Consider the following 144179-nt stretch of genomic DNA (forward strand, 5'->3'; position numbering starts at 1 on the left):
AACGTTGAACATGCACACATACAAACACACCCATCAAAGACTGCAGCCTAAAATACCATATGTTATTTATTTGTATATTTATTAAGTATCAAACAGATATTTTTAGTAACTATTTATATTTAAACATTGTAGCTTTTCTTTGTTGCTATACAATGAAATACAAGTCCCCTGATAATAAATGTGTGTCACTCTTGATTATAATAATGCATGTTTTCTGCCATCTTTGATGAGAGATAAAATAATGTTTTGCTGTAAGTTCTTAATATAATTGGTACTGTTGGATTCAGTACTACTTGGACTACTACCACAAGTACAATCAAATACTTTTACTGTGTCCATTTTTGAGTAATCATTTGTCAAACTCCACCCCTGAGTACAATAATGCATGTTTTCTGCCATCTTTGATGAGAGATAAAATGAGTTTTTGCAATAAGTTCTTAGTGAAATTGATAACTGCCCTCCAGAGTACAATAATGTATTCTTTTTCTTTACCACGACACCACACAACCCTGTGTCCTAAAAATTACGTTCCCACTTCCCACAGAACTAAACTGCATTCTCAATTACGTTTAGCTAGAAACGTATTTTCTCCCACGTTACGTTTATTATGAACGTATGTAATGTAATGTAATGTATTTTCTACATATATTTGCCATTTATTGCCTTGCTTATAATAATGATAATAATCATTTATAAATATCATTTTAGAGCACACATTTGAAATCGAGAATCGGGCTCGATATATGGTTAAAATTAGTAGGCGAGGCTGTAATTTCGCCAGCTGTTACTCTCATGAAAATAATAGCTTTAACATGCCACAAAGTATGGAATTAGTTTTGTATAATAAAGAAAAAAAAACTGAGTCTAGCAAAATAAAATACATTTCAAAAATAAAACTGTAAGTTGCAAACAAATCATTTGTTTTAACATAGGTTTTTGTTTGCTGTTCTTGTTTCTTCTTTCTCAATGATCAGACTTTTGCTCTCGCTGCAGCTTTCTCTTTTGCGCTCCCTCATTTTTTGTTTGAGATTCTGACACAAACCTCCCAGGTGGGCGGGACTTTCAGGGGTGCGTCCCCATTGGCTACTCAGTTTTTGAGTGACAGCCCAGTCCTCCAGCGATTGTATAGTGCAGGCAGCTGCGGTGCGGTAGCTGAGCGTGGACAGAAGACCCCCAGAAGAACCAGCATTTCAGTTATTATAATACTACAAGTGAAAATATATGTAAGTATTGATCATTTGTGTTGTTTGTGCTGTACTATACGGTCTGTTTCTTTATTGTGTTAAGCGAGAAGTAAACCTGTGCTATGAAAATTAGCTTTTGCTACCTTTAGATCCATAACAATGCAAGCTAAGTTTGACAGAGTATTACTCAAATAGTAGCCTACACAGTACTTCATCAGAGCTCTCAAGTCTCACGCATTTGGCGTGAGACACACGCATTTCACTCCACTCACACGCTCACACGCCACACCTTGTATTTCACTCGCAGAGATTTCTTTCCAGGGTACCGCCCACCAAGTTGCGCCGCAATGTTGTACTAGGCTTGTTTGAGACGCGTGCACTCCACCTAGCACCCCCCCGTTGACATTCGCGATACAGAGGGCTTCATACTCCACTAGCACCCCCCGCCCTTAGCTCCTTATCCCTCATCAAATATCATTGATTGATTGATCAAATATAGCATAAGCTCCATGATAAGCTCTTGTACTACCGTCAGCGCCGCTTCTCGGCGGTTACCGTAAAGACGCTATTAATCGCGCACTCAAAAATGAAATGCTGCTCATTTGACCAAGCAAATGCGAGAGACGGCTGAGTTGATCGCAGTTCGTCATTCTAGTTTCATTTGCAGTGATGGTTTGATAGAGCATAGAAAGATTGTTATTCACAAGTTCATCAATGCAAGATTAATATCCAGAAACAGTCATGGCTAAATTGGATGAAATATTGTATTAAGCCCAAATTGACCACCACTCACATAGCTGATGCACAGAAATGATTGAAGATGACAGCATACACTTTCCGCAGAGACCAAGGGCATTGAGCTGTTTGTCAAGCCACTTTTAAACGTCAACTGACTAAAAGACTAAACTGGAAGTATTTCTTCTTAAATGTATTTTATTTTATTTTTTAAAGCACTTTGAATTGCCGTGTGCTGAAAGGTGCTATATAAATAAACTTGCCTTACCTTGCTTTGCCTATTTTTAGAATGTGTTCTCACTTTATAGACAGGACAAAAAAGCTGATATAAAAATCATTTTAATAGGAATGATTTTTGAATGTGCATTGGACCTGCTGGTGCTAAAGACAATAGGAATGATCAGTCAGCTTTTCATCAGAGTGTCCTGCAGGAGGCGCTCCGGTGCTTCTCACTGAACAGCAGCCTCTCCAACCCCTCTCTTTCAACATGGAATGCTTACGTGACATCTCTTCAAGTGCGAATGGGGGACACATTCAAAACACCTTTTTCATTTTTATTCACATGCTCTGATTTAACTTTTCATTTTAATAATTTACAGATAATTATAAATACGTATGTACAGAGGTGAAAGAAGTAGTCAGATTTTTCATTCAAGTAAAATGCAATACTAGATTGTAAAAATACAATGTAGTAAAAACTCCTGTGGTCACAATATGAGCATTGAACTATACTTTAAGTACCAAAAGGAAAGTACTCATTATGCAGTGTTGCCCACTTCAGAATCATATTAAAAATAATTGGATAATAATTTTGCAAAAGTGTATTATTTTCTTGATCAATTCAATTATGCAGCTGGTACAAGTTGGGTTTGTTTGATTTATTTTATATACTGATAGGTAGCTTAACCTATCATAGCATATCCTACATTTAATAGTTCATAAATTCTTTTTTAATTAATCTTCTGAATACGAAAAGTAACTAGTAACTTAAGCTATAAAATAAATGTAACGGTGTAAGAAGTACAACAGTTCCCTTCCAAAATGTAGTAGAATACAAGTGAAAATACTCAAGTGATGTACATGTACCTATGAGAAAGAACATATCACTGCACAGTAGCATGCATCTACTCATGCACAAAGACAGAAAAGACCTCTTACATGAAACAGCTCAAGGACAACACCGAGTAGAGTCTGTCTCCTTATATTGGAGGAAAAGGCAGTTTTTTCTTACTGAGACGGAATGAGAAAAAATCCGTATTTCGGGTGAGCTATCCCTTTTTAGTAAATCCTAACATTGAGTAACATTGCACTAGCAGAGCATTAACACTGATACTATCATAATGTTCTAGAAGCAGAGCAGCCAACACCCTCCTACTTCTGCCAAATGTATTTAAAACTCATTGTAACTCAATACATGATATTTATTTATATCATAGTATATCTAATTTTACAAAAAGGATGTGAGTACTTGGTAGTTTAGAGAAGGAGTGCAGAGGTGTAGTTCCTGCACTGTTTTTATAGTTGTAATGACATTTGTAAGGGAAACTTCTGCAGCAATGGAGAGTTAGGACTCAGAGAGACACAAGGAGAGTTGGGGCTTTGATGTCAAACACGGATCTTTAATACAAGCATCGGCCGGAGAAATTCACATCACAAGTCACACAGCCAGAGATTCTGACTGGACTGGTGGGTTGCCATGTCAAATATGATAAGCCTTGCATCTTGGTAGACCCTCTAACTAGTTTACAGAGAGTCAAATCCACATATTGGGGATGAGCGTAAACACCTGGAGACACAGGAGATGTCTCTCACATCTGTGGAGCTTAGAAAGCCAGCGTTCTCACAGTCGTAAAACCCTCTGTGACCGATAATAAAACTGAGAATAACATCCCATGATTCCATTATCACATTCCTTACGGGAGATAACAGACTTAGGGTTCGTCGTAAATGTCAACAGGCAATAAGGTTAAATATTTAGAAGTAAAGACATAATTAATCCCTAACAACTGTATATACATGTATGTTAATCTATTATAGTTTTCATTTTAGTTCTGAATAATGCCTATCTGCCTTGCGTAGAATGGTCTAAAACTGGTAGAATTTGACCAGTGTACCAGCTGCTAGCTGAATGGCTCCACCCCACGCACGCACGCACGCAGGCACGCACGCACGCACGCACGCACGCACACACACACACACACACACACAGACACACAGACACACACACACACACACACACACACACACACACACACACACACACACACACACACACACACACACACACACACACACAATGTTGATACTTTTGGATGCACAACACCAATAGAATACAAACTCTGCATGCTGTGTTTGAACTTTTTATGTTTTATGGAGACACATGATACCATACCGATCGCAGAATCACGATCCATTCTGCAATCTACTCATAAATGCAAACAAGCAAAAATAACTTTGAAAAGGTTTCTTGCTTTGAAAGTACATTTTAGCCAGTTGTGTGTTGTATCACAGTGAGCAGATGTGTGAGGAGGCATGCAGTCTTACATGCCTCACATCCCCCCCCCCCACAGCAGCTCCATGCTGCAGTGTTGGTGTTAATAGTGTGTGTGTGTGTGTGCGCGTGTGAGCGTGTGTGTGTGTGTGTGTGTGTGTGTGTGTGTGTGTGTGTGTGTGTGTGTGTGTGTGTGTGTGTGTGTGTGTGTGTGTGTGTGTGTGTGTGTGTGGGGTGGGGGTTACAATCCTCTTATGTCATGGATCATTCGGGTTCTCGGATATTAACATGTCAGGAATATTAGGAATTAAAGTGAGGCGCCGAGAAACAAATAACAAAAATTCACAGTAGATGTAGGATCAAATCGCTGCTGCCTGCACCTCCCTCCTATCCTTGAGAGCCCATAACACAGAGATGACTCACTTCCTCTGTTTGTGTAAACGCCTGAGAGAGAGAGAGTCACATCCTCTGGATGTCATATGATGATCATACAGAGATAACACAGACATGCTTCCTAGATTGGATTATGACTTGAAAAAAAAACCTCAACTTAAATATGTTCTCTTAATGCTACTCTTTCATTAAGCACATTTATTTTCTTTACTAATTAAAATGTAGGCTTACTGTAGTCTAAATATTCACTATGCAGATGTAAACATAAAATCAAAACAAATTTGTAGTTCAATTGAAATAAAACATTCTTTTATTATTCTGTTTATTTATTATTTGAACCATATTTTCATAAGCTTGTGAGTGGTTTGTCTGCACAAACCCGTTCAGAGAAGATTTATATTTAATGCATGGGTGAAAGGTATAAATGAGTCACAGTGAAATGCTCTGCTCATCATTATGTCAGCGAGTTATCACAAGAAATATTTGTGACGCACATGTTTTGAAATGGCCTTTTGTGCAAACCAACGACTTTTTATTGAACTGTCCCTTTAATGCATTGTTCTCAAAGTGGGGGGCGCAGAGGCATGACAGGAGGGGCGCGAGAGACCAGGAGGAAAAATGGTTATTTAAAAAAAAAAAAAAAAATCATAATTTGAAAAATTAATGATTCGAAAATAATATGATACAGTACTATTACGTCTGGGTCTCTGTGTTTCATTAAAGCTCGGCTCTGTGTGTGGAACGAGCCATTTTGTGTGTGTGCGAGAGAGAGAGAGAGAGAGAGAGAGAGAGAGAGAGAGAGAGAGAGAGAGAGAGAGAGAGAGAGAGCCAATAGGCCTACCGGAGATCATTGTTGTTAGCTTCTGGTGCTAGCGAGCTACGCTAACGGATATAAGGAGCTTTTTCAACAACAAAGTAGGTACTGCTGGTGAATGCGCCTTTTGAGGAGAGTCCTCTCCTGTCGGACTGAGAGGCTCAGTGAACTAAAGCAGTGGTTCCCAACCTTTTTTGTCTTGTGTACCCCCTGAGCCTTTTGTCATACCATGAGTACCCCCTCACTCATACGTGCTGATGATCCTTCACAAGTAGAACGTAACTGATTATTGAATGAAAATAACTTTATTTCATCTCCTTAATTTGAACATCTAATTCTCAGGCATTTTCTTAATTTTAACTTAAATCACTCAATAAAAATGAATATGTTGCCTTGAAAATAAATAATATAATCAAATAAATACATATGAAATCAAAATAATCAACTTATCTTTGCTATATATCTTGTAACATTTAGGCTTAAACCTGGAGCCCCTTTGAATAAGTCCCCTTTAAACAGGCATTTCAATTTTAATTCGGGAACAAAACACTTAGCAAAATAATATCCAGAATCAGTATAGGCCTCGCAGTTTCTTTTCACCAGTCATGTGAGCTTTAATGAGACACTTGAGCTTGCTTGTCTTTCATAAGCTTTGATAGTTCTGGGGGCAGTGTGGAAACTGCTGTGACCAGGTTGGTCTCCACATCCAGTCTGTTCCTCTGCTTGGTTTTGATGTGTGTTAAAGCTGAGAAGGTCACCTCACACAAATAAGTAGAACCAAACGGCAAACGTTCAATCAGTGCATGTTTTCCCAGTTCAGGATATTCCTTCTCCACATCACACCAAAACTCAGTCAATGACTTCTCAGCATGCCATCTTCAGGGTCAGATGATAATTCCATCAGAGGCTCCTGCAGCATTGCTGGAAGGCTGTTGCTGCTCTCACTCACAATGAATGGGTTCCTCACCCAATCCAGTCTTTCTGACTTATTTTCAATGTCCTGAAAATAATGGCTGAAATCAGTGCAGAGTTTGGACAGGTGTGCTTGCACCAGTTTGACCACTGGACCCCTGGCAACAGCAGTTGTGGCAAGATGGGCATTGAGTAGTGGGAAACAGCTCACGTCTCCCCATACTTGTCAACCCTCCCGATTTTCGCGGGAGACTCCCGATTTCATTGCCCTCTCCCGGTTTCCTCCCGGGGTCATATTTCTCCCGATTTCTGACAAAATCAGATTTACACACGACTGTTTCCACTCGGACTTTAATACAGCTACACCATTGTTTGGTTTCCATGGTAACACGTCTCTTTAGTAGCGCGCGCAACTCAAAGTCTGAGCGGGTGAGGCAGATATTCACAGAAAACAGAACAAGAATCGACAACTACTCTACTCTCTGCTCACTCCTTTCCTGTAAATAAAATACAGGTCCAGCCCACACATACAGGACTGTCTCAGAAAATTAGAATATTGTGATAAAGTTCTTTATTTTCTGTAATGCAATTAAAAAAACAAAAATGTCATACATTCTGGATTCATTACAAATCAACTGAAATATTGCAAGCCTTTTATTATTTTAATATTGCTGATTATGGCATACAGCTTAAGAAAACTCAAATATCCTATCTCTAAATATTAGAATATCATGAAAAAGTATACTAGTAGGGTGTTCAACGAATCACTTGAATCGTCTAATTAACTCAAAACACCTGCAAGGGTTTCCTGAGCCTTGAAAAACACTCAGCTTGGTTCAGTAAACTAAATCACAAGTATGGGGAAGACTGCTGATCTGACTGCTGTCCAGAGGACCGTCATTGACACCCTCCATCAGGAGGGTAAGACACAAAAAGAAATTTCTCAAAGAGCAAGCTGTTCACAGAGTGCAGTTTCAAAGCACATCCACAAAAAGTCTGTTGGAAGGGGGAAATGTGGCAGGAAACGCTGCACAACCAAGAGAGATGACCGCAGCCTTAACAGCATTGTGAAGAAGAGTCGCTTCCAGAATTTGGGGGAGCTTCAAAGACAGTGGACTGAAGCTGGAGTCCAGGTATCAAAAGTCACTGTTCACAGACGTGTCCGGGAAATGGGCTACAATAGCCGTATTCCCATGGTCAAGCCACTTCTGAACTCAAGACAACGGAAGAGGCGTCTGACTTGGGCTAAGGAAAAGAAGCACTGGACAGTTGCACAGTGGTCCAAAGTCCTCTTTTCAGACGAAAGCAAGTTTTGTATTTCATTTGGAAGTCAAGGCGCCAGAGTCTGGAGAAAGGCTGGAGAGGAGCAAAATCCAAGTTGCTTGAAATCCAGTGTGAAGTTCCCACAGTCAGCGATGGTTTGGGGAGCCATGTCAGCTGCTGGTGTTGGTCCACTGTGTTTCATCAAGCCCAGAGTAAATGCAGCTGTGTACCAAGAGATTTTAGAGCACTACATGCTTCCGTCTGCTGAAAAGCTCTATGGAGATGAGGAATTCATTTTCCAGCATGATCTGGCACCTGCCCACAGTGCCAAAACCACCAGTAACTGGTGTACTGACCATGGCATTACTGTCCTCGATTGGCCTGCAAATTCCCCTGACCTGAACCCCATAGAGAATATGTGGGGTATTGTGAAGAAGAAGCTGAAAGACACCAGACCCAACAATGCTAATGAGCTAAAGGCCGCTATTGAAGCATCCTGGGCATCCATAACACCTCAGCAATGCCACAGGCTGATTGCCTCCATGCCACGCCGCATTGATGCAGTAATCCGTGCAAAAGGATTCCCAACCAAGTACTGAGTGCATTAATGGACATTTTCAAATGTTTGATTGTGTTTTGCTGTTATAAATCTTTTTTTTTTACTTGGTCTGAGGAACTATTCTAATTTTTTGAGATAGGATTTTTGAGTTTTCTTAAGCTGTATGCCATAATCAGCAATATTAAAATAATAAAAGGCTCGCAATATTTCAGTTGATTTGTAATGAATCCAGAATGTATGACATTTTTGTTTTTTTAATTGCATTACAGAAAATAAAGAACTTTATCACAATATTCTAATGTTCTGAGACAGTCCTGTATGCTCCATCAAGGACGGTGCTACAGGCCGCAAGGCAGTGCACTTACAACTACAATAAGCATGTTATGTTAATCTAACAGCTCCGGCGATCCACTAGCACCCCCCCCCCCCCCCCAAATTTTGCATTTTGAAATGCTCCCGATTTCTGAGGTCTAAAGGTTGGCAAGTATGCCGTCTCCCTCATCACATTTCCTCTCCCATAGTTCGAGCTTTTTTGTGAATCCTTGAACTTTGTCATACAATTTCAGGATATGTGACTGCTTGCCCTGAAGTGATAGGTTGAGCTCGTTGAGTTTGGTAAACACATCAGCAAGATATGCCATGAGCGCCACCCACTTGTCATCCTCAAGCTGCACAGCAAGAGGATGCAGATGCTCCCTCAAGAACACAAAAACTTCATTGCGAAGTTCATAAAGTCTCAGTAGCGTTTTCCCACGAGACAGCCAGCGCACGTCTGTGTGAAGCAATAGCTGATCGTGCTCTGTGCCGTTCTCATGACAAAGAGTTTCAAACAGCCTGTGATTCAATGGCCGAGATTGGATGAAGTTTATCATCTTCACAGCATCATCCATAACAGCACTTAAATCAGGGCTCATCCTCTTGCTAGCTAGTGCTTCACGATGAATAATACAATGCATCCATTTAATGTCGGGATTTACCTTTCTTACGTGCCCAAAAAGTCCCTTTACACGCCCCGTCATCGCAGCTGCTCCATCAGTACAGATGTGGCTGCAGGTTTTCCACTGCAGATGATGTTCTCTGAAGAAGCTGTCGATAACCTGGAACAATTCTTCCCCAGTTGTCTTTCCTAGCAGCGTTTTGCAAAATAAAATATGCTCGTTTATGTCCGACGCATCTTTGTAACGCACGAAGGACAGGAGCTGCGCTTCTCCACTCACGTCTGTCATTTCATCCAGCTGCAAAGCGAACTGACCGGCTAGTTTTATTTTGTTCACCACTTGTCCAATTATATTAACAGACATATCATTGATCCGACGGGATACGGTGTTATTCGACAGGGGAACTTTCTTGAGCGCTTCGGCTGCTTTCTTGTCTATCATAATTTCGGCCAACGCAGTCGCTGCAGGGAGAATGAGCTCCTCAACAATAGAGTGAGGTTTTTATTTATTTAGCCACAAGCAGGGACACGGCGTAAGATGCCTCGAGTGCTTTCATTGACACATTCGTGGCTTTCATCATTAGTGTCTGGCTCGACTTAAAAATTCCGACAACTTTCGTCTGTAAAATTCTTCACTTTTATCGACACTTTCCGAGTGTTTGGTGCTCTGGTGTCTCTGTAAATGCGCTGGCTTCATCGCACTATTAGCCAGGACTTCACCGCAAAAGAAGCACTAAGGCTGCGGTGGGTCCGCAGAAGTAGAAATTAATCCAAATAATATATGTTTCACTGTACTGCCTTGGTTTCAGTTTGGCCTCTTTCTTACGTTTCTCTGCGGGCTCCTCCTGGCCTTAATCCAGAGCAAGCGGACGTTTCAGCCATTTATCCATAGCGCAGACCTACCAGTATTTTTCTGGCTGCAGGTAAGCAGCTGTTTTCATTGTGGGATTTTGGCGCGGTTGTGCAACAGACTATTGTCTCCCTAGGGAAACTAATCGCGCACTATCATTTTTGACGGGATTATTTTTTTTTTACTTGTCACCTTGGAATTCCACGTACCCCCTGCAGTTCCCTCGCGTACCACTAGGGGTACGCGTACCCCCGGTTGGGAAACACTGAACTAAAGGACTCTTGAGTGTTTAGATAGTTAACTTTAGTCTAAGTTATCTCAGTGGGTCTCAAACGTTTTGATGTAAACAATTATTTCCGAGGCACACGTTTATATGATCATTATAGTTATAAAAAAATAAGAGAATAAATGAAAAACAGGTATGAAATACTATGACAGTAAAAAAAGAATAAAGTTTAAAATGGTGATTTGTAAAATATTCATAAAGAAAAAGTAAATCTGTTTACAGTTCTTCTGTTTCATATAGGTGTTGAGATGTATCCATAGATCTCTTCATTTTGCTCTCAAAATGCACCAGATTGATGCTTTTAACTTCTTCCGGGGGAGCTTTCCCCCCGGACCCCCCTAAGTTAGGTCCACTTCCCACTTATAAAAATAGCACTTTACCCCTGCTTACACCTATATACCTTGAGCTGATTATCGAGCCTTCATTGTCGCAGGTACGTTGTGTATTTGCGTGGAGATTGTTGCAGTAGAAAATTCCACTGTAGCGACCGGGGTACATTAATGGGAAACCCTAAATGTTTGAGCACCCTCTATGAAACGTCAAGCTACCCCACAGGGTAGGGCCTGACAGAAAAAGTTTGAGAACCACTGCTTTAATGTCACTGAGCAGCAGCCGGGGCAATAATAAACCCGATCACAGCTCATGTGGACACAGAGCATAGCTGTGTGTGTGTGTGTATAGTCAGATGCTAGTAATTTTCCACTCCTTTGTTAGAAGGATGGTCCCATGCCTCACTAAGTAAGATCCATACACGCTTCACAGACAATTCTATTAATAAGTAAACCAAAACAGTTTAGAGCCGTCAGTGTTGTAATATTACAGGACAATGATTTCACATCTCTCTACTGTTTGTTTACATTTTGAGGACCACCCTCGAAGCATTGTTTTCTATCATAGTGAAACCATACATAGAGTATTCTGAAATGAGACAGGGGCAAGTATTTGTTCTATACATTTCAATTCAATGTGAAGTATTTAGTATGAAAAAAGGAATGGGAAAGCTTCCCGTTACTCTTGTTTACAGAGTGGTGCAGTAAACGCGTATTTTTGTAGGCCGACCACGAAGTTAGCATCGCGAGGGCTCCTTCGACAAAAAGTCAATTGGAATTTTCCATTGGATTTTGGGATATTTAAGATAAGATCTATGTTAAACACACATTTATAATACATACACGTTTTGTTGAGCAGGATAATCTCCACATATTAACACCACTTAAATTATTGTTGAAGTTATGCAATGGCAAGGTAAAAAGTTAACGTTATGCTATTAACAAACTACATCATGGTCGCATGACCTGACATCACCGCTAAACTAAGGTGGCTAATATTAGTCGTGATGACGTTAACTAGTCTTATTATATAACTTGGTAGCAACCTCCTATTTATAAAGACACCTAAAAGCAGCAGACGTTCACAAAAGCTAAACTAAATACAGACTCGTGTCTGGCGTGATGAGTTTAGTAATCTGCTCATCTTATGTAGACACTGTTGAGCCACTGCCATTTTTGGGACATGTGCATTTTCAAACATTCACCAATGGTGAATTTACAAACCGTTACTAACTAATTTTATATTGTAAAGGAAAAGGCAAAAATCTCATCTGTTTGTGTTTACCACAGACCGTATTACCAAAAACGAATTGAAAAACCCATTGACTTTCAGACCAGGGAACCCTGATGTGCTAAAATGCTAACTCATTTCGGGACTCATTCCTGGAATACAGTATTTACAGGAGCTACATGTTCTTATGTATGAGGATTGCAGGGAAAGGATCAAAGTAGAGGTCTTCAGGATACACATTATGTTATCAAAAAAGCTTTTATTGAAACAACAAACCCACAAAGAAAAATTACCTTTATACATTCATATATATTTGATTTATTTAACGATTCATACTGCAACTCACTGAGGCAGGACTGTGTTTTTCCAAACACCATGGTAACGTAATGCAACCCCCGGTAAGGATATACATAACGAAGCACTTCAGCCCCTTCATATTTCAGCAGGAAACTATAAAAACAAAGTGGAAATGAAAACTTTTGGCATTAGCACCGACTGTCGGAGAACGTATTGCCAAAAGGATTGACGGCTGATGTGCAGCCACTTCACTACAGAAACACAGGAAAAAACAAAAGGCTCACTTTCCCTTCTTCACATCTCACAATTTGAAAGTGACAATCAAGAAACAGAAGACTCTTAGAATACTGTATCTCCAAAAAGCGTCATTGTGGATTATCATGCGAATACATCTCTATCTAGAGTGAACATGAAGCTCTTACACCAGATAGCCGAGTTTAAATTAATTTCAGGGTCGCTAAAATGTCTTATTGTAACTTCAACATAAAGTGACACATCCACTGCAACTGTGTCCAATCTGTAAGGAAATGTAATAGCTCTCTGGGCTAGAACAGTAAGACGCGTAACCATTTGTTGACTTTCACATTTATAAGGTTGACAAAGGCCAAAAAAAAAAGATTACAAAAATGGATATAAATGGCAAAGTGGGGAAACAAACGCTTAAGACTTGTTTATAGACATTTTCATATACACACACAAAACTCTGAGAACAGGGAGGGGGGGGCACGAACAGTTAAATAAATTCAAGCATACTATTGCCATTTATCTCGCCAGACTGAGAAAGGTTTGGGGGCAGACTGCACCTACATCATGTGGTTGGACCAATTTTTTCTGTGCAATTTACGGAGGTTTTGTTGACAGCCAGTTAGTGTGGTTTGGTAGCTTGCAGGATTGTAAGATCCCGCGTGGAGATTTTTGTAAACAATGTTATGTTTACACTGAGGGTTTCTCACTTCAACACAATGCTTGTAGGCCTGGGGCCAGCGCATGTTGAATGCCTTCCTTCCTCGTTAATCTTTAGCAGAAGCCATTTGCTGCCTGAACCATCTTCACTGCTACATTTTTCTCTGTGCATTCCCACCACCAACAATCATAATGGAATGATAGTTGGTGAACTGTTCAGAAACAGTAGATTCCCTAAGGCTGTCACACAATGATCGAAAGGAACGAAGAAAATTCAACTTTCTATGGTGCTTCTCTGGTAAACCGACCAATGAAATGGTGCCTTTCCCCCGACCGATACAAGATTTGCGAAGCCAATACAGATATTTCAAAGACATATCTCCACTTCAGTTCCTTGTCATTCACTGGCTGAAATGTTTCGGGGAGGGAACAATAACTGCTTGGCTCTGTTCTTTTCTTATGCCATGGTGATAATGTAAAGATACTTTACAGTTCACACATGTAGTATTGGCCTTTTGAAATCTTGCATCTTTAAAAAAAAAAAATCCCACGTCTCATCCCTTTTGCTGACCCACCTGCAAACAGCACTTGCATGAAATGCAACGCCCCACTCAAGTTGAAGTTGGGTTACTGAACCTGGCTGAGGCAGCTGGAAGAGGGGCTGCACACAGGCATGTAACGGGGACAGGAGGCCCCGGAAAATGTTAACCTAACTGGTATGGATGGTGTGCTTGCTACTGAAGAACTTACGAAAATAAATATTTACAGAACACGATATCCTGCTGTGAGTGAGTGGGGGGGGGGGGGGTCTCAGCTCAGTATCTCTTTCTCTCTGTCCTGATTGCATTTGTTCAACAAAGTTGTATGAAAAAAGGTTTTCCAGGAAGTATTTTGTTGGTTTTCAAGCATGATGCTGCAGCGACAGGGGCAGTTGGGTCAGCTGGTGGTCCTGGGTAGGGGTGGGGGGTTAAATTATTTTGTAGGTCAGGTAGTCGCGGAGCGGTGTAGGAATGGCCAGCGTCTCCACTTGCTGGGTGGTAGTCAACCGGCGGATAGACATTCTACACATGTGCTGCAGACTGGCAACGCTACGAGGACACTCCCAGAAGAGCACACTACTGCCACGAGTCCTAAAAACAAACAAAAAAACAAGGAAAGCAGGTTGAGGGTCAGGGCACTGATGCATCATAACCGCACTGGGGCTCCATTCCAAAACTGGCCCCTACCCCCCTCCCCTAACATCTGTCCTGATTAACCACCTGCCCTACGCTGTTTTATGTCCTTCCTGAAACACGCAGTGTACAAATAGTTCAGTGCAAACATTTACTTGTCAACAGCGCAAAATAAGGTAGAATGGTAGGAGTTTGAGGTCTTTAAGATTACATTGTCATTTACGATTATATATACCCAAGTCTAGTCTAGAAAACAGTAGATGACGTGTTCATTTGATTGTAAGGTTTATTATATTTACAGTGATTCTTGCTATAACCAAGCAGCTCATAAATATCGGATCTAAAAAAAATTGCTGTTTTGTGTTAGAATTGGTTGGAGCAATGCTGATTTTAAAACATCTTTACGGAAAGTTGCGACAGTTCTTGTTTCTGACGAAGAGAGGGAATTTTGTTCTGAAGCTTGCTGCTGTATTTACACCCTCCACAAAGGAGCCTCATTCAGCTGGATGTATGACTACACACAGTTTAGTCATGGAGTGGGAGGTGGTAGGGGTCGGTTTGGAATAGAGCCAGTGATTTTAGCAAATCTAAAAACAGCAGAGAATGCATGGTGCCTGCCAATGATGCCAGCAAGCGGTGATAAAAGACTGGTTCCTCTGCAGAAGTCAATAAGGTGTGACTGACGTGTGTGTGTGTGTGTGTGTGTGTGTGTGTGTGTGTGTGTGTGTGTGTGTGTGTGTGTGTGTGTGTGTGTGTGTGTGTGTGTGTGTGTGTGTGTGTGTGTGTGTGTGTGTGTGTGTGTGTGCGCGTGTGTAGGGTGGAGTGACAGAGCCTTACCCAGTAGCAAGGACACTTCCTTCAGCGGAGAAGGCACAGCAGAGGCCGTTAGAGAGGGAGCCGATGGCCTGAGGGGCTTTCTCCTCGATGCTCCAGAAACGCACCATTCTGAGCAGAGACAGAAAACACACTGCTGTCACATTCCAGCACAAACACTGGAAACTTGATGTTAAAGCAATATTTTGACATTTAAAATTGAATTTAAACATAATTATAAACTTTGAATTATATATATTCCTTGTGTTTTAATGATTTGACCCGGCAATGAACTCTCATTGACGGGCTTGCAGTACATTCCATAAACAACTTTTGATTATTGCCAGTGACAGACTGTTTTCCCATCTGGGAGGTACTTTCACTTGACCTTCCTTTTAGATAAGAAATGCCAGTAGAAGAGTCAGTGTGCCTGGCAGCCCTGTTCCCACTCAGCTGCAATTATGACTAATCCTCAGAATAAAAAAGGAAAATAAATATCACCTTATTCATGTGGTCTTAGTTCCCTTCCGTAGATTCCGAATAATTAGTGCGAATGCTGTTTACAGCATTCCACTATAGTACTTCAAATCTTTATTCTTCCCCTTATTATTAGTGCGAATGCTGTTTACAGCATTCCACTATAGTTCTTCGAATCTTTATTCTTCTTATTTCAGCCAATACTTTGGCTCTCCATAACTTCAGCTTATTTTCAGCTACAGAAACCATTCAAATATTAAACTATTCAGCCTGTTCAGGAATCGATGGGAAACCTTCAACTTTTTCAAAATATTTCATACTTTTTGAAATATTCAGCTTTTTAAACTCTTTTTTTAACATTGAAGTCAATGGGAGATGCCTTCAAATCCTCTTTTCCTACACTTTGCACCAAATGCTACTCCTTCTACATAATTTCAGCCAGACACTTCATTCCAACTTTCAAATGATCACAATATCTTCCGCTATAAAACTTGTATAAAAGATTTGATATCTTTTAAACTTTTTGAGATATTGAACTTAGTTTGGAGCTTAGCAGAGAGTTCTTTTTCAGATTTTAACATTAGAGTGGATGGAGCAGCTCGTTAACTCTAGAGTGCTTTGATCTCAAAACAGAGTGCAGCAGTGCTTGAAATTCGCCCCCAAAAATGTTTTAAACTTACCGAAATTCCCAAACCCTACACTCCTCAGACATATTTTTTCATGAAAAACATAGGAAAACCTCTCGTAGGTTGGAAAATAAAAAAAGATTAAGAAGAAATATTAAACAATGCCTCTTGAGGGCATGAAGAGACAAAAGGTCCAGCTAGCTCCCAATTGATTCCCATGTTAATTTGTTCCGGATCTTTCTTCAGAGCAGAGAGAAGTGCACTTTAGAAAATCTGCTCCCATCTCCACATTTTAGGCACAAAACCCAAAAGAACAACATATATAAATTCATTTGGGTTCCCTGATGCTCACGGTCTGGTCATTTTTTTTTTATCTGAGCCAAAGTTTTTGAAAAGGTGGCAAAATTGTCAGATATAATCCTCAATGCATTCTTATGGCTGGCGCTATGTTATTTATCCAATGTGCATGTTGCAGTGTCCACTGCTTTGCGTATTCGTATTCACATTCTCCCTCCGCTCTGTTTGAAGGCTCCGCTCCCCCCCCCCCCACACACGAATGCACACACTCACAATCAGAGACAAGAGCGGAGGAAAGGAGAAGAACAACAAAGTGTAAAAAAGTCAAACAAATCTGCATTATTGCCCCGAGCTCTGCTGTCTGCCCGTTTGTGTCGTATATACCGTTTTTTAAACCTTTTCTTTTAACCCTCCGGTATCACTGTGGACGTTTTTGTCCATATGGGTCATTTTTCACTTTGCAATAACTTTGGTTGTGTTGGTGCAAATGGCCTGATTTTTTGTAACAAGGCTATTTTCTTGATCTATTTTGGAATTCCAATTTTTCAAATCGGTCTTTAATTCACTGTGTAACAAATCGACTACGCAAATTAGTCATTCGAGACAAAAATGTCCACTTTAAAATACTTTGATAAAAACATTATATTAAAAGGTTTTTTTCACAACTCTTTTGGGTTCAATCTTTAAAGCAACTTCCGCCCTAATAGAAAATACCAAAAATGTAATTTTCACGATTTTAACCCTTTAAATGCCATTTTGAATACATGAAACCGCTGTTTTTTTTAATGATGAAAACAGAGAAAATGAGTTATTTTCCAAAAAATACATATCTGGTGACTGGCTCTTTTTTTTTATAACAGTCTTGGATATGTCAAAGATTAGCAGCAAAATTGATTTTTTTGCATTATTAGTTTCTGCACAAAATCAGATTGCACAAAAAAGTTACATATTAGTCATTCGGGACAAAAATGTCCACTTCCAAAAACTGCTCTAAAATGACAACAGATTCATATTTTTAAAAACTTTTTGGGGTTAAATCTTTCAGTCAACTTCAGTCCTGATCAAAAATACCAAATGTTAAATTATGTTCAGGATTTTAACCCTTGAACTGCCAGTTTGAAAACATGAATTTGCGTTTTCTATGAAAAACATGCAAAAAAAAGCAGTTATTTTCCATATAATAAATGTGGGGGGGGGGGGGGGGGTCGGCTTTTTTTAATCACAGTCTTGGATATGTCAAAGATTAGCAACAACATTGATTTTGGTGGATTATTAGTTTTTGCACAGAATCAGATTAAACAAAAAAACTCACACATTAGCCACTCGTGTCCCATCCACTCGCATTATAACCACATCTTTTGATCTCTCCGCCATACCGGTATAAAATCATGCATTTTGTAATGTCAGGGTTTTATATTGGAGGAAAATAGTTCAATTTGTCCTTTTTATTCTATATCACCAGAGGGGACATTTTACTATTGAATTACATGCTTGTCATTTCTTGGTTTCTTTGCCTGTTGTATAATGGGGCCCTGACAGCCATTGGAATACATGTATGAAACTAATATGATAGGTGTGTTGTTATGGATGTGGAAGAGTGGTATCAGCTGAGAAGTGTGTGTGTGTGTGTGTGTGTGTACAGAGACAACAATATACAGTAGATTTGGTTACAGCAAGTCGCAGTTTTCGCCTCATATCTTTCTTTCTCTCTTTTTCTCTCACTCCCTCATTCCCAAACTCATACAGACTCGTGCATATTAAACCTCCTTATACCTTGTATGTGTGTGAGTGATTGTGTGTGAGAATGAGACGGGAGTAAGTGTGCTCTCATTGCGTTTTGTTTTTCATTTGTGCTGTTTCATGTGTCTTAGAGGTAAACAGATGTATGGTCTTGATCAGAGGTTGCGCTAGACTTTTTCGCTGCCCGTCATTTTGACGGACAGGATCGTAAAACTTCCGTCAAAATCCAGAATTACCCGTCGGCCTTTACACAACTCTGACGAGGGGGGGGAGGGGGGGGGGGAAGCATGCTTCAGCGACAGTTGACAGTTCGCTAGCACCGCAGCACCCCCCCCCCCCCCCCCCCATTTGGACTGGTAGATCTCGGCAGACTGGCAACTTTAAAAGTAGCGCTTGGTTCAAAAAAGGTTGGACATCACTGCTCTAAAGGAAAGTGAGAAAGCAATAAAACCCTAACCACACAAACAAACAAAACAAAGAGATAGAGGTAAAGAAATAAAGTAAAACAGGACAATAAAGGTGCAACAACTAATCGACTTAATCGATGACCAAATTAGTTGCCAACTAATTCAGTCGTCGATTCGTTGGTGACGTCATCACGTGTGTTTTACGCACAGTTAAGCTCCAACGTTATTGGTCTTTTTATTGGTACTGGAGACATTTAAAAAATATATGTCATGTATTATTGCTACAAAAACATTATATCGCAGTCTTAGTGTCGCCAACTCGTTTTCTAATATGCAAAAAGACAAACAAATGCGTCTATGATGTATTTTCGATTTTTGCAGTCCAGACGAGATCTCTCTCCCCCGTCTGTGTGCGAGGGGGCGGGGCAGTTAACACACACGCAGCTGCTACATGCAGCAACACACTGCGGAGATGGCAGAGAGAAAGCGCTCCGAGGTGTGGTTAAACTTTACCCGTCTTGAGGTGGACAATGCTCGTTGCTAAAAGTGCAATAAGAGTTTAGCATGTAAGGGCGGTAACACGAGCAATTTGTCTAAACATTTAGCAAAAGTGCACCACATTCAGACGGAGGAATGCACCGGGTTCGACTGTCTTTCTAGTAGCTCTGTAGCCCCATCCACGAGTAACGTTTCCACGTCAGGTGTTATGTATGCTAGCAGCAACACACAGAGTTAACTCAGTTATAAAAACATAGGTTAATGATTAGAGGTAACTGAGTTATTTATTTTGTTAAAGTTTCAGCTATTCTGTTTACAGTTCTGTTATCACATTATTTAATACAATTTGTTAAAACACTGTTGTTTCTTTTGATGTGAAATATTATTTATTTAATTTAAATAAAAAACAATGTTCATTTTGTTCAAAATGTGTTTAGTTAATGTAATAATATATGTATTTTTGAATCAAGTATTCATCTTTATCGTCTTCATTGTTAGTTTCCACATGCCTAAAACAACCTCAAGCTAAATCTAAAAGTTGATGGCTAAATAAGAGCGTTTGAGAAATTGTGCAAGGCATACAGTAATAGTCCGAATAGTTGATTAATCGTTTCATTAATCGATAGATTCATCGATTATCAAATTAGTAATTTGTTGCAGCCCTACAGGACAAAGAATGTTACTAACTCTCATTCTGTGTATTACCTGTCATCAGTGATGCTGGCGAGGTGGCGGCCGTCAGGGCAGAAGCTCACAGAGCGAACCCAGCGGTCATTGGCCCCCCCGGCAAAAATGGGTGATGGAGGAGGGAAAAGATGGCTGGAAAGAGAGGATAGCAGGTGTTTAGAAACAGCATTAGTGTCAAACAGTTGGTGCAGAACCTCCCTTTACAATTGATAAGCATATAACTTCTAAAGAAATAACACATCTGAACACTTCAGTAGAGTGGGGGTTTTGCAATGGAGTGGTGCGGGAATGAGTCCTACGATTTTACTACTCAGTTGCGCCACTTATGTGACAGACAAGAAGAGTCAATTCTAATGTCTAACACTTACAGATGTAGCGATTCATTTCAGACAGTTTCAAACGCGAGGGCCGTGATTGGTACGGGATCTGCCCTCGCTCAAGGGAAAACCTCCAGCTTGACTTGAGACCGCCCCCGTGATAGATAAATGTAATTATAATGAAGCCAGCTGCAATGGATCATTGATCCACCAGGGGGTGCAGTGGGGTTCCACACTGGAGCTCATGTGAAATAAAGTGAGATACAGTACGCTGGATGTACAGCGGAACTTTGTTAAGCTCCATATGTCACGGATATCATACTACTGTGCTAAATAAGAGACATGTAATCATTTACAAAACATCACCATGTTGTTATTTAACAAAATAATTTTGTTATTCGAAAAAAAGGAACGGGAGGAAATGCAGCCTGGCTCTCAATTTTTAATCCTAATTTAATCATCATCTTCACCACGATCATTTATATTTATGTTCGCCGAATTGACATGAAATCACTGACACATATGAATATACTGTATTCAACTTCATTAAAACGTTATTAACATGCCTAAACTCAGTAATTCACCAAAAATATGTATATTTTAAATGGAGCTTCGTCGGTCGATCAGGATCCCAAAGTGTAGCGGAGGGATCCTCATCTGGATGAAGGGTGTTATTTTCCCCATAAGGAACAAGTCGCTGCAAATTATCCCGCTTATTACATGGCCACATTCTCAACAAAGTAACGACATGACTCCCAATATTAATTGAAATGCTTTTATGGATTTAGAAAATGTTTTTATTGATTTAAAAAATAGTTGTATGTATTGATTTAAATTGACATGCATCCGCTAAGAAAAATAGTCCGTTGTTACCGTTTTTTTAAACAGTCTGAATGAAACGGCAGCTCTCAGCTGTGTATTTACACAACTAATGGCCCATCAACCAAAGCTCTCACCCCCCCTCCCCCCTTGATCTTTCTTCTCCAGCAGCTAAATTAACGGTAGGTTACTCTGAGTGACAAGCTTACAGTTAGACACAACACTGTAATTGCAAGTGACCCTCAGTTAGTTGACTTTTATGTTCAACTGCTAAATTCGTTACTGATAATAAAGGGCTTCTACTGTACCTAATTATCTTAACACTAGAACCGCCAGAGGTTTTTGTATAGGCCTACCTAAACCCGTCAAATCCCGCTATTAGAATGCAATTTTTAACAACATAGGGTGCTACATAACACACTTTCAGGAAAAGTCACGGACTGGGAGACTTTAATATTTTAAAAAAAGTTACATTGCACACACACAACTAGGGATGCACCGAATATTCGGCCACCAAAAATGATCGGCCGAAAATGGTTAAAAAGGCCATTTCGGCTTTTGGCCGAAAGGGTTTTAGCACCGAAAAAATATCACCGAATGTTAGAGAACAGGGTTACGTTGATCATACTCCGCATATTTGTCCGGGTGTTTTGATTTCAAGTGGTGGAGTAATCCGGAAGTGGTGAAAGTCTTTGCAGTTACACCCCCTCGAGAAATGTCAGCTGAACACGTTTTACAAATCGCAATCCGCACCTCTTTCTCTGATATTTTGAAATATCTCCAAGCGGCAGACATGTTGGCTGTGAGCCAGCCGCGAGCATGGTCGCGCGCCGTGCTTGTCGCCGCGTTTTGATTACGTCATCACAACAACACGTTAGGTTACCAAATTTATAGGTGCATTTGTTGTTGTTGAAGGCCTGGCTGTTAGTCTTTATTTACACTATTTTGGTGTAGGCCTACTGGCCTAGATGTTTATGCAGTTTTAAAGCACCTTGGCTTTGTTCTGAATGCACTTTGTTGTAGTTATCCTACAGAGAAAAGAAAATGCACTTGACTTGGAATTAATGTACTGTATGCATTCAAAAGTGCTGAATAAATGTTTTATGGACCCATAAAAGTTAAGTTAAGTTAAGTTAAGTTAAGTTAAGTTAAGTTAAGTTAAGTTAAGTTAAGTTAAGTTAAGTTAAGTTAAGTTAAGTTAAGTTAAGTTAAGTTAAGTTAAGTTAAGTTAAGTTAAGTTAAGTTAAGTTAAGTTAAGTTAAGTTAAGTTAAGTTAAGTTAAGTTAAGTTAAGTTAAGTTAAGTTAAGTTAAGTTAAGTTAAGTTAAGTTAAGTTAAGTTAAGTTAAGTTTTGCCATAATCATGTCTTTTTCCATAATCAGGTAGCTGAACAACATTGGTAAAAAATATATACAATATATATATATTAGAGATGTTAAGATTCACATCGGTGCACCGGCATAAACGTTCAAGATGCGAGTGCGCCGGTTGAAAGAGTGCACATCGGCTACAGTTTGGGTTGAACCGGGTTGAACTCGCGATGCATCGATTGCGTAGCGTCTTTGCATCGGTAAAAAAACGATTCATTTATATAAAATCCCCTTATCTTGTCAACGCTCAGCAGAGACGATCTTTGATATTTGCTTCGCCACTACGGAGAACGAGAGTCTCAGTTATCAACACACACGGAAGTTGAGGAGAAAGAGAAACACAGCGCACCGAAAAATACCTACAAATCAAACGTTTGGCAACACTTCGGATTGTTCAAGAAAGACGGTGTAATAGTCATTTATGCTATATAGTTGACCGCAGGTCATGGAGAGTAATAAGGTATCCGTAGACCTTTGTATGAGGTATCTTTATTACTTAACAGGTCTACAGCCATGATACATAGATCCGTCCTAGATGCGGACTTGCATACACACAGTATCACTCCGCAGCCGCACCCCATCAGTAACGTCCTGATGGTATATGTGCGCGGCACTATTACTACAGACGGTCAACTTGAAAAATCACTCGCAAATTGTTAACGATGCCGAGCCGCTTTAAAGTACACAAGTAGTACGAGGAACTTAGCGACGCACATAAAGAGGCGACGTGGGGTCCGCGGCTGAAAAGAGAAACCTGAAAGTGAGACATATGAGTTAAATCACTCAGTGAGGTGTTCTGTCAGAGAGAGGTGTTTAGCTTACAGCAGCCTGTGACGGCCAATAATAATTTAAATGTCTTCCTTACTGTAAGCAGTTATGAAATACCTGTTTGTGAAAGGTTATTTGTTTTCTTTATTGTTCAGATAGAAACCACTGCTTTCTGCTCACTGGTGAGTTAGCCTCTGAGTGTTAAGCACATCAGGCTGGCAGCTGTATGGGCATTGCTCTATGGTAGCTGTTATTTGCACATTGTTAATCATGAGCAATGCATCCTTACATTGTTTAACTGTGAGGTGTTATACAATTGTACTCTGGAGAGCTTTTAAAGGTAAAAAAATAAACGGCATGATGGGATGTGCAGTACCAAATATGTAAAGCACTTTTTTGTTAATGTATGATTTGCTGCATATAAGGAATAAAACAAAAATCCTCTGTCGTACCATATTGAAGTATCATTATTTTTGCATCGTATCGCCCCGATCCGCATAATGTTGAATCAAATCGTGTCGAACTGTATCGCAACAGGGGTGAATCGTATCGTATCGCATCGCCTGGTGTTTCAAAGGTATCGTTAATGTATCGTATCGTGGCAACGTATCGAGATGCGTATCGCATCGGCCTCAGTGATAGAGATGCACATCCCTAATATATATATATTTCTATTAATCATTTTCGGCCTTTCGGCATTCGGTTTTCGGTCAACTGTTTCCTATTTTCGGTATCGGCCAAGAATTTCCCATTCGGTGCACCCCTACACACAACACACATCACACAAATTGACCCGATTGGTGGTTCTAGTGTTAAATAAACTCACTAATTAATGAAACCAGTTCAATACGCATTATTCTTATTCTTATCATTCTTTATGAGCGCAGAAATAGTCTTAAAATCGGATCTGTTTTTTAAATGAAATCTGACGGCAGGCAGTTAGCTCTGATCATCTATGATAAATGCGCCGCACCTAATCGCTGGCCATTCAGCCACAGACACTGTTCGAAATGGAGGGGAGCTAGGGGGAGCTTGGCTCCCCCGAAGAGGGAGGGAGCTCCCCTGATGGCTGACTTTGAGATAAATAGGGGGAGCCCAAAACAATCGTGCATATTTGTGTCACACAGATTAGAAAGGTTGAGTTTCTGTAAATAACAGTTCTTGAAATAAATAATAGTTATTGTTCAATACAGTTTCTGAATATTTGTTTTATATTTGTGAATATGTCTGGGTGTTGCCATCTGTACGTGGCAGCGCTTCATTCTTACTTACGTTGCTATGGTTATGGCGGTGATGCCGGCGCGGTATTTGAAATGTTTATATTGATATTTTTTTTAACTCTGGCTTTGTAATAAAAAAATATGGCAAAACGAAAACAGCCAAGCGTCACAGCTTTTGGATTCACAAGCAAAGAAGCGAAGGAGTCTAAAAATGACAACGTGAACGGAAAACAACTTTTAGTTGGCCGGCTGTAAGCGGCGTTAGGGTCGAGCTTGACAGCTCCACACACCGAGGGAGAGGCCTGCCGATGCGGAGCCTGAAGAGGCTTCAACAACGGCCACATCCGCCGGCATAGTGACACCGTCTGTATTAGTAGAAGAGTGTTTTTATAGCAATTGATCGCATCCGCGCTGCTGCGCCAGTCAACAGAGTGTGCGTGTGACATATTTAGTAGCAAGATGTGCTCTGAAAAATAGGGCTCCCCGAAAGCAAATGGGTAATTCGAAAACTGACAGAGCTCCCTCAATACAAATCAAACTGTAGACGGTGTGAAAGCACCTATTGTTTTAAATAATGGTCGGAATGTGACCTGTGAGCCTTCTGAATTACCGTGGGACAGCACATTCTAAACTAAAATGTTCAATCAATAAAGTAACATCTTATCTTATCTTAATAATATCTTCATATTAATAATAATAATAAATCATACAGTATGTGTCCGAAAGGGAGCAGGAGGAAGCAAACACAAAAATATACTGCATATTAAAGCAAACGATTGTAAAGGTTAAAGTATGAGCATAACAAATAAAGAAGTGTAATGTAAACATTTACATTATAATTATGATTATTTAATATATAAAGACTATATATTATTGAATTACAAGATTAGATATACTTTAGTTGATCTAAAATATGGATGTGTTCAAATGCTCTTCAAAACACAACTGAAAGTCCATGAAACTTATCTTTCTGTATTTGTGAATGAAGCGCCATCTCCTGGTTAAAACCTGAAATTGAAAATCTGGCAACGCCCTCTTGGAAAATAGTGGGAGGGCTTAACATTCCTCTATACTGGTCTTTGGCAGGTCGTAGGAAGGAAGCTGTAAGCTGGAGTCCGAAATTCAGTGCTACATCTGTAATATGGAGAAAGAGATGTCCTGTATGGGTTGATTGTGCGTTGATCTGTTGGTAATGCCTCAGGGTTCCGGTGGGCATGTAAACAAATGCATAACGCTGCGCTATACTTTGCGGCCTCACCCGGTTGCATAACGACGCTTATTGTTTAGGTGTCTTTTAATAAGCAGGTAGTCATATCACTAGCTAGATCTGATCGATATGGACATAAACATGAGTGAAGTCTAATCTGAAGGGAGAGAGAGATCAGCTGCTGCTGACGAGTCGACACGCAGCTCTGCATGATCACATGCAGCGGTGAGCGGAACAAAACACACACTTCAGGTTAGGGCTGTGCAATTTAATCGATCCTGCGATATATATCGATATTTTGTTTCCCGAGAAAGTATCGATATTTCAGCCGCGGGTATCGATACATTAACTCCCATTCAAATCCCCCGTGTTCCGCCTGGCACTCTGCTCGCTGCCCATTCCCCCCCGTTCGCTTTGCATGAAGAGCGGTTACGTCAGCCAGCCGAGCCGCTAGTGTCACTGTAGAGCATTTCTAGATACACAGACGCCGGTGTCTTCTTCTCGCAGTGAGTGCGAAGCGGTTCAGGAGAATGGCGGCAAACATTAACCACACTGGAGAGGGTCTTCTCTACCGCCGGAGATATCGGCCCAATCCCATACCACTCCCTCGACGGAGTGAACTCCGTCTGTAGCCACACTCGCAGCTCAACGAGGCTCCCTCCTATCAGATGGAGGGAGTAAATACAGCAGCAAGCTTTGGGACGGCCTCCCCTCTCTCCGGCAGAAACAGGAAATGCCTTAACTGTATGTAACAACGGTTTCAAATCAGCATCTCTTAGACAAAAAGTTTAAATTAATAACTCAAATAAAACTCCTAACATCTTTCATTGTGTTTCAAAGCTCTTTTAGTTTTAAACCTGATGTTTATAAGCTTCTTAGTTTTTCCAACGGTCTGTAAATATACACAACTTTATAATAAAATGCACACATTTACCTTTTTCTAGACTAAACACAGGTATGATCCTAAGTTAAAACATGAGGTTATCATGAGGTTGTTAACATCGCAGTTTATCAGTGGATGTTTGCTGGAACTACTTGTTAACAGCTTGACAGCAACGGACACACACAGCACGACTCCGGTCAGGTAGAGACCGGCCTCAAGTCAGCACCGCTGCAGACTTGCTGTTTGAGGGCTTGATAGCTGAATATAATACAGGACTGTCTCAGAAAATTAGAATATTGTGATAAAGTTCTTTATTTTCTGTAATGCAATTAAAAAAACAAAAATGTCATACATTCTGGATTCATTACAAATCAACTGAAATATTGCAAGCCTTTTATTATTTTAATATTGCTGATTATGGCATACAGCTTAAGAAAACTCAAAAATCCTATCTCAAAAAATTAGAATAGTTCCTCAGACCAAGTAAAAAAAAAAGATTTATAACAGCAAAACACAATCAAACATTTGAAAATGTCCATTAATGCACTCAGTACTTGGTTGGGAATCCTTTTGCACGGATTACTGCATCAATGCGGCGTGGCATGGAGGCAATCAGCCTGTGGCATTGCTGAGGTGTTATGGATGCCCAGGATGCTTCAATAGCGGCCTTTAGCTCATTAGCATTGTTGGGTCTGGTGTCTTTCAGCTTCTTCTTCACAATACCCCACATATTCTCTATGGGGTTCAGGTCAGGGGAATTTGCAGGCCAATCGAGGACAGTAATGCCATGGTCAGTACACCAGTTACTGGTGGTTTTGGCACTGTGGGCAGGTGCCAGATCATGCTGGAAAATGAATTCCTCATCTCCATAGAGCTTTTCAGCAGACGGAAGCATGTAGTGCTCTAAAATCTCTTGGTACACAGCTGCATTTACTCTGGGCTTGATGAAACACAGTGGACCAACACCAGCAGCTGACATGGCTCCCCAAACCATCGCTGACTGTGGGAACTTCACACTGGATTTCAAGCAACTTGGATTTTGCTCCTCTCCAGCCTTTCTCCAGACTCTGGCGCCTTGACTTCCAAATGAAATACAAAACTTGCTTTCGTCTGAAAAGAGGACTTTGGACCACTGTGCAACTGTCCAGTGCTTCTTTTCCTTAGCCCAAGTCAGACGCCTCTTCCGTTGTCTTGAGTTCAGAAGTGGCTTGACCATGGGAATACGGCTATTGTAGCCCATTTCCCGGACACGTCTGTGAACAGTGACTTTTGATACCTGGACTCCAGCTTCAGTCCACTGTCTTTGAAGCTCCCCCAAATTCTGGAAGCGACTCTTCTTCACAATGCTGTTAAGGCTGCGGTCATCTCTCTTGGTTGTGCAGCGTTTCCTGCCACATTTCCCCCTTCCAACAGACTTTTTGTGGATGTGCTTTGAAACTGCACTCTGTGAACAGCTTGCTCTTTGAGACATTTCTTTTTGTGTCTTACCCTCCTGATGGAGGGTGTCAATGACGGTCCTCTGGACAGCAGTCAGATCAGCAGTCTTCCCCATACTTGTGATTTAGTTTACTGAACCAAGCTGAGTGTTTTTCAAGGCTCAGGAAACCCTTGCAGGTGTTTCGAGTTAATTAGACGATTCAAGTGATTCGTTGAACACCCTACTAGTATACTTTTTCATGATATTCTAATATTTAGAGATAGGATATTTGAGTTTTCTTAAGCTGTATGCCATAATCAGCAATATTAAAATAATAAAAGGCTTGCAATATTTCAGTTGATTTGTAATGAATCCAGAATGTATGACATTTTTGTTTTTTTTAAATTGCATTACAGAAAATAAAGAACTTTATCACAATATTCTAATTTTCTGAGACAGTCCTGTATAAGCCGCAGCAGCTAAATTGAATGATGTGTACATATATAAGCCGCACTGGACTATAAGCCGCAGGTGTTTTAATGTTTGATTACCATATGTAAGGCTTCGTGCACAGAGGGGATTGTCGGGAAAGAGATGGCTGTTTGAGGAAGCTCCCATTTATTAACATTGCAACAAACAAGTTGCATATTTGCATAACGTATTCAAGTGTTACCATTTAGTGCAATAGTAGCTACAGAACATGTACTGTGCTGTGTAAACTGTACTGTATCACATAGCGTTTCAGACACACAAACTTTTCAACTTTCAAACTTAAACGGTGCGCTCCCAGCGCACGTACCGGCAGTGATCTACAGCAGTGGTTTTCAACCAGTGGTACGGGGACAAACTGTCTCGCTCTCGTAATGTCTGTCTGTCTTGCTCTCGTTCTGTCTCTCGTACCACTCTCGGTTCCACTTTTACTTTTGCGCGCTACCTGTCTCACTCTTTTCCGGCCTCCAGCTTTTCCTGCTGGAGCCCGCCGCTTAAAGGTGGGGGTCGCGGACCGGCCATAGAGCCCATAGAGTTAAAGGTGGTGGACTGTAACCTGTAAAATCCATAGATTTAGGAGGTCCCTAACGGCCCGTCTACACTACGGGCATGAAAAAATCTTGAAGCTGGGCGTGTCTGAAGCTTGGCGATTTTTTGCGAGCAACCAATCACATGAATCTCCCGCCCCGGACATACAAAGCAATAGCAATGTTAAAACGAAGTAAACTGGATATAAACTCTCCAAACAGGCGAAAAAACTATCAGTTTCACCCACTGTCTCTGCCACCTCCCTCCATGCCTGGTTCCTCCGGTTTATATCCCGGTAAATAGTTCCGGTCGTAAAGAACCGGGTTATTTGCTACCGTAATATCTCGTTTGGAATATGAGGAAATGAACTGCGGTCTGGCTCTCCCAGCTTGCACGCGGTTTGATTGGCTGCGCTTGCACTGGCGGGATTTGCATAAACGGGATTTGATTGGCTGATGCCAAGCATCGAGCCTCAAAAGTTGAACATTGTTCAACTTTTGATCCCGATAGATGCTCGTGATGCTTGCAAAGCCATGCCATGCTCCCCACAATGCAGTTCGGCGAAGATTTAAAATCTTCTACGTCACCCCATTCAAGTGAATGGGCGAAGCGTTGAAAGCATTTTTTGATGCCTGTAGTGTAGACGTACCGTTAGTTGCCATTAGCTGTAAAAATCCATAGATTAGCCGCACCGTTATATAACCCGCAGGGTCGAAAAATGGGAAAAAAGGCGCGGCTTATAGTCCGAAAATTACGGTACCTCTCAAACTACCTAAACTAGTTATAGATATGTTTATTTTTTACTGACGGGTCACTCAGTACTGCAGTTAATTAGTGGACACCGTCCTGAAGTATCATAAAGAACACAGCTTTAAAGTGATTTCCCCCCCCGAACACACATTACTTTTAAATGAATGTTTCAGTTGCCAATTGGAATACTGGAATTAAACCACCCTGACCAGTGCAATGATGGGTAATAAAAGCGCTGCAGGGTAGCCTGTTATTTTCTTACCCGAGTTCCAGCAGGATGGTGGCCTTGTGGTGGTCCCATACGATGACACGGGTGTCATAAGAGGCGGTGGCCAACAACGCCCCATCTGGGGAGAACTCACAGGACACCACATCATTGTGGTGCCCCTCCAGCTTCCGGATCAGGGTTAACTTATCCATGTTCCATAGGAACACCTGCAACGGGAAGAGAGGATTTTTAGAGTCGATGCAAGGATTTGAGAGACATGACAGAACAGATGTGCTACTTTACACTTAATCATTACTATATACACATTTAGCATTTTACAATTTAAATCAAGCAGAAGGAATTAAAGCAATTAATCAGTCAAGTTATGCTCAGTGTCATTGTTATGCTTTGCAACCTTTAACCAGGCCCAAAAAACAAAAGAGCACATGCTACACAAGCAGCAAGGCTACATCCAAATACAACTACTACACCTACATTAACATAATAGCTTTAAAAGCACAATCATTTGAATTTTTACATATTTAATATATTATTAAAACAATTCAAGTAAAAAATAAAAAATAAAACAAGTAGTAACTTAAGGTAACATTAAGTTACTCCACTGGTTTCCCCTTTCAGAGTTTTAGTTCACTGTTTACAATAGGCTCGCAGCTCCGGCAGAAGCCTATGAAGAGACAGATACTGCAAGAGAAAAGAATATTTTATGGCCAAAGGGTTGATACCTCTGGCAAAAACACATATGCACACACCCACTAAATCATCTGTAGAACCAGTGATGGTCAGAATATGATATTTGTGCCCCAAAATCATGTCACTGTTAATTCGTCAAAAATCGAAAATGCTTTTAAGTGATGCTTGTTAACGAATCCAGTTAATAATCTACATAAAACTTATAACAGTCACATGCAGAGGAAGAGTTAAGTTTCTCGACTAGCTAGTGTTCCCATTTAATTTACAGTTAGCATTAGCAACATTAGCATTATTTTCTCTGTTACATTTCTAAGCTGCGTTTTCATCACAAGTGAGCTGATGGAGTACTGCAGTTAAATTAGTTCCACTGTTGCTGCCAAGAGCTGTCATACTTTTTATTGAAGCAGACAAAAGCCCCAGGAGAACCGCAGATGGAAACACTACTGGCCAATTTGGGGGGGGGGGGGGGGGGGGGGGCAGCTTGTTGGTTAAACTGTTTTCTATGAATTTTCCATTAGCGGCACAACAATGCTACACAGTATGCTACTAGGGAAACACTTATACTGACAGTTAAAGAAATCCTAGCAACAAAAGAGAAGTGTGTGCAGACAGTAGACGGATGGAGCTACTTAGGATGGGGGGGGGGGTGAAGGAAGATAGGTGGGGGTGAAGGGGGGATAGAGGGAGTATTTAATAACTGAAATTAAAAATCAATAGAGGGACTGCAACATCAGAGGTAGACAGACACGGAGCAGCACCTACGTACAGGGTGGTGCCAGGCTGCCCCTGGCCTTGGGACAATGCGCCCTGTGCGTCCCCGGTTTACACCGGCTGCTCAAAATGTCAGCGCGGCGCTCCCTTCAAAACCAATCACACACTGAGCTCTGCCACCACCTGTGACAGGGAGAGCAAGACACACACTGTAGGGACACACACAGCCTAACAGAGCTACTACCACCAATAACAACCATGAGCACATTGATCTAGAGCTGCAACAGTGCATAAAGTCAACTGATGGGCGGGGGGGAACCGGTCTACGGGATCAATATCCAGAAACATGTCTGAGGTAAGTGCTGATGAAATATGGAAAATCAATTCAAAATGTAATGAATTTTAAATCTGACCCTTGGATCGTATTCAGGGTTTAACATGAGGTCACAACTGTCTCAAAGCTGCCATTATATATATATTTGAAGATTCCCTTTACATAATGATTCAAAAATGTTGTTTGGTTCCCCCCACTTCAACAGAAATACTTTTCAGAGTAGGACTGCCACATAAATAATATCTTTGCTCAATTCTGATATATTACAGGCCCTGATCTTTTTTTATTACTTTTTTTTACATTAGCATTGAACAGAAATGTAAATGATCATGATTTAATTTGTATTCAAATGCCCTGTACCAAACAATAGATTTTTGATTATGCAATACTTAAAATTACATTTTTCTCAATATTACATTTTAACCAAATATTGCGCTGGATAATGCACTAATAGACATCATTATACCGATAATATTTCCATTCATTGTGCAGACCCACTTCAGTTGTAGCTGAATTATAAAATGTCAAGAGTTTACCATACATGTTCACACTTTAATTTAGATATATAACAATAGTGAAACAGTGGTCTGCTGGGCATGCACACTTCAGAACACCAAAAGCATGTTTTTTGCACTGCAAACAAAACCAAACAGAAGGCACAACTTATCATGACACTGAGCAGTTTGTTCTTAGGGGGGAATGAGAGGGCGGGGCATTTGTAAGTTGATTGGCTATCAATGACATCAAAATAAGTAAAGAGGAACTTGTGTACATACTGCTTTGCCTGCACCCACTGAGCACAGGATGGAGGAGTCAGGGGAGAAGGCGCTGCAGTACACCCAGTTCTGATGCCCCCGCAGAACCTTCACCATGTTACCTAGGAAACACAAACAACGTTACCTCAGGCAGGAGCAGGACACTGAGTCCTTGACTGTCACAAATAAAAATATTTTTTTTAGGGCTGTCAAGTTAACGCAAAAAAAAACGCCACTAATTATTTTAACGGATGTGTATGTTTTGTCCTCGGCCGCCACGTAGTTTCAGAGCGCATTGAGTTTAAAATACCATCTACAAGCTGATGCTGACAGCCCCGCTCCTGCCGCCCGCTTGTGGCAGACCACACTTCCACGCTCACCGGCATGCACCGAGAGGGTGTCTGTATGTGTGGCGCGAGAGAGAGACCTTACGTGTATTGTTGTTGTTAGCATCTGGTGCTAGCTAGCTGCGCTAACAGATATAAGGAGCTGTTTAAATGAAAACAGAGGAGCGACACTTCGCCACAACTGCGCCGAGCACTACACGCAGGTAGCCAGACATTGTGGGAAAAGTCAGCACACTCAGTGCGCGCAACATGATTGCAGCGTCCAGGCAGCTCCCGTTCGAGCATACAGGACTGTCTCAGAAAATTAGAATATTGTGATAAAGTTCTTTATTTTCTGTAATGCAATTAAAAAAACAAAAATGTCATACATTCTGGATTCATTACAAATCAACTGAAATATTGCAAGCCTTTTATTATTTTAATATTGCTGATTATGGCATACAGCTTAAGAAAACTCAAATATCCTATCTCTAAATATTAGAATATCATGAAAAAGTATACTAGTAGGGTGTTCAACGAATCACTTGAATCGTCTAATTAACTCGAAACACCTGCAAGGGTTTCCTGAGCCTTGAAAAACACTCAGCTTGGTTCAGTAAACTAAATCACAAGTATGGGGAAGACTGCTGATCTGACTGCTGTCCAGAGGACCGTCATTGACACCCTCCATCAGGAGGGTAAGACACAAAAAGAAATGTCTCAAAGAGCAAGCTGTTCACAGAGTGCAGTTTCAAAGCACATCCACAAAAAGTCTGTTGGAAGGGGGAAATGTGGCAGGAAACGCTGCACAACCAAGAGAGATGACCGCAGCCTTAACAGCATTGTGAAGAAGAGTCGCTTCCAGAATTTGGGGGAGCTTCAAAGACAGTGGACTGAAGCTGGAGTCCAGGTATCAAAAGTCACTGTTCACAGACGTGTCCGGGAAATGGGCTACAATAGCCGTATTCCCATGGTCAAGCCACTTCTGAACTCAAGACAACGGAAGAGGCGTCTGACTTGGGCTAAGGAAAAGAAGCACTGGACAGTTGCACAGTGGTCCAAAGTCCTCTTTTCAGACGAAAGCAAGTTTTGTATTTCATTTGGAAGTCAAGGCGCCAGAGTCTGGAGAAAGGCTGGAGAGGAGCAAAATCCAAGTTGCTTGAAATCCAGTGTGAAGTTCCCACAGTCAGCGATGGTTTGGGGAGCCATGTCAGCTGCTGGTGTTGGTCCACTGTGTTTCATCAAGCCCAGAGTAAATGCAGCTGTGTACCAAGAGATTTTAGAGCACTACATGCTTCCGTCTGCTGAAAAGCTCTATGGAGATGAGGAATTCATTTTCCAGCATGATCTGGCACCTGCCCACAGTGCCAAAACCACCAGTAACTGGTGTACTGACCATGGCATTACTGTCCTCGATTGGCCTGCAAATTCCCCTGACCTGAACCCCATAGAGAATATGTGGGGTATTGTGAAGAAGAAGCTGAAAGACACCAGACCCAACAATGCTAATGAGCTAAAGGCCACTATTGAAGCATCCTGGGCATCCATAACACCTCAGCAATGCCACAGGCTGATTGCCTCCATGCCACGCCGCATTGATGCAGTAATCCGTGCAAAAGGATTCCCAACCAAGTACTGAGTGCATTAATGGACATTTTCAAATGTTTGATTGTGTTTTGCTGTTATAAATCTTTTTTTTTGACTTGGTCTGAGGAACTATTCTAATTTTTTGAGATAGGATTTTTGAGTTTTCTTAAGCTGTATGCCATAATCAGCAATATTAAAATAATAAAAGGCTTGCAATATTTCAGTTGATTTGTAATGAATCCAGAATGTATGACATTTTTTTTTTTTTTTTTTTTTTTTTTTTTTTAAATTGCATTACAGAAAATAAAGAACTTTATCACAATATTCGAATTTTCTGAGACAGTCCTGTATGCCTTGAGTTGCACACAGCTCCAACACACACACACACACACACACACACACACACACACACACACACACACAAAAACTAAACATATCTATAACTAGTTTAGGTAGCTTGAGAGGTAATTAAAGTAGCTACGTGTGATATTCTAACCTGAAGTGTGCGTTTTGACTCGTCAGCAGCAGCTGATCTTTCTCTCCCCTCAGTTTAGACTTCACTCGCGTTTATGTCCATATCGATCAGATCCAGCTAGTTCTAGCTAATGATATGACTACCTGCTTATTAAAAGACACCTAAACAATAAGTGTCGCTATGCAACCGGGTGAGGCCACAAAGTATAGCGCAGCATTATGCATTTGTTTACATGCCCACCGGAACCCCGAGGCATTACCAACAGACCAACGCACAATCAACCCATACAGGACATCTCTTTCTCCACATTAAGTGTTACACATTAGAATTGACTACTCTTGTCTGTCACATACTCTTCTTGTCTGACACATAAGTGGCGCAACTGAAGCGGTATTGTGCTAAAGGGAAATCATTTTGACCGGAGAGATTTAGATTTGCCGGCTAACGGGAACTCTGACGTCGCCATTTTGTGTGCTTCGCGGATGAGCTCGGCTCCTCTCGACTGCTGCTCGGGTCTGCTCGGTCAGCTTCCGGATGAGGAGGCATTCGTTCGACCAACTTACAGTAGATAACATTACAAACATTTTTAACAGGGGCCATAATAGTGTAAATAATGTTTGTTTTGGCAGTTATAACTGAATGTTATGTTTTCTACTTTTTTACATCTGGGAAGGCATTTGCCTTCATCAGATGGAAAGTGTCTTCACCAACAACTTAAGTATTTCTTATAGCTATGCAGGGAATGCAAGCGAGCTAACACAAACAAGAACAAACAAATAAGTGAAATGAAGAATAAAATTTAAATTGTACAATATAATATTGTGGTGGTTCATCTCATAATTCAGTCTAGAGAATGCACCCGACAGCATAACACCAGCAAAAATCTAAATTTTCTAGGGGGGGGCCCCCCAAATCCTTCGTGCCATTTCGTCCGCGCGCATTTTTCAGGGCAATCTCTATTGGGCTCAGGGCCATCTGTAAATTAGCTTAGATGGCCCACAGGAACCTTAATGTCATGCCATACACACACACACACACACACACAAAAAATTGTATGAGAGGTTCCAGATTGAATTGAGGCGAGTATTTGTAATGTTCAGAGGTTGTTGTGTTTAATATTCATGAGAATATTTGTCATTGTTTAAATGATAATAAACATTAGCATAAAGCATATTTGTCCACTCATATGTTGATAAGAGTATTAAAAACGTGCGATTAACTATGGACAATCATGCGATTAATCGCGATTAAATATTTTAATCGACTGACAGCCCTAATTTTTTTTATAGCGATTGTAACTTTTTATCTAAGCCTGGGAGTTTAAGCCTGCTGAGACAAATATGTAATCTTTTTACATTTGACCATATCAATGAAATTTGATTTTGTTTCATTTAGCTAGCAGGATGGCCACATAATGGGTCAATTACTTTTGAAGTGCATTGCAAAGGGGTATGGGGCATCATTTGACATTTGAAGGGTACAGATCTAATTTAACTCTAAAAGAAACATACCATCATCTTTGAGGTCCCACACGCGGAGGGTCTTATCTCTGGAGGCAGACACCAACATGAGACTGCCATCGGGAGCAAAGGTCAAGTCTCGCACTAATTCAGTATGATCCATCAGATTCAGCAAGAGTTTTCCTGCAAAGAGACAAAGGGAACAGAGAAATCATGAAAAACTTGTCCATACTCAAGCCGAAAGATTGTACAACACAAAAAGGTAGAAAACAAATGTTTAAAAGAAGCAGCAAGAACTCTTATTCTGTTCTGGTAATGCACACACAGGCCTTAAAAAGGTGTAAGTAAAGAATTACCCTGATAATGCTATACACAAACTACATCACAGTCACATGACTTATTGTAAACACCACTAAGCTAAAGGTGATTCGATGTGATTACGTAGTGTCATTTAGCTGCTTACCAAGTGCTGTTTTAAAAGCCACATAAGACCTTCAGACAATTAACGAGTGGGGCGTTTACTGACGTATTTGATGTCATAAAACAAAGCGTGAAAATCTCTTAAGCTTGTCTTAACCAGAAACCTTATGACTGGAAGCTAACAAAACACGCAAAAAAAACATTGACTTCAAGACGAGGGAACCAGAAGTGCTAAAAAGTTAACTCACTCCAGGGTTTTGGAACTCATTCCTGCAGATCAATATTACCTCATCTGATAACAAACTCATGAAGCTATTTCCTCACCAGTGTATACATCCCAGATCTTGATGCGACCGTTGTTGAGGCCCGTTGCCAGTAGCAGCTGGTCCTGACCGAACTTGAAGCGGTGCCACTCGATGTTAACGCAGCGGCTCTGCTTCTCGGGGACGGACGAGCCGAAGGCCAAGCCCCAGACGATGTCACCGCAATCGATGGTGTGTTCGCGGGGCTCGTCGGCCGTCTGGATTTCCTGGCCCCCGTTGCTGTTCTGACGGGACAAGCGGCGAGGGCTCGACGCATTGGTGGCCTCTCCATTGTGGCCGATTGAACTGCAGTGACAGAGAATGGAAAAAAGACACAAGAGACATCCAAGATGAGCAGCTGGTCTTAAAACTGAATGACTAAATAGTCAAAAATATTTCCACATCTGTTGATGGGGGTTCTTTATTTAGTTATATCATTAATAATGAAGTGTAGCTAACTCTGCAATAATCACATTGCATTTCCTATAACTTCTCACCCATGACTGGATGCACACTTCCTTTTGCGCAAAGATATGGTAAAGGTTTCCATCATGAATGTGCTTATTGCTTAATAAGCTGTAGGGTATTTAGAGTAAAAAAAAGGAAAGTAATTTAATTTTGGAAAAAGACATGCTGCTGAATTTTTTTAAAAAGTATTTTTGGGATCTTTGAAGCGAAGTGAATATGTGAAATCACAACAGGAACACAGGAGTGAAACTAAACTCCAAAACACAGCTCCTACGGCACCAAAATCTAAAAACAGAAGCTGAGATGTTCCATTTAGACTCCAGCACAGACAGTGAGCTATTCACTGCTGCGAGGCTGTAGTGAAAACAAATGTCATCACAGTTTGGCTGGCGTTGATAAAGCAGACCGACCCAGGCTCATGGAAAATGTGTTCCGCACTTGTTTTACAGATAGTGTGAGAGTCACAAGGCCCTATTGAGTGGAGAGAAAAATGGCCCATTAAGCAGAAAGGGAGTCAATAATAAAAGGCACATGTCCTAGCAGAGGAGCAGTGGAAGAGCTTTGCTTCTCCGTATCTTTCTTAACCTTTCCTATCAGGACAAACACTAAAAGTTGCAAGCATGAAAGTATGCTGAGTCAAGCAAGTGCTAGAAATACATGTTTGAGAATAATTCTGCACACAGCCTGCAAAAGCAACAGGTCAGCAATTGGCATAATACTATCGGCATCAAAGTTCAGTCCCAGTGGAAATTGATGGTTTACTAAATTACAATGATTTACCTTACTGCAGATAAGGTAATTACATTTGAAAATAAAATCCACGTGCCAAATCTTGTGTCCTTTATGTTTTTTTTGGGCTTTCTTTTAACAGCCTGTGTTGTTAAAGCCCTGAGGTTGATTCCTACACACTGTTTAGTGGGAGTAACTGAGTGATTTGCAGTTTCTAAGGGTACTTACAAGTTCTTCAGGCATTTTGCCCAGGGAATGAGCCTCACAATGCGATGCCCCTGAGACCAGGCAAAGTAGGAACCATTAGGTGCAAAGGCTACTGTCCACGTCTCGCGTCCAGCCTTCTGGTCGAAGGGAGCAACAGGCACCAGGAGTTCACCGATGAACTTTGCCTTTCCTAGAAGAAGACTGTTGAGTCAGCTACACCCATCAAAAGATTTCCAAACATCCCAAAGTAACCTCTTCACTCAGAGGCATGAGAGGGCTTGTCACAGATGCAGGCATCTGATTGGCTAACTATGTCAAACATAATATTGGTACAAAAAACAGGTGGGGAAAATGTACAAGAATTGTCAGAGGTGGAAAAGTACTCCGATGTTGTACTTAAGTAAAAGTAGAACTACAACAAAATAGGAATACTCTTTAACAAGTAAAAGTCATGCATTCAAAATGTTTCTCAAATACAAAAGGTATTGGCATCAAAATATACTTAAAATACCTAAGTTAAAATAGTCATTATGCAGATTGGTCCACTCCAGAATAACATATCATTTGTTATGATTATAATTATTGATGCATTGATGGGTTTATCAAAGCTGCAGCTAACTTGAATCCCTTGGTATGCTGCAGGGTAGAGTGTGCATTTACAACAGGTGTGACTATAGAATTATTTTATTTTTGTTTATATTTCACATTATTAATCAAAATCCACAAAGTGACTATTTACATCTGAATTGTAGTGGAGTACAAGTACAAAGACACAGCAAATGTAAATGCTAAAAGTAAAGTACAAGTATCTCACAATTGTACTCAAGTACAGTACTTCAGAAATACTTATCTGATTTCACACTACTGTAGTCTAAATTTATGTATTTTTTAAATACTTTTACTGGTGCTTTTTATTGGCCACCTAGATGTGTATTTTTGTAATTTGTGTAATTTCCATTGATATCTTTGATATTTTATGCATGCCTCTTAATATGTTGCCATTATTCGCCCTTCACTTTTGCTGTAACGATGCAACTTTCCCCTCTGTGGGACAAATAAAAGGTATTTTAATACACCACTGGAAATTGTCAAAATGCTAGGTTACGTAATTAATGCAATTACTCAAATGCATATGTATTTTAAGTAGAAACTATCAATGGTTAGTTTCCCATTTTTTAACAAGAAGCTACGTGTCGGACCATGAATCCCTCACATTGATGTTAGGCTGTTGGGGGAGGGACGCTTTAACCAAGAACCCAGCATGACAAAAATCAAACATTGACGTACTTGAAAACAAACAAAGCGTGGACAGTGATAAAACAGTCACATTTAATAACGTTATATACATAGATTGATTAAACAAAACACTCGCTAACTGAGACGGTGCTAACGCTAAAAGGCATGAAGAAAGCTAAACTGAGAGCTAGCTGTGATGCTAAGCCCCGAGACTGCACACCACGCAAGACCATTGAACACAAGCTAAACGAGCTAACTACGTTACACACCCACATGCTAGTTAGTTGCATTTTTAAGGTTTTAAAGAACAACAATTAAACGGTAACGGGTTGGACTTACCTATATCATTTTCGTTTACAGAGTCTGGGAAGCTTGCCGCCATCTAAATAAGGGCACAGACCTAAGAGAAAAGCCAAGCACGGAATGTAAAGCGGAAAAAAAATAGAGGAAATTAGCAACGGGAGCGGACCGCAGTTCTTCCTCCTCTGATGTCGGTTGTATCCCTTCGCCGAGCGTTAACTTCCCTGGTGGAAAAATCAGTCGTAGTTCGCTTTTTGTGAACCTCTCGTTTTCTTTACTTTTGTCGATAATTTGCTTTATTTTACGGGTCAAATTCCAGTTCTATGTTTAAACAAAAACGGGTTAACATGAAACTGTAGAGTTTGCTTTTGTTGGATGCAGTACGGACCCTGGTGGTACAATGGCTTCTAACCACAGACTGATGTTCATCAAGCGGAGGAGTGACGTAGAACATCCTACGTCATCACAGTTTCCATGGTAAAACTTTTAACGCCTCCCTCTGGAATTCTTTCATTTACCATTACCGCCACCCTGTGGTATTTCCCATATTTTATTTGGAAGTCATTTATATTTATTTTTTATACAGTCGGTATTTGGTGGAAATAAATAATTCCATACTATGTGAAATGTTAATAAGCAAATAACATTTTTCCTACAGATCTCATACATTTGGTTTTGCCAAAGATATGCACTAAATTGAACATATTAAATATTTCGACACAGAACAGCAAATTAAACAGTCGGCCATACTTTAAACAATACACTTAAAACTCAATCACCATTAATAAAAACAAAAATATCTTCAAATACATCTATATAACTTATCTAATTATAACAGACTCTTTATTAATTAGGTTTCATGTTCAACTATGTGTTCTGGGTTTTACCTTTTTACTTTAAGACAGATTTTCCTTCCATTATCCATACATTTAAGGTTGAACATTAGTTGACCTCCTTCAATATTGCAGTGTTAATTTAAGATCGAGTTAAAATACTGATATTTGTGGGAATACATGTTGTATACAAAAACACATTTAGCCTACTTCACTGAAGTACCTTCTTTATTGTAATGTGAACAGTTATTTTAGAGATGCAGTTTTACAAAATAATTTAAATGTTTCATTTGTTTTTCAACCCGAGCTAGTTCAGTCCAATCATCTTATTGGATATACTGAACTGTATTTGTTTAGGTTTTTAATGGCTGGTCTCGATTACATTTCAAGGTCGAGCTCTACACATTCCATTCTTAAACCAACAGCAAGAAGACATTTTGGGTATGTAACCTCGGCCGACTACTCTGGGTTGATTCATGTTCATACTTAGCTTAATTAATAGTCAAATTAGGAATTTTATTACCTTATGTCCATTGTTTTTGTTGTGATTTTACTTAACATCTGCGCCATTTAACACATTTAAAAGATAAAACGTTTTACATTGTACTAAACTGTTCATTTTTATACATTCACCATCAAAGGGCAATGTATTGTTGGCAATACAGATTATAAAATGAAAACAATTATTACCTTATTTTAGAATAGACTAAAAACATCTAGACATTTGGTTATTTACACCTTAAACATATTTTGATATTTTAAAGACTAGAGCTGTGAAATGAATCATTAATTTATATTTGTACCAAAAGTGTGTATAATTGTGGGCAAACAAAATTACAGTGGACAACACATTTTACTTTATAGAAAAACCTTTAATGATCATGGTAATATATTTACAATATAACTCAAACAAATCCGACAGGGTACAACAAAAGGATATCCGGGCTCACATGTTTCCTTGCGTAAAAGAAAACCTGTGAAGAAATTAAATCAATAACAAGCTTTACAAACATTGGGGAAAAAAACATGTCAATCTTCAGCTTCTTCACAAATACAGTTGTAGAGTTCCTTTCGTGGTCTGTTTCTTCTGTTTGGCATTTTGATAACTAAAAGTAACAAAGATAGTCTTTAAAGGTAATACCCAAAAATACATTTAGCTCTGGCTTTTTAGATGTAATGCTGCGTTCACCGCGATGCGATGTTTGTAAAGTCAATGCAGAGACGCGGACAGACGCAAATTTTTTCAAATCAAGCGTCATATTCGCGTGACGCAATCTCGCGGTAGCCAATCAGCTGTGAGGATCTCAGCCTGCCGTCAGTGAAGTTCAACCTGAAAACATCAGCCGTTGGCACACAGAGCTCACAGCTCCTCATATCTGTTCAGAAACTGGACAAAAGTTAAACAAGTACAAGAGAGATTCATGTGATTTGTTGTTGGACGAGTTTCAGCCCCCCCCGCCGGCAAGCGACAACGCACGCCGCCGTGTGTAGGGGCCGTTAGAGGGATGCGATAAGAGCGATTATGCTACGTTCACACCGGACGCGATGCGAATATTCGCTTCGCTCTGAACGCTCCTATCGCATCACTCTAGTCTAATTGTCCGTTCACACCGGACGCGATGCGGATATTCGCTTTGCTCTAATCGCTCGAATTTCACCGCGCCTGCCAGCTGTGTTTACTCGCATCATTCAAACAAAACGCGCTGGCTCGGGAGCTAACTACAACAAAATGAGCATATTTTACCGTGATTAAATTGTAATACACGTTTCTAAATGATGCCGAAGTAACAACATACTGATACCGGTTATTAAAAACCATGAATTAATGCTTGACAAGTCTGCAGACAAGAAGGCAGGCAAAATACCTTTTGAAATGCTTGTTTTCTGAATGGAGATTGGGTCGACCAGGCTAAGCTAATGTTGTATATGCTCATTCCACACTCATAACAACAGCCTACAGACATAAACAAACCAGCAACTGTATTCGCCATGACACAGACAGTCTGTGGTTTGTACTTGTTTAACTTCTGTACAGTTTCTGAACAGATATGAGGAGCTGTGATCTCTGTGTGCTAACTGCTAACAGCTAATGGCTGATGTTTTCTGGTTGAACGTTAGTAACGGCAGACTGAGATCCTCACCGCTGATTGGCTTCCGCGAGAACGCGTCACGTGAATTTGACGCTCGAGTTGAAAAAATTGAACTCTCGCGTTTGACGCGGCACAGTTCAAATCGCGTGATTCGCGCCGCATCCTCCGCTTCATGCTCGCCGTCGGAGCGAATTTGCGTCTTTCCGCATCTCTGCATTGACTTTACATGTAATCGCGCCGCCCCCAAACATCACCGCGCGTCCGGTCTGAACGCAGCATTAGAGCAAAGCGAATATTCGCATCGCGTCCGGTGTGAACGCAGCATAGGCTTTCCGACACTTCCCGAAGCCTGTGCTCTTTACTGGAACTACACTCCCATCATTGTTTGGCATCATGTGACCTACGTTTGTTTCAACAACTCCGCAGAAAAAACGTCCGAGTAACTAAATAAACTGCGAGAGCTGCAAAATAGTGTCCTACATTTGTGACCTCCTATGCTGTGTTGAGGAAGACTCATGGAGGGGAAGTAATCAAAGCGAAATTGAGGAGAATAATCTGGGTGGGTTTCCCTGAGAGCAGAAGACATCAAGTTTTCCTTAAGAAAAATCGACCCACTAACACACCACGACACAAACCAGACGCACAAATGCTCCAGACAACTCAAACTGTTTGACATTTCAACACATCTACTCATATTTTTTCAGTGGACCCCGGTTCACAGCAGACATTTTGAAACGCTCAGCTGGATTAAACATTAGGGACGACAGCGGCATGTAGGTGAGCCTACTCACAGGACACCCCATGGAATGGAGACTAGTTAAAGTAGTTATTTACACTTAATAACTTCTTGAAACATTTTTACTTTAAAGAGGCCACACTGTGTGCTGTGAGAAGGCTCCTTTTTTGGGAGTTGTTCCGGTGGCTGGGTGAAAGGTCGGGACCTAAAATCAAGAGCCAGCCATCCGTAATGCTGCGTTTACCGGCTCTCTTTATCTTTGTTTAAAAGAATTACATTATATTTGTTGTGATTGAAATGAAACACTAGTACAGTCTCAACGTTTCAATGTGTTGGTTTTTAAAGTTCGTTAAGATGCCTTCACATGAAAAATGCTTTGCCCTTTGAGCAAGCTAGCAGGGAAGGTAATGATAGAAATAAAAAACGTAACTATCCGTTTTAACTGCGAGGCTATGCAGCGAAAAACCGGTGAATACAGCTAGCTACATTTTGTTTCTATCATTACCTCCCCTGCTAGCTTGCATCGCTACATACAGTGGTTATCTGAGTTTGTGCGTTGGAAAGTCATCAACAATTGAGGACGAAGTTGAAATATTTTGAACATTAAGAGCACCAGGGCCCAGTAGTTCAAAACTTTTAATCCCTATCTGATCGGATCAGATTTGCATTTTGAGTAGTTCAAAACCAAAAAACAGGATTAGGATCACTTTGATATCCGATCAGATCAGGGCCCAGGAGTTCAAAACTTTTAATCTCAACCAGATCCGATCAGATTTTCAAATCCCATTTTTTGTGATCCAGGATCAGACAAGTCGGCCAGATGTTGTCCCTGGAGTTCAAAGCAATTCAGGATAGGATCACCCTGATCCAGATTACGATTTTTCAAGATGACTAGATCCTGAATATCAGTGCTTTAATCCTACCGATCGCCATCTAGTGGATATGAAAAATAATACAAGGAAGACAAGAGACCACATTGCAGAGACATCTATAATGTCTAATTATATTTTTTTATTTGAAAGGTGATGACAGATGGACTTTTTTTTTGTTGAAGATATTTTTACTTTAATCTAAATTACATTTTTGATTGACAATCTTTGCTGTTACACTTTTATGAGCATCAACATTTATGTCAGCAACATTTGGTTGAAAAACAAATAGGCCACCACAAACGTGAGCAAAAATGGGAAAAATAAAATGTATTTCCCATGAAGGCTAAAAAGTGTGTATTATTTCAGTTAACAAACGTTGCCATTTTATTTAAATTGAAACATATTTTAAAATAAATTGTACAGTACATTTTGCTCTGGTAATCCACTGGAAATCCACCCCTCTGGTGGGATCAGGGTAATCCAGTTTTTTGGGATCAAACTGATCCCAATCCTGTGTTGTCAGTTTGAACTACCCGTTTTGAAGATCTGATCCAGATTAAAGCTTTGATTGGATTTCCTGATCTGATCGGATATCAAAGTCATCCTAATCCTTTTTTTGGTTTTGAACTCCCCAAAATCCAAATCTGATTTGATCAGATAGGGATTAAAAGTTTTGAACTCCTGGGCCCTGGACATCAAATCCAAGCTTTAATCTGGATCAAATCTTCAAAACAGATAGTTCAAACCGACAACACAGGATTGGGATCAGTTTGATCCCAAAAAACTGGATTATCTTGATCCCACCTGGTGCATTACCAGAGCAAAATGTACTGTACAATTTATTTAAAAATATGTTTCAATATAAATAAGATGGCAAAGTTTGTTAACTGAAATAATAAAAAACATTTAGCCTTCATGGCAAATCAATTTTATTTTTCCTTTTTTGATCACGTTTGTGGTGGCCTATTTTGTTTTCAACCAAATGTTGATGACATAAATGTGTATGCTCATAAAAGTATCAAAACAAAGATTATCAATCACAAATGTAATTTAGATTAAAGAAAACATATCTTCAACAAAAAAAAAGTCAATCATCTGTCATCACCTTTCAAAAATAATTGCGGACAATAGATGTCTCTGCAATGTGGTCTCTTAGCTTCGTTGTATTATTTTTCGTATCCACTAGATGGAGATCGGTAAGATTAAAGCACTGATATTCAGGATCTAGTAATCTTGAAAAGTCTGAATCTGGATCAGGGTGATCCTATCCTGAATTGCTTTGAAATATTGGGACAAAATCTGGCCGAGTTGTCTGATCCTGGATCACAAAAAAATGGGATTTCAAAATCTGATCAGATCTGATTGAGATGAAAAGTTTTGAACTACTGGGCCCTGGCCACCATTTCTTAAGCTGAATTTTCCCACCACGATGTTGGGCGCAGAGCCTCACAGTGAAAACAGCTAGCTAGTTTTGTTTCTCTGGTTTCCTCCGCTGCTAGCTTGCACGGCTCTGTTAAATGAAGATAAACTGTTCTGTTGCACGTTGAAAGGTCAGTGCTTGACATTGTTGCCAAACAACTTCTTGAAAATGTAGTTTTTAAAGTGAACTTTAGGAAATAGTGTGAATGAGAAATGAGACACAGTTTATTGTGATGAAGCACTGTTGCCCCCTACATACACAGTATATAATACATGACTACTCCTCGTGTTTCTGCATTTTTCAGCCTGGTGGCAGCAGTACTGTAAACACAACATTGACAACATATATTCTCACAATAGTGGTAAACACCTTCCAGGACACAGAGCTACATTAGCCTTCATTAAGAGTTCAACAGCAGGTTTCTCATCAGGGCGTTTCATTGAGTAAAATCTGCTCCAAAACAATGAGTTGAAAAATACTGAAATGCCCATTGAGAGATAGCGAGATCTTTCTGTGGGTTTCTCACAACTGTTGTCTCCCTCCAGTCACATGATATATTTTTTTTATAAAAATAGTGAGAAATTAGCTTTACAAGTAAAGTTGTGTGTACATGACTTATATTAAATGGTCTAAAACATGCATTAACACTGGAATGGTCCAATTACTTACTATAAATCACTTTCAGACATCAAACTTCGCTCATCCCTAAATAAGCAAATAACACATGTAAGTAGTTTAATCAAAAGGGGATAGATAACACACAAAACTGTGAAAACATTTCCAGAAAGGTTCATTTGTGTAGATTTTCTGAGGTGGAAACAAAACATTTTATGCACAAAGGGAGAACTTTACTCATTCTCCAACTCTGACTGTTCACACAGGCTACATCAAACCTCTTACCCATGCTAATTTCACATCTACCATTACATATCAAGTCATTTTGTGTTTTTCTTTTGTTCTGTCTTTACTCTTGTCCACACCATATCAGAATGACTGTTCACAGGGTGATCCTCCAATCACCTTTCAGATACTTTATCCTCCAAGAGACATTTCTATCACTCGTGTTCCTCTGAGCTCGCAAAGATGAGATCAACAAACACATGATTTGCCCAAAGACTCAGGGGACATTAAAGAATATGCCAAAAAAGTCTGGAAGATAATTCTTATCTTCATAACATCTTAGGAGTTCAGGAAACATGGCAGAATACAGCGGAGCAATGAATGGAGAGCAGAGCAGATGATATCCTGGAGGAGGGGGGTGCTGTTTCTTTAAACCTGCCACCTGCACTAGCGCAGCAACGAAGCTGAGAGCCCTCACTGGCTCTCCACCATGAGAACACATCCAAAGGCGGGACTATTTTACTGTATTTGTCCATCCCTCTCTAGGCCACCGCTGCTTTGCTCCAATTACAAATGGGGGCCACCGAAATGTTAAAATTGTACGCTGCTAACCGAACAAATTCCACATCATGCTCCTTTTCATCTTAATCAATCTAATGTGGCTGTGTGGGAAAGTAGCATGTGTTTTACCATGGTATATTCACCATATGCTTATATCATACCCCGAAGGCCTCATTGTACTTCACACAAATTGACCCTCCTCCAACCACACAGCACTGTTTCATCTTCTCTCTTCACATTGTGATGCCTTCAGGGCCCCTTCCTGAAAGTATGTTCATTCTGAGCTATTAATAAGTTTGCCTTTAGACTGTGACCTGAGTTATAACCTATTTGTATAAGGTAATACAGTGGTGAAGGGATTGAGTGCTTTTCTAAGCTAATCCTGAAGTGAGCATTGCAAGGGCTACCTAAAAGATAAGCAATGGGGTTTTTCCATTGGATTTTGGAATCTTAGATCTGTGGCAAACACACATTTATGAAGCCTACACATTTTGTTTAGAATGATAATCTCCACATATTGAAACTATTTTTTATAAAAGTTGAAGTATAATGCTAACGTCAAAAGTAGCTAACTTAATGCTATAATCGTACTACTTGACCGTAACATAACTTTTTGTCCACACCGCTTATCCTAAGGCGAACTCATCCTTGAAGTGTTGACGTTTAGTAGTCTTATTTAGTTTCTCCTTTTAAGACACATTAAAGCTTTAGACGTTTACCAGTTGGGTAATTACTGACGTATTATATGTCGTAGGACAAAGCAAGCTTGTATTTACCACTAGTCTGGTAAAGAGGGTTTAGAAGTCATCCCTGCTATACTCTATTCTATTGAAACATAGTAGAGAGGTTGTCATGTCTTTCTGCTCATTATCTGTCATCCTGGTGTTGTTGTAGTGTTCTATGCTACAGTATGAATGACATAGTTTTCACCTTGCAAACAGAGCAAACCAATAAGCTGCTCCGTCGCTGTCCGAAAAACGATCCTTTAAATGTGATCAGTTTGATACAAAGTGTTGACATCTGGGCAGCCACAACTTTAATGGCCGCAATATTCTGTCACTTACGTAACCCCGGGCATGGAAAAACAGCAGAATATTACAATGTGATTAAGAAAACATGGTAAAAAAGCTCTACATGGTTTAGTGTATAGAAAGCATCTGAAATGCCTGTGGTTCGCAGTCAGATACATAGTGTGTGAGTAAGAAAGGTTCATATGGTAGAAGTGTTCCGTCACTGGGTTAAAGGAAGCCGGTGAATACTGTCAGGACTAATGCTTTTACCTTTACGTTTAAAATGATATGTTAACAAAGTGTTATAATGTCGTCCCCCTTCTCCCTGGGCCTTACATTGTCTGGTATCGGATTAGGGTGGGGGAGCAGGGGGAGACAGGAAGAGCTGCAAGGCCGGCTCCCATGGGTCATGTTGCCGTCGCCATGGTAACCCTGATATGGTGCAGCACAGGAGGATCTGAAATGTAGACGAGAGTCTGTCTGATATGGGTTTCCATCATAAAATCAAACAATGAATGAGCATCTTCGGTAAACGTGGCCCCTGCAGTACATGTGGCCCATATAAGGACTCAGCTTTAGTACATGTGGCCCCTGCAGTAAGGACTCAGCTTTAGTGCACGTGGCCCCTGCAGTGCATGTGGCCCATGTAAGGACTTAGCTCAAGGATTTGTAACATTGTAATATGGAAATACGTAGTTTTTGAAGGAAAACTTAACAGTAAACCTTTCCATTTGAGATGATCTTATTAAATGGTATGACAAATGGGATGCATCATAATCCATGGCATATCTTTTATTTTGGTTATAAAGTGTCCAGCGTTCCATACTTCTTCACTGTTATATTTCACACAGGCTCCGCCCTCTACTGGACTCTATGGGTACTACTCTCTATCATGCTGTGCGTGCTTTCACCTACTGAGTTTACGTAAACGTAGCCGGCCAATCGGGGCGAGCCTACCTGAATGCGCGCGCAGGCCCACAGTATATAAGGCGGCTACACCCGCCGCCCACTATCTTTTTTCTCTTCAGACGAGCTGACACGAAGAGTTAATACGAAAACGAAGATTGAGAATAAAGAAATGGACTCACCATTGCTAGAAGCTCGGCCATGCCCCACCTGCCCGGGTTTGATCGCGGGCGCGGATCCACACCGGTTCTGCTTCGAGTGTCTGGGGGCCGACCACGCCATGGAAGGTGGTGGACATTCCCCGACCTGCAGTGCCTGTCGGGCGCTCCCGCGGCTCCGACGGCAGCATCACCTGGACCATTTCCGGCAGGCGGAATATGTCGTTCCTGAGGACGATCTGGACCGAGGCGATGTGGAGGTGGTGGAGATGGACGAGGAGGACGGAGAGGTGCCTTTCGTCTTCGCGCTTCCGGCCAGCCATGCTGCCCCGCTTGTCGAGGAGGAAGAAGATGAGGAGGACTTCTCGCTGTCAGGCGGTTCTGGCAGCGTGGGGCCACCACGCCGATCCGTTCGTCAGGATTTCCCGCTGGTGATGGCCATGGCAGCGGAGCGTGCAGGCTTGACGGTTCCTCCTCCGCTACAACCCAGACCGGTAAGCCGACTCCGTCAGGGGTTTTATGGCCCGGTCCAGCCGGCCCAGTCGGCTTTTGTCTCGCCCCTGCTGCCGGACGTATGGCAGTGTGTGGAGGCGACGTGGCGGCAACCTCTCAGGGCGAGAGCTTCGGTTGCCGGCATGACGGGGTTGCTAAGGCTAGAGGGCCAACCGGACTCAGTGTGTCCCGGTGTGCCCCCCTTAGATGAGAGCCTGGCGGCCCATCTACTTCCCCAGGCAGCTGGTTGGGCAGAGGGGAGAAGGCCCCTGCCCCCGCTGCCTCGTGACCGTGAGGCGTTGGAATATTTAGATAGGCTATTTCGCCTCGGGGCACAGATGGGCGCGGCGGCCAACAACCTGGGCGTGTTGGGGGTATCACTGATTACCCCTCAACCAGAAACCTCCGCCCCCTCGTCTCAGGGCGACTCGGTCGATTATGCGGACCGTTGCATTGGACAGATTAATAATCTGGTGAACGGTGTGGCGGCTTCAGCTGGCCGTGTGATGTCCCTAGCCACAGTGGGGTCACGTCATGTGTGGTTGGGACTCACGGCATTGTCTAGGTCGGACTGTGACGATCTCCTGGGAGCCCCCATATCCACGGCAGGGCTCTTTGGGTCCGTTACTGCGGTAACACAGCGCTTTCGCCGCTTGGAGGAGGAAAGAGAGCAGCTCAGCCGGATGCTGCCGCTGGCTCTCCCTCAGCGGGGCGACAGTGAGAAGGAGAGACAGGCGCAGGGCCTCGGCTCCCATAGCTTCCGTTTCCTCTCCTGCTCACCCGCCCAGCTCTGCACGGCGATTCCAGAGGTCTCCACGGAGCCAAGCTGGGCGATCCCGGAGAAATCCTGCCCCGGCCCCGCGTCAGCAGAGGGCCGCGGGTTGGGGTGCGCCGCCCGATCGGAGTTGATGGGCGGCGGGAGGTAGAGTCCCGGCGGAGAGGGCTCTCTCCACCCAGGACGCGAGGATGAATCCTGCCTCCGATATTCACCAGCCACCAGGGAGTATCACAACTTTATAGCTGTAGCTCCACAGCTGATGGCACATTCCCTAACACAATGTTATGGGGAATGGAAAGACAGTTGTGTGTTAACAGAGTGGATGGACAGGACACTGAGGCTGGGATATTCACTCCAGTTCCACAGCATCCCTCCTCCATTCAGAGGCATAAGAGAGCCAAATCTGTCATCCCAAGAGGAGATAGGTTTTCTCTCGGCAGAGGTTCAGGCCCTGTTGCAGAAACAGGCGGTGTCTGTTGTGCACCCTCAAGACAGAGAGAAGGGGCATTATTCCCTGTATTTTCTGGTTCCCAAGAAAACAGGGGAATTCAGGCCCATTCTGGATCTTCTAGGTCTGAACAGGCACATTGCATGCAGAAAATTCCACATGTTGACTGTAAAACAGGTGCTGGGGCTGGTGTGGCCGAGCGATTGGTTTACAACCATCGACCTGAAGGACGCTTACTTTCATGTCAAAATTGCCCCAAAACACAGGTACAACAGGCTGCCGTTCGGCTACTCCCTATCCCCACGCACGTTCAGCAAATGTGTGGCCACGGCACTGCAGCCGCTGCGCGACCATGGCATGAGGGTGTTCTTTTATCTGGACGACCTCATAGTCATGGCCAGGTCCAGGGAATGGGCAATGTTTCACACAGCCCAGTTGATCCTTCATCTAACCAAGTTAGGTTTTGCGATCAATTGGAAGAAGAGCTCCCCCATACCTCATGAGTAGGTAGAATAACTGGGGGTGGTGCTCGATGCAGGCAGGCTACGGGCCACCCTGACAGAAAACAGACAGGCGTCCCTGTTGCGGGCGGTCTGCAGGCTGCGTCAGGGGGTGACAGTGACAGCTTTGAACATCATGCAGACCTTGGGTTTCATGACGGCTGCTCATTCCGTAGTGCCACTCGGACTCCTGCATGCACGTCGCATGCAGAGGTGGTTTATCAGCCTTCGTTTAAATCTCAGAAGACACAAACGGCGTCTGGTGACCATCCCCCCCTCAGTAGAGAGCAACCTCCGATTCTGGGGAACCCCAGAGAATCTGCGGAGGGGAACTCCACTGGGGCAGGTGACCTCCTATATCAGTCTTTACAGACGCTTCAGTGACAGGATGGGGGGGGACGTGCCTAGAGAGAGCTGTGGGTGGTTGCTGGCCTCTGGCAGAGGCGTGGCACAGCAACCTCCTGGAGCTGCAAGCCGTGATGTTGGTCCTACAGCACTTCAAACCCTTAATACAGGTCAAACATGTGCTAGTAAGGAGCGACAACCGCACCACAGTGGCGTACATCAACAGGCAAGGCGGAGTCCGTTCAATAGCCTTGTTGACCGCAGCAGAGAACCTGTGGCTGTGGGTGTCACAGATTGTGTTGTCTCTAAGGGCCTTGCACATCCCGGGACGGGAGAACGGGGGGCGGGCGACCTCATGTCAAGAGGCGGACCCCTGCCAGACGAATGGAGGCTTCACCCGGAGGTGGTGAAGCAGGTCTGGACTCAGTTCGGGAGAGCAGAGGTGGACCTGTTCGCCAATCTGTGCAACAGCCACTGTGCCCTGTGGTTCTCCCTGGCTCGGTGGGACAACCCACCCTCGGGGGTAGACGAATTTGCACACGAGCCATGGCCAAGGAAGCTGCTTTATGCCTTTCAACCGCTGCACCTTATCCCCCCCCCCTCCTGGAGAGGGTGAGGCGGGAACAGCTGTCAATCATCCTGGTGGCCCCAAATCGCCGCCTGGCGCCGTGGTACGTGGGGTTAACTCAGATGATGGTGGGCCAGTCCTGGGCGATTCCTCAGGTCTGTTCAGGTGTACGCAGCAGCCATTTCGTCCTGCCATGAGGGATTTGGAGGCAGGTCAGCCTTCAGTCAGCCGCTTATGACGCGGTTTTTGCAGGGGGTCAGGAGGCAGCGCCCGGTAGTGCGCGCCTCCGCCCCACAGTGGGACCTGCCGTTGGTGCTCGAGGCTCTGGTCACAGAACCATTTGAGCCTCTGGAGCTTTCCTCCCTGAAAGCACTGTCATGGAAGACAGCATTGCTACTTGCCTTGACTTCGGTCAAAAGAGTGTCTGAGTTGACCGCTCTGTCAGTGCACCCAAGCTGTCTGTTGATCCGGGGTGACCGTAGCGGGGCGACACTCAGGCCGCACCCCTCCTTTACTCCTAAAAGTATAAGAAATTCATTCAGATCAAGGGCTATTCAGTTAGGTGACTTTAATCCTCCACCCCATGTTGGGGCCAGGGAGGCTAAGTTGCACCTCCTCTGCCCAGTGCGGGCGCTAGCATGCTATGTAGAGCGCACGGCTACCATTAGGCGCACTGAACAACTGTTTGTGTGCTTTGGGGATGGTGTGGCTGGAAAAGCTCTCTCCAAGAAGCGCCTAGCAGGATGGCTCTGCGAGTGCATTACACATGCCTATGGACGGGCGGGGAGAGCCCTCCCCACTAGGGTACGTGCACATTCTACACGGGCTGTGGCTGTGTCAACAGCCTTATTCAGCGGCGTGAGTGTAGAAGATATATGCACAGCAGCGTCTTGGTCTACGCCAGGCTCCTTCATAAAATATTATCTCCTGGACATGTCTGCCTCCTTCTCGTCGTCTGTGCTTGCCGAGGCAACACATGACTAGTGAGAAGGGGGGTGGCTGTGGGTCAGCAGGTTTCTGACCCCCCCCCCCCCCCTGGACTTAAAGCACTTGTGTTTTCCCATGCTCCTGAGGGACTCGGGAGACATGATGCGCAATCAGCCCCATACAGGGCTGGAGGCAGGCTGGGGAGCCTTCCTCATTATTGCCCATGCCCACTCTACACGGAGCGTGTGTGAGTGGGGGGGACATGGTGCACTTATGTTTTCCCATGCTCCTGAGGGACTCGGGAGACATGGTGCGCAATCAGCCCCGTACAGGTCTGGAGGCAGGCTGGGAGAGCCTTCCTCACTATTGTCCATGCCACTATACACGGAGCGTGTGTGAGTGTGGGGGACGTGGTGCACTTATGGTTTCCCATGCTCCTGAGGGACCTGGGGAACATGGTGCGCGGTAGGCTCCAGACGGAGTCTCCGCACAGGTCTTTTCCATGCACACTCTACAAGAAGTAAGCTGTGTGAGTGTGACTTATCGAAATTGCGGCCCCGACTTCGCTAAGTGGGGACGCAATGGTTTTTAGCCAAAGCCGGTCAGGGACGGTGTGGTGGATCGATGTTGTTGGATGACAGGGCGTGTATACATCGGGGCTCCGCCCACTGTACCCATAGAGTCCAGTAGAGGGCGGAGCCTGTGTGCAATATAACAGCTCGCTGAAGAGTGTATAGGTTAGTGGGCGGCGGGTGTAGCCGCCTTATATACTGTGGGCCTGCACGCGCATTCAGGTAGGCTCGCCCCGATTAGCCGGCTACGTTTACGTAAACTCAGAAGGTGAAGGCACGCACAGCTCGATAGAGAGTAGTACCCATAGAGTCCAGTAGAGGGCTCCGCCTGTGCTTATATACAATACGTAACCCGCTGTTATTGATAGTGCCATCAAGGTACTCACTGTGCATTTTGTCATACTTTGAATTGGGATGCACTTATGTGCCCAAAACGGCAAATATAAATACAGAAGTTCGTAAATTGAGAAGCAGCATTAGTCTATAGAAGCTGGGATTACTTACCATACTACTGGCTCATGGCGCTGCTCATTCTGTTCCTGAGTGTTAGTTCTTCTGGGCTGACCATCTTCCTCTGGAACAGAGACATCAGATTAAGAGGTAAAGCTCAATTTAAAGTTTGAGAACAAAAATCTTCCAGTTGGTTGTAATGGATAAAAAACATTGTAAAACAAACAGTTAAGGCAAGGGGGTAAAGCTCTCTTAAACAAGGTGAGAAAAATACACTATGGGGACACAAGACCTTGGTAGACACTGCTTTTTGACAAAAGCTCCATGTTACATTGTTTGGATGACATGCAGTCCTTACCACAGGGGTTTGCCTCCACATCGTCCAGGAGATTTGCCGTAGAGTTGGCTGTTCCCAATCTGGAAAGGAGCTTAGTTAAGAAAACAATCAGTCTCACAATTGATGGACTCACAGACAGATCAGTAATGGAAGATGATCCTTAACTTTTTAGATGGTTAACAACTGTGGTATATAAATGTGATTTGGCTACAACCTTAAAACAGGTGGGTTACGGTTAGTATATTCTCAAGGTAAAGCAAAGGATACGAGTGGTGCTTCAGGAGCATCTTCCTTTTGGACTTTCTCCGCTTTGTCTTTTCTGAGAACGTTCTGGCAATTTCAAACAGCTTCTTTCTTGTTGCTAGAGGAGAAAAATATCCTAGGTCAGCCACTACAATAGGAAATGCTAATTTTAGTGAAATATCAGTAGTGTTGTGACGTAATTGACTTACATTTGCCCATGTGATTGAGTTTGTCTCTGAACATGGCGTCATCTGAGACGGCGTCCATTGAAGCTGCGGAGTACTGTTCTCCTGAACACAGACACACACACAAACACACACACACACACACACACTGATGTACTGACACACACGCTTCAACTGTAGTAGCAGGTATTTATAGTAGTGCAAAACCTTCACACAACAAACAACTCTCACAGTGAATGAAGAGACAAAACCCAAACTAGTATAGGGAATGGGAAGGTGACGGCATCAATGGCAAGTCGGACATCTTTGAAGGATACCAGTTGACTAACCATTACAGTGAGCAAAGTAGCCTTAACCCTATCAAATAAACGTTTAAAACATGGTCGACAGGCACTGTTGTATGGTTGGCTATAACAGACAATCCCAAGATAACAATTCAAATGAAATTCCCATATGAATACATTCAATACTTTTCCAAGATGGAAACCTGGGGCCGTATTCACAAAGCATTTTATCTTACCGCTAGGAGTGCTCCTAACTCGCGCTAAAACATTTTACGTAGGAGTTTTTTCTTAAAAGTTATTCACAAAGCCGCTGAGACCTACTCATACTAAGGATAAATCACTCAGAGTGAACTAAGAGTGAACTAAGAGTGACGCGCCGTTGCTATGGATTACGTCGATTCTCGTGCATGAGTTTAGAAGCGGTCAGTACGGTGATTGGTTGTTCAGAGCAGGCGGTCTCGGTGAAACTCATCCGCAACATCCCACAAACGAGCCCACTAAATCACCGAAAAACAAGGAAATAGCCTAGGCTAGAAATGTATTCCTATCAAATAGTTATGGACAGTGCAGTTAGCAGAATACACGCATGATGACAAGTTTGTGCAGACCACGATAATGACGTTGTATATGCACGTTAAAGAGAGAGAGCAAACAATACAAATACGTAAATTGCATTAAATCGAGGAGGCAATTAAAAGCACCCCGCAAACTATTATCCAATGAGCATATTTCCAGCACTTAAACACTTTCAATAACAGCCCATACCACCGTTAAAGCCCCCCTATCATGATGAATGAAAATAATCTGCGTGTTGATGGAATGTACTTTCTTTCTATTGATGAACACGTCCTCATCTTTTGATGGCGCAATTATTTTTATGTGCGTCCCGTCAATAGCACCGACCACACCGGGCATACCTGCAATTGCCATGAAGTTGGCTTTGATCCTGTGTAGTTGTTGATTGTCCAAAGGAAACCGGATAAACTGTTGGATGATATGTGGTCTAGAGAGCGCGCTGATGGTTTGGTTTATGGCACAGCTGACTGATGGTTGCGATATTCCTAAATCGTCGGCATTGCAAAGTTGCATTTTCCCTGTTGCTAAATATCGTAGTGTTGCCAAACATTTTATTTCCGGACTAATCGGGTTATTCCTGTTAGTCGGGGATGTTATTGCATCCCGCACTAATTCCACAACAAGTTTGATACCCTCACGATTTAGCCTATATCTCTTGATCAATTCACAGTCTTCCATTGTCTCCAAAACATTTCGTCTCTCAGCCATTTTCAGATTCTTTGTGAATAGGTCTTACTGAGTTAGGAGTCCTCTCGAGGACTTTTAAGCTCTCCCAGACTTAGGTGCTACTTTTAGGCCTAAAATACTTTGTGAATTGCTCTTAGCGAATAAAATTAGGAGTCCTAAATTTAAGACTGACACACCCATTATGTTTAGGAGTTTCACCTAAATTCGCCAGTTAGGAGCTACTTTGAGCCCTAAAATCCTTTGTGAATACGGCCCCTGATCAGTAAGACATAGCTAACATGGGAAGCTAACAGGGAAGCAGATGATACATTTTTTGGGTGGCAGCTGTCTGCTAACGGTTTAGTTTTCAAAAATTAGCTAACTAAAGTAACACGAACCACTACACAGGGAATACGATATAAAACATGAAATGTCGCAATATAATTAAATATATCATTAGATTAATGATAAACAGATTTTTTTGGTTAGCATTCAGTTAGCAATAACTATCTCACTTGTGTCCGAATTATTGTATCATTGTGTGATTGTACTGTCCTTGGGTCCATAGGTACTGTACCCATCTGTTTGTAAATTAGACAGGAGATTTAACATTTTTTAAATTACCGGAAGATGTAGGCGCTAACTCCAAAGACCAGAGAGGTGCTGACACCTGTATCAGTGATTGGTGGCAAGTCGTCAAGATTCTTAAACCAAGAACTTCTCTCGCTTAAGATTTCATATTCTGCACATACATTTTTCATTTTGGATACAAAAAAACCTTAAAAATGACTGGTGAAAAGCTGATAGACATTGATGGCTGCCGACGTTGCTATAGTTGCTATCCTCCAAAGATGGCAGTGACGCCCTAGAATGCACCAATTCCCATTCCATGTTCAGTAGAGTTCAGTGTGCAAAGAGCTTGGCAGAGGAAGCTTGATATCTACCTGTGCAACTCTCCATACTAGATGAATGATGAGACTTTGATTTCTTTGATTCATACTTCAAGCGATCTAAAAACAGAGAGCAGATGTTATGACCACTGATGTGAAGGATCAATATGGCAGAACCACCTCAGTCCTGAACCTCCATTTCAGTATGTCTAAACAGTGTCTGATGAGGGCACCAAAACAGCCAAGGCAAGCATTTAGCTAAAACGTTAGCATTTCCATCGCTGACAAAAACATTTCACTGTATTAAACAATCTCTAAAGTGGGAAGTAGTATTATTTACTGTCCAAAAATGTTGTTGGTGATCATGTTTATGCTGTTTAACTTTTTAAAGACTGATTGTGTGAACTTTTAAGTTCTGATCTGAACATTAGACATTTGCTTTCTCCATTTAGTTTTAAAACCCTATTAAATAGACCCTCCAGAAAAACGCGATCCTGCGATCGCAGAATTTACCGCTTAATCAGCAAAATGGCGCAGATTTTTAAAAGGCCGCATATTTGTGAAAAGGCCGCATAATCCCCGCATTTTTCCACACAAAGTTGAGAAGAAAAGAAAGTTAACTCGTCTTGACATGAAGTAGTGATGATGATGACGCGACGTCATCAGCTCGCGCATCACAGAAGGTAAACAACACCGTAGAGTGAACGTGTGGAACTCACACGAAAGACAAAACACCAAGATGAAAAAATCTGATCCATCTCTTTAACCGACGAACATTTCTGCTAAAGACCGGGCAAAGCATAGTACCCCGATGTCTTTCGCGAAAGCGGGGGAAACTATTCTGCACCCCGTGCAACTGTGTGTTGGAGCATAAGGCTTAGAGAACATCGACGGTGACGACCCACTTTGATTCATTCAAACATTCGAAAATGCTTTCTGCTGCTGCGGACAAGAAAGCCAAACAACTCACGTTCACCGAGGCATCAACCTCCAAAACCCTTTCGAGGGCTACAAGAAACGAAGTGAGTAGCCTACAAGATTGAAGCTGTTCAGACAACGAACGAGTAAATGAAAACAGAATGAGGCGGAGAAGTTTGTGTGTGTGTGTGTGTGTGTGTGTGTGTGTGTGTGTGTGTGTGTGTGTGTGTGTGTGTGTGTGTGTGTGTGTGTGTGTGTGTGTGTGTGTGTGTGTGTGTGTGTGTGTGTGTGTGTGTGTGTGTGTGTGTGTGTGTGTGTGTGAGAGAGAGAGAGTGTGTGTGATTAAAAGGAACCCAATTGCTTTTACAATAAATAAATATTGAATGTGTTTAATTGAATAGGACAGGGGTTTAACGTTCGATGCAGGTTGTGTGTGAGAGAGAGTAAATGAGACAGCCCAATATTTTAAAAAAAATCTATTCTTTTTCGCAATTTCACCGCATAAAATCAAATAAAAACCCTGCATGTTTAATCGCATAATCAAGGATTTGAGCCCGCATAATCAAGGATTTGAGCCCGCATAATCAAGGATTTTTGCCCGCGTTTTTCTGGAGGGTCTAATTAAAGAACATTTGCATTCATTTTCAAATTTATTTTAAGAAATGAAATAAGAGAAGTTCATCCTTTCAAAATAGTGTGGGCCTCTAAATATAACTACTACAACAATGGAAGCACCTTGATCATAAGCTGAGTAATGTAAGAACGTGACGAATGGAGACATAAGGGATTCATTTTGTCAAAGTAAAGAAAATCTAAGAAATGCACAATAATTAAATAAACACCAGCAATTAAAAGGTAATTCCACTGCTAGATATGGCTGAGCTTAAATGGAATAGCAAGAATATTGTATTTGTGCCCTGTGGAGTTTTCTTGTGTACCATCCCAATGTTTATAAACTGGTGTAACAGTGTAACTCGCCAAAACCCATCGTCTGTCCTTCCTGTCAAATCGTTTCCAAGCAGCTTTTTATATTTTAAATCCGGTATTGGTCCATTCATGTTTAGTAGCTTTCAGTCTTCTTATTCATTCCTCATCTGGTACATAGCAGCATTATTAGGTGCGTTACCACCACCCATAGATCAGTGGAAAAGTGTGCAACCCTCACAGTGTGTAGTGTTTATGTGAGCCGCCATTTACCACACTTGACGGGGAAACTCTGATAAAATCTGACAAATTAAATCTCTCCGGTCATAGAGTCGGAATAATAATTCCCCCTAAGCCTTTTGAAAAAAAATATAAATCTGCATGCCATGATGATAACATTATTTGTAAAGCATGTTATTAAACTCAATATTAAAGACAGATAATATTTATCTGGAATTCTTCACCGTTTGTCCAGTACATTGAAATGTCCCCGGACAAGTTGACTTGAACCAAAACATAAAATGACTGTGTTCTGTGTCAGCCAAGTGTCCTTTGAACATGGATTATCTGATAGAATAACAGGTCCATAGCAATACTAGAGGAGAAAACTACACAGGGAACATTTTAGGATAACAACCTCAAGAACTTGTCAGTATCTCAATCATTTATGTTAAATGTCTTACTCAACCCTAAATGTCTTTACATTTGCAGCTGTTGCCACTGACCTCATGAGCATAGTTGTGTTGCATGGAGTGACCTGTGTACTGAGTCATACCTCTCTCTAAGGCCACGAGGAACTCGCGGTTGCGCTGCAGCTCTTTCATAAACTCCTCGTTCTGCAGGAACAAGGCGATGCGCTCGTCCTCCAGATACTGCTTGAGTTTCTTGTCTTGCTCCGAGGCTCCTGTCGTCAAACCTGAACCTCCAGGGGTCCCTGCACCTCCGGGCCGAGAAGCAGACTGGGCTGTCCATTGGCTTAGGGAAGAAGCTGAGGATGATGAAGGCTGGCATAGACTGCTCTGAGAGCTCTGTTGAGGTAAAGCAGGACCGGATATTAGTTAGTATTGCGGATCTGCTGCTATATGTACTTTACAGGGATCGTCTTGGACATGATTTGAATACTTCTAGACTCATGTAACTGAGATTTGCATTTCTGTTAACAAAGCACCTGGTTTCGAAAAGAACATTGGCTTTTATACTGCATTTTATAAGGAAAATGTGTATTTTCTGAATTATTACAAATTAAAATGTAACTACATTAAGACATGTAAATAAACCAAATGCATCGATTGAACATCGAGCCGACATTTTTTACCTTGATACTGTCCAACTGTTGCGGTAGGATCCGTAGAAAGTCATCGGGGAGATTTCCGAGCAAAGGAGGGTTCCAGTTCCGGTAGCTTCTGACCTGCTGGTGACCCGGAGGTGGCTCTGCTTCAAATCTGTAAGAGCCCATGGAGTAACAGGATAGATGAATATCTCAGCCAATTAACTACATGCAGCTATCTCAGACCATTACATATTTACATGAGAGGTGAGAGGCTAAAAAAGGAAACATTTTCATCTTGGTGTTTTCACATTTTAATTGAAATATCTGAACAACTATTGGATTCATTTCATCACATTTGAAAAAGATGTATAAGATCCCCAGATGATGAATCCTAATTGCAATATTTACTTCAAGGATTCGCAGAAAATGTTATAAAGGCATGGTTCCCATTTGGTGCAATGAAAAAATGCACACGTTGTCCTAAAGAGCAGAAGTCCAAAACCAGTCAATTCAAGAGCATAGAACTGCTGTGCTACATTGTGTTATTTTTGCTAAGTCATGGTGAAAAAGGTTGTTTGCCTATTGCAGTTTGCTAGAGGAGACAACCAGAGGCTAAAGGCTAAGCTAAATGACGTGGAGGGAAGCAGTAGTAATATCTGGCAGGTTGGTCTCCTGGAGGGGATAAAACAAAAAGCGCTGGCGCACCAAGATCTTCTACAAACAAAGAGTCTAGCAGGATTAACACCTAGCCGTTTAATCCAAACGGTGATGGAGAACTGTACTGAACTGCCTTGATTAAGAGCAGACACAATCCAATCAATTAATAACAATAGTAAAGTATCTGGCTAAGTTATCAACATCTATCAAATTGAGGATTCAAATACGGATAAGTTCTATAAAGTGAAGCAATATTGTCTAGAATTTTGGTAATGGCTTTAAAACAGAAGCAAATAGTTTTTCCATCTAGAAACCGCCTATCTCTTCAATACAATCAGAGGTCCACTTCATTTGTTGAAAAAAGCTTTGAAAGTGGATCTTAAAGGCTTCAGCTTCTTTTATATATCAGTTCAGTTGCACTTCCTTACCTCGGCGGGGGTGTTGGTGGAGCTTCGGGGTATTTCCTGTCATAAATGTGCATATCATATGTTGGTGGAGAGTAGACTGGAGGAGGTTCCTCATCTGAACTGTCAGGCTCCAGGGTTCGCTCAAGAATCTATAAACAGACAGACAGTGCAACACAGCCTTTCTTTATTAAATGTTTTAAACCTGCCTTGCCCATACTGTATGCACTTGCAATTTTAAAATGCTCCCCTTTGATCCTAATTAGGGTTTGTTGTATAATGTTTAGATCATGTGAAATATAACATGCAAAATGTAGACCTCCCTCTAATCTTTTATTTATTTTAGTACAAAGCTTGGAAGTTATAGTGGTGCTGCACATCAAAGTAAGTGGATTTCCACTGTTGCACATTTGACTGTTGTTTAAATTCAGAAACATTAAAAGGTCCCATGGCCATTTCTACTGATCATAATTCCATTGTTGAGGTATACTAAAATAGACTTATATTGTGCAATTTTCCAAAATCACATTGGTTTCTCATACAGCATCTCTGTATAGCATGTGTATTCACTCTGTCCTAAACGGCTTGTTGGAGCTCCTGCCCGCCCCCTCCCTGTGAGCCCAGTGGTTCAGTGCTGCTAAAAGCTAACAACTAACTGCTAACGTAAGTAGCTGTTCTCCCGACCTTTCAACGCTGATTTGTAGTTCACAATGTAGCATTATCAGAGAAAAAATAGGGTGCGTTGGAAGTGAATTTATCGTGACCCAGACCCATTTTTCTATTGTCAACTGGATGCCATTAGTCTCAAGCCCTGACAGTATCTGTGGTATCTTCCATACTATAGTAAAGCAAGCACTATCACATTTTCAGAATTAAGGAACAAAGTATTGTTTCTCGACATCCCTATAAATAAAAGTGGAGGGTTTGGTTTATAATGTCAATATTAACAGGCTAGGCTTGTCGGTACCCTTTGACCTTTTCAACTGACCTCTGGGGGGATGCTGTCATCAGAGTCTGAGCTGTCGTCTGAGCCCTGTCCGTCAATGCTCATCTGGAGCAGCTGGTCGATGGTGGCGTCCACTGCTCCGTTGTTGGAGCGCAGCACGCACTCGATCACCTCATAGTCCATAGAAGGGAACATGATCTTGAAGTCCTCCATGGCCTGGTTGAACTCCAGGCGACGGACCTGCCGGTTGGACCGGCTGTTGTTGAGCTGCCCCTGGCCGCTGCCGCTCCCACCTCCGCCACTCCCGCTGCCCCCGGAGCCTCCATTGCTGCTGCTGCGCTTGAACAGGCTAGTCATCCTCAGGGCCTTGCTGCTTTAATTGATGCCAACCTACTGCTAGGATGGCTCTTCTTTTCCGTCACCAACACAAGCACTTTGGCCCCTTCAGTCTCACTTGCTTTTCACTTTTTCCTCACTCAGTTTCTCATTCTAACAGAAACATGGCAGTCTTTTGTTGGGAAGGTATAATCACTCAAGTTCGCCCCAAACCCCCAATGCTACTTGTTATTCAGATAAATCTGGCATGGCTAACCGTATTAAAGGGTGTGCAGGTGGTGGCAGAAATGAACAATCACGGTCCTGTCACCAGGTAGAGATTAGAGTCAAAATCCGCCAGGAAACACACATAGCTACATCACAGTCATCAGCACCTACAGAGAGAGAAGACAGGCAGTGTGTTAGAAGGGGCTAGCAACCCAAAGTCTATATTGTTCTTTTATTCAATTATACATTGAAATACATAATTGTTTCTCGACTGGGACCAAGCACTCTGATGATTTTCATTTAGCAGTAGCTCAATCAAGGGACTTTAATTGTAGGACCAGCAAAAACTACACAATGCTGCTTCCAAACAAAAATGATATGTATTGTATGTCAAAACTTGATGAAAACGAACAATAGAGACCGTCATTAGATTTGGAAAGAGAAGGTTCAAAAAACGACTTTAGTCCTTTTTAGTTTGCCCAACTGAGAGCAACATCATGATAGTCTTTGAAATAAGAAGTTTACCACCCAGTTTACTCATTGGCCCACCCTGAGAAAGCTTCGGTGTAATATTTTATTTTTTAATTATTATTATAAAAAAATCTATTCACCCATTGAGAATATCCAAGCATTCAAAGTGAAATTCAAGTGAACAAATATCGAGTTCAATTAATGTTGTATGTGTTTTATCCTCTGAACCAAACTCATTTACCATAAAAACTGGTTGTTGGTTCCGTCGCGCGCCGTAGTAACGTGAGAGAGGCAGAGAGCTGCCTGCAGGGACGCGCTTTTCTGTAAAATGTGCAGACATTTTCCCAGCCCAGGAGCTGAAGGTGCATTTACGAGGGATGAATATATGTAGACTGGAAGCACAGCATAACTCGTTGGAGAGACATAAAAAAAGCGAGGACCACTGCAAGTCCATGAGCAGGTTTGAATGCTAAAACCTATTGTTGCTGTGCTATAAAATAGTTACCTAACGATTGTAAATAACTCAATTTGTGTTCTGTGAAACTGAAAAAGGATATTACATTGTTTTTGTTACTTTCGTTGCAGTTGTAAATATTTCTTAAATGTAATTTAGGTTAACTTCCTGTGTTATTTAGATGCTTTTATTTTGAAGGCGAGTTTACACTGTTGACAGGAAGTCGTTGTTGCTATAGAAACAACGTGACGGAGAAAAGGAGCGGAGATTAATCTACATATAAACACGGAGAAAGTAAAGGATAAAGTTTATGTTTAAGTTTAGCACCCCCCGAAGAGGCACAAAGTTGGTATTAACTATAATATAAACATGTAGGTTGTGTCCTAATTCGTTTGTATGCTGTTTTGTAGCTTTGCTGTCTGTTTAGTGTTTACAGTTCACTTTTGGTAGTATGCTAAAGTGATGCTAATACGGATGGAGCCTAAATGTATTTGTTATCTTTGTGTCTTTCTAGCTCTTACGTTGATATTGGAGATTTCAATGAATTCATATCATCAGTCAGGTCTTCGACCATTATTCGGGAGGAAAATGCTACAACGATGCTTGGCAATGGGCATTATTATATATTATTATTATTATAGGCCAGGCCTACCTTAAAGTTATTTTTCCCCCTGGAAAAAGCCGGCCCACCCTATTTTATACAGGCCCGCCCTAAAGTACATTTCTGCCTAAGCTACTGGGTCGATCAAGAAGTTAGCATTGCAAGGGCTCCCCCAACAAAAAGGCAATGGGAATTTTCGACTGGATTTTGCAATACTGCAGAAAATAAGATCTGTAACAGAAACAGGTTTATATTGCCTGCATGTTTATTTAGCAGGATATTAACACATATTTGTAATAGTTACAGCGTGTAAAAGCAAATAGCTAATGTTAAGTTATAAACAAATAAAATCCCAGTTGCATGACTTCACTACAACATTTCCAAGCTAAAGGTGGCTAATGTTTGGCGTGATGATGTTAATTATACTAATTATATCGCTTGTTAGCAATTGTCAATTTCTAAAGACACAGAAAAGCATTAGACTTTAACAAAAAGGGTGTTTACTGATGTACTTAATGTCGTGGAACAAAACGTGAAATCTTTTAACTGTATTAACCAAGACCTGGTTTTGGGATCTTACGTGTGCCAACTAACCCTGGTCTCCCCTATTCAAGAACTATATCAGTGTGTAGGGAGAAGTTCGATGTAGCTCTGCCTTTATCTAATTGCAATTCCAGCCTCTCCCTTCCTTCCTGCTACACTAGGGGTCATTGTAGCTGGCAGTTGCCCAGTGCCTCATGGCAGTGCCAGGCCCCATCAACAGCCCATAGACAGAGCCCTCTCATAGCCTCATTTACCCAGAGTCTGGCTTTCATGAAAACAAGATGCTGGAAAATAGCCTCGCCTTCTTGCCAGGCTGAAACTGTGTGTTTGTGTGTGTGTGTGTGTGTGTGTGTGTGTGTGTGTGTGTGTGTGTGTGTGTGTGTGTGTGTGTGTGTGTGTGTGTGTGTGTGTGTACACAAAGAACAAATGCGACTTAGTGAGTGTGATACAGAAATTCAAAATAGTCACATGACTCATGCAAGACTGCACTACTTTGGCTCCAGTGCATCTCCTTTGTCTCAGTCTGTAGTCAACACTTTTTAGTAGGGTTGTTTTGATATTCATTATAAATTGACAATGATTAAGAGTAAGCTTTCAAATTATTATACTTTTTTCACTGCCATTGCCTACTTGCATGAATCAGAAAAAGATTTGATCAGAAAAAAATGGAATCACAGTGTAGTTAACTGCCTGGAACTCAAGGACAACTCAGTGTAGTTTCTTTTTAGGCTGCTGCTCAAAGACATCACGATGTAGTTTACTGTTAGCGGGCAGTTCAAAGACAACAAAACATAGTTTACCGTTAGCCTGTAGCCTAAAAACAAAAGTGTAGTTTACCGTTAGCATGAAGCTGAAAGACAACTATAGTGTAATTAATTGTTAGTCTGCAGCTCAAAGACAACACAATATAGCCTTCTTTTTACCTGCAGCTCAACGAAAACAAAGTGTAGTTTGCCATTAGCATGGAGCTTAAAAACAACTGTGTGTAGTTTGCTGTTGGTCCGTAGCTAAAAGAGTAGTTTACCGTTAGCCTGCAGCTCAAAGAACACAATGTAGTTTACGTTTAGCATGCAGCTAAAAGACAACACACCTTAGTTTACCGTTGGCCTGCATACACCTTAGCTTACCTTTGACCCACAGTTCAAAGACAACACGTTGTAGCTTACCATTAGCTTACTGCTCAAAGACAACACAGTGTAGTTTACTGTTAGCCTGCAGCTCAAAGACAACACAGTGTAGTTTACTGTTAGCATGCAGCTCAAAGACAACACAGTGTAGTTTACTGTTAGCCTGCAGCCAGTGTTTCCGCCAGACCAGGGCTGAGAGGGCGGCCACCCCGAGAGCGCTTTGCCCGTTCTAGCTCCGGTTTCTCTTTTCTGCTCCCGCTTTGTTCACACCACACCGGGGCCGGGGTGGTACTGCGTCATTGCCACATCGTTTGCGTCATGACGTAACCGTTTACGTGTCTGCTTCATAAAAGCCAAACCGCGCGGAAATCCCTCACATCGACAACAACAACGGCCGATTGTATTGAAGCGCTGTTCGCTTTGGTTATGTTCTTACAAAACGAAATCGAAGGCATGGGAGGACTTTACAAGGATAAAACGCGGACATTTCGTTGTTGTTCAGCAGGTTGATCCCGCCCATGCCCCAGCCCCCGCCTCGACGTAAGAGAGACGTAAGCGGCGCCGCCTCTTAGCTCCGGAATCTTGCTCCGGAACACAGTGTAGTTTACTGTTAGCCTACAGCTCAAAGACAACACAGAGTAATTTACTGTTAGCCTACAGCTAAAAGACAACACAGTGTAGTTTACTGGCAGAATACAGCTAAAAGACAACACAGTGTAGTTTACTGTTAGCCTACAGCCAAAAGACAACAAGGTGTAGGTTACTGTTAGCCTACAGCTAAAAGACAACACAGTGTAGTTTACTTTTAGCCTGCAGCTCAAAGACAACAGTGTAGTTTACTGTTAGCCTACAGCTCAAAGACAACACAGTGTAGTTTACTGTTAGCCTACAGCTCAAAGACAACACAGTGTAGTTTACTGTTAGCCTACAGCTCAAAGACAACACAGTGTAGCTTACTATTAGCCAGCAGCTCAAATACAACTAATGGGCCCAAGGGCACTGCAATAGTTTTGCACATAAAGGTTATTATTAATGCCTTACTAGTTTGGTTTTTTGTCGCTTTTTTTTCTCTTCCACAAACTACAATATTTCAAACTTAGAAATTGCATTTAGTAAAAAAAATAGCATATTACAACATTTGTTTTGCAGCTATCTTTAGCTTTTAGCTACAAACTAACTACTGAGATTGTTATCAGAGGCTTTTAATAGTTCTGACACAGTATGCAAGTGTGTAACAGATACCATGCAGGAACAGATTTCTTTCTAACATCATCACATCAATCTGCAAGAACCTTGCTATATTTAGCACACAATCCAGGACTCTCTGTCCCCAGGGGGAGTGTGTGTGTGTGTGTGTGTGTGTGTGTGTGTGTGTGTGTGTGTGTGTGTGTGTGTGTGTGTGTGTGTGTGTGTGTGTGTGTGTGTGTTGTGTGTGTACTGTATGAGGGGAACATAGTTATTTACCAGCTGAAGCTTTTGACCTGCTACAGTGGTCCATGAGCAGTGAACACATGCACTAATGTTTTAAGTGTCACACTCATATAGGACTTACGGCTTAACACTAAACCTCAGATTGCACTTGCCTCTCTGCTTGAGTAAGGGATCACATTAACTTAACACATGACTTTTGAAGCCCAGATTTATTTTTAGTCGATACTGAATTTCATTTGCATATTTACCTTATTTTAATGTGGTCTGGTGTTGCTTACCTTACACAATGATCTTAGTGCTTTCCAAGGTTTGACATAATGAATTGTACTACTTTTAAAGCAAGCAACGATGTTTTCAAATCTGTAATCAAAAAGCTCCTCAAAAACGCTATTGAAGCAGTTCCTGCCGTTGCTACGTTAGTTCAAACAGTAACAGTGGACTATTTTTCTTGGCAGATGCATGTCAATTTAAATCAATACAACTATTTTTTAAATCAATAAAATCATTTTCTAAATCCACAAAAGCATTTCAATTAATATTGGGAGTCATGTCGTTGCTTTGTTGAGAATGTGGCCGTGTAATAAGCGGGATAATGTGCAGCAACTTGGTCATTATGGGGAAAAGAACACCTTCATGCTGATCTAGATCCCTCCGCTTCGCGTCGGGCTCCTGATCAGCCTGTCGGTGTTCTTTTCCCCATAATGACCGTGCCGCTGCAAATTATCCATGAGAGACGTTCTGCAGTAAGGAGGGGCGTTTCACTGACGACAAGTGTGATTACTTTTATGTAGCTGACGGAGAATTTTTACTTTACACGACACTGTTCAACACTTAATTCTGCTTTACTCTTTAACTAAACAACCGCGGATGTCTTGAAAGACTCTTTCGCTAAAGATCTTTGAAGATATCCGCGTTCTTGTGACACGTAAATGTAAGGGAAACTTCTGCAGCAATGGAGAGTCAGGACTCAGAGAGACACGAGGAGAGTTGGAGCTTTGATGTCAAACACTGGTAGTTTATTACAGGTCAACGGCCGGAGAATTCATATCACAAGTCACAGCAGCAAAAGGTTCTGACTGCACGGTTGGGTTGTCATTAGGGCTGCAACTAACGATTATTTTGGTAGTCGACTAATCGGTCGATTATTTTTTCGATTAGTCGACTAATCTAACGATTATTTCTGTCACACCCTCCATCTCTGCTTCCTGTGGGCACGGCTCCTTTTCCGGGCTCCAGTGCATGTTCTACCTCAAGTCTGCACACCTGTGAATGTCACCCTGTTGTCCAGTCCCAGGATCAATTCAATCGCATTTTATTCTTGTCATTTCGCAGACCCTTGTTAATTATTATTTTAAGTTTGGAATTAATTACAGCGTCCATAAAGCTCTAGTGTGCTCTACTACGCTGTAAGCTTGGCGCTGTTTAGCAGCTCGTTGGTGGACACGCAGCCTCAACATAACTGAAATAGCGTTTGCTTAGCAAGCATTAACCATGAGACGTTCTGTTTTCCAACATGTAAGCTAACGTAAACATGACTATGGCTAACTTGCTCAAACTTACCCATGATCCAAAGTAGCAGTCCTCACGGTTCCAGGGTGCTTGCGTTTTAAATGCTCGTGCATCACTGTAGTGCTGCCGTGGAATGCCAATTCCCCTTTACAAATTCTGCATTTCACTGACTTCTTTGGCTTGTCGTCTGTGAAATACTCCCACACTTTCGAAACTCTCGGTCTCGCTTTTTTGAGCTCTTCATCACCCTCATTCTCTCTCCTTTCCGCCATCGTTCGTATTCTTTCTTCTTTGTTGTTAGTACAGAATGCAGTCATGGCAGACAATGGAGAGTATACTGCCCCCAGCACTTCCTGTAGTGCATTGCAGTTACAAATGAACATTTGCGCAGTTTTGAATTAACGTTACCGGCTCTCTGATTGTTTTTATACGACGCGTCGACACTAAAATTCCGCGTCGACGAATTTTTATGATCGACGTCGTCGATTATGTCGACTAATCGTTGCAGCCCTAGTTGTCATGTCAATTCTGCCCAGCCTCTCTCTCGATAGACCTTTTAACTAGTTTACAGAGGGTCAAATCCATATATTGGGGATGGGCGTAAACATCTGCAGACACAGGAGATGTCTCTCACATCTGTGGAGCTTAGAAAGCCAGCGTTCTCCCAGTCGTAAAACCCCCCCTGTGCCCATCAGGTCAGGCCATAAAACCTAGTGTCAACATACGACTGCATTAACACATTCCTTTCGGGAGATTAGAAGCAGGGATGGTCGTAAATGTCAACACACAGAATAAGGTCAAATATTTTAGGAGTAAGGAAGAATTATTCTTTGACACTTAGGAGTAAGACAGAAATATTCCCTTACAGTAAATACTGCGCTTCCTATGTTTTGGTGCGGACTGCGTTCACACCAGCAATGAACCGCTCCAGAGTTCGCAAGCAAGCGCTCCGAGACCACCTATTTTAGTGGACCAGAGTCCGGTTGTTTAGTTCACTTAAGAGGTCTCGGACTGTGTTCACACCGACCCAAATGAACCGCACCAAGCGGCTAAACGCACCAGGGTTAGATTCAACCGGACTGTTCAAGGCAGGTGTGAACGCACCCTTAAATATTTTTAAAAAAAATCTTCCCAGGGGAGCTTGCCCCCGGGCCCCCGTAGAGGAGGTTAGGTCCACTCCCCACTTATAAACATAGCACTCTACCCCCGCTTACACCTATATGCCGTGAGCTGATTATCGAGCCTTCATTGTAACAGTTGCGGATACACTGTGTATGTGCGTGGGGAGTGTTGCAGTAGAAAATGCAACTGTAGCGAACGGTACATTAATGGGAAACCCTAAATGTTAGCCTACACCAGGGGTACTCAAATACAAATCTTAAAGGTCCAACATTTTTTTTTCAATAAGACAAAGGTCCGTTTATTACGGTCATTCAAACTTTTAAACAATTACAACAAGATTCTTAACACGAGGTTGCAAAAACAAAATAATCTGTATGCAGCAGTTTTCATTGTTATTGTGTCTGTGCTCGATCCCTCAGAGCTGCACAGTTATGAATAAAGGCAACTGCACCCTCTTTCATTCAGCATTCCCAATATTGCTTTATAAATATCTTGCCCCCTTTTCTGTCGACTGAGGTTCGTCAGGCCCAACACATCTACAACAAACTCCCCCTTTGCCTCATCATAAAAACTCACAAACACCAGCAACTGAGCATTGTCAGTGGTGTCAGTGGACTCATCCACCGCTAAGGAAATGCACTGTGCATTTTGTATTCCATCACAAAGCTGATTCATCAAATCACCAGCCAGTATTTATGTTCTTCTGGTTGCTGTGGAATCTGAGATGGGGATTTGCTTGATTTGACCTGTTATTTCCTCTTTTAGTTTGCCTTCAAACATGGTCTCCATCACTTCAGTCGTGCATTCTTTTATACTTCAGTTATTATCCAGTGGAAAGCCCTTACCTACTGGCCTAGTTCAATCAAAGTGGTTACTTTCTTTTTGCTGGGCAGTGTAGTTTTACACACCTTCTTATTTGACTTTCTCAGGACTTAAAACAGTTTTTTGGGGGAAGACCCCCACAAAGAAAAACATATATTTACACACGTAAGGTCATCATCTTAACAGTTTGGTATGCTCATCCGTGAGCAGAGCATCAAGTTGACATGTCTATTACAGCTGAATGCGGCGATTACCATCTTGTTCAGCAAAACGCCTCACAAACGTGTTAAGATCAACAGCTTTAGTGCGTTTTGATTAAATGATGAGTACAGCCAACCTGACAATCTCTTCTCTGTCATTGTAGACCGCAAATACCTAATTCCTTCAGTACTTGGGTCCGAATGCTTCTCGTTTTGCGCCGTACCGTTCAAATGAAATCGCCGCCAATCATATTTCCACGCTCGCGCCAGGTCCGGAGGAGGGGTTACAAGGCGTGCGTCTTGTGCTGCATTCACTTGCACTCGGACATTAGAGACTTTCTCTCATAAATGTCAGATGAGCCACAACTTTTCTTTCAAAACAAAGCTGCCCACTGGGGTGGCAGCTGGGGTGGCAAGGCCTATTTTGAGGGTACCAGTTGCCCCCCCCATGCAACCCCAGTAGGTGAAACTAGACTACTACTAGCTACAGTACAGATGCATGCAACTAGATAAGCTGTTAACTCTCGCTCTGACTTTTTTTTTTTTTAAACACACGCATTTTTCCCACCCGCATTCCGCGAAGACCCGCCCTACTGTGCCTCTGATTCGCAGACTGTTGGTGGGGGAAAAAAACGCTGACAGGATGCTTAATGTGATTGGACCAATGCGTTGACAGACACACACAGACAGTGGAACAGTCGGACATGCAGAGCGCTGTTTGTAGTGGACATAGCGGAACATTTTGACTCGTTGCGTTGTGGCGATGTCTCGCAGATAACACATATGAAAAGTATAATTTGCTCAGAGTCCAGAGACAGTTGTGGTTCGGTCCGGATCCGGACCGGAGTCCGGACTTTGAGGATGCCTGGCCTACACCCTCTATTGCCCCTATCAAGCTCCGTCCTAGAGCTTTTCTGGTTGGGAACCAGTTCTTCGGTTCAGCTCCCGCTCTGTTCACACCGCTCAGAGACCCAGTGGTGCTGCGTCATTGCGTCATCGTTTGCGTCATGACGTAACCGTTTGCATGCCTGCTTCATAAAGCCAAACCGCGCGGAACCCCCTCACATCGACAACAACAACAATGGCAGATTGTATTGAAGCGCTACTCGTTTTGGTTTTGCTCTGTCGAAACAAAATGGAAGAAATGGGAAGACTTTGCAACCAACTTTACAGTCGTTACATGCTACATTCAAAAGTTCTTTACAATCATCATCAACTTCAACGACGATTCCGTAGGAGAAAGAAGGTAAATATACGTCCTATTCGATGGCGTTAGAGCTAGCTGTTGTTAGCCTCTGCATGCACCAAGCTCAAAATACCCAGCTTTGCAGCATTAATTACTATGGTATAACATTAAAACTGATGCCCCTTCCCCCGCCTCCGACGTAAGCGATGCTAGCTTTCTAGACCGACAACTTTTTGGTGCTTGAAACGAACCGGATTCCGGAGCTTCGGCTCCAATGCGGTGTGAACAGGAAAAACCGGTGCTTTTCAAGCTCCCACTCCGAAGAAATGTGCAGTGCAACACAGGCTCATTGCAGCCACTAATGCTGTGATAAGACACACTTGTTTGCCAAATATCTGCATTTTCTTTCTTTTGTACAGATTGCAAAGTGGCAAAGTATTATTTCTAGCAAAGGGATTGCACAATTGTATTATGTATTTATTGTTTTGAGCACACAGACTTATGGAGAATTGTTTTATTATCACAGTTCTAGCAAAGTGATTTTTTTTAAAGGAATGCTCAGGTTCATATTGATGTATTTTAATTAGGGCCGGGACTTTAACGCGTTAATTAAGATGAATTAATTACACAAAAATTAACGCGTTAAAAAAATTAACGCATTTTAATCGCACTTATTTTTGCACCGCGGAACGTTTCTCACTGGATGAGTTTCAGGGGTACCGATTATACTGGAGCACCAACTAACGTTCATGACTTCAAACAACAACAAACCACAGTGGACAATAGTCAAACGTGAACGAAGAAGCTGATGAGACCGCTTTGGTTGGCCCCGTGGATGGGACATTTTGTTTTAAAAAACAGACGGATGGAAGCATCGATAAGAGCACGGTTGTTTGCAAATTATGCAAAAAGGAATTTGCATATCACCGCAGCACATCAAGCCTCAAGTATCACCTCAATGCAAAACATATAGCAGCTAGCGTGGAAGCTAGCCCGACTCGGAGTACAAGGACCCACACCCAATTCGCGTTGATCAAACAGTGGCCTATGCAACAGAGAGATTTTATTTTTCATCAGGATATTGGAAGAATAGGAGGGATTGAGGTCAATCACTGGCACTTTTTTATTTTATTTTAAATGGTACACTTTATGTTGAACTATTTATTACGTTGTTGGTGCAACTGGCACTTTATGTTGAACTGTTTATTGTTTTGGCCAAGGTTATTGAGAGAGTTGGACTGAAATGATTAGATTTTTTAAATCAACTGTTGGTAAATCAACAAAGTCTGTTATGGCCTCTGAAGCAACAGAGAGATGTTTTCTAATAGTCAGGGTTTCCAATTTTCTGAATGTACTTGAAAGTATTGTGTTTTACTTAAAAAACAAAGTGTTACAGTTTACAGAAGGTCTACCTACCTATAGGCTACCTGAATCTCTGAAATGTACTATATTCCTAAATATGCTATTGCTACACTTTATGGCAAAAATTGCACTTTTCTGTTGGTCTTTAAGTACCACCTTGAAAAAAATAAACAATGTTTTGTTGCTTAAGCTTATGTATTCAGTCATTCAATGGTATACTAAAATCCATGTGAAAAAAATAGCTTCTCACTGTTCTCAGGTCAAATATTTATATGTGATTAAAAATGCGATTAATTGCGATTAATTAATTACAAAGCCTGTAATTAATTAGATTACATTTTTTAAATCGAGTCCCGGCCCTAATTTTAATAAATGTTAACTTGGCCCATTACGTGACTATTTGTGTTTTTTTTTTTTCTCCAGACGGAAAATGTTTGAGAACCACTGACTTAATGCAATGGGATTTTGCCATTGGATTTTAAAACATAGCAGAAAATAAGGATTATGACAAACAGGCGTTTATGACACTTGCACGTTTTATTCAGCAGGATAATCTACACATATTTACACCACTCATGATTTTTGAAGTATAAATGCAATCTCCAGAAGTAAAAAGCTAACGTGACGCTATAAACAAACTACACCAGTCACTTAGCTGCCCATCACTAAGCTAAAGGTGGACTCGTGTTGAGCGTGATGCTGTTTAGTATTCTCATTTAGTCACTTGTGATATTTACTGACATATTTTATGTCGCAGAACAACATCTTATCACTAAAGCTTGTGTTAACCGCAACCCATAATTCAGAAATCTAACCAAAAACCTGTTAAAAACACTATAACTAATTTCCGGGTTTTAGGACTCATTCCTGTACCACTCTATGGAAAGCAAGCATCCTCCCTGGCCTAGGACGGGAGGGCTCTGAATTGGTGGATTCAATACAACAGCAAAGAAGGCAATGTCTACATCAACATTCATCCTGGTGATGTAGCAGCACACGTAGTGCCAGAACACTTACAGAGCTCTTCGAGGCTTTGTTTGGCTATATTTTGACACAGACACAGCACTTTAGGTCACACACACATCGGAACAGCTGGATTAGTGTGGATAAAAGCAGTGTCTGTGGCCCTTAACTCCTATAGCTGCACATGATGTAAATGACAAAAGGGATCATATCCTGCTGCAGGGGAGCCAGATGTTCCATGCTCTTACAACAACGAGAATCGCGTTTCCACTCTAATGGACTCATTCGCTTCGCTCTTTTTTTATCCACTACTACAGGATAGTACTTGGTCCTTTTTTTAGAACAACCTTAGTCGAGTTTCCAAGCGAACTCTGGCGATTTTATGAGAGACGTAAAACACCTGTAGACCATAGAATGTTTAGAGAGTCGCCACTTGAGTGTCACGTGACTTTAGGTCTTTAAATAGCAAACAGTTCAAAATCATTGAACATAATGAAGATGATTTTTTTTTTATGGAATAAATAACAGCAACAAAAAAATGTATATACATATATACAACTTTAAATGGACAAATTCAGGGCATCGATATCAGACAAGTGAGTTTATAATTAAGGCAAGAAAATACTGTTATGATTATTGTAGCTGTTGAAAAGCAATATTGGTATCAGTATGTCTGTGAAGCCCAGAGAAAGATCCGTCCTCCAAACTGTCCCATTAAGACTCACAACAACTGACCTCTCACACACCACGCGCCCATGTCAGCCCTGACAGAGGACATGCCATTCACAGAGGACGCTCCATGGTCAAACTGTAGATACACACTGCTGTTACACCTGTCATTTGGTTTGGGAATTGGCACTTTTATAGCTTTATTATAGTAATCTAACTTATTTTGATAACAAAAGGGCAATACAAAAATCCAGGATTTTGAGAACAACAGTGTGACAAACTAGTGGCTACTACTTCTGTAACAAATAATCAAAATAAAGATCAAGGTGTCCACAATAGAAGAAGTGGAGGAGGCTTGTAGAAGAGATCAATAAAGTCCCAATCACATGAGAAGTGCTTTGTCTCTCATAGATCGGTCTTATGCTGTAAAGTATCCCATAGGGTTTGTAATAGCTGAGAACTCGTGTTTCATTATGATCCTGTATGCGTGGACATGCGGGCCCCTTTACATACCACTTTGTTATGTAGCCTTCATACTCTATGCATGTGCTCTTATCGGGGACATAACAGGTCGCTGCTAACAGGCTAACGCTACATCAGCTTTCAGCAGTTTAAAAACATGTCAACAATTGCTCCATATAATCCGATTACGCCAGTTTTCCTAACAACATCGATTTAAACCCCATAGGGTTGAAGTAATGCAACAATAGGTGATGTTAGCTAGGACATGTAGTGAAACAATGATTAGCTGCGATGCTAACTAATCACAAACAGACACATAAGGTCCTCCGTACAGACAGACAAGCAGACAGACATAGAAACATTGTGTCACACACACACACACACACACACACACACACACACACACACACACACACACACACACACACACACACACACACACACACACACACACACACACACACACACACACACACACACACACACACACACACACACACACACACACACACACACACACACACGTTTTCATCTACCTCGGCCTCGGCTCTGTTCGCTGTACCAGATTAACGGTGTCTAAATATGTCACTGACTCCAACACACGTACAGTACCCTAATGTTCAGTTCCCGTTACTGTCAACACTTGGACGTGTTTAAAGCGAGGAGAGGGGAAGCTACATAAGGCAACACATTGGCAGTAGAGGTGGTAACGTTAGTTAAAGCAGTGTGTGATAGTAACTTACTCACTGGCTGCTGCGCAGAAAAGGTATCCACAGCGTCGGGGCTGTTAGCATTGTACTGTTAGCAGTACATTAGCATTACACTCAGCTGGCCGGAAATGTCAGCGCAGCCTCAACACACCAACACCTTCAAAATAAAATAAAATCTTCAAATCTGGTTTAGTCTTTCTCTTGATGATATGTAATGTTTTAATCAGGATTTTTAAACAGTTATAACCCATCAAAGATATATGTACATAAACACACTTTAATCTAGCTACATAACCCTCAACGCTAAAGACTTATTCTTTAACTTAGTTATTGTATTGAGAATATTCCAGTAATAGTAGGCCTAGTGTTAACAGTCATTGTGAAATACGCCATACGCGTTTACAGTTGACAAACAGAGAGAAATGCAGCAATATAGTAATAATAATAATAATAGATTTAATCTGTTAGCGCTTTTACAGGTGCTCAAAGACGCTTTTCAGATAACAGTGAAGAGAAAAGAAAAGAGAAGAAAGGAACAACAAATAAATATATAGGTAAAGTTAAAGTCAAATAATACAAAAACAATCACACATTAAAAGCCAGATTGAAGAGGTGAGTTTTTGTGAGTTTTTTGAAGGTGGTGAGGTCGGTGCAGTCTCTGATGGGTTGTGGGAGTGAGTTCCAGAGGGAGGGGCAGCGACGGATAAGGCTCTGTCCACCCAGTTCCGGTGATTGGTGCGGGTGAGGATGGATAGGAGGTTGGCTTCTGATGAGCGGAGGCAGTGGGAAGGGGTCTAGTGGTGCAGCAGGTCTGTGAGGTAGGGGGGGGGGGCCTGGTTGTTGAGGGCTTTGTAAGTAATGAGGAGGACTTTGAAGTGAATTCTTTGACGGTAGTCAAGTAGTAGACAAGTGTGTCGTCCGCAATAATGCGTATATAGATTAATTTCCCGGGTGACAATAGGCGCTTTCACACCAAGTACTTTGCCGTACTTAGTTCCGAATCCTAGCACTTAGTTCCCAGCACTGATGGCGCATTTCCATTTCAGGCCTCGCTCGGCTTAGTACGGTATAGTTAGGCCTTGTTAGGCCAGGCTCACTTTATGCTGCGTTTCCATTACAGTTTAGTAGCTGTAGTATTACAAACCGCAGACTGTCTGTGTCATGGTGAATACACAGTCGCTGGTTTATTTATGTCTGTATAGGCCGTGTTGTGAGTATGGACGGTCGGTGCATATACTGCGTTAGCTTAGCTGATCTCCATGTTACACACATTTTAAAAGGTTTTTCGCCTTTCGTCTGTCTGCAGACTTGTCAAAGCATTAATTCATGGTTTTTACTAACCGGCATCAGTATGTTATCAGTATTACAATTCAATCAAGGTCAAATATGTTGCACGGACCAATTTCCAAATCTTTGGCGGAAATCGCGCTCCATTTAAGGCGGGGCCTCGCATATGACGCACACCTGCACACCGGTTAGCCTGTTCCACAATTCTTCGTTTTCCGAGGCTAGGAAGGATTCTTGCCTCGCTTCTGAAGCAACTGACTCAGAGGTACAGATGTAGCACCTCATTTCGGACACCCCTTCCCATGTGGGCCCGTGATCGGCACGGGGTGGGCTAGCTAAAAGGAAAACCCCCGCATGACTTGATAGAGTGTCAAAGTCCCTCCCCTTCCGGTGGACATCCATGGGACCTTATTTCGAAAAAAATATGTATGGAATTCCATGGAGGGAGAAAGATTATCTTTTGGCCCCGTTTTAATTGTGCCACGAATTACACATATGATGTTTGTCAATTTAAAAGATAATTTTGCAAGTAAAAAAAAAAAATGTGTTGTAAAACTGTGAAGTAACACATTTGTTTGTGTGAAACGCTCAATGAACTACATCTCTGGTCTGTCTCGCAGAACAACACACATCACCAAGATGGCCGTCATACTGTCTTGTCAACAAAACGATTGACTACCCTCACTATCACCACAAGGAAACACGTCACGAAGAATGTCATGCAAAGCTGCCTGTCTGCCTGCCTTCCTTTGATTCCTTCTGAACTGCCTGGTCTTTTTAATGTTTAATGTCAACCATTTGTGCAGATAGCATGAAGTAGAAAAGATCGGCGATCGCCGATGCTAGCGTTAGCATTTCTCCCCCGGGCTTAAATTGTGTATTAAAGAATGATCACACCGGTGACAGTACTCTTCAAAGGGTTCACGAAATATGACTACTACTGTTACTGTTTAAAATGTTGGGTTACTTAATGTTACTTCATATTAAGGCTAATAAAAATTACAAGGCTGTAATGCTAACTAACGTGCTAGCTACTAGCTAGGTAGCTAACTTGATCCAGCAACTCCAGGGGGGTATACTACGAAGCAGGATTTTCGCTTAGAGGGAAAACTTCAGGGAAATCTCTCGGTTTCCGGTCCTACGACGCTGGTTCTCTTTTTAGCAGGCTAGATCTCCATGGTAACTTATGCTGTGCGGCTAACCTGCCCCGGAGCAGGTTAGGTTGCAGGCTAAGAGATCAACTCAGTGAAAGCACTGCCTGCTGACCAATCAGAGCTCAGTGTGCGGAGTTTAAAGCGATCAAGTCATATTACAGGAGAAAGAAAATACAGAAAAACTGCCGTTGCAGGAAAGACGGCCGGCAAAAATCACCGATTGTGTGAACGTGAACATTCGTAGAATATCACCTCCCCTCTTCAGAGCAATCTGACTATTATAACATTAGCATTAAGAAAGCTTAATTAAATATCTGCCACAACATAAGTAACCGGATCAGAGTAACATTAAGTAGGCTACAGTCCGCAGCATATCACATCATAATGTATATTTCCTTATCTGAGTCAGCTGAGCCGTATCTGGCCGTGCAACACTCACAGTACATACTGTATGCAGAAGTATTATTTTAAGCAACACATTAAGTTGACGAAACACTCGAGTCAAATGTAATTAAAGTCAGATCGTGTCTTAGGCGGGGCAGTGATATCATAAACCTGTTAATGTACCCATTCAAACACTTGTTCTTTTACCAGCTATGTGGCTTTTATCCTGGATAAAGTGTTTAAGTCATGGATGTTTAAAGTTTAGCTTCTTCAAATGTCTAATATTAAAGTTAACTTTTCATTCAGGAAGTATGACGCTGCGCTGTCAGTACGCTTCTCCATGTTTGTGATTGGTCGAATGCTCCAAATAATACCACCCCTTTCATGTGAACGCGCACCTAACTACATAGGACACGGCTGGCTTGAGCGATCCACTTGATAACCAGCGTCGTAGTACAGTTTAGCGAGAGCGCGTATGTTTTGGATTAGGCCAACCGGCTAACTCAAACATATCCAGGTTAGGTTGAACCAGCTTCGTAGTACAGGCCTCTGGTCCTTTCATCAGACGGGAAGCGACAGAACGAGCAAGACCCATTGCTGGTATGATAACAACCTGGTAGGCTACTAAGCACACAGGCATCTTGTTAAAGTTATCTTATCTTAGCCATCGCCATATAGATAGATTATGTCTATATGGCGCTGATCTTAGCTATCTCTTAGTGGAGGAAAACAATTGTGACATCATTTGCACAACTCTGGGATTTGTAGTCTTTCTAGTTGCATATTTTTCATAGTCTTATATTTCAACAGTTTTACGACAAACTGTGACTTTTTTGACATGGAAATTATTTTCTAAGATTGACAAACATCATATGTGTAATTCATGGCACAATTCAAACGGGATCAAAAGATACGTTTTCTCTCTCCATTGTGTGGTAGGTATAATAAATGATTGTTTTGGGCAACTCCTGTGTGGAACTATTGTCCTTGTGTTACAAGCAGAGCCAGCTTGTAACAATTGACTTCAATACATTATTTTTCCGAAATAAGGTTCAGTGGACCGGAAGTAGATGGGCGTGACTTCACCACTCTATACGCCCCATTGATAAATAAATAAAATTATAATGAAACAGCTGCAATGGATCACGGATCCACCAGGGGGAGCAGTGATTAAAAGGCTGCCACACTGAAACTCATGTGATTGTGAAATAAACAACTGATAGATCTACAGGTATCTGATATAGCGGATATTTGTAAGATCCATATGTCACGGATAGGATCATATTCTGTGCTAAATAAGAGACATGTAATCATTTACAAAACATCACCATGTTTTTATTCAACAAAATAATGTTGTTTAATCCACGTTGGCTTACTACAACTATACAAAAACAATCGGTTTGTTTTTTCATCTGGAAATCCAGCCCGGCTCAAACAAACGATTTGTAATCATCATCCTCACGATCATTTAAAGGTGACCTATCATGCAAAATGTCCTTTTGTACGTCTTTTATACATGGATACCAGGGAACTCACCAAGTGTCAGAAAACACAACCCTCTCTATTTTCCTCCATACCCAAATCTCTTAAAAAGGGTCTGCAACGGATCTGATACAGACTGATCCAGATTTGAACACTTCTATGACGTCACAGAAGTGACGCTACGGCTATTGGGTTAACTCCACCAATCAGGAGGAGACAGCCACGGACATTGCCGTTCGAAAGCGCTGGAGACGCTGTAGTACATATGCCAGGTCTGTAGATGGTGCTGTTCTAACAGAATCAGCCCATGCAAAGACAGTGTTGAATTGAGTGAAATGAGGAATGGCTAAAATGCATGCTCTGTTTGGTATTTTGAAAAATAAAAAAGTATAAATATGCCTTATATAGGTATGGTCCTACACCATAGTATTCAAATATAGCATGATAGGTCCACTTTAATGTATCATATGTTCGCCGAATTGACAACGCACTAACAATCATGAATTTGTCGTAGTCAACTTCATTAAAACTTTATTAACGTGCCTAAACTCAGTAATTCACTAAAAAGAGATTTATTTTTAATGGAGCCTCATCATCTCCCCACAGGCAAACAAGAATATGTACAGTGAAAATAGTTTACTGTATTATTAGTGTTTAATATTACTGCTAGAGATAACAATCACACATTGAGTTCATTGTTGTGCAATGTTAAAATCAGACCGTTGTTTTTTTAAATAGTCTGAATGAAAACGGCAGCTCTCAGATGAATTCATATGAAATAAACCGCTGATTCCTAACACACAGTAGCCTGTTGTTTCTATGCATAAAATAGTGAGAAACATGCCTCTGGTTAATAATTATATAACTTATTTTCTCCATAAAAGCTGGTCGGATATAATCATATTCTGCATTGAATAAGATACATTTAAAAAAAATCCTATTTCGTTTCTATTTAACATAATGAATGTGGTTTAATCGTTTAATCCACGTGAGTTTACAACTACAAAAATAATCGGTTTGTTTTTGTATCACATCCGACAGGAGGAAATGCAGCACGGCTCTCACTACCGATTTGTAATCATAATTTAATCATCATCTTCACGATCATTTATGTTTATGTTTGCCAAATTGACATGAAAGCACTAACAAATATTAATTTGCTGTAGTCAACTTTATTAAAACTTTATTAACTTGCCTATACTCAGTAATTCACTAAAAAGAGGTTTATTTTTAATGGAGCCTTGTCATCTCACCACGGGCAAACAAGAATATTTACTATAATATTATATTATTGTTAATAGTTCACTGTATTATTACTGTTTAATACTGCTATAACAATCACACATTGAGTTCATTGTTGTCATGTTGTGCAATGATCAAATTAGACGTTTCTTTAAAAAAATAGTCTGAATGATACTCCGCAGCTCTCAGAGGCCTGTACTACGAAGCCAGTTCAACCTAACCTGGATATGTTTGAGTTAGCCGGTTGGCCTAATCCAAAACATACGCGCTCTCGCTAACAGTCCTACAACGCGGGTGATCTATGGAAAGCCTAAAATGCCCCTATTCGCCCGTTTATTTCGCCCGTTTTTCGCGCGTAAAAAACTGGCGTTTCTTAATATGATAATGAGCCCCTCCTTCTGATTTCCATAGCCACTGAGTTCATAGTGTCTGCAACCAATCAGTGAAGAGTAAAGCCAGACCAAAGTAATCTGTTGATGAAAAGTTCCTGACATTGTGAGGCTGTGCTGTGAATTGTACATTATTCCACAGTCAAACAATATATCAATATAACCTGCCTGCATTGTCTTAAAATAAAATTGCCTTACCCTTTTCCTTAACCCTCTGGAGTATAAGGAAATTTTCTTGATTTGTAGACATCTCCTTAAATCACCTTTTAAATGTACTTCTTATAACATGGCACCCCATATGTCACATATCAAAATGTTCAGGACAGTCTCTGCTCTTGATATAAATGCAAGTCACTCACCTTAGAGCACTGTCTTATGAGATACTTAGCTGAAAATGAGAAATCCGACTTTTGGAAAACTTCAACTCATTTACTCATGTCATCTATTTTTTGGGGCGTTTTAGATTTGGATTACCAAAGTCTTTGGTTCACAAAAGTTGTGAAATATATGAATTACACTATAGGCCTAATATAAATTTGTTATTCATGTCTAAAATGAAAATGTGTAAATTAGAATTTTGTAAAATAGTTCCATCCCTCCACTTTCACCACAGAAAGGTTACATCAGGACTGATTCATGACTTAATATTCCATACCAAGGTTCATGTGATGTGCACAAATACAAACTGAGCATTACAACTTTTTTTCTCAACAATTTATGTTAACATAAGAAACAGTAAAATCTCGATATTTACAATATCAGAACTTTTTCAACCAACTATTCATTATAAATGTAAAAACATGGGGGAGCAGTGTAATGGTCTTTGTCCGTCTTCCAAGACAGTGGGGCTGGCTGCTGTGTAGGTGGGGGTGATGGTACATGGGCTGCTTGTGGCTGTGTCGGAGGTACAGTACGTGTGCTAAGCGAGACTTCTTTGCTGGCTGGGTTGATCGGGATGGCTGTGGTGGAGCCTTTGTGCCGAGGTGTATCTTGACCTGGTGGCAGGCACAGATGGAGATGGAGGCCGCTGTAGTGTTGCTGGTCCTTGGTGGTGATGGCTCTGGTGAAGGTGAGTCTATTTTGTCACAAGACAAAGTTCATGAAAAGTTAAAAAAAATAGATCAATAAACCTATAGTTCATTTTCGCGGTATTCCCCATGTAACTCCTGTGTTATGTCTTCTCTTTTTGATGGATCACTCGGAGATAGTCAGGCTTTTGATAACAGCTGCTTTATTCCTTCTCCAATTCCATTGCAGAGGACAAACAAATAAAAAGGACACTGTTATGTTGTGCATCACGTTCCATTAGTGATCCTCAACGCATTGATGATTACCCAAAATCCACTGCAATGTCTCAATAATGCAGGAACCCATTTACCACACTAGATGGCGTAGTTCTCCCATTTAGCAGGATTTTACTACAACCTATTTAACTATGTTACACCCACACACTATTACTTTAATATTTACACTTACCTATATTCAAATGGATCCTTGTTGTTGTTGCTGTATTCTTCTTTACAGTGGTCCTGAAGTGCAAGACACCAAAGCATTTCACAAAACACTACAGCATTTCAGAAAACACAACAGCATTTCACAAAACGCCACAGCATTTCACAAAACACAAACAGCATTTCACAAAACACAACAGCATTTCACAAAACTCTTCAGCATTTTACAAAACACTACAACATTTCACATTGGACGGAAAGCGTATTCCTTTGGGAGAACCCTTCTTGTTTGTGATTGGACAGAGCCAGCCAGAGAAGCACTGCTGTGATTGGTTGTTTTTGCTACCAGTCAAGAAATGACGCTTCGTGATTGGTCAGCACCCACAGCGCAACATGTCCGAACAATGGTCCCAACACATCAGCCGTTAGCCACGGACATTGCCGTTCGAAAGCGCTGGAGACGCTGCAGTACATATGCCAGGCCTGTAGATGATGCTGTTCTCACAGAATCAGCCAATGCAAAGACAGTGTTAAATTGAGCGAAATGAGGAATGGCTAAAATGCATGATCTGTTTGGTATTTTGAAAAATAAAAAGTATAAATATGCCTTATATAGGTATGGTCCTACACTATATTATTCAAATATAGCATGATAGGTCCACTTTAACATGGCTCTGTTGTACAGGCACAATAGTAGCATAACATTAGCGCTTTAGCATTTACAATTTTTTTCGATTGCTAGCACACTAAAATTATACATAAAGCACAATTATTTTAACTGACACTCAAAGAGCAAAACATTGGCTCAAATCTCCAAAACTCTAAACCCGTTTTCAGCTTTTCACACGGTTTGTAAATCAACATGGCACTTTTTGCAAACCACTGCACACGTTTCTCCACGTAAGACACAGGAATCTGACATAAAGTCACGTGTTAGCAGGTTTAGAACACTGATATTCAAAATGTCTCACACATGGACCAATGATCAAGAAACACGTTCCACCTGACCAAACACCTGATTGCATAATTGTTGGCTCATCAATCAGGATGTTAGCACTATAAAAAGACCACAGGTGAGTACTTTCTTACAGCAACAATGGAAGCCAACATGGAAGCAAGAGGAAGAGGAAGAGCTGGGCTGAGAGTGAGAGTGAGAGGAGGAGGAGTACTCACTAATGAAATTAAATGTTATCAACCATGGTTTGACGATGAGAGAGGCTGGACAGAGGGTTCAGCCTAATCTAAGCCGATGTACTGTTGCCTCTTTAATACGGACACTTAGACTTGATAACAGGTTCGAAAATATGATTTTTTTTCAACAACTAATTTGTATTTCTTCATTTACTGCATTTTTGTATACTCTAGCAATCTTTCTCTGCAGAACCCTCTATGTACAGAGCATAGCCCAGAATAGATGGAAGTGCTTAAAGTTTAGATGATGCTCAGCATTGTGTAGCTGGGTGGTCAAACAATCTAGTATTAAGAATGAAGTGTGTTATATTTGGTGCTAAAGTTTGCATTAGGTAAGTGTTTATGTAGTTTTGAGTGCAGTTCTTCATTAAGCAGGAGAAATGAGGTGTTTTGCACTTTGGGTGTGGGGTTTTGTGAAATGTGTTAAGTGTTCTGAGAAACTGAGCAATTAAAAACAAAATGTGTGTTAGCAATCGAGAAAAACTGTAAATAATATGAACAATTATGACCTCAGACCAGCATTTCACATATTTATACAAACAGAATAAACTTGAAATGTAAGCCAAACTAGTGCACGGGAGTCATACACATAGTAGTTTGAGCCCTGCAACAACCCAGTCTCACGGCATTTCGTGTTATACTCACGATTTTTAATCTATTGATTCATGTTCACCAACACGATTTTCCCCTGTTTTTCGTGTCACACAGAATGATTTTAAAAGCAATGTATTTCTATTGGTGGTATGTTTCGTGCCTGCAACACGTCTTTTTGTCCGGTCGGGTCTTGGAAGACTGGAAGCTGTGGGGTTCATACAATTATTGTTTTTATTTTAAATCGTAAAGTCTGACTTTTTTTTTTGTCTGTGAGGAAAATAAATGGGGCTCAGAGCCTCAGAATACTGAAATCTGTATTTGTTTTTCCTTCTAATTTGTTATTCTTTTCTAAATAACACACTGTTATTTACTCAACAATAACACACAATTATCCTTGTTTTTATTTATTTGTTTAATTCCATAATCTCTGGCTTTTTTGGCGTCCGTCAGGAACTGAATTCCAAAATAAAAATAACCCGAAACAGACGTAGGCCTACAAGGGATGTTATGAGAAAACCAATGTGATTTTGGAATCAGTAGATCAGTAGAAATGGCCATGTCATGGTGTGTTACAATGGCGTTGGCAATCAGAAAATGACACAAGTAATGACAAAGAGATGAGAATGTTGCGTGGGGTCTGGGTGCCGTGTTGGCGGGACGTTGCGAGGCTTGCTGCTGCGAGGAGCGGACAGTGTGAGCTGGCTTACTGGTGTGGTTTCCTGGTTGCTGCGTGGGGTCGGCGAGACAGCGAGACACAGCGAAACACAGCCCGAAACCAGCCCGAGCCCACACACCCGCAGCCTGGCTGTGAGTCTCAAGATTGAGTGTGTGTGTGTGTCGAGACGAAAGTCAATATTGAAAGAAAAATAATAATATCTGAGAAAAACGGACTGATAAATAATTATTTGTAGCCTATGTATTTTTGTTTAGAGTATTATTATTATTATTATTATTATTATATTTATTATAGTATAGAGTGGCGAAGTCCCTCCCCTTCCGGGAGAGCTCCATGGGACATTATTTTCGGAAAAATTATGTATTGAAGTTAATGGAGAGAGAAAGATTATCTTTCGATCCCGTTTGAATTGTGCCATGAATTATACATATGATGTATGTCAATTTAAAAAATAATTTTGCAAGTGTCGTAAAACTGTGAAGTAACACATTTTGTGTGAAACGCTTAATGAACTACATCTCAGAGGCCTGTACTGCGAAGCTGGTTCAACCTAACCTGGATATGTTTGAGTTAGTTAGCCAGTTGGCCTAATCCAAAACATACGCGCTCTCGCTAAACTGTACTACGACGCGGGTTATCAAGTGGATCGCTCAAGCCAGTCGTGTCCTATCTAGTTAGGTGCGCGTTCACATGAAAGGGGTGGTATTTGGAGCATTCGTCCAATCACAAACATGGAGAAGCATACTGACAACACAGCGTCATACTTCCTGAATGAAAAGTCAACTATAATATTAGACATATGAAGAAGTTAAACTTTAAACATCCATGACTTAAACACTTTATCCAGGATAAAAGCCACATAGTTGCACCTGCAAGGTGAATACAGCTGGTAAAAGAAAAGGTGTTTGAATGCGTACAAGATAGCAAGCGGATGTGGCCCACTTCAGGCAATGATGCGGCACTGCTGGCCTTCTTCTGGCCTGGACCAAACGGATGTGTGCCTAAAGTGGCCCACTTGTAAAATAGCAAATATGGCCCACATATCCCAAAGCAAATGTGGGCCTTCTTTGGCAAAGATGCGATGCTCCTGTAAGGTGTAATCTGGATGTCATCCTAAAGTGCCCCATATGGGAATGTTGTGTTCTAATATACTCCTGCCAATAGGGGGCGCAGTGTAACCAGAGTATACATACAATGTTGAGAGAAGAAGAGTAAGCCCGGGAGTTGATGCTGTGGCAGTTAAGCATGACGAACAGTAAAGAGTTGAGTACCCGTATCCTCTGTCCCTTGTTTCATTAATTTCTTTCTACTAATACACAACAAATTGGCGACGAGGATGGCCGTGGCTTCTACTCCTTTACCTCCCACCTTTCTTCAGTGTCCGGGAGAACCGACTATGCCATTTGGAACATGGCTAAAAATGTTCGAAAACTATCTGCTAGTGATCGACGTGGAAGGAGCCAAGTGGCCGGATACCCGTATACGTGCAACGCTGCTACACAGCGTCGGAACCGAAGCACAGAGGATATTCTACACATTGACTGAAACGGGAACTACATACAACCATGCCGTGGCTGCACTACGGGCGCATTTCGTGCCGAAGGTAAACGTAATTGCGGAGAGACACAGGTTCCGCCAACGAGCCCAGAGACATGATGAAACAATTGCACAGTACGTCTCTGCGCTACGTGAAATGCTCGTTTTTTGTGAATTAGGAAATGCAGAACAGGATATGCTGCGTGATCAGATCGTGGAAAAAGCCTACAGTGGACGCATACGTGAACGCTTGCTGCTAGAAGACAAACTGACACTGGATAAAGCCATTCAGATTGCAAATCAGGTGGAAATGGCGGCGCGCAACGTGGCCGAGTTCTCCAACAGTGAAGTGCCTGTGTGAGAGATCAGCGCGCCAAAATGGGAACAAAAACGTCCAGCTGCAAGTAAACAAAGGAAGGTGAGAGAAAGTCTGAGCAAGCACGAAGATGTTACAGATGTGATTCAGATAAACATATGGCCAATTCCACACAATGCCCTGCTACAAACAAAATATGCAAATCCTGTGGAAAAACTGGGCATTTTGCCAAAGTGTGTCGTTCAGAACAAAAACGTGAAGTGAGGGAGGTCGTTATTCCAGAACTGACTGTTTTATTGCTGAATAATTCTGCCCCAAAAGAGAAGAAAATAATGTGCACTGTAGATTTGGGACTTTCTCCTGCTAACCAGTCATTTGAGATGATAGTAGATACTGGTTCTTCAGTGTCACTGCTGCCGGCTCATGTGTACGAGACCTATTTCAGTCACATACCACTGAAACCTACAAAGGTTCCTCTAGTCACATACTCAAGACAGAGAATCCCAGTACTAGGGAAACTGCATTTACGTGCATTCCATGACGGAAATACTGCCTCAGCTACCCTTTTCATTGTGAAGTCAGGTTCAATACTGCTGGGCCTGGACCTGTTTGAGGCACTGGAAATGGTCATCATGAGAAACAGAGTGGTACTGAAGTCAGAGCACACAGTCAGAGAGATAACAACCCCACCTGCAACTCCTACTACACCGACACCTACTGCATCTGCACCTGTTAATACAGTTTTACCTATGGGCTGTGTTAGGAACGTAGTACACAAAGTAAGAGTGAAAGATGAGGTGAAGCCTGTGCAGCAGAAATTGAGAAGGCTTCCATTCTCAGTCAGAGATGCTGTTTCTGCAGAGTTAAAGCGCCTTCTTGATGCTGACATCATTGAAAAAATAGATGCCTCTCCCTGGGTATCACCGATCGTTGTGACTCAACGAAATAACTCATCTAAAATAAGGATGTGTACAGACCTCAGGGAGCCTAACAAGGCCGTCATAATGGATTGCTACCCCATTCCACACATGGAGGAGCTCTTCTCAGAACTCAGAGGAGCTACCATATTCTCAACCCTCGACCTGGCTAATGCATACTACCAGCTTCCACTGCATGAGGACAGCAGAGATCTGACTGCTTTCATTACTCACGAGGGACTTTTCAGGTACAAGCGAGTGTGCTATGGGCTAGCATCAGCACCCTCAGCATTTCAGAAGATGATGTCCATGGTGCTGAAAGATTTACCTGGAGTGCAGGCATATCTGGATGATATCATCATTTACTCCTCATGCCGTGCTGAGCATGAAACCCGCCTGAAAGCAGTACTGTACCGACTGCAGGAAGCTGGACTAAGTCTCAACACAGATAAATGCAAATTCTACCAGGACAAACTAACGTATCTAGGACACAGCATAAGCAAGGAAGGTCTGCTGCCAAATGATGACCACATTGCAGCTATTCGGGATGCTCCATCACCCAGTGATCCAGTGACTCTCAGGTCTTTTCTTGGCCTAACATCGTGGTACTCCAAGTTCATACAGAACTATGCAACTGTGGTGGAACCAATGAGAGATGTGCTACGCAGAGCTACATTCACATGGACTGATGAGGCACAGAGTAGTTTTCAGCAGGTTAAACTACTCATCACAGACAGTTCATCACTCGCTCTTTTTGACCCGTCACGGCCCACCATAGTGTCTACAGATGCCTCAGACTATGGCATAGGTGGGGTGCTGACACAGATACATCGTGACAACACTGAAAGAACAGTGGCATTTGCTTCGCGCTCTCTTAGTGCTGCAGAGAGAAAGTACTCTGTGGTAGAAAAAGAAGCTTTGGCCTGTGTGTGGGCTGCAGAGCGTTGGAGACCCTACTTGTGGGGAACAAAGTTCACCTTAAGGACTGATCACCAAGCTTTGACCACACTCTTGGCTACAAAAGGCATGGGGAGAGCTTGTATGAGAGTAGCCCGCTGGTCGGCCAGGCTACTCTGCTTCAACTATGATATTGTCTACATACCCGGTGCTCAGAACCATGCAGCAGATTGCCTTTCCCGCCTGCCACTGCCACACGGACAGGACTGCACCTCAGACACGGAACCAGAGATGGTTGCTGCTGTGTCTGCCCTGCTGACTGCTGTTCCCTCGTCTGACTTCACAGATGCCTGCACTTCCTGTCCAGAGTTACGTCAGCTACGCAACTACATGACAGACGGGTGGCCAACTTCATCCAAAGGCCTGCCTGCTAACATGTTGCCGTACTACCAGGTGAGAAATGAACTTTCTGCACATGAACAACTCATTCTGAGAGGGAGTCACAGGTTAGTTGTTCCAGTAAAGCTACACTCACACATGGTATCCTTAGCACACGAGAGCCACCAAGGCATTGTACGCACAAAACAGAGACTCAGAGACTTGTATTGGTGGCCTAAAATGGATGCACTGGTACAATCGGTTATCGCCGCCTGTGTGTCCTGCCAGATGAATGATAAAACAGCTAAAACTAACCCTGCACCTATGACACCAGTCCCTCTGCCTCAGGGGCCATGGAAAAAGCTTGCCCTCGACATCGTGGGCCCATTTGAGACTGGTCCGGTGGACTGTAAGTTTGCTATTACTATGACTGACTACTATTCAAAATGGCCAGAAGTGTGTTTTGCCCCAAGATGCACTACTGCAACAGTGATCACCTTCATGAGATCAGTGTTCAGCCAAAAAGGGAACCCTGTGTCTGTGGTGACAGATAACGGTCCACAATTCACATCCTCAGAACTCGCCTTTTTCCTAGAAGAAAGAGACATCCAACACATCAGGACTACAATCTACCATCCAGAAGGAAATGGAGCGGTGGAGAGGCTAAATAGAGTAATGAAGGAAAGCATTCTCACGGCACAGAGAGAGAACGCTCCGTGGAAAGCTCACGTTGCTGAGTTTCTTCAGGTCTACAGAGCTACACCTCACGCCACTACAGGGACATCTCCGTTCCAGCTCATGTATGGAAGAAAAATGCGAACAAAACTCTCAATCCTGCCACAGCTTACGGATACTCAGGATCAGGAACTGAGAGACAGAGTGGAAAAGAAACAGTGGCACATGAAAACATATTCTGATGCAAAAAGAAATGCCAAGATTCCCAAAATACATCAGGGAAGCCTGGTGCGTGTGAGAAACCCGCTGCATGTCAAAAAGGGAAAGCCAAAGTTCAGTGAGCCTCTGAAAGTGACCAAGCAGAAAGGACCTCACAGTTACACACTTGATAATGGAAAAACCTGGGATGCTTCACACCTGTCGGTGCTTCCAGAAACATTCACTCCTCCATCAGAAGAAGTGAGGCCTGCTGAGCCAGCTACAGTGCATGGTGCTCAGAGCGAACCAGCGAATCAGAAAGCAGCCTGTTTGGATTGAGGACTATGTCACTTAAACTGTGGTTGAATTAATGTTTGAAAATGTTCTGCATATTGTGATATGTGAAGTTATTATCATTACAGATGGTTTCATGGTTACTACGTAAGTGTCTGTTTAAAATGCTAATGTTATGCATGCTGTTCAAGGGGAGAAGTAACTGTTTTTAAGAAGGGGGGAAATGTTGTGTTCTAATATACTCCTGCCAATAGGGGGCGCAGTGTAACCAGAGTATACATACAATGTTGAGAGAAGAAGAGTAAGCCCGGGAGTTGATGCTGTGGCAGTTAAGCATGACGAACAGTAAAGAGTTGAGTACCCGTATCCTCTGTCCCTTGTTTCATTAATTTCTTTCTACTAATACACAACAGTGAATATGGCCCAAATATCACAAAACAACTGTGGGCCACCTTTGGCAAAGATGTGGCAGAATGGACAAAGGCTAATCTGGGTGTAAACCAAAAGTGCCTATATATGATGAAGCAAATGTGGCCCAGTTATCTTAAAACATATCTGGGCCAGTTTAGGCAAAGATGCGGCACAGTAATCCGGATGTGAACCTAAAGTGGCCTACATATGACATGGCAAAAATTGCCCGAATACTTTAAAACAAATTTGGACAATTTTTGGCAAATGTAAGGCACAGTCAGCACTGGCTAATCAGAGTGTGAGCCTAAAGTGGCCCACATTTGACATGAAAAATATGGCCCAAATATTAAAAAACAGACGTGGGCCACTTGTGGTAAGGATGCAGCACAATTGGTACTGGCAAATCTTGATATGAGCCTGAAGTGGCCCACAACTGATGCAGCAAATGTGGCGCGGTTATCTTAAAACATATGTAGGCCACTTTTGGTAAATATACGGCACACTTTTGGCGAGGATGCAACACTTTTGGCACAGGCTAATCAAGATGTGAGCCTGAAAAGGCCTACATGTGACATATAGTATACATTTTGGATTGGACTGCCTTGTGATCCGAGATAGGGTTAGGGTAGGGGTCAGCAACCGTTACTATCTTAAGAGCCAATCTGCCCTCACTTCCATCAAATAAATGTTGTCTGGAGCCGCAAAACATATTTATACTACACTATACTTTATACTATATGTACAAAAACTAAAGTTTGTTGCATTTATAAAATTATAGAACGACTATAAAGAGAACTCTTGACATGTGTATATTTACCCGTTAAAACAAATCAAATCAACAAACACTTATGAAGAGAAAGTTTGCAGTACATTTTACACTTTCCAGAACTTTCTGCATATTTGTGAAATATTAATACAATAGAAATTGATCACTTACAAAAGTATCAAACTTATTTTACTGAGACTTTTCTTATTCTTAGTAAGTAAAGAGAAACATTAATCCAGGGTTAGCTCACTGAGCCGCTCTGGAGACAGATGTGACGTGTATTTCACTCATCGTAGGCCGGATACTCAAACTCTTTTTTACTTTCAGTGTCATAGTATCACCTAGATGTTCCCTTTGAATGTTTGTCCCCTGCTCAAACACATATCAAATAACTAACTGCTAATAATTTCCATGTTATTTATTGTCAAAGCTCCAGGGAGCCGCTGTAGATGGGAAAAGAGCCGCATGAGGCTCTGAAGCCGCAGGTTGCAGACCCTCGGGTTAGGGTTTGTAGGGACCAGAAGTCTATCCTAGTGAAGGTTCCCTGGTGCTAAAAAAAGATAATTGTTAAAATCAGTGTTCTTTTTTTAATTATTATTTTGGGCACTGCTGCTTTAGACAGACGCAGTGGAGAGAGACATATACAGCAAAGCGCCTGGGCCGGATTCAAACCCAAACTACTGTGGCTAACGTGCTATAACATATGTGTAAGCAAACACACGGAGATAATGTAATGTGAATCTCGCAATCTTTGACCCCAGGTCAGTGTGAGCAATATTGTTTGGGGGGGCTTTAATGTGCTTCTAAATGGCAATCTTGTTTTTATTAATATACAGTAGCTCTTTCATATGCTATAGTCAGTTGACTTACTATGTTTTATATTGTGTAAGTGAAGTGTCTGAGTGATTAGGTTCAGACTTGTGAAGTTCACTGTTTTATGATCTTGATCTTTGAATGTATATTGTAGAATGTAGAAGACAAATGTCTTTTGTGCCATATAATATGGTATCAACGAGCCAAACTGGGTGCTAACAGGCCATGTGTGATCTAACTTCTAGATTGCTCCACAAGTGCGGGTTGGAAGTGCAGGCAGCAGGGGATACAAATACAGTCAGACAGGCAGACTGAAGCAGTGCAATGTTTTATTTTAAATTAGCTTACGGCAGATGCAAGTAGGCAAACAGGCAGGCAGGTGAACGGGTAGATAGACAATATGCAGGTTCTGGTCCAGGATCGGGTGACAGAAGTTCAAAAGCAAAAACTCAAGACAGCTATATAGCAGCTGGAATGAAATGGCAAAGAAAAAAGGAAACCTCCAGGCCCCCCCCCCCCCCAACCAGTGGCGGACTAGGGGGAAAAAGTTGCCCGGGGATTAATTGACAGACAGGCCCACTTAATGACTTAATGCGCGGCATCGTATTGTATTTTTTTCAAATCCGAGCGGCCCTCCGGCCCACGTACAGCACCGGCCCACCGGGAAAACTCCCGGTATTCCCGATGGCCAGTCTGCCCCTGCCCCAAACCCACGTACCAACAAGTACACCACGCCTACCCATACCTACCAACATGTCAATCTGGCATGTAAAATCGCACACCTATTTGTCAAAAGCAGGGACGCAGCCACATAGTTCAACCAAAGTAGGTCTAGCCTTTTGCCCTTTCAGTCAGAAATCACAAGACAAAGATACAATGGATAAGATCTCAAGACAGTGTATGGCTCAAGAAGACCTAGGTAATATCACTCAAAACCTCAGAGCAGCACCCCACTTAATGCCTAAATATGACTGGCTGGCTGTACAAGTACACAAGGAGTTCTATTAGTCACAAACATTGAGAGTTACAAAAGTAAAATATGTAGTGAAATTGTGTGGTTGCTCAACTAAGTGATCAGTATATATGTGATGGAAGATAGTGTGTGTGTGTGTGTGTGTGTGTGTGTGTGTGTGTGTGTGTGTGTGTGTGTGTGTGTGTGTGTGTGTGTGTGTGTGTGTGTGTGTGTGTGTGTGTGTGTGTGTGTGTGTGTGTGGGAGAGGGAGAGGGAGAGGGAGAGAGTGTGAGTGTGAGAGAGGGAGAGAGAGAATGAGTGTGTGTGAGAGACAGTGGATCTTAACTTTTAGAAGTGTTTCTTCCTTGCCTTTCTCTTAGAAAAATCTGTGATTAGGTCATCAAAATCCAAAGCTCAAGGCTAACATTGCTTGCTAGCTCAACAACATCCTCCGTGACCGCCGCCACCGTTCCTTGTGGTTGCTGGCCTATTTCGTCACTTTTTGCTTTTTTGAAAAAGCTATTTATTGTTGGGAATTTTTTTAATGCAGCCGCCACTCTCTCTTCTTTTTCTTTCTTTTCGCAGCCCTGCTGGGCGTTTGGCTACCGGCACCATCCATTTTTCAGCTCACGTGACAAAATGTGACATGAGTGAGGGTGGGGCTGTGATTCGGCTATACACCGCCGCTGCGTAGTAATAAAGTTGAGCGCATACATAGTGAGACCTACAGTACAGAGAAAATATATTAATTTGACCCTATAGAAAAGCTGTGTTATTTATGGTGAAGAGTGAGTGTCATTTAAAAGAATGTATGATGAGTGAGGTTGTGCCCGAAAAAGACAAGATAAAAAAATAAAAACTTTTTTTTGTTTTTGTTATCTTGTCACTTTGGGCCCTCTTTGCTCAAGGGCCCCTCGGCACTGGCCCAGGTTGCCCATATGGTTAATCCGGCCTTGGGTCTAGGGAGAAAGTTCATGGCCTGGGAGGTGAGCAGGGGCTTGAGACAGGGACAGATCGTAAAGCAGAGGGCAGGGGATGATAGAGTGTGGTTGGAGGAAGGGACTTGGAGGCAAACTGTGACAATTTTTTTATCCTGAGGGTGACATTCTAACACCAATAAATACAAAATAAAACAATGTTTTAACCCTCCGGTATCACTGTGGACGTTTTTGTCCATATGGCACATTTTTCACTTTTCATTTTGCAATAACTTTGGTTGTGTTGGTGCAAATGGCCTGATTTTTTGTAACAAGGCTATTTTCTCGATCTATTTTGGAATTCCAATTTCAATTTTTCAAATCGGTCTTTAATTCACTGTGTAACAAATCGACTACGCAAATTAGTCATTCGAGATAAACATTTCCACTGCAAAATACTTTGATAAAAACATTATATTAAAAGGTTTTTTTCACAACTTTTTTGGGTTCAATCTTTAAAGCAACTTCCGCCCTAATAGAAAATACCAAAAATGTAATCATTTTCAGGATTTTAACCCTTTAAATGCCATTTTGAAAACATGAAACCGCTGTTTTTTTTCATGATGAAAACAGAGAAAATGAGTTTGTGATGACTTTGTCACTATGGACTGACGGCTTTGGGCCGGGTGATATTGCACTTTATTAGCGTGATTGCACAGTACAGTTAACATTGCGTATTTGCACATAATTTATTCTAATTATTGAAGTAGTGTACTTTTAACTGATTAAGCCGTATTTATTGAGATGTCATCTGGATGCTGGGATAAGGATGACAGCGGTTGAGAGTAATCAGGGTGCAAATAATATGTTGAATGTCTGTGGCTGATGATTGTGTGCACCTGGGGCCCTGGGTTGTCTCCTCCCCCCTCACCTGTGTTTAATTGCTCCCCCTCACCTGTGTCTTGTTAGTGTCTGTGTATTTAAGTGCTGTTTCTTGTTAGAGGGTGAGGGTGTGTGAGATCCTGGTGGCTGCAGGCTGGGCTCGCGTGAACAGCAGCAGGATTGAGGCTGTGTGAACTTTGTTTTAATAAATGCCCACGTCGGGTTATATTTTTGGACGTTCTGCCTCTGCCTCCTTGCTTGGTCGTGCCGCTCAACGGTCAGTCTCACAGAGTTATTTTCCAAAAAATACATATCTGGTGACTGGCTCTTTTTTTTTTATAACAGTCTTGGATATGTCAAAGATTAGCAGCAAAATTGATTTTTTTGCATTATTAGTTTTTGCACAAAATCAGATTGCACAAAAAAGTTACATATTAGTCATTCGGGACAAAAATGTCCACTTCCAAAAACTGCTCTAAAATGACAACAGATTCATATTTTTTAAAACTTTTTGGGGTTAAATCTTTCAATCAACTTCAGTCCTGATCAAAAATACCAAATGTTAAATTATGTTCAGGATTTTAACTCTTGAACTGCCAGTTTGAAAACATGAATTTGCGTTTTCTATTAAAAACATGCACAAAAAGGCAGTTATTTTCCATATAATAAATGTTGGGGGGGTTGTCTTTTTTTTTATTTATCACAGTCTTGGATATGTCAAAGATTAGCGACAACAATTATTTTTGGTGGATTATTAGTTTTTGCACAGAATCAGATTAAACAAAAAAAACTCACACATTAGCCACTCGTGTCCCATCCACTCCCATTATAACCACATCTTTTGATCTCTCCGCCATACCGGTATAAAATCATGCATTTTGTAATGTCAGGGTTTTATATTGGAGGAAAATAGTTCAATTTGTCTTTTTTATTCTATATCACCAGATGTGACATTTTACCATTGAATTACATGCTTGTCATTTCTTGGTTTCTTTGCCTGTTGTATAATGGGGCCCTGACAGCCATTGGAATACATGTATGAAACTAATATGATAGGTGTGTTGGTATGGATGTGGAAGAGTGGTATCAGCTGAGAAATGTGTGTGTTTGTGTCTGGATGTACAGTGTGTGTGTACAGACAACAATATACAGTAGATTTGGTTTACAGCAAGTCGCAGTTTTCGCCTCATATCTTTCTTTCTTTTTCTCTCTCTTTTTCTCTCACTCCCTCATTCCCAAACTCATACACACTCGTACATATTAAATCTCCTTATACCTTGTGTGTGTGTGAGTGATTGTGTGTGAGAATGAGACAGGACTAAGTGTGCTCTCATGGCGTCTTGTTTTTCATTTGTGCTGTTTCATGTGTCTTTGAGGTAAACAAACAGATGTATGATCTTGACCCAGCTTGACCTCGATGTTTTTAATTGTTTGGAACTAAAGTCAACATGTGTGAATTTGTTCAGGTTCTCAAATCGAATATACGACCTCTCAAGAATTGAGACTAATATACCTTAACAAAGAAGTTTTTCTTTTTCGTAACTTAACTATACTGTACAAATATGTTAAAAACACTATCCAAAAAATGGTGCTCTGAAAACAAAATGCAGTGGGTTTGTCCTCTCCTCCAAACTATCCCTACATACAAATGAGTCATGATTGTTACGGCTGCTGCTTTCCTGGTCGTCTGAGTGTTTTCAGCTGTGTGTGTTCTATGTAAATGAGCTGTAAGGTTGCCCTCCCGGCATTGGCTGCCATCTCCTGGTCCGCCCCTGAAGATTGCGATTGGAGCACACCGGGCCCGACGCACTCCAATCGCAGCGCACAGCCGGTGCACACCTGCTGGAGATTACTACAAAGCTTGGGGACAATCATCATTCTGGAGGCTCTGTATGTGGACAGATGCCTCTCGCTACTTGCTCTTTGTTCTGTGGTTAAACTTGTGTGATTAGTAGTGTCTAGAGTAGCTTAGGATTCTGTGACGGTTGCCTGTAGATTAGTTGTGTTTTTGTATAGATTCTTTGTGTTAGTTGTACCACTTTTAAAGTGAGGTTTTGTTTCGTTCTTTATTTAGTATATTATTATTTATTTTCCCTGTATGTCTTTAGACTCCTTTCTTAGAGTCCTCCTTTTGTTTGGTTATTTGTCAACCTGTGCCCTTTTGGCCCTTTTGTTTGTTTCAGGCTGCATGCCTGCCATTTTGTTTACCAGCTGTTTAAAATAAACCACTTATTATATAAATTCCAATCTGGTTGTGTTGCTTCCCTCTTTTTCCCCTAGCTCAGAAGGGAACGTAATACATGCCTGCCATTTTGTTTACCCCGCTATTTTAAATAAACACTTATAATTATTACCAATTACATACTGGTGTGTGTTGCATTCCTCTTCCCCTAGTTGGGACGTAACATACATGGGGGGGCAGAGGCGCGGGAAGGTATTTTGAGTGGGGGTGCTGAGGTGCTGGACTCCAGTGAACAGTATTACGGGCACCATAGAGCACGCACAAAAAAACTCCCCACACGCAAACACACAGTAAACCCGCGACTGTTACAATGAAGGCTCGATAATCAGCTCACGGCATATAGGCAGGGGTAAAGTGCTATTTTTTACGAGAGGGGAGCGGACCTCACCTCCTCTAGGGGGGTCCGGGGGGATGCTCCCCCGGGAACATTTTTTTAAAATATTGAAGTTAAAAGCAACAATCTGGTGCACTTTGAGAGCAACATTAAGAGATCTATGGATACATCTCTCAACACCCAGATGAAACACAACTGTAAGCAGATGTTCTTTTTCTTTATGGATATTTTACAAATCACTCCCCTTTCAAACTGTATTCTTGTTTTACTGCCATATAGTATTTCATAACTGTTTTTCCTTTATTCTCTTATTTTTTTTATAACTATAATGATCATGTGAGGGTGTGCCGCGGAAATAATCTTTTGAATAATTTTTGACCAAACCGTTTGAGACCCACTGAGATAACTTAGACTAAAGTTAACTATCTAAACACTCAGAGAGTCCTTTAGCTCACCTGAGCCCCTCAGTCTGAGAGGAGAGCTCTCCTCCAGCTTGTTGTGGAACAAACAGCTCCGTATGTCCGTTAGTGCAGCTAGCTAACCAGATGCTAACAACACGGTCCCTGCTGCTGGCACCGGTCCCTCTCTCTCTCCCCCTCTCTCACACACACTAAATGCGCTATTTCCGCACACACACAGAGCCGCGAGCTTGAATGACACAAGCACACTTTTATTTCCATGCAACTCTCTGATTGGTCTGGTGTCTTGCCTCTGTTGCATTCACTGAACACGGGAAATTACAGTCCTGCCGTCCTTTCTAGTGTCTTGATGAGGTTCACGTAAAGCACGGTTAATGTATTATATTATTGAGGTAGAATTGTCCGGGGCTACAGAAAAAACATTTGGGGCAGGCCAAAATATTATTTTACCAACAATGTGGAATTTATTGGCTACATATTACACAGATTATGCACAGCGGGAGCAGCAATAACCGTCAAAATAATAATTCAGACAGGGGAGTTCCGCACCCCCTGCCTGCCGCTAGGGGGTGCTGCAGCGCCCTCAGCACCCCCCTTCCCGCGCCCATGTGGGGGGGGTCGTCCGGGATCTTAACATAATTCCTGGGGTTATAGGTGGTTTTCTTTCATAGCTGGAAACAATTTGGTGGACTTTGTGAGCAGTTCACCTGAGTATGGCAACTTTTGGTTTGATGTCCTTTTTGGTCCGTCCTTCTCATAAGCAGTTAGATCAGTGTCGTAGAGACGACTTGTATGAGATAGCGCAACATTTCAGTCTCGCAGTGACAAGGCAGACATTAAAAAAAGAGTTAAAGGCTCTGGTGGTGGATGAGTTGGTGGAAAGGGGTTTTCTGGCGCTGCCTGCACAAGCTGAGCTCACTGTGCCAAATGTCCGTGCTAAAGGAGAGGGTAGTGACAGCGAGGGGAGCGAGCAGTGTAAAGCACCGTCTGCGCCGCCTCGCTATAGTCCACCGTCTCCTGGTAGTCCAGATTCCCGGGAAGGGAGTACACTCAAAGTCCGTCTCGCACGGCTTCAGTTAGAGGCAAAAGACAAGGAGCAAGACAGGCAGTATCAGTTTCAGTTGGAGGTAAAGAAAATTGAGGCTGATAAGGAAGTCCGGATCCGGATGCGTCAGCTGGAGCTAGACTCCCAACTGCGCGCATCCGGTGCTTTTGACTCTGCCGGAAGAAACTTGCCATTTCCACCTCTTCCACCTGCCTTTGACGTGAGTAACAATATTTCGCTAGTGCCAACCTTCTGTGAGACTGAGGTGGATGCCTATTTTGGTGCCTTCGAGCGTATTGCTATGGCGTTGCGGTGGCCGGTTGAAGTTTGGGCTCTGATGGTAACGTGCAAATTATATGGAAAAGCTCAGGAAGCAGTTTGCGGCTCTCACGTTAGAGGACAGCCTGCAGTATGACTCAGTAAAGGTTGCCATCCTCAGAGTGTACGAATTAGTTCCTGAAGCTTACCGGTAAAAGTTTAGACACTATAGGAAGAGTCCTGATCAAATGCACGTAGAGTTCGCTAGGAAAAAGGGAATGTGTTTTGCTAAGTGGATTGCTTCATGTAATGCTACGGATTATTCTTCACTGAGGGAATTGATCATGTTGGAGGAGTTTAAAAAATGTTTGCCTGAGCACATTGTTGTTTACTTAAATGAGCAAAAAGTAAATACCCTCTCTGCTGCTGCTGTGTTAGACGATGAGTATGTGTTAACGCATAAATCTGTGTTTTCCCCTGTCTTTACTGACAGATCCCGCCGTGTGGTAGCCACACCATCTACTGAACCGTTGAATTAGTGATGTGTCGGTCGCGAACGAGCCGATTCTTTTGAACGGCTCTTTGGTATGAACGAGGGGAACCGAGTCGTAATTGGTGAGAGCCGTTCTTGTTATCGTTCAATTGTTAGTCCGCACTCACTGCCTGCCAAAATCCACTCGCCTGTTAAAAAGCTTGATTTTGTTCCCCAAACGTATTCTGTGAAGACCCGCCCCTACTCTGATTAGTAGGTTTCAGCAGGAGGAGTGAGATGGGGTGGGTCTTAACGGAATACGCGAGAGAGAGAAGTCATAACAAGTGGTAGGCTACAGGACAGGTAGACGACGTGTTTTTCGGATGGAAAATGAGCCAAACGCGAAAACGCAGCAGCATTTTGATGCACTTCAACCAAAAAAGCGCACCATTTGTAACGGCAAAATATCCTTTAGAGCAGGGCCAACAAATGATCTCCATCGCCACTTAAAAACACAGTATCTAATATTAAGAGTTGCGTGAATTTCATTCAAGGCAAGGCAACTTTATTTACTTAACACATACGGAGGGTAAATTCAAAGTAGTACATTCACGGACATGAATGACATGGATATGGCGCCACCTTGTGTCGTGTTTACAAAGAAGATTATTGACATTAGGTCTGGCAATACAGTCAATCATTATCCTGGTGATTATTTCACAGACAAACCAAGTAACCCCGCCAAAAAAAACGGCTCTTTTGAACGGCTCTTTTGAACGGCTCTTTGAAAGGAACGGAGCCATAAGATCCGGCTCCCTTCAAAGAGCCATAAATCCCATCACTGCGTTGAATGTGTGTAATGTAACCAGAGAGGAGAGGGAGTGCTTTTACTGTCACAAACCTGGACATGTCATCGCCAATTGCGCAGCTCTGAAGCGTAAAGAACAGCGGCAGAATATGTCCCCGCCAAACGGTATTGGCCTTATCACCCATACACTTTCACAGGCGAGTAAAAGTGTTTCGGATGTCCCATTGTCTGATCCTGTGATTGTACCGGTATCTTCAGATAAAGCGGTGTCTGAGGAGAAGCCAGAAATTGTGGCTCCCCCTCGTGAGGATGTCGTGAGACCAGCGCGACACGCCGGCTCAGACAAGCCTCCCGACTTTCCGACTCTCCCGGTAACCCGAGAGTGTCAGGTAGTTTATCGGATCCTAGTGTTGGTGTTACCCATAGGCGAAGTTTGGGGGGGTTCCCCTGGTGGCCGGAGTCTTTCTTTTTTTTTTTTAGTTATGATGTACAGATAGTAGGTGGCCTAGATAAATATAACTCTGGAACGCTATATCAATAAATGCAAACTCAATAAACACAATAAATTTAAATCCACAAACATATTGTCTCAGTGTGTACTGCTGTCAGAGACAGAACATTACTCAAAAATGAGTCTACACAGACGATCTGTGCAGCTGCTGCGCCCTCACACGCTGCACGCACATGCGCACTTTGAGCACTCAAATTCAGACAAGTCGAGTCTGCCAGCCGCCAAAACCTGACAGGAGAAGACTAAAAAAATGGATATACGCAGGTTCTTCGCAACCAAAACAACTCCAGTTTCGGATTCAAGTTCCAGCGCCACCGTTGCTGCCACCCAAGCTGCACCTGCTCCGGACCCGCCAGTCCCGCCTCGCCCGTCGACCAGCCACCACATCTTGGCGCCGGTCGGCACCGCAGCTCCCGCCGCTTGCAATCCCTGTGAGACAGCCTCTGATGGCGGTCAACTTCCCAGTGACCTAGGAGATAAAAGTGTGGGCCCCAAACAGCCAGTGCTTCCCGTTTGCCCAAGACACAAAATTGGAGATAGAAATCGTTGCTTTTCTGCATTCTTTTATAACAAGCATCCGTGGCTGGAGTACTCGGTTTCAAGGGACGCAGTGTTTTGTTTTTGTTGCCGCCACTTTTCCAAGGAGATTGGAGAGGAGGAAGACACACTAGCTAAACAAGGCGGGCGATATTGGAGTAAGCTAACTGAGAGGCTGATAAAGCATAGCTCTTGTGAAAAACACAAGGCCTGCATGAGACTGTGGGAGGGCTACAAGGGAACTGAAAAGCATGGATCTGTCAGAGTCCACTTGTCAACCAGTCACCAGAACACAGTGGATAAAAACAGGGAGTATTTGACAAAGGTCGTGGATGTCGTTAAGCTGCTGTCTCAACTGGGCCTCCCTTTCCGTGGACATCGGGAAATACAATGGAGAAAAAAGGAAATACAAGAAAATAAAAATGAAAAAAAGCACACAAATACAGTCGATACAGAAACAGATAAAAGCAAGCCGGATGATGATGATGAAACAAAGGGAAACTTTTTGAGTCTGTGCGACTTCCTCTGCAAATATGACCCAAGTTTCCGCAAAATGCAGGATGAGAAGTACTTTAATTGTACAAGTCCAGATTTTCAAAACGAGGTCATCTCTTTGTGTGCAGAGCTAGTCAGAGAGGAAATAGCAAATGCAGTGCGTGAGACTGGTTTTTTCACGGTTATCGCAGATGAGGCCAAATCATCAAAGTCTGAACAACTGTCTGTGTGTATCAGATATGCAGAAAAGCTACAGGTTAAGGAGCGATTAATCTGCTTCATTGACTGCTCTGCCTCCCGAGATGCTGCTGGGATTGTTGAGGGTATCAAGAAGGGGTTGGAGTCATGTGGACTGCAGGACGTCCCAATAGTCGCACAGTCGTATGATGGGGCCTCAGTTATGTCTGGGCATTTAACTGGAGTGCAGCAGCGTATCAAGGAAGATTACCCCTTTGCCATCTACGTACACTGCATGGCCCATAAACTTAATCTGGTCCTGGTGGAATCATGCACAGTCAACAGAGACATCAAAATGACGTTAAATGTTATTGATAAGCTGTACTCCGTGTTTTCAGAACCAAGCAACCACCACAGGTTTCTGGCGATGCAGAAAACACTCGAGATGAAGGCAAAGGAAATTGGGCAACCCAGTGACACGCGTTGGGCGAGCAAATGGCGATGTGTCTTTGCGGTTAAATCACATTGTGCCTATCACACGCTGTCTGAAGGAGATGGTGGATGAAGGAGAGAAATGGTCAGTGGAAGCAAGCGGGTTGTATAATCACATGACCACACCTGGCTTCATCGCCTGCCTCATTATCCTTGAGGACCTACTGCGGGTTGTGCACGTTGTTCACAAGAAACTTCAGTCCAAATCCACAACACTTGCAGATGCTGCCTCCATGATCAACAGTCTGAGAGCACACTTGAGGGAACGCAGAGGAGAGGAGGAAGGTTGGCAAGACATATGGAGCCAGATCAAGCAGTTTGGCGAGGACGTCGGCATGCCAGTTGCCACTGCAGAAAGTGACCCCCCCTCCATGGCAAAGCGAAAAAGAAGTTCAAGACCCCCTTTGTCGCTTTACCAGTATGTAGTGGGGGCCACACTTGGGCAGCGCCAACGAGATGAAAGGAATGAGGAAATAGACGGACAATTTGAGGCTCACGCCATCTACTGTCATTTATATCTCCCTGTGCTGGACAATATGATGGCCGAGTTGGACAGACGGTTTTCAGGTGAAGCCATGGAGCTTGCAGCGGCATGTGATGCTGTGATAAAGTGTGAGAAGAAAGGCATTGAACCACTTCTGAGAAAATATGCAAGCCTCAAGATCGTCCATCCACAGCTGGTGACAGCAGAAATGGACCTGATAAAATGTGCTGTCCAATCTCCCATTAACCTGAAGGACCTGCAAAACGAAGTGAGCAAGGAGAGCTATCCAAACTTCTTCCCATTACTCCAGCTTGCACTGACACTGCCCATTGGATCAGCGACATCAGAGAGAAGTTTCTCAGCAATGAGGAGGATCAGAAACTGGCTGAGAACTACAATGATCCAGGAGAGATTTTCTGATCTGGCCCTGCTGCACATTGAGGGAGATTTGACTGCAAAACTGTCAGTTGAGAAGATAGTGGACATCTATGCCAGCCGGAAAAAGAGGCGCCTGATGCTGCACTAGGTAAGCCATTCATTCAAATTATTTCGTTTTGTTGAGCTTAAATGCGTAATTGCGCAGCATCTGCATCCGGGGATAGCCAGCTGCAGTAAGCAGCAGACACCGCTCCACGCTCAAACCAAAATCCTCCAAATCCTCCCGTTTGCGTTGTGCTCACATGCTTCGGTCCTGCTAGCGGCCGCTGCTGACAGTTGTGGGGCAGAGACGCTGAATGCATGGAGATCATAATCACTAGATGACGGTGAACAAAAGTCATTACTTTGTTGGTTGGCTTTGTTTTCATCGCTGAAATTAGGTCAAAACGTGATAAAACTGCTGTGCTTATATCCTACAGTTATTAGTTAGTATGCCTATACAGTTCATTAAAAAGTGTGTGAGCATTGGGGAACATTGATCCTACAGACCTCTGTGTTATAGCCTAATTATAGCAGCAGTATGTGCCGCAGCAGCCGTTTTATTTTGCGGCGAGTTCCGCTGCCATAGTAATTTCATCTATTGGGCATATTAGTTATGAAAACACACCTGCAGTAGCCTGTAGGCTATCCTGATCAATTTTCATGTATGAATCCTTGTGTTGCAGCCTATAGCTATACATTACATTTGTAGTTATTTTTTGGCACCCCCAACCTTAAAGTTCAAACTTCGCCCATGGTGTTACCTCTGCAACACTTCAAGATTTATGTTGGACCCAGCCTTTGGCCCATTGTGATGTTTACATGTTACGATCCATTCATATTCTGCCCCAGCGTGTCCCAGCACAAGCAGCGTCTCATGCAATGGGCTCTGATTGTGCGAGACTACGATATTAGACACCCGTCATTAAAGGGCTCAGAGAATGTGTTGGCCGATGCTTTGTCCAGGTTGAGTTTGTGATGTTAGTGTGTCAGATTGAGTTTGTGATGAATGTGTGTTATTACGAGTTTCGTTAGTGTGCTTAGGTTCACAAAACCTGTGGGTTTGTGTCTTAAGGGGGGGATTGTTACGGCTGCTGCCTTCCTGGTCGTCTGAGTGTTTTCAGCTGTGTGTGTTCTATGTAAATGAGCTGTAAGGTTGCCCTCCCGGCATTGGCTGCCATCTCCTGGTCCCCCCCTGAAGATTGCGATTGGAGCACACCGGGCCCGACGCACTCCAATCGCAGCGCACAGCCGGTGCACACCTGCTGGAGATTACTACAAAGCTTGGGGACAATCATCATTCTGGAGGCTCTGTATGTGGACTTTATTTAGTATATTAGTATTTATTTTCCCTGTATGTCTTTAAACTCCTTTCTTAGAGTCCTCCTTTTGTTTGGTTATTTGTCAACCTGTGCCCTTTTGGCCTTTTTGTTTGTTCCAGGCTGCATGCCTGCCATTTTGTTTACCCAGCTATTTTAAATAAACACTTATTATTATTACCAATTACATACTGGTGTGTGTTGCATTCCTCTTCCCCTAGTTGGGATGTAACATGGTAGATATACATTTTATCTGATATTTATTTACCACATAATTGATGCTGTATTGTTTTTCCTTTGTAATCCCCCCCACCCCAACACACTCACACACAAGACCGATATAACACACACACACACACACACACACACACACACACACACACACACACACACACACACACACACACACACATATACATATATATATATATATATATATATATAATTATTTTTAATCTGGGACATCCCTCTTATTTTTCAATTTCAAGAGCTGGAAAGAGTCATCTTGTAATGCATTTATATATGTTGAATGTCCTTATTTTTAGCTCTTCTGCATAGACTTCTTACAAATCAAGAGATGATGATGGATCAACTCAAAGTCATTCAGATGACCATGCAGAAAATTCCAGGCGAACCTGCTGGTGGGCCGGATCCCCTTGGCAGGGATATACTGCCGCAAAAAGATATAACCTCCCTGCTGGCTCTGGAGAAACGTCTGAGGGAAGAGGCAGACCTTCAAAACAAAATGGTAATAATTGCCCTAACCAATTTAAAAGGATGGGGAACCCAATTTGAAACTATTGTTATATTTTACTTGCCACCTAAATTGTATGTTGGACAGCAGTGATGCTAAATACCAGCTAAGCGAAAAGGGAAATGTTTTTTAATGTTAATTTTTTTATTTTAATTAGGTTATTGTGACTAGTGTTTATATAATGCATGTATCCTTAGCTTTTTAATGATCTTTTTCAGATTACTGCATTGAGTGTCATTGGAGGACTGGACGTTAAAGAGCCTGTGACACGAGTTTCCCCCATCATCCAAACCCATCAATTTGAGTAAATATTGTCCCCTTGAAAACCGTTACTGAACTGATTTTGGATATTTGTACTTTCATAACCATTAATCTGCCCTTCAATGTTGACCATTTTCTGGATCTTCTCGGGGATTCTTCAAGTCACGACAAATTATGTGTGACGTCATTGCGGGCACAGCGCTCCAGCTGCACCGTTCAGGATCCCAGCATCTGCATGTAAACGCACGATGGCGCACACAGCAGCAAGCTCAGACAGCGATGACAGTTTAATTTTGAACGTGTCTGAGAGCTCATATGAGGCTGAAGGATCGGTTTATGTTGTATCTCTTAGAAGTTTAGGAATTAGGGTCGTCAATATGGGCGATCATACGGTCATGTAGCCAGTGGTGGACTGGGACTAAAAATCATCCCGGGACTCTCGACCGCCACACTTCGGTACCGCTAGTAAATTGTCAACGGGGGAGTAGGGGAGTGACTTATCCGACCGGCCCACTTCCGTACCGGCCCATCGGGATTTGTCCCGATGGCCAGTCCGCCACTGCACCCAGCCCAGCCCACGTAAACTGTCAACGGGGGGAGCCTCGCTGCGGGGAAACGATGGACCTAGTGTCCCGATCGGAGTGGGAATAATAATAATACGTGCATTTTATCCAATAGTTTCCCCAACATTGTGGTAAAAAAAACACACGTTTAATCCATGTTGTTGTACTACAACTACAAAAAGCATCGGTTTGTTTTCTCATCAGGAAATGCAGACCGGCTCAAACAAACAATTTTTAAATCATCATCCTCATGATCATTTAATGTATCATATGTTTGCCGAATTGACATGAAAGCACTAATAAATGTAGTTTCATCCACTTGAGTTTACAACTAAGAAAATTATCGATTTGTTTTTATATCACATCCTACGGGAGGAAATTCAGCAGCTCTCACTACCGGTTTGTAATCCTAATTTAATCATCATCTTCACCACGATCATTTATGTTTATGTTCGCCGAATTTACATGAAAGCACTGACAAATATGAATATACTGTAGTGAACTTCATTAATACGTTATTAACGTGCCTCAACTCAGTAATTCACCATTTCTATGCATGACAACACACTTTGTCCGTGTTTGGCTCTCTCGCCGCACAGTGAAGCGTTCCCGCATTGGCGTCACTTCCGGCTCCCCCCAAAACTTCAAAATGAGTCGAAGGAATTTCCCCACGATGTTCGAAATTATTGATATTTATCGGAACGGTATCGCACCTTCTTTTTTAAACTGACGGTTCGAGATGACTAGTAGCCCAATATTTCATTTCACAACAGTTGTTGGGAGGCTGTCACTGGCTCTTTAAGGATTGCGTTTGGCGAGTGATGAAACACTGTTTTACCAACTCCCTTGCCAAACAGCTGAACTGGTGTGGCATCAATGGGAAAACAGCATTCCACAGTTACTGAATCACCATAGTGTTAATGGCTTTTTAGGGCTAGGCCTGGTTTATTTGGCTCATTCTTGGCTGACATGTGGCCATGCTTTGAACTGCTTGTGGCACAGATCTGGTAAACATCACCCGACCGTCAAAGTGCCATAATTCCATGCAGCATTTGGGCCGGATGAGGATACGGAATGTGGGCCGGATCTGGGCCAGAATGAAAACTAACCGTGGCCCATATTAGGGCCAGTTCTGGTTTATGTGGTTCGTTTTTGGTTGACATGTGGCATTGCTATGGCTTGCTTGTGGCCCAGATCTGGCAAACAGGAGCGGAGCGCCCAAGTGCCATCATTCCATGCGGTATGTGGGCCGGATGAACGTGTTTTGTGTGGGACCTTTTTTGCTATCTGTTATATCACTGCCCCGTCTAAGACACGAGTGGATCTGACTTTAATGACTTTTGTCTCGAGTGTTTCGTCAACTGAATGTGTTGCTTAAAATAATACTTCTGCATATAGTATGTGACATTGTGAGTGTTGCACAGCCAGATACGGCTCAGATAAGGAAATATGTGCCATGTGTAATTCATGGCACAATTAAAACGGGATCGAAAGATAAGTTTTCTCTCTCCATTGACTTCAATACATTATTTTTCCGAAATAAGGTCCCATGGACAGGAAGTAGATGGGCGTGACTTCGCCACTCTATTGTGTGGTTTGTGTGCGTTTTGTTTAGTGCATATTTTAGAACAGCGCAGATGGTGCTCAGTGAGGTTTTCTGGGTTGCTTGGTTTCAAGAAGAGAAAGAGACTTTCTTATTAATTCATTTAAGTTGTGATGTTTTGTAAAATAACTCACAATTTATCATTTTAATTATAATACCCTGAAAATGGAATGTGAATGAATTATTCTTATTAGAAATAAGGCAATGAGGCATACCAAATGTTTGTGATTTTGTTTGCATGTGTGCTAACATTTGTTTGTCCTCTGTGTTTGAAGATTTTCAACCTGATGCAAAGCTGATGAGATTCTGACGAAAAGTGTCATATAAATAACTGCTGAGCAGAAAATAAAGACAAAAAGGAAGAATCCGAGTTGTCCAATCGTCCTCTGTCGCCCTCCAGCCTCTCAAGTTTGGGCATAACACTGAAAATAGTCCAAAACCCAGAAGAACTTGACAGTGTCTGAGGAAGTTACTTAACGTAACGGCTCTGCGGATTGGTCCATTTGGACCAATTGGTCCATCGGGTCGTCGTTACGTAACTTGGTTCCCGGAAGAAACAAATGGAAAAATATAAATCTCCAACGAGGCGTTCTGGGGCAGCATAGACAGTTTTTTTCTGTGTTAGAGTTTTAGTAGCTACAGAGGGTGTATTTTGAGGGTTTGTGGCTCTGCAGACCGTTTACATGCAGAAAAACCTTCATAACACACAAGGGGACGGGTAATAACCAGAAAAGCATGTCATGGGACCTTTAAGACACTTGCACAAGATTTCTTTTTTGAGAATTTTTTTTGTTTTGCACAACATGCAGGTGAAAGCAGTACTGTGTTTTATATAAACGTTAAAGAGGGGGGAAAAAGTTTTTCCCAATTGCATAAATAAATAACCCTAATTTTGCCAATATTGATCACAAATAATTGTGATTATCATTTTGGCCATAACTGAGCAGAAGAATGTGTATTCAGTCAGTGTGTGGGAGAGAAACTCCCTCCGGAGGGAACACAGGGATTAGAGCTTTTGCAGACTATTGACATGCACAAACACCTATATAATTCACTACAGGAAAGGGCAAACTACAGTACATAAAGCATATCAGGGCCTCTTTAGGGATTCAAAATAACAATATATTTCAGGTATCGCATAATATTGAGACATTATTTATATGCCATACCTCAAATGTACATTGGACGACAGAACTTGAATTACCTAGAACTCCCATAAACACCTTCATTAATGAGCAATGAGTGGAGAAAAAAGTACCATAAACACTTTCAATAACTTTTATTTTTTCCCTTAATAGATCTGTACAATCAACAAATCAAACTTAAGATGAGCCTAGCAAAAACTGATCTGTACATGTTAAATGCTTCTGGGCACAAAAAGCTCCACACCCATTTAAATAATCAAAGGATGACTTGTCTAGCTATGCAAACACTTAAAATCAGTCCCACAGTCGAGAACATTGTGTGGAACAGGGGGAGGCAGGATGAACCAGAACAAACCAAAACAGAAACAAAAAATATAAATGTTCCCTTTATATCTTTCTCTCCAGTGTTATAGAAAAGTACAGTCAAATATCTTATTTACAGAGAAATGAACACAACTCTAGTTTGATCAAACTGATGTTTAAAAGGTGAGGGTTTGTCTTCAGTTATCTGGATTTAAAAATGAAGGGACAGACAGTTGATGTGAAAAGGAAGAAGGATGCACACAGGCCTACAACAGACGATATGGCTACTGCTCCCATTCCACACACACACACACACACACACACACACACACACACACACACACACACACACACACACACACACACACACACACACACACACACACACACACACACACACACACACACACACCAACCATTCCTGAGATACATTATTCAAATGATTTGATGTTAAGGTGTTTTGTTAACTTTCTTAGTAGTGCCAAAATGTACGATTAAAGCCCGCCCCTGTTCCCCATCCTGTCGTTCAATTTCTAAATAAAGCTGCCTTATTGCTAGGGTAACAGTGATTTCATGTCCATTGAAAAGATATTTCATAAAATATTCAACGCATTTCATGTTAATGTTATTTAGAATTACAGTCATTGTGGAAATCGATCCCTTTCCGCCTCATCAGGCCAAATCTAACATTGAAGCGCAAACACAGGGAAGGTCCCACACTGCATACACATTATGGTGATACATTTTAGTAGAAATCTGTACTTGGATGCAGACTGACGTGAAAACAAAAACAAGTGGTTATCCCCGTTCAGCAGGACCGTGTTCTTCAAATTTAGATAGGAGGGTTTCATAAAGTAGCATAACCTCAACTCATCCAAAGGTTTTAATAGAAGCCCCGAAATTCCTTTCACTTTTTTCCTATTTCCATGTCTGTTTCTTCACTGTGCGTTGAGTCGATCCAGATTTTCTTAATTCCGGTTTAAATTCCTAACTGGATAAAATGATCTGGATTTGGCCAAACAGTAACAAAGGACTCGTGTTGAAAATAAAGACAACAGGCTTATGTGTAAACTGACATCTATTTGTCCCGACGACTTCAAGGTTTTTATTCCGACAGAACAACCGTTTACATTATTTAAATGTTTTATGCCGATCATATCTTTTTCTTAATACAATTAGGGCCACATGTGAAATCAAATTTTAGATCTGACGAAAAGTAATTTTTTTCTGAGTTCTGAGATTAAAGCCTGACTTTTTCCCCAGAATTATATATTTTTTTAAAACATAATTTCCGTGCTCCTATTTCTCTTCAGTAATATCCTAACTTTTAACATTCTAAATGATACTTTAAGTATTCTGCCCAAATGTGTTTTTATTAATACAGTATACAGTATTGCACTCATGGGTCTTACAAGGTTAGTATGAAGACTGGGAGTTGACCCATACAGTCAGACTTAGATCAACAATTTGGACATGTTGCCATGACAACCAATTCAAATCCAAGCTCCTCAATGACGATATGAAGAACAAGGCCCTGCAGCTTGTGCACACCGTGCCGTTTGCTGTGCACTCTAATAACACTTAGTGGATCACACCTCAGTAAACCTTTGTCATGTTTGAACCAGAAGACACCCATATAGTAATTGGACCAACATGAAATATTGTTTGGTAAAACTCAATGTAGTGTTTCCTTCAGATTGAGATGTTTAACCATCTGTTAGCAAGTGTTTCTTGGAGGTGCCATCACCAAATGGGAGCGATCTTAACAATTCTGTCAGTTTTAAAAATCAAACATTTCTTAGAGGTTTACAAACACACTCTGTGTAACGACTCGGCTGTATACTGCAAAAAATGCATCGTGAAAACATCGAGTTGAAAAAAACCTTGAGTTTCGAATTTTCAAAAGACGTTTGATGGCATTTCGTCTGGGAGGTTGAACAGTTGTTGGAGAAAGCTGGGTTATAGGCTGGTGTGAGGTGCAGCAGCAGCAGCAGCAGGGTGCTCCACCAGGGACCACCATCACCATCAGTCTCTTTCCTTTCTGCCCCCACGTTGTATCCACACAAAGACCTGCTAATCTACTTTGAAATGTAGTGGTCACAGTCAGTGTTGACAGAGTGTCTGCAGAGTGACGGAGGCCTTCCACGATCCAGTCAGTGAGCAAAGGCCCAGAGCCACAAATTAGGTAGGATGGGAAAAATATTGGTTGAACCTTTATTTAGTTACAATATAGATATTAAAAAAGTTTTTTTTTCTTTACAAGTACCTCTTCCCTCTTTCTTTGAGTTATTTTTGTGTACAAGAACCAGTGGAGGGGAGGATTTTTTTTAAGCAGTGCTGTTCTCGTGGATTATGCCCGCAATTTTTTTAATTTCTTTTCAAAAAGGAAAGGGAAGAAAAGAGAACAAAAACGAAAGAAAAAAAGGAAAAGGAAAAACAATCTTCAATCCAGTGGTGTGTGTGTGTCACTGCTGATCACAAAAGAGTACGGAGGGTGGGGGTGGGGGGCGGAGATCAGAGCATTTTAGGAGTTCAAAATCCCTCCACCCAAACTCCCAGACCCCTCTCTGCCAGCGTGCGGTTCACTGAAATCACCTGAAACACCAAGAGACACAGTATTAAACACATTATAGAGACCTTATTCACATGATATGATGCTAGAATATAATGGAGAACAGGCCTGCACTGAAAAAGCTTATATTAATGAAGTTTGACAAGTCACAGTATGCAACTTGGACTTTATTGGCCGTTTGCTTGGTTAAATATGGCGTTCGCTAACAAATGATGGCATGCCAGAAATGTCAATTCCAATACCAGTGAAATTACACGATTTTCTAAACTCATTTTATTGCGGGGTTGAAAACGAATAGTTTCTTGACATTAGTAGTTTTATTGATGTAAAATAATATGCTAGTGCGAGGAAGTTAAACTGGTTATAATTGTATTTGGTTACACAAAAACTAAATATACAAGATTACATTTGACTATATCAACATTTTGTTAGAATGTACAGTCATACAATGCTATTGTATACTGAATAAGTCAGATTCAAAATAAGTCATTTATCCCAGGGGAAATTAGATTTTGTGAATGTTGCTCTAGTTAAGAATAAATTAAATAGAATAAATATATTTTATAAAAAATGTAAAATGGTAGGTCAAATAAAATGGAAGTCGAGTAAAAATGTGCACACAATGTATCAAATAAAAAAAGTTGAACGCATCAAAATTCAAGTCAGTGGAACATTAGTTAGCGCTGTTGTTTAACCAAACAGGACTGTACTACCCTGCTAACAGCTAACATTAGCTAGCTCTCCTCCTGCCTTTCAACACACTTGTTGACAATTTCAAAAAATAACCCAAAAATAAGGGGTGCATCTTTCAGACGGGTCAATAGTGTGTTTACTGTGTTCTTTTGGATTGTAACGTGACGGCGCCTGCATCCTACGTTCAGACTTAAGCCCTGATCCCTGTACCTACTTTACATACAGAAGAGTAGAAACACATACCGTCCCATTTACAGACTTCTGGCATAAACTTGGTAATAGTTCCCGTCACATCCATATTACAAATATGCAAATGCAACATGATCCCTTTTCTTTACTTAAACCTTACCATCTTCATTTCACTCTCTTCTCGACCCACAAAATAAAGTCTATTGCACATCTTAGTTTGGACAACGGGGATTGATCCCCGCTTGTTATGGTGGCACAAACATCCTAACACTGCAAAAGAACTGCAGGCACCTTTTAAAAAAATTAAACTTATTTTGTGTTAGTCGTCTGTAACAAGATTTTCTGTACTGTGTTAAAAAGATGTGCAAACTCCATTAACAGTAAAAAAAAATAAAAATCATAAAACTAATTAAGATGATTATGCTGTTGATATGATTATTACTTCAATGTATGCATTCATTTGAGCTCTTTTCAGGAACAGCTGTAGTGTCAAAAAAGTGTGTTCATAATGCAACAAAGAAATGTGGAAGTCTTTTCAAAGCTAGGCCATAAAAGCACCAGTATTCGGTGTCACATCCAGTACAGAGCAGTGCATTATGGATAATGTAAACACCGTACCTCTTCTCCGACCATGTTCCACAGGTGGACCAGAGGCAGTCCTGTGTTGTTGTCGTAGTTTGAGACCTACAGAGAGGGAAACACAGGAGGTCAGTGAGCTACAGAAGACTCACTCTGGTGAGGAGTTTAGAGAGGGGGGGCTCACCTGTGCGAGCAGAGCAACTCCTCGGGTCATCTCCTCCAACGCTGCTGTGGCCTCTGTGGAAAACCGATCCTCTCCTGGGGGGGGGGGGGGAGGAGACATTTCAGTACGTCAGAAAAAGAGCAACACAAAACCTGAAACTTCCTTTTGGTCTCGTGTGATTTATGTTGGTCAGCGTTCAACAAATAGTTTTTGACCATTATGGGTTTACCATCAAGGGGGCCAATAGTGCATTTTGCAATGTAAGTACAGAAGAACACCATTTGAGACACAGCCTTGGAATACTGGACCTGCCCTTGTAGTAGCAGGCCTATTGTTTTCAGGCATATAGAGGTTTATGGTTTATTGAGTTATTGGGTAAGTGTTAAGAGTTAACCTGTTAAGCTCTGAGCCTGTTTTTCAGGTCTCCGGTTCGAAAATGACATTCCCCGAACAAATGACCATATCTTCACTTCTAAAAAGGGGTAAATTAATAATCTTTTTTCTCAAAGCAATGATAAACCTGTGAGTTGGATGTAGAAAAGTCAGAATCAATATAAGAATTGTTTTTATTTTAAAGTATTGTTCAGATTGAACATAGTAAAAAATGTAAATTATTGTGTTAGTCCAAAAAAACAAACATTACTTATAGTGAAAACCACCCTTGAATGATGGGATAGTAGACTGAAAGCTTTAGGAATCCAAACTATAACATATAATAAGTACCCTGTATCAAGATGGATGCAAAACAAGTGGAAATTGGCCTTTTTAGAGAGGTTTAGCAAAAGAAAACCACTTCTGGGGTCATTTGGCCTATCTGTGGCCCCCCTTGGACGATTTTGATGATTGACACCTCTTTTTAACCATTAGAGCCAATGGAATCGAGGGGAAGTTCAACATACACACACTTTACCAAATAAGGAGTGAGAGTGACGCGTAGCCAGAATATCCAACACAGGAAGGTGTCATACACTCTGGAAGCTATCATTACATGTCTTTTACATATAAATTGAATTAAGGATTATAAAAAAACATTTTCAAAGTGACAGACATTGGATTAACATATGGATTAACCTTCAGCCGCGTTTTTATCGTTTTAATGCCATTGAAGACCACTTTTGATCAGAATAACAGCTAAAGGTGAGAATATCTCAGTTTTTTGCTACCTAAAGCTACGTCGTGTGTTGTCTTGTTTTGTTTCCCCTGTCGTGAGTTCTGATCGCTCAGTGATTATACCAATACCTCTAGAATCTGTGGAATCCCAGCTTGCTCGCAAAGCTTGTTTATGCAGATTCGATAAGTAATAAAGTATTTATTAGGGCTGTCAGTCAATTTAAAAATATTTAATCGCATGATTGTCCATAGTTAATCAAGATTAATCGCAAATTAATTGCATATTTATGATCTGTTCTGAATGTACCTTAGAGGAATATTTTTCAAGTTTTTAATACTCTTATCAACATAAAAGTGGACAAATATGTTTTATGCTAAAGTTTATTATCATTTGAACATTACAAATATTCACCTCAATTCAACCTGGAACCTCTATCATACAATACAAATGGTGTGTGTGTGTGTGTGTGTGTGTGTGTGTGTGTGTGTGTGTGTGTGTGTGTGTGTGTGTGTGTGTGTGTGTGTGTGTGTGTGTGTGTGTGTGTGTGTGTGTGTGTGTGTGTGTGTGTGTGTGTGTGTGTGTGTGTGTGTGTGTGTGCGATCGTGCGATCGTTGGAGCTATGTGCAACTCAAGGCATATGCTCGAACGGGAGCTGCCTGGACGATGCAATCATGTTGCGCGCACTATCCGTGCTGAGTGTGCTGACTGTTCCCACAATGTCCCACTGTCTGGCTACCTGCATAAAGTCAAGTGTTTGGCGCAGTTGTGGCGAAATGTCACTCCTCTGTTTTCATTTAAACAGCTCCTTATATCCTTTAGAGCAGCTAGCTAGCACCAGATGCTCACAACAACAACAATAATACACGTAAGGTCTCTCTCTCGCGACACACATACACACACCCTCCCGGTCCTCCCGATGGCCAGTCGGTGCATGCCGGTGAGCGTGGAAGTGTGGTCTGCCACAAGCGGGCGGCAGGAGCGGGGCTGTCATCAGCTTGTAGATGGTATTTTATACTTGATGCGCTCTGAAACTACGGGGTGGCCAAGGACAAACAATACACATGCCTTAATCGCGTTAAAATAATTAGTGGCGTTAATTTTTTTTGCGTTAACTTGACAGCTCTAATATTTATACCTAGAGTTCTGTGCTAAGTGCTTCAGCATTTTTTCGCTCAGGGCATATTTAAACACTTCTTGTGAGACTTTGTTTCGGTAAAAATGGTTCATATCATCAGTTAGCTGATGATATGAACACCGGCGGGGGCTATGGGGCTTGATAGGTAAAGTGGATATGACATATTCATAGTTTGTTAAATGTTAAGAAGCCCTTAGATGCTGTTTCTTGCAAGCATGGGGCTTAACAGGTTAAGACTGTTACACAAACAACGTTGTACCTGGAAGTGGGCCGATGCTGTCGAGCAATACTTCGGCGCCTTGAAACGGTAGTGTTACAAAATCAGATCTGAAAAATTAAAAAAAGAAATCAGTCAGACAACATGTTAAAACATATATCTCATAATATATAAATGTGCATTTCCTATGATAGCATTTAAAAAGAAAAGTTATCATCTGAAAAACGTCCACTTGTTGAGGACACACTCACAGAGATGGACTTCATAGACACATGTAAAACTTACTTTAGTCCCTTTTATAAATGTAAAATCCTACTATAGTTACACTTAAACAAATTATTTTCCATTTGGAACACCTGTAACTAAGCCATTTCCTATGTGGGGGGTGCTTGCAATTAAACACTGTTGTGCCTTCCTCTGTGTGACATAGTTGCGGATTAGGCATGTTGCTCGTCAAACCACCCACATTTAAGAAACAAAGCCGATAAATAATCGTCAAAGTGTGCGTGCAGGGAACTGTAACGGTGGTGGACTAATCAGAACAGAGTGGGCAAGCTGACCAATCAGAGCACAGTGGGCTCATAGGGAGGGAGGCAGGAGCTCCAACAAGCCGTTTAGGACAGAGAGTAAATACACATACTATACAGAGATGCTGTATGAGAAACCAATGTGAGTTTGGAACATTGAACAATGTAAATCTATTCTAGTAGACCTCAACAATTGAATTATGATCAGTATAAATGGCCATGTCATGGGACCTTTAATCATTCCAATTGGCCACAAAAGAAAATGTACAATTATGTGGATTAATTTAAGTTAAAGTAAAAAAATAAAAAAACATCTATAGGAAAATAAAAAACGAAAACTGCATTTTAATAGACACACAAAAGATCACGTAACCTGTACAAGGGTTACTCTGGGTCAAGCACTTTTGGAGAGCAGAGTTTGAACCGCTACAATGAAACTATGATGAGCCGGATTTAAGAAATGCCCTTCCATCCGTTTTTTCTACATTTCTTTTGCGAGAAACCTCTGACACTCACCTTATTTGCCGTAGTGTGTCGATCTTAACTCTGTCGTAGCCTCCGTAGTCGACGTATCTGATCTCCACTTCATTGGTTTCTTTGTCGAAGGTAATGACCTGAGCTCTCCACCAGGCTCCCTCCACCGCCGGAGCTGCACAGATCACACCAACTGCAACACACAGACAAATAGGAACAATATTAAAGTGGCCGGTAGCAGTAAAAGAGGGATTTCTAACTGATAAGGAGTTCTATGCTACTTTTGTTTTGCTTGAGTGTTAAAACATTCACATAGATTGACTTGTGCAATGTCCAATTTTGCAGTAAGCTCAACGGCAAAATAGGCAAAAATATCATGAATTAATTAAATAGTTTGTAGCTGCAGAGAAGTCCTGGCCTATAAACAGTATTCTACAAATAAATACAAATCCTTGTTGGGTACAGATCCTCTTGAAAAAAACATGATCATTTCAATATTTCTTCAATGTTCAGCTGCAAATGATTCACTGCATTTATTATGCAATGCAAGTGTATTATTAACCAATACAAAATCAGCTAATAAATAAACATTTAAATATAATCATGGGTTAGGACACCAAGCTGCAGTATATCAAGTATTATTTTAATTATAGTCAAATTAGATCCACTTTACCAGCTGGGAAATTATTGCATAAAAAAAAAATCATAATCCAGTTATTTCATGCATACGTTTCTCAAACATAATGATTACTTTTAGCGTTTACTTTTGTACTTTTAACAGTAATTCACAATATGGTATTGTTACTGTTACTAAAGTAAAAGATCAGCGTACTACTTCCAACTCCGTTATCATCTTGCTGTTAATATAAATCAAAGTGAAATGAACACAAACCTGTTTGTACGCTATAGTGTAAATCACAGATAAGAACGATCATGAACAGTGGGAGGTGCAGTTGTAGCTCTAAAACATCACTGTGTGACCCGGCCTACCTTCAGCGGGAGAGGGCAGGGCGGGGGTGCCCGGCTGGGAGTAGCAGAGGAACATCTGCTGGTCGAGGCTCCGCAGCGCGTGGTAGGTGGGGTGGGTGTGCTGCTGCACGAACACGTGACCTGCAGACATGATGTTCACCACGATCACTTCCACCGTCACCCCGCTGGGGAGCAGGAGCTGAGGGGAGGACAGGGAGGCAACAGTTAGCCACAGCATTGTAAAAGAACAGGCAGACAGCGGAGGCAAGAGGTTGCAGCAGAATTAGCCAGTCTTCACTAGCTCTGTATAATAATAAAGAATCAAATGTAATACTCTTCTCCTTGCACAAAAAGCCCTTAATGGTCAGGCACCAGGAAAAGTAACTTTTTTCCAAGTCGGAAAGAGGCTGTGATGTGCCCTGCTGACCGAACGGCTGCTTCACCATAAGGCAGAATATGAAGAAATAACAGAATCAGATGTGTGTGGACTCACTGCGGAGTGCAGCAGCAGCAACCGCTCTCGTTTTGAGCAGATCTAAAAGGTAAACACTGGCTGGCTAAAAAGTTCTAGATGTCATCTAATGCTGTATTCACTTAGTTTAGTTCTGCTCAAAGGAGAATGAACCTGCAGTGTATTTCTTTACCTCACAGAACTGCAGCACACTCTTGTGGTGCTTCACCATAACTCTATTGTGACCAGGGCTGTGGCTAATAACATTTCATAGTTTATTTGGTATGAAGTAAACCTGTTCTCTTTGTTTCAGCCAGCACTATACTTTAATTACACTGTTCATACCTTCTCATTCATTTCTCCACTAATCACAAATTTTGCATTTTCTAGTTTCAGACTTATTTTGTGCATGTTGTGTTAACTTGAGCGAAGTGTACCCACACTCATGAAGGTTTTGGTATTGCATCTTGTTCACTATCGCACTGAGCAAGTCCGTGACTGCAGACATCACCAGTTATTTTTTATTTGCATATGTCTGTTGTGCCAGAGATAGGCTAAACAGTTTGTGACATGACCATGTTACTCTAAAGAAAGACGGATCAAGAGTTGCAGAAACGACTGAAATGTGCCTCTTGACCCAACTCTCAGGAAAAGTATGTGATAAACTCCAACTAGCACCAAATTGTCTCTTTTAAATTCATGCTGCTGCCTACATCGTTTTTAGGGTTGAAAATAGGTTGCATTAAGTAAAAAGAGAGCAGCCAGAGAGCCCAGCTTTACCCAGGAGGTCATGGGAAGTGATGGCAATGTGAGTGGTGGTGGGGGGGGTGCGTATAGGTTGGTCAGGTCCAGATCTTTAAACTTCTTCCCGATCAGAGACAGGGCTTTGTCCACCTGCTGCTGCGTACCTGGAGAGAAACACAAGGTTTTAGGGGTGGTTAAAAACAACACTGATGATAACATTTGGAGTTTAAATCGTTTGAATGTGGGTTTGGGGGGCTCACCCTCTATGTGGCAGATCTGGAACTCCTGAGTGTAAGGCAGGGTGGAGATATAGATCTTTGCACCCGAGTTCTGCTTCAGGAAACTCACGTATCGTCCCTGCTTCCCTATTAAACGCCCTACAAGATGCTGGAGCAGGAAGGAAACAAAAGTTAATTTACACAACCGTGGACCAAACATATCCAAAATAGAAAATAAAACAGATCACTAATTGAACCCTGGACATCTTAATATATATCGTCTCAGCTACTTTGAACTAAAACAACACTGGCTGTGCACTCTGCGCAGTGGTAACTACTCTGGAAAGTTATTTATTCCAAGAGGGGATTTGGTCAGCATGTTGTCACATATGAATCAATACATTTCAAGATTCTAGCCCACTGTATTAAATGTAGGGGTGCACCGAATGGGAAATTCTTGGCCGAAACCGATACCGAAAATAGGAAACAGTTGGTCGAAAACCGAATGCCGAAAATGATTAATAGAAATATATATATAATGTATACATTTTTTTACCAATGTTGTTCAGCTACCTGATTATGGAAAAAGACATGATTATGGCAAAACTTAACTTAAATAATAATCACTATTATGGCTCCATAAAACATTTATTCAGCACTTTTGAATGCATACAGTACATTAATTCCAAGTCAAGTGCATTTTCTTTTCTCTGTAGGATAACTACAACAAAGTGCATTCAGAACAAAGCCAAGGTGCTTTAAAACTACATAAACATCTAGGCCAGTAGGCCTACAACAAAATAGTGTAAATAAAGACTGTAACAGCCAGGCCTTCAACAACAACAAATGCACCTATAAGTGCATGCATACAAATGTGCAAACTGGATAAATCCACATGAATGTAACTATTTACAAATTAAATTACAATTCAATTTCAAGAATCTGTAAATAAGGCTGTCTGTCCTCATAAGCAAAGTAGTAAACATTGTATAAAGATAAATAAAGTGAAAACTGGATACAAAATCCACAATCAATTACAAATTAAATTACAATTTCAAGAATCTGCAAATAAGGTGGTCTGTCCTCATGAGCAATGAAAACAACATTGTATCATTTAGATACCGAAAGTACAATATATTGAGCACTGTGCTGCTGTCATTTCCCCATAATGATAACCTGAGATGGTGAATTATAACTCACAATGAAAATTGTTCAGGAAAGTGGGTATAGAGTAGACATGTAGAACTAGATAAGCTTATGATAAGCCAGCCTTGTCTACTTATTAAGGAAAAGTGGGAGGTTCTTTTTAATGAACAGTAGCTTCTCTGCTTTATCAGCCATAAGTCTGTTCCTCCTCTCATCAAGCACATGAGAGGCAGAGCTGAACAGTCTCTCGCTGTCAGTGCTTGTAATTCGATACTCCGCATATTTGTCCGGGTGTTTTGATTTCAAGTGGTGGAGTAATCCCGAAGTGGTGAAAGTCTTTGCAGTTACACCCCCTCGAGAAATGTCAGCTGAACACGTTTTACAAATCGCAATCCGCGCCTCTTTCTCTGATATTTTTAAATATCTCCAAGCGCCAGACATGTTGGCTGTGAGCCAGCCGTGAGCATGGTCGCGCGCCGTGCTTGTCGCCGCGTTTTGATTACGTCATCACAACAACACGTTAGCTTACCAACGTAACCCTGTTCTGACATTTGGTGATATTTTTTCGGTGCTAAAACCCTTTCGGCCGAAAGAGCCTTTTTAACAATTTTCGGCCGATAATTTTCGGCGGCCGAATATTCGGTCCATCCCTAATTAAATGTTCCATTTTGAAAGTTTATCTTTGAAAACGGATCAACTTTTTTTTTTATCCATTAAGTTTATCTTTGAAAACGGCTTTGGTAATTTCCTTTAACCACTGGGCAAATGTATCTTTTAGTGACTGTTTTTTTTGTAACAGGACTTGTTTGAGCAGCAGATACATGTGCTATTTCCTGTTGGTAATTTGACAAGACTACATTGTAAATGGTTGCTGTACATTGAAAATTCCCCTTATTTAACTTTTGGAGGGGTGAATTTGCTGACTTGAAAATGAAAGATATAAATAATAAAAAATATAAATCGTTATCATGCCGCAATATAATTTATAGAGTTAACTTAACTGAGTCAAGGGTGCAATTTTCCTTGTTTCTTGTCTGCATGAGGTTGCCAAAGTCAAACAATTTGAAACCCTTCCCCTTAGAATCAAGACTGACATCAATATTGACTTTAAAAATGTATATTGCCTACAATTTTAAGCTTTTATCCTAATTCCTTAAATATTATCAATAGCCAATATAACATTAAATAACTGATTTGCAGCAAACATTAGTATTTTTTCAGAAATGGTGTGAAGGGGGATCAAATCCCGCCACACTTAGATTTCAGGTTTCACTTCCAGAAGCCCGGACTCACTTTTGGCACCTCGATCTCCCAGATGACGAGGTCGGAGGTGGAGGCGGCGCCGTGGTTACTCTGGATCTCCCCAGCCCCCATCGTGCAGCCGCTGTCCACAGAGTCCATACTGTTCACATCAGAGCCTGCACACACACAGAGTCATCGGTCACATTTTGGTAGCGTGATATGAATTCAAACTAATGTCAATGACTTTTGGTTTTTGCAGTACAGGTATATTACTATTGTATTACATACAAATAAAAGCGATGTGTGTCCAAACATCATTCTACCTCTTATCACTCTACTTTCAAATGGGAGGGAACTTGTCTTATGGAGGAGAAAAGAAAAAAAAATACAACTGATGCGTTTATGGCTCCAAATATCAATGAAAATAAGATATAAGCCCACATGTGTTTAGGGAAGAATTGCCTGCCCCATAATAGAGGTTGCCTAGTAAAAAGCCAAGGCTGGTTTTTAGTTTTAAATAAACTATTAGTGAGAAACCTGAATCTGAGCAAAAAAGGAAATTTGGAAGCCAAAAATACCGTTTCACAGTTTTCCCCCCTCTAAAATAGAGGGGCCACCTAATTTGTAATCTGAAAAACCACAACCATCCAAACTGGGAATCGTCTTTGGAGAAACTGAATGCTGAAAACTTTGTTAAAATCTCAACTATGTACTAACTGTATATGCTTGAAATCCACATGGAGAGACAGTTTGAAACACTGCACAGCATTAATCCGGTGGATCGATAATGTACCAAATTGTCAGAAACGTGGCTGCTGCTAATCTACAGATTTGCTGGGTCCACTGTTTGCTAACCTTGACACACAAAGTTCTCCCCAAAATCTGACAGTAGCAGCGCTTCCCCCACATAGACTGTGAGCCGCGGTAGTTTAGGATGGTAGCGGCCAGTCACACCAGGTAGGCAGCAGCATATACATTTTTTTTAATGCGTTTTCTTCAGGGACGTTTTCATTTTTGTTCAAACCCGCGACGCTCTGCAGAGCCACAGCAGCGCTTCTTAATTTTTTACCAGGGAAGTGGTCGGAAGTCGGCAAGACCTGAAATCCGGAAAAAACTCCCTCCATGGGGAGACAATTCCTCGTGCATCAGGAGACACCCTTTGAATTACTGTTAAGTTAGTGCAGATTGCCCTCAGTCAGTGTTCTTCATTTCTTCAAAGACAGCCTTCAGATTTTGCCCGTTATTTGAAAAAAAGACGGCAATAGTGACTTCGGCCAACAGTACTAAATCACATGGCCCAACAACACGTATCGGCTACTGCAATAGCAGAGTTTCCCCTAGGATGGAGTCATAGCAGCGGTGCTAAGGCACGCAGGCCCAGCAAAATGTGAGCACGGAGCGTGTGGAATTTTTTTGGGTGTGCGCGTGCGAAGTGCGCCCCGCCAATATGTTTCTATGTGTCTGCCAGCACAAGAAAGGCTCTTGAGGCTCTACAGGTGTATTTTGCTAAATCACCTTTATTGAACATACAGTAACACAAATACTACACATCCACATAAGAAACAATCAAAATAAAATGTATGCAATTTCATTATGTTAACCTGCTTTATTTGGGGGTGGACCTCACCTCCCCTCGGGGGTTCCGGGTGCATGCACCCCCGGGAAGATTTGTTTTTAAATGTTGAAGTTAAATGCATCAATCTGGTGCACTTTTAGCACAAAATGAATATATGGATACAGCTCTCAACAGACTATATTAAATAGATAAAGGTGTGATCTCTCTCGCTGGCTCACACTGGCTCCGTGGCGATGACGCGAGCGCCACGTATTATTCTTTTAATGTATATAAGGGCTGCTGAATGTATATAGGGGAAGGTCACCTCCTTATTTGCCAAAATGCCTGCTCTGTGGAGACTAACACAGCTAAAGTTTAAAAAGGGCTGAAATAATTCAAGTAACTGTTACTGAATTTTTTTTATTTTTTTTTATCTGGTATATTTACCCGATATAATGTACTCCACATCAAAATATATTAAACTACAACAATACATGGCAAATGTAAGTACTCTTCTATTTTCCCCATACAACGTCTCAAAAAAAAAAAAAGGTATCGTTGGAGAATCTTCTCTGGAGGGTCGAAAATTTGAGAAAATAAGGGAATCGTTAACAAAGTTCCTTAAAAAAAATCAAAATAATGAAGCTGGGAACTTGTACTTTTGTCCACCAGTTACTGGGAGATGTGAACCCTGTTTTGTGAAGGCACAGTCTCCCTGAATGTAAAATATTTCACCCTCAATCACTAACATCAGGTGAAAATCACCCCAACACGTGCCTTTTGAAAAATGCAACTCAGACAGCAGCAACAAAATTAAGGTCACGTGAACACAATTGCGTTGGTGAAAATCACCCAACGTTATTTTTCTAGGGTGAAAGGTGTGCAACAGAAGGTAGACATTAGGTCTGTCAAAGCAGCCCCACGACAGTTTGGATAGTCCTTCCAAACCAACACGTACCCAAGACCGAGAAAAGGGACGAATGCACTTAGACAGTCTACTACACACATTTCTGGCGGAGAACATCATGGGTAGATGACATCAGTTTGTAATGGTGAATAAAGCTGCAGCAATAGGTATCGTGCAATATGATTGTCAGTTTTGCTTATGTGTAATCTGAACCCTTTTCTTTTTTTAATTTATTCAAGTTTATTTGTTTTCAACATTTTAGAGAATATTTGTTAAATCGCAGAATGTATAATGGCACTTAAATTAACTTTAGGGGTGAGTTTTTGCAAATGCTATGTATTTAGGGATGGGTACCAAGCCCCGGTATTAAACTAGCCCCGGGGCTGAATTATTAAAGACCGTGGTACCGTTAAGCTCCGACGTTAACGGTCTTTTTATCGTTACTGGAGACATGTAAAAAATATGTATTATTGCAGTTTTAGTGTTGCCAACTCAGTTTCTAATATGCAATAAGCGTGCAAAATGCCTCTTTTTAGTATTTTCGATCTTTCCAATCCAGGCGAGAGATCTCTCTCCCCCGCCTGCTTGCGAGGGGGCGGGGCAGTTTACACACGCAGCTGCTACATGCAGCAACACACACACGGAGGAGATGGCAGAGAGAACGCACTCCGAGGTGTGGTTAAACTTTACCCGTCTTGATGTGGACAATGCTCGTTGCCAAAAGTGCAATAAGAGTTTAGCATATAAGGGCCGTAACACGAGCAATTTGTCTAAACTAGGGATGCACCGAATATTCGGCCACCGAAAATTATCGGCCGAAAATAGTTAAAAAGGCCCTTTCACCGAATGTCAGAGAACAGGGTTACGTTGATTATACTCCGCATATTTTTCGGTGTTTTGATTTCAAGTGGTGGAGTAATCCCGAAGGGGTGAAAGTCTTTGCAGTTACACCCCCTCGAGAAATGTCAGCTGAACACGTTTTACAAATCGCAATCCGCGCCTCTCTCTCTGATATTTTTAAATATCTCCAAGCGGCAGACATGTTGGCTGTGAGCCAGCCGTGAGCATGGTCGCGCGCCGTGCTTGTCGCCGCGTTTTGATTACGTCATCACAACAACACGTTAGGTTACCAAAGTTATAGGTGCATTTGTTGTTGTTGAAGGCCTGGCTGTTAGTCTTTATTTACACTATTTTGTTGTAGGCCTACAGGCCTAGATGTTTATGCAGTTTTAAAGCACCTTGGCTTTGTTCTGAATGCACTTTGTTGTAGTTATCCTACAGAGAAAAGAAAATGCACTTCACTTGGAATTAATGTACTGTATGCATTCAAAAGTGCTGAATAAATGTTTTATGGACCCATAATAGTGATTATTATTTAAGTTAAGTTTTGCCATAATCATGTCTTTTTCCATAATTAGGTAGCTGAAGAACATTGGTAAAAAATGTATACATTATATATATTTCTCTCTATATATATATATATATATATATATATATATATATATATATATATACACATATTTCTATACACACATATATTTCTATATATATATATATATATATATATATTTCTATACACACATATATTTCTATATATATATATATATATATTTCTATATATATATATATATATATATATATACATATACATATACATATATATATATATATATATATATATATATATCTATTAATCATTTTCGGCATTCGGCCAACTGTTTCCTATCTTCGGTATCGGTTTCGGCCAAGAATTTCCCATTCGGTGCACCCCTAGTCTAAACATTTAGTAAAAGTGCACCACATTCAGACGGAGGAATGCACCGGGTTCGACTGTCTTTCTAGCAGCTCTGTAGCCCCATCCACGAGTAACGTTTCCACGTCAGGTGTTATGTATGCTAGCAGCAACACAGAGTTAACTACATTATACAAACATGGGTTAATGATTAGATTTAACTGAGTTATTTATTTTGTTAAAGTTTCAGCTATTCTGTTTACAATTCTGTCAGATTATTTAATACGATTTGTTAAAACATTGTTGTTTCTTTTGATGTGAAATATTATGTATTGAATTTAAATAAAAAGCAATGTTGGTTTTGTTCACAATTTGTTTAGTTAGTTTAGCTTATTTTTTTCTCCAAAAGAACCGATAAGAGTACCGTTAAAAGACTGGACCGATAAGCGGTATCGATAAAAGTAGTAGTACCGTTAAAACCTTAACGATACCCATCCCTATATGTATTTGATTAAAACGTTTTTTTTTTTAAAAAGGAAACCAGGCAGTTGTTATTTTTCAACGTTGTCTGCTTACGTCTACATATAAGAGGCCAACCAGCCTGATGTGCTTCAGGTCATTGCGCTTACATTCTGTACAAACGTGACCACATGACACACTTTGAGTGACAGTCCCCTTATTCGCACATTCAAGCAGAAAGGCATAATGAAATGTAGACAGAAATATCTAAGTTTTTGGAATAAAAGAAGGGGGAAACCTGAAAAGAGAGAACAATGCTGCCGGAATAAATACATTTAATTAAAGCAGAACAACACTTTAATAAATTATTTAATAAATACATTTCAAAGGAATAGATAATTATGGGAAATAATCAAAAGTGCAACATTTAAAAATGAGATGATATCATATTTTAGCATTAAGTAATTAAAGCCTACTTTTATTTGTAATATTACTTTTGGAAAATGTAATGGCATATTTAACGAGTCATGTTTTTGTTGTTGTATTTGTTCTGTTCTGTATAGTTTACAACACAATGGTTTGAATCAAAAGGGATTCAAATAAAATATCAGCTGTGAGCTTTTTATTGTCCGTACACACAATACCTCAGAAAAGCAATGGTAGATGACAAGATACTACCACAGTATACCTCCTGATTATGACATTTTAAACATTCTCCATCAATATCAAGTATCATGCCACAGAGATAATGACAGAATGATGGCTCACCTCCGGACTGGTCCGTCTCTGCCTCACACGTCCCGTGGGCTCCGTTCCTCAGACCCATCCCATTGAGCCTCTTAATGTCACACACAGCATCCTCTGAATTTTCCTCAGTAATGGCCAACACTGACGCCTCCGCGGCCGCCTCGTCCAGCATTTGAGGCGGCTTGGCTTCTCTTGCTGACAAGTCTGTAACCTGCATGGCGTTGAACATGCTGTTCTGGAGGTCCTCGTTGCTGATGCCGTCCTCAGAGTGGCACGTGCTGCAGGCCGAGTCTTCCGCCAGCGCCGCAGATTCCTCGCCTTTCAGTTTCGCACTTAGCGAGGGCGAACTGAGCGCCGCTTGGTGCGAGGGCGAACTGAGCGCCGCTTGGTGCGAGGGCGAACTGAGCGCCGCTTGGTGCGACGGCACTACCCAGTGGCTTCTCTGTGCGTGGTTTGTCTGATGAATCTCGTGTATGACCTCCACGGGCTCCCATACCGGAGCCGAGGAGCATCCGTTGGGAATCCCTTGCTCTTCCTCTCTACAGCCCGTCTGAGAGGGGCTTGTCACAAGGTGCTGTGCTGATGCTACTATTGGTTCCTCTTTGGAGAATAGTCTGCCGCTGTCAAGGGCTGTGCTGCTGTCTGTGCCCTGGCAGCTGGTGACACCGAGGACCTCCTGGGTGGCTGCCGAGATGACCTCAGTTATGAGGCCAGCTGCTAGGAGCTCCAGATCCTGCTGCTCTCCACAGCCTCTGTGCACCTGGACGTCCTCAGATACGGAAGTGAACTCTGGGCTCAGGGAGGCAGGCGTGCTGGTTAGAATGTGTTGTTTGAAATCCTGTTCTGAAGGGGGTGTCTCTAGTGTGCTGCCTTCTGATGGCCTCACCATCTGCACTCTGGCTGGGGTGATGGCACAAACCAAGATCTCGTCTTGTGAATTAACAGCGCTGTATTGTTTCGCGACTTCCCCCTCGGGCTCTGGCCTCTCGACATCGGAAAGGTATGTTGTTTTGAGGGAGGAGCTGGTGACTTTGGTAGACTGGCACGGCAAGATAACATCTTCAACGATGTCTTCTGGTGTAGAGGCTGGGTCTTTGACTAGGCGTATCTCCGGTTCTTCTACGGAGGCAGGTGCTGAGCTTTCCTCCTGGTATTTATGGTCTTCCGACGACACCTGCAGGGTTTCTTCATCTCCAGGTGAAGGTAGAGGGGAGACCGAGGGTTTATGGACTTCCTCTTGTCCTATTCTGCCAAGGTGAGGGGCAGCTTCCTCTGAACTTTGTTCTTGTAAAGGCGCCGCTTCAGTGTGCTGGACATGGACCTGGGAAATATTTTCATGTTCTGTTCTCAGGTTACCGTCCTTTGCAGGTCTGTGAGTTGGGCTTTTTGTACCATTTGTGGGGGATACAGTGCCTTTGTCAACCACACCGTTGCTCCCTTCTGTGGTAGATGCTTTAAGGCCCATAGCAGTTGGAGTCCCCTCTAGGCTGTCATGGCGGATGAGCCGCTCTTTCTTCCGTGAGATGTACCACCACCAGCCGATCAGTGCAAGGACTCCGGGCAGTGTGTAGGGCACAACAGAGCGAAACCTCAGCGGCATTTCCTCAGGACACTAACAGCTACACCTGAAATACAAACACAGATAGGTATTAGTTAAGTGACACTTCACATTAAATAAAGAAGGTATGGCAAATATTTGGAAACCTGTGTGGAACTGCCCGTTGGTTGTAAGTTGATTCAAGAGTTAAGCTTTAGTCTTTCACCCAACATATAGTGGTAAATATAAGAGATGCCATGTGCAGCGGCGAATGAAAAAAACTTTACTTTCCATGTTTAAAATCCTCTTAAATATAGATTACAAAGGCATTCCACTTGTATATTCACATGAAAACTACCCAACTCTGCAATTGATGAGGTCAGGATCATAGCAAAAGCTAAAATCGGGGTTACTGGACCCATGGCACTGAAGAAGTCTTTGATAGTTACCTGGAAACTTGACACTTTGGATATCCTGATCTCGTTTTTTGCCTTTAATGTTTCAATATTTCTTATGCAGATCTACAGTCAACCATGAACAACAGTGTAACCAGTTGAGAACCTTTAGTTGCAATAAGTGTTGGGCACCAAAACTAAGTTGTAAATTAGATCCAAATGGAGCACGTGCTTTGACCCTCTGCCCGCTTCGAAGTTTGTGAAATCAAGAAGCGATTGGCTCAGTAATGTGGTGCATGGTGAGCAGACAAAAGCCACAAATAGAAAAACAACAGTTGAGCCTTAAAGGTGCACCAGATGAACCTCTCCACAATCCAAAGGTACATTTACTCTCGATGTGAATCAAGTTACCACCGGAGTACGTTGAGTCTTAAACACCTCTTGCTGGCCGAGCACACAGCTGATGCTGACATTTCTTTCTTTTAAAAGCAGTGGCCAGGATCAGAAAACTTGATTTACTGCCTGCTGTATGTTGGAGCCGTTGTTTGCAGGTGCACCAAATCAGAACTAGAAAAATTATTGATATCATTCCAAAGCAGATTTAATTTACAGGTTCAATAAACTATATGCAATGTGAATATACATTGTGTAAAAGGTTTTAGAAATATTAATAAGTGATATAGGGCATGTGACCTACTTTGACCCACTCAATCATTTTAAATCAAGAACCATTACAATTCCGAATTGACGAGTGAACTGCTAAAATCCAAAACGTAACCCGACCCACACTGGGTTGAAGGTCACAGGGGTGACTAAATGTGCAGCTTGTACTCTGGAAATCTGCCCCCAGTGAACACATTGGAACAGACCTCTGCAACTCCTGCCGTGGTGACTCTGTCCAAGTTAAAAAAAGGACATGTGCACATGCCTTTCCTTAACAAACCTGGCCAAGCCTGCCTCCACCACTAAGAATGCATCACATGGTTTGGCTATGACTCAATCATATCCGCCCATGCTCCCAGACACGGACGTCCATTGCAGCCACACACAAATATATTATATGTATATATGGACTTTTGACCTCTATGGCGGCTGGCACTACCACCTGCTCTACGTAACCAACTGTTGGCCTGATGCAGGCTAGCAGTCCTTGGATATACTTTCCACATTAGTAACAGAAAGAACTGCCTTAAAGGAAGTTGTTGTGCCAGAGCAAATTTGTTTAAGATAACAGTTTATGTGTTAATAAAAAAAAAAAGGACATGCATTATGCGGCACCATCAGGGAAAACCCTGGTTGCGTCAATGGTTCAGCAGCCACAGTTTTCTATTAATTTTAGCAACATTTAGGGTCAGCCTACAAACATACATCATCACTGCACCACTAAATTGGTAAAAAAGGATTTCATATTTAAACCCTAGAAGCTTAACTGTTCTTTACTTATATTATTATTATATTGCACCACAAGGAGCACTGCAACAACATACATTGGAGTATCAAAGTGGTTATGGTTAGGGGGACCAGGGAATACAACTAATCTGAAGGAATTCATTTCAGAATCCGGTTTATTGCCAGGTAAGTTTACACATACAATGAATTAGCTTTGAATTAGTATGGTGCTTAAATATTAAATGATTTTCATCTAAGCTGAGATCCATGGATGTAACCTGGGTTGAACAACACGGTATTTATCTAAATGTAAATCTAATGATTTAATCTGCTCCACCATATGATGCTTTAGAATTATTAATGCAAGAAACTAAGTGGTTTATCAAAAACAAATGTAATCAAAATCTAATACATTTTCCCCTTTGATTTTTTCAAACAGACTTTCAGTCTGCACCTGATAGGGGAGCTCTAAGGGTGAGGTTAAGTAAAAAGTAGTTCAAAAACGTGATATAACATACATTTTTGTACTTAAGATGCAGTTAAGTGTTCAAGATTAAGTTATTCTTAGTTGTACATTCAAGACTGCTAAGACATCAAAGTTCTGAAAGTCAGCTTTCACAAAGCATTGCACCAATATGATCCATTGTTTGAAAAGCCAAACAAGCCGTTACATGTCAGAGCATCCTTGAAAGCAGCAACAGGAAGGATTTCTAAAATGGCCCATCTGTGCCACATGTTGATCTCAAAAGGGAAAGTATTGACAATGTAGATTTGAAGTGAATACAACAGTTATGATACATCAACAATATGGCAATTGAATATGCCGTTTAATAATAACAATAATTAAACTACTGTTACTCCAAATAGAAATTCAAACTTGAACAAAACTTGAGATACCATTCAAATAATTTCCTTAAAAGAAAGCTTTATTTTAAAACAGCAGATCCCAACTTTAAGCACAACTCAAAAGACGTATTGTGAGCGTTGCAATCTAATTTAATTTGTCCAAACCCTGCTGCTTGCTGTTCATCAAATTTCCTACAAAAATAAGTAGGGGGAGACTTGCAGAAAACTTAAAAGTAAAGGAAAAATTAATAGAAACATGTCTGACATCAAATAATAAAACAAAATGGACAGTCCCTGATCTCCAGAATTAAAATGACATCAATGGATTGCTCCAAACATAAATCATGGCCACCTTAAGTGTTACAGAAAGGTAAGGATGAACCTGTACATGTGAAATGGAGGCCAGCACTCCAATCACCTTGGGCAAGGTTACTACCATTTCAGCAGTCAAACTAACCTAGAGCTTTTCTTACAGGTCGGACTGTGTTCATTTGTGCTTTTCATGACCTTTAAGTCAAGAATCACACTGTGACCTTGGATAGGGGAGTGGTCAGGCTGTAGTCAGGCTGTATTTACAACGTGCTGAGCACAGGGAACCTAAGCAGCTAGCACACTGTATACAGAACAGTCTCTCTATGCCTTACCGACAACACACCGTTACTCTGTACTAACGGAACATGGCGTCAGAACTAGAACTAGATAAGGAGAAATATTGGTTAGTAGGCTGATACACAATGTTAAGTTGAACACGTGAAACGTTTTACAAGTGTTTCACCATGTCCACCGAGCAGACACGTTGTATGGAGTTCCCGGGAACGCATTTGTTAAGGTTGACACTTTATAACCATTATAACACCTGCGAGTGAGCCGCGCATGTGCAGATTGCAAACCAGCGCGCTGTCTGATTGTGCATCAAGGAGCTACACTGCTACAATTTAATTGAACTAACCTTCATGTTAGAGAGCGTTACAACAAACACAATTTAGCTGACAAATATCCCAACCCAAATAGTTGAATTTCCCTTTACAAGCACATGTCACAGAGAAGATGTGCACCTTAGCCATACAGAGTTGTCTGTTCACGAGGGTCATAATGCAAACTTTTTGCAAAACCATTGCCGCTAGCTACGTGCTAATAATACCCACACAGTGAGTGTGACTAGCAACAAATAATCCCATTCACGTTGTCTCGTGTGGAAATTAGCTCAATACTATATTTACAAACTCTGCCGTGTAACGCTACAACAATTTCATCACAACACAGACCAGCTAAAGGCATTAGCTCGTAAACTAGCGAGTGCATTGACTGCCCTTATGAATTTGCTAGTTTAAGGTTTCATCGCAGTAAGCTTGTGAAGGGTAACGGTGCGTTTTACATGTCAGAAATAAGACTCTGGGCTAGCATGTTTCCCATCACGAGTATGTGCAACTACAGTGCTTTTTGTACTTCAGTTAACATAGCACAACCCTTCATTGAAACTATAAACGTGGGCGGTATGTTAGCATGCAATGAGAACAATTTAGAAACTGTAATTTCATTATTGCCGCTCGGTGCCTCATAAACATGCCGAATTGATCAGGAAACACTGAACAGCCACATAAATACAAGTCTCAGGCGATACCATTCACATCGTTTAGACAGTAAGGTAAATTGACAGATAAATACAGCGGGTTTGACGTAACATGGTCGGCAATGAAATCCGGTAACAGAGGTGGCTGTGACCTAACGCTAACGTGACACTGCTGGGAATAGAGCATGGCAGGCTGGAGGCCGCAGTGAAGGATACAAAGTGTGAAGTTAGCAGGCTAGCCCCGCACACGGGATACAATGTAAAAACGTCTATGGACATTAACACGAATTAAAATATCGTGGCAGCTCATCTCAAAACCGACGCCTCGTGTTTTGAGCTAGCTTTAGGCCACAAAATAAAAGGCAATTCTTCACACAGCTTTACAGCAAATGCACCAGTGGGGTCCCAGACTGACGCAGGGTTTAAGGACGCTTCTGTAGTGCTGCTCTCCTGCATGGGCCGCAGACCTTCCCGTTAGCCTATTAGCTGGCCTGGCGAAAAAAACAGCCGACTAACTTACATTCTTACTGCCGACATCCTATAGTCATTCATTACAATGCAAAACACGAGAAATGTGTGTTAGTAAGTGCAAAGAGCCCCCATGAGAAAGGGAATTAAGGTAATCTAAATTACACAACAGGGAAAGAGGCTAGCTTCAGTATGCTGACTATGTTAAAGGAATATGTGTAGGCTAGTTCAATGACATGGGATTACTCCACTCAGTCGGTGACACAGTAAACCCTGGACAGCTTGCAGGGACGCCAACAAATGTTAATGGATGTGGTTTTGTAGCTTTATGAGTTGATTTGAACTAAGTCACGCTGTTCGAACATGGTGCAGATGGCTAAAGGCTTGCATGGTCCTTCACCTACGTTGCATATGCGCTCTTTTTAGTTTACTTACAGTATTTTAAGGTCCTCGGTGCCGCCACGATGAGATCAATATTGATGGTAAGAGTTTTTTAAACGTGTCCCTGTGGAAAGTCAGCCTCTCCTCCCCACGTGTAGACCGACGAGCAGTACCAGTCTAAAAAAAACAGACTAAACAGCTGATGAAGTCTCGCGATACTCAGCTGTTTAACCCATCTTTAGTCTCGCGTGAACTGAGAATGCACCGTTTTCGGACATGCACTACTGTACGTTATCCGGATGGCCATGTATTTAACATGTTGGTCTCAGGTTTTTATTCGCGCTCGGGTAACTTTAACATTTGATTCACAAGGACAATTTTAAGATGTAGCTGGGAACATTTTTGTATTATGTTCGACATTCAACATCAACTTGCAGGCAGCAGCAGCACAAGGTTAAACACACACCACGCAACACACGCACGCGCGCGCGCACGCGCGCACACACACACACACACACACACACACACACATACCATGTATTCATCACTTCAGGGGACATTACATTGACTTACATGCATTTCCTGGAGACTTATCCTAACCTTAACCATAACCAACACATGCCTAACCCTAACCCTCACCCTTAACCTTACCCTAACCCTAATCCTAAACCTAACCAAGTCTTCACCCTAAAATGAATGATCCCCCTCATGGGACCTCCAATTTGTCCCCATAAGGGTGGCGAGTCCCCACACGTGACTGTGTAAACAGATTTAAGTCCCCACAAGTATAGTAATGCTAGGCCACACACACACACACACACACACACACACACACACACACACACACACACACACACACACACACACACACACACACACACGGAAGGTGTGCCTTCTAATGATTGTAATACTTATCTCAATCCTCTTTGTCTCATGCACACAATCAAGATAATTGGGACAAATCTTACAAGATTGTTTACGAGATTGATATCTGAAGTTATTCTGGGAAAAAAATAATATATGGATAGATCTGTATGATAAAATAATAAATGTATGCCACTCCAGATCATCTGTGCAAGCGCGTAGATTTCGATTCCACATTGTGTGGGACACATTTGCAGGGGTCTGGGAGTCGTCCACCAGGACATTTTTAGCGTCACACTTTTCCTGCATTATGGTGTATTCTAATGCAACAAATGATGGTGAAAGGTATTTATTTATGCAAAGGATAATATAAAATGAAAAGATATATGCAGACTTGGATAACACCATAGTTATCTTTGAACCGTTGCCTATTTTGGCATAGGTGTTGATTGTCACAATGATGTTTGCTCTCCAGCCCCTGCAAGTCAACATGTGTCCTTGGGCAAGACACTTAGACCACGTTTACACGGATACGATAACGAAAACGAACCTTAAGCCCCGGAAACACCAAGCCGATTTTGGCCGTTGATGGATGTCAGGCCGACGATGAAGGTCCTGTCGCCCTATCAGATTGGTGTGTCCCGCACCGTTGTGTCTTTTTCTGTTGTGCAGACACCTTTTTGGCCGAAAACCTACCGATTCGACATGTAGAATCGGCCAAAGGCTGTCGGTCAAATAAATCTCTCTGATCGGCTGGTCAGCTAGCGAATCACTGCATGAGAAGCATGGTATGGTGTGTGTGTGTGTGTGTGTGTGTGTGTGTGTGCCCCCCTCCCTATGAGCCCACTGTACTCTGATTGGTCAGGTTGCCCACTCTGTTCTGATTAGTCCACCACCGTTACAGCTGAACATCAGTGTTTATGTGTTACAATGGCGTTTGTTAGCAACCAGAAAAGGACACCAGCAATGACATGGTGTGTGTGTGTGTGTGTGTGTGTGTGTGTGTGTGTGTGTGTGTGTGTGTGTGTGTGTGTGTGTGTGTGTGTGTGTGTGTGTATGTGTGTGTGTGTGTGTGTGTGTGTGAGAGAGAGAATGTAAGTATCCTCATAAGCATATGGCAACCATAGGTTGCACCTTGTATGGCAGCCTCTACCTTTTCACAAAAGTGTGTGCATGCTGTCCTTTATATGTAAAAGGGCTTTAAGTGTGTGCAAAGACTGATAAAGCACCATATAAGTGCAGTCCAGTTACCGTTTACCATTTCTGAAGAAGAAGAGTGAGAGCATTTTCTATTTGTTTTGGTGATAACGGGCCAATGGGGGTGGTTTGGTTCAGACATTTCACGACTAAAATGTATTTGATTCTTAGAATGCACACAAATTGCATTGTCAATCAATAGAAGTACAAAAATAAAACATTTGCCTGAGTTAACGTGACATTTGGTGATGAGATGTTCCACTTCTGTAGTTTATCTGAATTCTGAAAATAATGAATGGCTATCTTGTTCACACAGTCAAGTAGGCCACTATCACTTTTAGGCCTAATAGAGAAACAAAACCCAATACAGCAACACTACCAAAATACAAAAAAACACATCCACTTGTAAAAAGTAAAACCAAGTGCAGAAAACACAAACAAATGCTGACAATGGTGTCGCAGGACTGATGCGATGTATCCCTCTTTATTCTTAAAAAAACCTGATTGTGCGTCCATAGTTGTATAGTTTAAAAACGTTTGTTTTGTGTCCACATTAAACAATCCCAAAGTGAGAATTATTTTCATCATAAAAACAACGATTGCTAGCAAGTGACTAAATAAACTGCCAAACATCATCACGCCGACACGAGTCCGCCTTGAGCGTAGCCGTGCTGATGCGCATGTGACCGCTATGTAATTTGTTTATAGCATTATGTTAGCTTTTTCTTTCAGCCCCTATCATTTACGCTTCAAAAAACACAATGTGGTGATATTAGTTGGGGATTATCCTGCTAAGAAAATGTGCTAAATTGATGGCCACAAAGCTTATTCTCTGTAATATACTGAACTCCAATGGGGAAATCCAATTGCTTTTTTTCAAGGGACCCCATCCGATTGGCATACAAAAACATGTCATCACTTCACCACTATTCATTTGGAGTCATGTTTCTGTCAATATGTTTTAATATTGAGTTTAATATATTAATATGAGTCTAATATTTTCCCACTTTCCAACATCAACCCCTACCCCTATCCACGCTGACTAACATGCCATCAGAACATTTTAGAAAAGTCTTACTATAAATTGCAGTACAATTGTATACAAAATATGTCTATATTCATTCAATTAAGAAGCAGCAAAAGTGGCAAACGCGACCCACCATCGGAGGGCCTCCACTGGCCCGGCCTAGTGCCGGTGCTCTTCCTTCCCGAGCCGGCCGATATGAAGTGTGACCAAGACGCACCGTCCGACTCAGGGGTCCCACCACGGGTCCCGCAGCGGGGTGGAGGTTTTTTTGTGTGTGTCAATATTAGGCTGGATTAGTTTGCTGGTTTAGAGGGCCCTATGGACACTTTAGCTGGTCAGGATAGCTGGTTTGGTTGGTAAAAGCTGGTCACCATTAGCTGGTCGGGATAGCTGGTTTAGCTGGTAAAAGCTGGTGGTCACAGTGGTATAGCTGGTCACCATTAGCTGGTGTTAGAAATTAAAATCAATGTTTTATGGCCTAATTTAGTTTAAAACATACCGTCAGTTTAAAAGCTGTTTTATTCTGAAAAACCGGAAGTTCTCGCACAATCTTAATGCCAAGCTTTTATTCTGAAAGTCCTTCATCTCCGGTTAGCATTTAGCATGTGACTAATATCACCATTCTAGAGATGTAAATGTGAATGTACACGGAGTGTTGCACACCAAAACCTGCTGATTTTAACATTACATCTATAGACGTCGAGATATTATTATTGCTGAATATTAAATGAAGGTACAGTTTATTTTAATACATTTGTTTACAGACGTGAGTAGGTATGACGACATCCGGGGCTACCGTAAATGATAACTGCCGTAAAGTATTTCCAGTATTATTAAAGTATCGATTACAGCCGTTAAAATGCAATAAATGAAAATTCATGAAAGAGAATATGAGGAGAATAGGCGTGTTTAGTTATGTATTGAATGTACAATGTCTGTATCCTCTGTTCTGTGCAATAACGGACAATGAAGACCAGAGGCGGGAGGTCCCCTACGTCACCACAGCCGCCATTGAAGAGGAGGAGCCAAATGAGATACATGTATATAGTCAGGTGACAGAGCTTTGTGGGGCCTCTTTTTCACGGCCGCGACTGCGAGAGGCAACTGCAGCTTCTCTCTCTCTCTTTTCATTACCTTCTGCTTGTTCTATTAACACGTTACTTTATCAAAGTACCCATTCTAAACCTTTCAGAGACTCCATTAGTCTCGTTATTTTAAGTTTCTTTCCTGGGAGCGAGAGGAGCATCACAGTTTTCTTCAGTTGGTGACCCCGACGTGATACGCTACCCCGGGAGAGGAACCGGCTAGATTCAACAGAGATTCTGCTAACCATAAGACACACAAGACCCCAAATGCAACAGGTGAGAAGAAGCCATTTATATCGAATTCTTCAATAGCTTATTTAGAACCATTAGAGTTGTGTGTTTTGTGGCAAGCAAGAGATCCTGAGAACAGCTGTTACTTTCATGCTGAATATCTAAATTTGAATCACACCACGTGGCGTTGTTTTAGAGCAAGCAAGGGTGATTCTATTTTCCTTTCTTTGTTAACACTGCATGCTTTTACTATTAATGTTTTAAATCGTTTTGGACGATAAAAATTGTTTAGGACAATAAATTGAAAGTAGTTTTGGACAACAAATCAGTATGGCTGAAATAGTGGTTATACTGTTGTGTTTTCAACCAGGGCTGCCAACATTTGAGTTCAGCTTGGAATGAGATTTCTTTTTTTATTAACCGAAAGAAGAAACGTTCATGTGTACAGTGTTACAAATGTATTGAACATGTACAAACTAGGGTTTCCCATTAATGTACCGGGCGCTACAGTGGAATACGCACATACACAGTGTACTCGCAACTCTTACAATGAAGGCTCGATAATCAGTTTACAGCATATAATTAAGCAATAGCTCACGACAGGCCGTGGTATATGCTCATTATATCACAGCTAAGGGGCGTGGTTCGGCCCGAAACGGTTACCAAGTGTGGCAATATGAAAGAAAAATACACATTCTAATTTAAATAGTTTTTATTAGTAAATAATGATGTTCAAAATAAAATAGTCCCTCCGTTGCCTTCTGCACAAAACATAGTGCAAGGTGGTTGCTATGCAACAACACTAACAGCAAGCGAACATATTAGACAGAGAGCGTTGATCCATTATTTGGCTGTTTATTTACATTAATGTGTATGTTGCTGTTTATTGTGCACCCACTGAAAAACTGTCCAGCATCAGTAGCATGGCTTACGTGGTCACTTGTATAGGTTGAGGTTGTTCGAGGCTGTTGCTTGGCGTGGCGAGAATATTGCTCCACTTTCTCCGGTCCCCGAGATTGGGCTTCCAGTAGCTCTGGAGAGAGCTTTCGCACCTGTGGCCACTAACGGTCATAATTTCTCTGCTTTGTTTCAAGACCCGCATCAGAAAGATTTTGAATGGTGGTACTTTTCCAGTCGGTCTACCTGCTCTTCACGTAGCTCTGCATGTCGTAGTTTAGGTGCTTTTTTTTCTGGAGATAGGCACTGCTCAATCCACTCCTCCATACTATAGTAAGACCCCCCCGGAGGTCGAAGTTAATCTTAAATGTTTCCATTTTATGCTTTGTAAGTTTGTTTCGTAATGGAAGAAATTTAAATATATTTATAAAAACTGACAAGTCAAATCAAGCAATCTGATTGGTCGATAGCGTTTTTGCGGACCTCTTTGATTACAGATTTGAAAACATCGTTGCTTGCTTTAAAAGTAGCACAATTCATTATGTTAAACCTTCAAAAGTATCTAGATATCCCTGCCCTAATGCCAAAGGAACTGCACACTGAATATGTTTTGCCGTTTGATGTCTATGTCTGGACCGCTGCGTCAAAAAGGAGGGCTTCTGCCCCGTTACTTCTCCGCTGCTTTCTTGTTCCAGTTTGAAAAGCATTCAGCCCAACGGTATACTGTTTTTCTCAGACGCGGAGGGATACTGACTTGTTGTGAAAAGTAACTTACAATTCTACCCGTGGTATACGCTCAGTATATCACGGCTAAGAACCAATCAGATTGCTTGATTTGACTTGTTCGTTTTATAAAATAGCATATAGGTGTAAGCAGAGGTAAAGTGCCATTTTATAAGTGGGGGGGTCCTCACCTCCTCTAGGGGGGTCAGGGGGCATGCTCGCCGGGAAGCCTTTTTTTTTTTAAATATTGAAGTTAATTGCATCAACCGAGTGCACTTTGAGAGCAAAATGAATTTACGGTAAACAGATTTTCTTTTTCTTTATGGATATTTTACAAATCACTCACCTTTTAAACTGTATTCTTGCTTTACTGTTATATAGTATTTCATAACTGTTTTCATTTATTCTCATAAATGGTGACCAAAACGTTTGAGACCCACTGAGATAACTAGACTAAAGTTAACTATCTAAACAGAGAGTCCCTTACCTCACTGAGCTGTAGTTATCTCTCAGTCTGACAGGACAGAGCTCTCCCTCTCCTTGTTTTAGAAGCAGCTTTTAATATCCGTTAAGCTAACCAGATGCTAACAACAATGCAAATAGTGAGTTTGGTAGAAATATACTGTGTAGTCTAATAGTATAGTTATTCAGCCATATTTATTGAAGATTTTACATTATAAATATTCCCCAAAAGTATTCAAAAGCATATTCTTCCAAACTCCTTGCTGTAGTATGACACTATTGATGTGTGTAGTGAGTTTGGTAGTAATAAGTTGTATAAAAGTGATTGAATATGTATTCTCTTTTTTCGGAGTTGCACTTTGCAGACGGTCCCTGAGCACTCGTTTCTTCTCAGGCTGCGGATATAGACCAATGTAATGTATCCAGCTCGGAGGAAGCTGGATACAGCCCCCAAATAAATCCTCCTTAATTGATCTCATTTTAACAAATGTTCCATATAAATACTCATCTGTGGGAGTATTTGCTAATGATGTGAGTGACCACTGTGTTGTAGCCACAATTAGGGACACTAAGGTCCAAAAAGTTAAACCACGCATCATCACAAAGAGAGATAAAAAACACTTAGTGGAGCAGGGTTTTTTACATGATCTGTTTGATTTTGATTGGGGAAAAATTGATCTGTGTGCTGATGTAGAAACTGCATGGTCTTATTTTTATCTTGGTTTTATAAAAATTATAGATAAACATGCACCTCTGCGTAAATTTAGAGTGAAGGGACGAAACAATCCCTGGTTTTCTGCTGAACTGTCCAGTCTCCTTCATGAGAGAAACAATGCCTGGGCAAAGGCTAGGAAATCAGGCTCAGAGGTAGAATGGCTACGCTTTAGGCAGCTAAGGAATAGCTTTACTTCACATGTCAAAAGTGCTAAGTCAAAGTACTATTTGTCAGTTACCACAGAAAACCTGAATAATCCTAGGAAATTTTGGAAAGCCATAAAATCGATTTCCACTGGTGATATCCCAAATGAGCTACCTCCGTACCTCACCACAGCATCTGGCATTATATCAGACAGGGCCACCATGCTAAATTGCTTTAATAAGCATTTTGTCTCTTGTGGCTCTCTGTTTGATTCTGTCACTGACTCTGCTTCTGTGAACGCTCCAGTCCTTGACTCTGAACAATGTGGTCTGGAAAACCCTTTCAGTTTTACTCCTTTAACTGTTGGTATTGTCCATGAAGCTTTATCCAAGTTAGATCCTAGGAAACCGGCTGGCCCGGACAACGTAGAACCTTTCTTTTTAAAGATAGCTGCAGATTTTATTGCTCCACCTCTTACTTCTCTTTTTAACCTCTCCCTCAGCACAAATACAATTCCTAAAGTATGGAAGTCTGCTTATGTCCTGCCTCTACTGAAAGGAGGGGAGGCAACTATTTTAAATAACTATAGGCCAATCTCTAAATTGTCAGTTTTGGCTAAGGTGCTCGAACGACTTGTGAGTGAACAAGTAAAGGAGTTTTTATGTATAAATGATATCCTGTCTAAACATCAGTCAGGCTTCAGGAAGAAACATAGCACCATCACTGCAACAATGAAAGTGGTAAATGATATTACTAGTATGCTAGATAATAAACAGAGTTGTGCAGCTCTGTTTATTGACCTTTCCAAAGCGTTTGACACCGTTGATCATTGCGTCTTAAAACAGAGGCTACTCAGTACTGGCATATCCAGCCATGCAGTGGGGTGGTTTGTGAACTACCTCTCTGAAAGGTCCCAATGTGTTCACTTTGATGGGCTGTCTTCTGAGTGGTTAAACATTGCTAATGGTGTTCCTCAAGGTTCTGTTTTAGGTCCACTTTTATTCTCCATATATATCAACAGTTTAGGTGAAAATGTGGATGAAGCTATTTTACATTTTTATGCGGACGATACCGTGATGTATTGTGCAGGTCCCTCCAT

The 144179-nt window shown here is 41.7% G+C and overlaps 4 protein-coding genes and 1 long non-coding RNA gene across 14 annotated transcripts in view; 1 reads left to right on the top strand and 4 right to left on the bottom strand.

Moving 5' to 3' along the window:
• Positions 1-12223: 12223 nt before the first annotated feature.
• Positions 12224-40329, bottom strand: wsb1 (WD repeat and SOCS box containing 1). Its single transcript, XM_079677276.1, has 9 exons — positions 39937-40329; positions 38383-38551; positions 36980-37263; positions 36287-36418; positions 32409-32509; positions 29931-30103; positions 19920-20033; positions 15194-15301; positions 12224-14314 (listed from the first exon to the last, which is right to left on the bottom strand). The coding sequence occupies exons 1-9, from the start codon at positions 39977-39979 to the stop codon at positions 14152-14154; spliced, it is 1287 nt and encodes a 428-aa protein (XP_079533402.1). The 5' UTR covers positions 39980-40329; the 3' UTR covers positions 12224-14151.
• A 1252-nt stretch (positions 40330-41581) lies between these two features.
• On the bottom strand, positions 41582-77025 carry cuedc1b (CUE domain containing 1b). Of its 8 annotated transcripts, none has more exons than XR_013807425.1 (12): positions 76912-77025; positions 62746-63413; positions 61782-61909; positions 60742-60868; positions 60202-60454; positions 57639-57704; positions 55193-55324; positions 55008-55101; positions 54762-54820; positions 54458-54527; positions 48596-48716; positions 41582-41704 (listed from the first exon to the last, which is right to left on the bottom strand). XR_013807425.1 is itself a non-coding variant. In XM_079677281.1 (11 exons), coding segments are annotated over exons 2-11 (1194 nt in total). In that variant the 5' UTR covers positions 63061-63413; positions 76912-77025; the 3' UTR covers positions 46051-48715. The 8 variants fall into 8 exon arrangements, 6 of the variants coding, with proteins under 6 accessions (XP_079533407.1, XP_079533403.1, XP_079533404.1 ...); XR_013807426.1 differs by lacking the exon at positions 41582-41704 and adding an exon at positions 46051-46553; XM_079677281.1 differs by lacking the exon at positions 41582-41704 and having other exon boundaries at positions 46051-48716; positions 55193-55273.
• Positions 77026-83530: 6505 nt separating this feature from the next.
• Positions 83531-100184, bottom strand: LOC307035231. Its single transcript, XR_013807056.1, has 3 exons — positions 99712-100184; positions 84293-84345; positions 83531-83891 (listed from the first exon to the last, which is right to left on the bottom strand). It is a non-coding gene; the product is annotated as an uncharacterized lncRNA (long non-coding RNA).
• Positions 100185-111135: 10951 nt separating this feature from the next.
• akap1b (A kinase (PRKA) anchor protein 1b) lies at positions 111136-135946 on the bottom strand. The gene is made up of 11 exons (XM_079679568.1): positions 135790-135946; positions 129171-130774; positions 123801-123925; positions 121404-121530; positions 121180-121307; positions 119970-120147; positions 119022-119172; positions 118021-118088; positions 115537-115610; positions 115392-115457; positions 111136-113914 (listed from the first exon to the last, which is right to left on the bottom strand). The coding sequence occupies exons 2-11, from the start codon at positions 130747-130749 to the stop codon at positions 113852-113854; spliced, it is 2559 nt and encodes an 852-aa protein (XP_079535694.1). The 5' UTR covers positions 130750-130774; positions 135790-135946; the 3' UTR covers positions 111136-113851.
• A 3971-nt stretch (positions 135947-139917) lies between these two features.
• The window catches only part of LOC307035557 (uncharacterized protein), a 14252-nt gene continuing 9990 nt past the window's right edge, over positions 139918-144179 (top strand). The window contains exon 1 of one of the 3 annotated variants that reach the window (XM_079675051.1): positions 139918-140184. The gene's annotated coding sequence lies outside the window, so the exon portion shown is untranslated. Of the gene's footprint in view, positions 140185-142014 lie in introns of those variants that run through there. The other 2 variants (XM_079675052.1, XM_079675050.1) reach the window with 2 other exon arrangements.

This window comes from Notothenia rossii (assembly GCF_949606895.1).
Source record: "Notothenia rossii genome assembly, chromosome: 4".
Classification (NCBI taxonomy): Eukaryota; Metazoa; Chordata; class Actinopteri; order Perciformes; family Nototheniidae; genus Notothenia; species Notothenia rossii.

Bases quoted from the DNA above. Each gene is read 5' to 3' on its own strand.
- wsb1 (XM_079677276.1), bottom strand. From the start codon at position 39,979: ATGGCGGCAAGCTTCCCAGACTCTGTAAACGAAAATGATATAG. The intron at 32,510-36,286 runs GTATGTTTCTTT...TGTGTTTCCTAG, and splicing joins GTGGGACCTCAAAGATGATG to GTAACATGGTGAAGGTTCTG. The intron at 15,302-19,919 runs GTAATACACAGA...GTCTCTGCTCAG, and splicing joins GCCAGCATCACTGATGACAG to AATGGTGCGTTTCTGGAGCA.
- cuedc1b (XM_079677277.1), bottom strand. From the start codon at position 63,060: ATGACTAGCCTGTTCAAGCGCAGCAGCAGCAATGGAGGCTCCGGGGGC. The intron at 60,869-61,781 runs GTAAGGAAGTGC...GGGCTCTTACAG, and splicing joins CCACCAACACCCCCGCCGAG to ATTTGAAGCAGAGCCACCTC. The intron at 55,102-55,192 runs GTAAGTCAATTA...TTTCTCCTCTAG, and splicing joins ACTCAATCACATGGGCAAAT to CAACAAGAAAGAAGCTGTTT.
- akap1b (XM_079679568.1), bottom strand. From the start codon at position 130,749: ATGCCGCTGAGGTTTCGCTCTGTTGTGCCCTACACACTGCCCGGAGTC. The intron at 121,531-123,800 runs GTGAGTCCGGGC...TTCCTGCTCCAG, and splicing joins GGGAGATCGAGGTGCCAAAA to CATCTTGTAGGGCGTTTAAT. The intron at 120,148-121,179 runs GTAAAGCTGGGC...TCCTCCCCTCAG, and splicing joins CACTTCCCATGACCTCCTGG to CTCCTGCTCCCCAGCGGGGT.